Source organism: Danio rerio, chromosome 9 (genome assembly GCF_049306965.1).
Source record: "Danio rerio strain Tuebingen ecotype United States chromosome 9, GRCz12tu, whole genome shotgun sequence".
In the NCBI taxonomy this organism is placed as follows: Eukaryota; Metazoa; Chordata; class Actinopteri; order Cypriniformes; family Danionidae; genus Danio; species Danio rerio.
Window position 1 is genome coordinate 31,289,754 of NC_133184.1, and position 144,179 is coordinate 31,433,932.

The 144,179-nt window shown below is 35.2% G+C and overlaps 8 protein-coding genes, 3 long non-coding RNA genes and 2 other non-coding genes across 58 annotated transcripts in view; 6 read left to right on the forward strand and 7 right to left on the reverse strand.

The window, feature by feature from the left end:
• Positions 1–416: 416 nt before the first annotated feature.
• On the forward strand, positions 417–17,968 carry phf11 (PHD finger protein 11). 25 transcript variants are annotated; one of them, XM_073912832.1, is made up of 19 exons: positions 417–597; positions 1,980–2,084; positions 2,896–3,025; positions 3,122–3,255; positions 3,346–3,386; positions 6,028–6,101; positions 7,648–7,676; positions 9,022–9,053; positions 9,190–9,350; positions 9,738–9,760; positions 9,849–9,907; positions 10,042–10,127; positions 11,929–11,957; positions 12,157–12,188; positions 12,283–12,368; positions 14,056–14,140; positions 14,231–14,674; positions 17,420–17,491; positions 17,636–17,968. In XM_073912832.1, exons 12-19 carry the CDS (start codon positions 10,074–10,076, stop codon positions 17,710–17,712), a joined length of 879 nt encoding a protein of 292 aa, XP_073768933.1. In that variant the 5' UTR covers positions 417–597; positions 1,980–2,084; positions 2,896–3,025; positions 3,122–3,255; positions 3,346–3,386; positions 6,028–6,101; positions 7,648–7,676; positions 9,022–9,053; positions 9,190–9,350; positions 9,738–9,760; positions 9,849–9,907; positions 10,042–10,073; the 3' UTR covers positions 17,713–17,968. The 25 variants fall into 25 exon arrangements, with proteins under 25 accessions (XP_073768933.1, XP_073768940.1, XP_073768931.1 ...); XM_073912839.1 differs by having other exon boundaries at positions 12,283–12,326; XM_073912830.1 differs by having other exon boundaries at positions 9,190–9,251.
• Positions 17,969–20,233: 2,265 nt separating this feature from the next.
• On the reverse strand, positions 20,234–27,241 carry spryd7b (SPRY domain containing 7b). The gene is given in 5 exon segments (NM_200526.1): positions 20,234–21,503; positions 23,660–23,762; positions 23,904–24,070; positions 26,602–26,718; positions 27,117–27,241. Coding segments are annotated over 5 exon segments (591 nt in total). The 5' UTR covers positions 27,223–27,241; the 3' UTR covers positions 20,234–21,405.
• Positions 26,649–38,607, forward strand: trim13 (tripartite motif containing 13). Of its 5 annotated transcripts, none has more exons than XR_012384951.1 (4): positions 26,649–26,769; positions 30,790–32,031; positions 36,130–36,391; positions 38,302–38,607. XR_012384951.1 is itself a non-coding variant. In NM_001020603.2 (2 exons), exon 2 carries the CDS (start codon positions 30,796–30,798, stop codon positions 32,008–32,010), a length of 1,215 nt encoding a protein of 404 aa, NP_001018439.1. In that variant the 5' UTR covers positions 26,652–26,769; positions 30,790–30,795; the 3' UTR covers positions 32,011–33,444. The 5 variants fall into 5 exon arrangements, 2 of the variants coding, with proteins under 2 accessions (NP_001018439.1, XP_009303017.1); XR_012384950.1 differs by having other exon boundaries at positions 36,130–36,356; XR_012384952.1 differs by lacking the exon at positions 26,649–26,769 and adding an exon at positions 30,193–30,430 and having other exon boundaries at positions 36,130–36,356.
• LOC141376149 (uncharacterized) lies at positions 28,734–45,100 on the reverse strand. The gene is made up of 4 exons (XR_012385490.1): positions 44,347–45,100; positions 39,644–39,686; positions 35,840–36,329; positions 28,734–31,977 (listed from the first exon to the last, which is right to left on the reverse strand). It is a non-coding gene; the product is annotated as an uncharacterized lncRNA (long non-coding RNA).
• Positions 35,965–36,100, reverse strand: mir16c (microRNA 16c). Its single transcript, NR_030008.2, has one exon. It is a non-coding gene; the product is annotated as a microRNA 16c (primary transcript).
• mir15a-2 (microRNA 15a-2) lies at positions 36,124–36,225 on the reverse strand. Its single transcript, NR_030004.2, has one exon. It is a non-coding gene; the product is annotated as a microRNA 15a-2 (primary transcript).
• LOC141376150 (uncharacterized) lies at positions 44,630–54,890 on the forward strand. Its single transcript, XR_012385492.1, has 3 exons — positions 44,630–47,180; positions 48,294–48,335; positions 52,858–54,890. It is a non-coding gene; the product is annotated as an uncharacterized lncRNA (long non-coding RNA).
• Positions 54,891–55,218: 328 nt separating this feature from the next.
• On the forward strand, positions 55,219–62,850 carry rnaseh2b (ribonuclease H2, subunit B). Of its 2 annotated transcripts, none has more exons than XR_012384913.1 (11): positions 55,219–55,354; positions 56,146–56,217; positions 56,329–56,436; positions 60,579–60,655; positions 60,765–60,879; positions 61,109–61,563; positions 61,666–61,768; positions 61,848–61,929; positions 62,088–62,133; positions 62,371–62,448; positions 62,679–62,850. XR_012384913.1 is itself a non-coding variant. In NM_200271.1 (11 exon segments), coding segments are annotated over 8 exon segments (651 nt in total). In that variant the 5' UTR covers positions 55,230–55,354; positions 56,146–56,217; positions 56,329–56,436; positions 60,579–60,604; the 3' UTR covers positions 62,790–62,849.
• Positions 62,851–64,465: 1,615 nt separating this feature from the next.
• On the reverse strand, positions 64,466–70,248 carry c9h13orf42 (chromosome 9 C13orf42 homolog). The gene is made up of 3 exons (XM_073912845.1): positions 69,116–70,248; positions 68,090–68,234; positions 64,466–67,892 (listed from the first exon to the last, which is right to left on the reverse strand). Exons 1-3 carry the CDS (start codon positions 69,527–69,529, stop codon positions 67,642–67,644), a joined length of 810 nt encoding a protein of 269 aa, XP_073768946.1. The 5' UTR covers positions 69,530–70,248; the 3' UTR covers positions 64,466–67,641.
• Positions 70,249–70,615: 367 nt separating this feature from the next.
• On the forward strand, positions 70,616–78,360 carry LOC796876 (TLR adapter interacting with SLC15A4 on the lysosome). Of its 2 annotated transcripts, none has more exons than XM_073912847.1 (3): positions 70,616–70,670; positions 75,006–75,118; positions 77,040–78,360. In XM_073912847.1, the coding sequence occupies exon 3, from the start codon at positions 77,040–77,042 to the stop codon at positions 77,844–77,846; it is 807 nt and encodes a 268-aa protein (XP_073768948.1). In that variant the 5' UTR covers positions 70,616–70,670; positions 75,006–75,118; the 3' UTR covers positions 77,847–78,360. The 2 variants fall into 2 exon arrangements, with proteins under 2 accessions (XP_073768948.1, XP_073768947.1); XM_073912846.1 differs by lacking the exon at positions 70,616–70,670 and adding an exon at positions 72,612–72,832 and having other exon boundaries at positions 75,011–75,118.
• Positions 78,361–83,348: 4,988 nt separating this feature from the next.
• On the reverse strand, positions 83,349–90,767 carry LOC101885868 (uncharacterized). Of its 2 annotated transcripts, XR_002459518.3 has the most exons (3): positions 90,707–90,767; positions 83,575–90,605; positions 83,349–83,473 (listed from the first exon to the last, which is right to left on the reverse strand). XR_002459518.3 is itself a non-coding variant. In XM_021478982.3 (2 exons), the coding sequence occupies exon 2, from the start codon at positions 89,859–89,861 to the stop codon at positions 83,898–83,900; it is 5,964 nt and encodes a 1,987-aa protein (XP_021334657.1). In that variant the 5' UTR covers positions 89,862–90,605; positions 90,707–90,767; the 3' UTR covers positions 83,349–83,897. The 2 variants fall into 2 exon arrangements, 1 of the variants encoding a protein (XP_021334657.1); XM_021478982.3 differs by having other exon boundaries at positions 83,349–90,605.
• Positions 90,768–95,135: 4,368 nt separating this feature from the next.
• Positions 95,136–100,308, forward strand: LOC141376152 (uncharacterized). Its single transcript, XR_012385496.1, has 2 exons — positions 95,136–98,249; positions 99,418–100,308. It is a non-coding gene; the product is annotated as an uncharacterized lncRNA (long non-coding RNA).
• The window catches only part of il1rapl1a (interleukin 1 receptor accessory protein-like 1a), a 269,927-nt gene continuing 225,792 nt past the window's right edge, over positions 100,045–144,179 (reverse strand). For 7 of the 15 annotated variants that reach the window (XM_073912163.1, XM_005174698.6, XM_073912164.1 and 4 more), the window contains 6 exons: positions 117,463–117,595; positions 114,566–114,711; positions 105,734–105,880; positions 104,649–104,819; positions 102,635–102,679; positions 100,073–102,409 (listed from right to left, as the gene is read on the reverse strand). In XM_073912163.1, coding sequence (XP_073768264.1) covers positions 101,688–102,409; positions 102,635–102,679; positions 104,649–104,819; positions 105,734–105,880; positions 114,566–114,711; positions 117,463–117,595 — 1,364 coding nt within the window. In that variant the 3' untranslated portion in view covers positions 100,073–101,687. Of the gene's footprint in view, positions 102,410–102,634; positions 102,680–104,648; positions 104,820–105,733; positions 105,881–114,565; positions 114,712–117,462; positions 117,596–144,179 lie in introns of all 15 variants that reach the window. The other 8 variants (XM_073912166.1, XM_068223462.2, XM_073912167.1 and 5 more) reach the window with 2 other exon arrangements.

Consider the following 144,179-nt stretch of genomic DNA (forward strand, 5'->3'; position numbering starts at 1 on the left):
TTTTCCCAGAACACTTTCTTCTGGAGATATTTTGAACGGTTGATGGTCCTTCTGTGGGGAAAATAGCTTAGGATACTATAAAAGGTCCAGTGTTTACTTTCTTCAAAATATATTATTTTGTGTTTACCAGAAGAAATTAATGAAGGTTTGATTTTTTTTGAGAGAACACTTAGAGTACAATGCTTTACAAATATCTATTTGAAAATATGTTAGGTAATAACCAGAACTCTATTACAGGATGATTTACATGCGTCTTATGGCTACAATTCAAATCAGAGGGGGTTTGGTTAGGAAGTGGTTTGACAAATCGTCTAGAACTGTCTGGAGTTTAAATGGTTAACGAGAGCGGCTCCATGCCTGCTGAATCCGCCTACGGAAATCGAAACTTACTGATATCGAAAGTAAGAAGCAGTTTCAGTGAAAACAGGATGAGACGCTGCTACTTTTGAATCTCAACGAGCATCGCTCAACATGGGTTCTGGTCAAAGTCCATCAACGTACAGAATAATTTGCGCCCTGTGCAAAACATCAGATGAAACCGAAACCACTGGACCACTGTCATCCAAAGAGGACATCTCTGCACACCAAAACTGTTTGGTCAGTGTGGGTTTTACTCATAACTTTTACAGACATATGCAGTTGTAGCTTTAGTTACGTTCGTCAGTGCCGAATTTTTTTGGCTTCATTTAACCTCTTGTTTGTGTTTGGATTATGGTGAATATGTGTGCCGAGTTTTTTTCTGGTGTATAAATCGTTTCATAACTGGCGAGCCAAAATTGATCTCTACAAAAATTGTCTTTGAAAATGTATGTATAGGCCTATATACAGGGGTTGGACAGTTTAATTGAAAAAGCTTGGTTTAGAGCACAATACCATTGACCAGAGGGATTTGAGCCATTCTTCTTACAGAATAGTGGCCAGGTCACTGCATGATGCTGGTGTAAGAAAGCGTTTCCTAAACTGCTGCTCCAAAACACGTCAAAGTGTCTCAACAATATTTGAATCTTGTGACTATGCAGGCCATGAGAGATATTCAACTGCACTTTTATGTTCATCAAATCACTGTCTCCAATTTTGCTTGTGTATTGGTGCATTATCACCCTGATACACTGAACCACCTTCAGGATACCTTCAGTTTGAATCATTGGGCACACATGGTCCTCCAGAATAGTTCAGTGGTGCTTGGCAGTGACGCACATGTAGCACAAGTATTGGGCCTAAGGAAGGCTACTAACCATCACTGATCCACTCTGGGCATGCAACAGTCTGGGTGGTACGCTTCTTTGGGGCTTCTCAACATCGTAACTTTACTGGATGTGGGAAACACAGTGAAGGTGGACTCATCAGAGAACAATACATTGTCTACATCCCAAGATTTTCACTGCTGGCACCATTGAAATTGATGTTTTGCATTGACACAGCAAGTGACTAAAGGTTTGGCTATAGCTGGCCGGCCATGTATATTGACCCTGTGTAGCTCCTGACAAACAGTTTTGGTCAAAACAGGAAGCTGTGATTTTATGTTTTTTGGATACTATTAGGTTTTGCACCTAGACATTCCTCTTGGGTCCACAGTTACTCCTGTTGGATGTGGTTCATCTTTTTTGGTGGGATTATGACATCACTTTGGATGTGGTTGCTCTTGATACATCACAAAGACTTGCTGTTTTGGTCACAGATCTGCCAGTAAGACACAAACCAACAGGTCGTCCTCTTTTGAACTCTGATACGTCCCACATTATGTTGTGTGCATTGCAATATGTTAACCAAAACCGTGCTAGTACTCTGCTAATTAAACCGTCACACTCTATTCTTACTAGTAAAATGTGCGATCAATGAAGATTGGCCCCAGGCTGGTCAAATTTAGCCGCAAAACCTCCAACACTAAATTTGCCAGTGTTTCAGTTTCATTGTCCAGCCCCTGTTACTGTTACGTCTACAATACAGGTGTTTCACTAATGTTCATTTCATGTTTTCAGTTGTTTTCATCAAATATCTACTGCAAGAACTCACCCACATATGATGACCTGTTTGGTTTTGATTTGGAAGATGTAAAGAAAGAGCAGCGGAGAGGACAAAAACTTGTGCGTATCACAAACACATTGCCCAAACACAAAGCATCAGTAGTTAGCTACAATAAGAATAACACACATCCATCAGGCCTTCTGGTTGGTCAGGTGAAGCAGAAGTTTATTTTACAATAACAACTGCCTGAATATTTTCTTTTTTTTTTTTTTTTTTGGAAATACAAGTAAGTAATTGTACACATTGTAATTAGTTAAGTTTGAGTTAAATATTTATTTGCGTTTTAAGTGAGAGTTTGTGATGTTATTATGTTAATTTACAAATATAAAAAAAGTTTTGTATTTTTGTGGGGTGGTTCGGACGACCCACCCCTCATTGACAAAGGTCCAGAATTTTTTCTAATGATGTGATGTAATGAATATGTATTTTAAAAATAAGTATTTATTCATTTTTTTATTCTAAATCTTTAGGAAATATTTTTGGTACATCAAAAAGTGTGGTAGTAATAACCACCCGACTAGCTATTCCAGCAAAATATGTGGATCTGCAAAAAGATCCACATTTTCAGAAAAACAAACCACCCCATTCACCTGGCTGGCTGGCTGGCTTTTGAATTGTTCAACATTAACTAAGCAATATACTAAGATTATTAAATGTCTTTTAATTAATTTTCTTTTTTAAGTGTACAATGTCTTTAATAAATGGAGCCTTATTTATTATTGTAAAGTGTAAATGAACAGTTGGTAGAATTCAATCAATATTTTAAGGCAGATTAACATGAGAAAACGTGGAGAAAAAACATTTGAAAGATTTTACTGACTACTAAGAATCATGAAACAGCCTGAAAGCCAATTCACATGTCACCAACAGGCATGGACAGTCAACAAATCACATCCCTTCTGAGTCAATCTAAGATCTGGCGAGCACTGATTCAACATTCAACAGAAACAGGCGCAGTAGTATCACACTAGCCCAACAAAGCCTGACAAAGTTGTTGTCTGTGAGTGCAGTGTGAATTGGCCTGTTTGTACTCTCTGATTTGCACTGTTTAGCATAATTAGTCAATTAAAAATACTAATGCTGTCTTTATTTATAGCGTTGTTACTTCTGTAACAAAACTGGTGCTACAGTAGGATGTGAAATAAAGCGATGTCCACGATCATTTCATTATCCTTGCGCCATAAAGGCCGATGCCAGAGCAATTGAAGACTTCTCTACAGGCACATACAGGTAAGACAAAAGAATCTCTCATGTTGTAGATTTCACCAAAATGAATTAATGATCTAATAAATAATAACCTAATAAATGTTTGTTTTTTAGAGTGTATTGTAAATCCCATGATCCAAACCCCATAGAAATAAGTAAGTGTTTACATATTCATTATGGTGATGGTGAAACAAATATTGCTTTTGTTTTTATACTGTATGTGGGTCAAATTCAAAGATCAGACATCATATTTTGATGTAAATATTATTCACAAAAGTGATATTATATTCTAAGAAGGAATATTAAGTATAAGTGAATGTATACTTCTATGGGTGGCACGGTGACTCAGTAGTTAGCACTGTCGCCTCACAATTAGGTCACTGATTCAAATCCCGGCTGGGCCAGTTGGCATTTCTGTGTGGAGTTTGCATGTTCTCCCCGTGTTGTCGTGGGTTTCCTCTGGGTGCTCCGGTTTGCCCCACAGTTCAAAGACATGTGCTATAAGTGAATTGGGTAAACAAAATTGGCCGTAGTGTGTGTGTGTGTGTGTGTGTGTGTGTGTGTGTGTGTGTGTGTGTGTGTGTGTGTGTGTGTGTGTGTGTGTGTGAGTGAGTGAGTGAGTGAGTGAGTGAGTGAATGCGAGAGTGTATGGGTGTTTCCCAATACTAGGTTACAGTTGGAAGGGTATCTGCTGTGTAAAACATATACCGGAATAATTGGTTCATTCCACTGTGTAACCCCCGATAAATAAGGGACCAAGCTGAAGGAAAATAAATTAATGTATACTTTTACGCTTCAAATAGCTTTTGTGAAAAAGGTCAGCATATGGGTTAAATAATGTTGCCGTTTAGCATAAAGACTTATTTGTTTAAAAATAAAATCACATACTTATTCTGTGCTGTGATTATTGTATAATAATATTAATAATAATGTAGTGCCTTAAAAGCTTGGTAACACTTTATTTTGATGGTCTACAGTATTTGAGTATTAGTAGGCTGTCTGCTTAATATCTGCTGATACTGCTCCTACAACAGACATTTAACTGACTAGAAGAAACTTTTAAAGTACATGTCAACTTACACTAACCCTAACCCCAACCTAACAGTCTACTCATAATCTAAAGAGAATTAGTTGTCATGTAGATGCAATGTAACTAAATTTAACAAACGGGCCATCAAAATAAAGTGTGACCAAAAACTTAATTCTCGAGTGCTTTACAGTTGAAAACATACAGGGAAAAAACAGATAAAATCAGACAAAACATCAGGGATGATTTAAACACCTTAAATGTCGAATATTGTACAGGAGAGAGTCCTTTTAGAGCAGGGGTCACCAACCTTTTGGAAACTGAGAGCTACTTCTTAGGTACCGATTAGTGTGAAGGGCTACCAGTAATTAAATAACACATTTTTCTTAATTTACTTTTAATTATATGTTATTATTAATAATATTCATTTATGTGAAGACATTGATCATGTAAATTATTTCTCACAGTAGTTGTCAACAATGATTTAACAAGTTAGATAAATATCAATATGCAACACTTCATTTGTCTCAAATTGTTTTTAAAGTTTTTTTTTTTTAAATATATAACTTAAAGTAACTTTCAAATTTACAAAAATGCAAGTGTGATTTAAAAAGAATACCTATAAAAATATTAGATGCAGCTTACTCATATGTGGTACTATGGTGAGCTATTTTTAGAACAGGCCCGCGGGCAACTCATGTGAACCCGGCGGGCTTCCTGGTGCCCACGGGCACCATGTTGGTGACCCCTGTTTTAGAGCAAGGGTAGGAAAAGCCCAGTCACTAATAGAGCATAGACGAGTTAAAGGAACTGCCAAAATGCCAGAATAAGAGGAATGGAGAGAAGATACAGGGGTGTCAGATTATGCAAGGCCAAAGCGTAAGGATTTTAAAGATACTACGATATCTAATTGGGAGCCAATAATTTGCCAAAACTCAAACTCTACTTGTCCTGTCAGGATTATAGAAGTGGAATTTTCGATATATAAAACTGCAATTTATTTAGGCAATAAAAGTTCTTAAGTTGAAAGAATTGTGTTTTTATTACAGAATTACAGTGTTCTGAACAGAGGGGCCACATTTTAAATGAGGATCAATTATTTCCCAAAAGTTCTTTATTTTTGATTGAAATCTCAAGACCATCTACAGTAAATGATAAAGGTCTGGTGGGTTGAAACAGTAAGCATAAGTTCTTTATTGTTCTATTTAGGCAAAGAATAAAAAATATATATCAGAAATGCAATGTTGCAAATCTGCAAAGAGGTCATAGTAATTCCACAAGAAAGAAGAGGTGAAATGTACACGCAGAAGAGTAATGGGCTTCAAATTAATTCCTGGGATCAATTGTAAATATGTAAGAACTAATTTTGTTGTCTGTTTTAATATTTTACATTTTAAAAACTTCTTTCTTACAAAACCTACAGTTTTGAAGGATAGCAACAAGTAATAATTATGACCCACTTACCAAAGTTGCAAATCTGTAAGCCACTTCATTTAGTCCTCAATGTCATTTTTAGTTGATATTTATCAGATTCAGCAAGTTCAGTAGAGTGAAAAGTGGAGTATTGATGTTTTGACTATGTTAAAATGTAGACATGACATTAATTTATTCATTTATGGGGTTTTACTCACAGTTACATTATATCTGATTATTTATCAACATGAAAACCATTACCTTTTTTGTCATTGTGATGACAGATATTATATAAATGCTAAACAAAACTAATAAATGTGATAAGATTGAACTATTATCATATGCCTATATCATAGATGACGAAATTGATAACGATGTTGACCTTGTGTTGGCTTCAGTGGAGAAACATGTACCTGCAGAACAGCACAATGTAAGTTTGCATTTTATAATCTGAATGTTTAATCTGTCTGTGTGCATCATGTTAGTAAATGTCATTACATGTGAAGAGCGCATTTGTAAAAGAAAACGATTTGTAAAAATTGTTACAATTGATACCATTGTCTTTTGCAAAATGTCTTCATTTTGAAATGGTTTGTTTTAAGCAAAGATATGTTTTTAAAGGAATTCTGGGTGACGCTGTACTTAAAATTTTAAGGCAACAAGCTTATTTTTGAGTTTACTCAACATAAATCGAGTCAAGTGAATTAATTTGGCTGAAAGTTGAGACAACTCAAAAATGTCCTGAAGTTTGTTGCCTTAATTTTATGTTAAGTCAACTTTTTTTTATTTACACTGTACTAGGGCTGCACAAAATATCATTTTAGTATCAAAATCACAACGTGTGCATCCGCAATTGTCATATCGCATAGATATGCAATGTTGGGTTGAGATTATATTTGAGCAAGAGTTGCAGTTCAGAACATGAGATTTGTGGAATTATTGCAGAGTTTAACCATAATGGAGTGAAAATTGTATCATTTGCTTGTTTGTAAAGCCTGAGAGAGGTTTAAGTATACAAGCACAAGACATTTTAGCAACTGTAAGCTTAATAAAGAATAATTGTGTTGAATTATTTGTACATCAATATCTACCTGAATATCTATTAATGAGCAACAAATTATAAGTTTATTGAAGCAAAAGTCATAGTTTACACATGGCCAATAGAGGAAGTGAGCTTCAAAATAAAGTGTGACTTTAAATTCTTTCCAAGTAGTGCTTTTAAAACATTTGGTGGAATTGTATAGATGTGCTATATCGCAATATATATTGCAGAAAAAATAAAATATAGCAATGTACAACTTATCCAATATTGTGCAGCCCTACATTTTACCAATATATTTTGGTAATATATTATTTAGCCAGGGGCGAGGCAGTGGCGCAGTAGGTAGTGCTGTCGCCTCACAGCAAGAAGGTCGCCGGTTCGAACCTCGGCTGAGTTGGCGTTTCTGTGTAGAGTTTGCATGTTCTCCCTGCCTTCGCGTGGGTTTCCTCCAGGTGCTCCGGTTTTCCCCCACAGTCCAAAAACATGCAGTACAGGTGAATTGGGTAAGCTAAATTGTCAGTAGTGTGTGTGTGGATGTTTCCCAGAGATGTGTTGCGGCTGGAAGGGCATCTGCTGCGTAAAAAAACTTGCTGTATAAGTTTTCTGTTCATTCTGCTGTGGCGACCCCGAATTAATAATGGGACTAAGCCGACAAGAAAATGAATGAATGAATTATTTAGCCAACATATATTTGGCTCACCACATGCAAGCATTTATTGTAAATCACTGCACACCACAAATAATATGGACCCCATAATCCAAAATGAATGTCAATTCTTTTGAATAATGTTGGATTTTGTACTACATATTTATGTAAGAGACATTATCCAAGTCAAATTTAGCCATACAAGTCTCAGGATTTTTTTAAGAAACACTGGTTTGATACTTCTCTTTTAGTAATTTGTTGTAATTTCTCTGTGATCACTTTTAATAGCAGTCAACTCCTGACCCTGAACGTACAAGGTGTGTATGTCTTTGTTCACTCGTTTATGTACATAAAAACAGCAGCATGAAATATGTTATAAAATATGGTGTGATTAAGATTGTGATGGGGTGTGTGATAGTTAAAATCTTATAAAGACTATTATCTTTAAAGACTTGAGCTTGCCAAAACAAAAACAAAAAATGATGAAACCTGTTACAATATTCCTTAAATTATGAAATATATATATATATATGTAGTTAGGTAATATTGCAACCAAGAGTTTTATATTTTTAAAAGATCACTACTCTTAAAAAGCCTTATGTTACAACTCCCCTAGAGTTAAACAGCCAAGTTTTACCATTTTTTATCCATTCAGCAAATCTCCAGTCTGGCAGGAGCACTTTTAGCTTGGCTTAGCGAAGAGTATTGAATCAGATTGGAAGTTTTTCACCTTACTCAAACATTTAAAAAAGTATCTTAATTTTTTTCCTATTTAAAGGTTGACACTTCTGTAGTTACATCATGTAATAAGATTGACGAAAAATGAAAAGTTGCTATTTTCTAGGCTGAAAAGGCAAGAACTATACTTTCATTCCAGCATAATAAAAATAATCATGGTGCTGCTGTACCATGGCTGCAGCAGGTGCTATGACATCATGCATGCGGCACCTGAAATTGTTATGAATTGTCTCTACCAAATGTCTCCATGGTTGCAAGGCATGCTCCTTGTGCAATTAGGTCGTAAAAAAATCCCCCCCAAAATGTATATGTATATATATATATATATATATATATATATATATATATATATATATATATATATATATATATATATATATATATATATTATATATATATTTTTTTTTGTCAGTATCAAGTCACCCCTAGGCTTCAATCAGTCATTAGGAACTTTTGCATTCGGGCAGTTAGAAGTAGTTCAGTCATAGAAACCAGCCACCATCAGTTCATGAGAACTAATTTCCCCAAAGACCATTTTCATGGCTGCATTTGCACAATCACTAGTAACTTCGAAGTAATGCAAGCCAGCTAATAATACATCACACACTGCATTCAACAAAAACAGGACAATGTGAATAAAACAGTTTGTTTTTATTGTGTTTCACAATACTGCATATGGAGTTTGCATTTGAATCTGAAGAAAAGAGTACTTAACTACCTATGACAATTGGTAGCGCTGCATGTCTTCAAGGCTGAGAAAAGAACACAATGCCACAGTGCAGTTTGAATTCACCAAAAGTGGATACTTCCACCAATAGCTCCAGGAACTATTAAAAGTCCTCCAGTATGAAAGCCCTGATTTTATTAATATTTTTTGATGCTTGTCTGAAAGCTTCTTGAACAAGGTTTTCTGTCTGTTTGTAGGCCCAGTGAAGAAGTCAAGACACCAGCAAAAGGTACAGGAAAACACTCTGTGAACACTTCATTTCTTACCGTAATTAAGCATAACCTCAGTATATCCTCAGGAGCTTATAATAGCTATAGTTGTCGTAAGACTGTCTAAAAAGAAATAAATTTGCTTGTTTTTTTTAGCTTCATCAAATGGAGGTTTAACATCTGATCAGAGGTCTTGTGGGACAGCAGACAAGCGCAGGGTCAGAGCATACATAATCTAGCACACAATCTCCTTCTCATAAACTAATGGCATTTTCCTTAGTGCAGTCGTCATCATCACCATCTAAAAAACAGCCTGTGTAAGAACTTCACAAAATATTACTCTATAACCTTAAACTTCATTTGAAATGAATAAAAATGGACAATGATGGACAATTTACTTGCATTGTGCTAACTGAAAAATAATACTGATTAATATCAATTAATATATATATTTATAACCCAGTAATACACAGTAACATTATTATGAATGATTGTCATGCACAGGCTATTTAAGCTGAATGCATGCTGATTGGCTGTTACTGTTTTAGTGTAAAAGTTGTTCATTTAAGTAATTCCAATCATGTTGTTTTTCAGTGCTATTGCTGTTCTCTATTTTTTTAGTAATATCCTTTGTGTGGGCCTTAAAAGTACAGCTTATAAAAATGTTCTGCTTTTTTTCTTGTCTTTTTGTTTTATTAATTTAGATTGAATGTGATTCTCAAGAACAGTGAGTAGTCAACACTTGTAATTAAAGAACACTGTCCAGTTATTAGCCATAACGTGACCTTGATAAGCTTAAATTTGGTTTCTTTTAGCTCCCCAGAACACAAAACACCCACCAAAAAGAAAAAAAAGAGACGTCTTGAATACCCAGGTGCTTATTTATTTTATTTCTAGTTGTGGGTCAAAATGAGAATATATAAATTATTCATAAATATTTATTTTGTTACATAAAAAATATGGTTATTAAATTAAAGAAATTTGAATAATATATAATCTCCATTTTAGATAATGAAAACCCAACCAGTGCTGATGCTGTAATGGCTCCAGAAGTTTCAGCTCCAGAGGAGTCCATGACTGTTAACCAACCCAACGTGAGTCTTAAATAATAAAAAGCATAATAATAAAGAGTGTTTCATGTGAAAACAACATTATGATGAATCCCAGTTCGTATTTTTTCATAGATTTAATGTTAAACTTTACTGTCACTGGTCATTCCCAGTTTAAAAGGGCATATGTAGAATTTAGATATCATTGTTATAAGTGATTACAGTAAGTAAACTGCAGCCAGCAACTTATTTGCACTATTGTACACATAATATACAAGAGACTGACCACAAACATGACATTAAGAGCATAACAATGTAAAATTGTGTTTTTAGTGAGTGATTTATTGTGTTCTGCATAAAGAGTATATAAATGTGTCTAACTGCTCAAAGTTGCCTGAGGTCTTGCAGAAAGGCTCATTTGGTAAATGGGTTTAGGAGATTTGGGCTCCGTTTACACTAGTGCGTTTGAGTTTTAAAACAGCGTTTTAGAATGAAAACGATTCGTGTCCACACTAGCGTTTCACCCAGCGTTTCTGAACAACTCTCCGTCTACACTAAAACGGAGAAAACGCACATCACGTGACCACACACACACAGACACACACACTCTGGCATGCGCTGCAGCATGCTTTGAGCACGTACCCATATGAGAGCTGTGCACGTCGGACCGTTCATCAAGGATCTCCCGTTGGAGATCTCACTATATTTGTTAAACGTGATATATAATTAATCTTGTTGTCTATATCTAACGAGATATTCCCCGACTTTGATTCTATTACTTGTTCTCAGGTAATGTGTTTTGGCTGAGTGCAAGTATAAGTTAGGTTAATATCTTAATTAATGTAACCGCGGACACCGATTCTGCACAATTGACTGATTGCTTGCCTTTATGTCCTATATTGTATCAACTTATTGTAAGTTATACTTTTAAAATGGCCATAATTGATTATTAAAACTAATATTCAGTGAAAGAGAGGGTATGTTTCGTATTTTCAATGAAAATGAAAGGAGGCAGTAATGTTATAGGCTCTGTTTTGTTATAAATATGCATGAAGATGACGGTCATATTATGCAGCTGCACGACGCCTCAACATTTTTGATGTCTGTTAAGTTGCTAATATTAAAATGAAAATAGGCAGTTCCTCACATCATGTTTTCATTTTATTGTTAAGACAGTGAAACAGCGTAGCTAGATTGATGTGAATGACTTTATAAAGTACACTTCATATCAAACTTGCGAAGTCTAAACTTACAAGGAGAGGATGCAGGACTGAACTGTGTGTGTATGCTACTTAAAACTGAGGAAAAAGCCCTAATCAGAGAAGCAAATGTCTGCCGCCCCGTCTTCGTTTTCCCCCATGTCTCTGTTTTCCCCCATCCACACTGAGACGGAGCAGCAGTGTTTTAGAATGAAAAGGACCTCTCCAGCGTTTTCAAAATGCTCCATTTTTGGGGCTCGAAAAATTCGGCATAGTGTGGATGAATGGCGTAACCATAGCAAAACCTATAAACTTGTAAACGGGGCGTGAGATTTGGGTTTAGTGTCTTAGCAATTGTAAAAAAACTGAAATAGGCCTACATGACAATACTTACAAATAGCCCATTTATTAGGAACAAGTATAGAAGAAATACAGGTTTAGAAAAACATATAGATGATGAATATACACCAACATTTTTATTGCAAAACTCTTTGTTTGTATTAATTATTCATTGAAAGATAGTATTTGAAAAAAAAGTTTGTATTAAACCACACAGTATACATAGGATCTTTATCTTTAGAACATTCAGCAGCTCCAGTATCAGTAACACTGCATCATTAACATGTTTTTCTCTTCACTTTTAATAGCATTCCACTCCTCTGCCTGAAAATACGAGGTATGTTTAAGATTATCTGTATTACAATAAATCAATAACCTAAAACCAGAGTAGTCTTGCCCTGCAATGACACATTTTGAAAGCAGTAGAAACACTTTTACTACAGTTTATCATGATATTTTGGCAAAACAATTAAATTAGTAAGTTATATATGGAATTAAATTGACAAACTTTACTGAGAGCATCATGTTCTTTGCAGGTCCTGTGAAAAGCTCAACCTATCAACCACAGGTAAAATGTGTTGACAAATTTGAAAACAAAGACACAAAGTATTAACTATGAGTTTTGATTCTTTACTGTAAAGGAATGATGCCATTATTTTCAGGTGCTGCTGCTGATGATGAGGATGATGAAACTGACATTGAATCAGTGAGTCTATCTGTGCTGAACAAAACACACTTACGTCACATTGTAAGTATAAAGTTTGAAATATACCCGGGCCTTAATGTTTTTTGCAGATAAATTTATTAGTGTTTTATGTCAGTTACATAAACTTACTTTGGGACAAAGTCATTGGTTGCTGCTTGCACAGTTTAAAATGAAGTGTGGTCACACTTTATTTTGATGGTTTATTTGTTGAAATTTAGTTACATTGTGTCTACATGCCAACTGATTCTCATTAGATTATAAGTAGACTGTTAGGTTGGGGTTAGGGTTGGTGTAAGTTGACATGTACTTGCAAAGTTTCTTCTAGTCAGTTAAATGTCTGTTGAAGGAGCAGTATCAGCAGATATTAAACAGACAGTCTACTAATACTCAAATGGACCATCAAAATAAAGCGTTACCTAAAGTGTCAAGCCAGCAATTAACATTGATCCCAAAGTAACTAGCTGACCAGTCCTCTCATGCAAAATGATCACCCAAGTTGATGTAAAAATTTTGTGCCATTGTGCTTTAGGCATCCCAAGTTCAAGTCTTGACTCGTAGACCTTTCATGATACCATTTTCCCTCTTTATCCAGCTCCTCTTGCCGTCTAAAAAACCTTCTTTTCCTAATAAAGGAAAAAACTGAAATAACCACAAAAGTAGATTAAGATGATATTTTTCTTTCAGTTAAATTTATTTCTCAAAGTAATTTAAAGTTTTTTAAGGTTTTTTTTCATCCTCACCATTGCTGCATTTATTTTATCAAAATAAACAATATAGTGAAAATAATACTATTGTGTTGGGAAATTCAGGTTTATTTATTTTAATTAAATCATTATTTTATTTAATCATTAAGTAATTGTATTAACTTTTTTAGTGTTCCTGTAACTGAGCACTTAGTGTACCATGGGCAGGACACTGGAGCACTAACATTACTGTAACTAAATAATCAGGCTTTTTTGATTATTGTTTTGACTGTTGTGTACAAGTTTATATGCCGTTAAAACAGAACTTCCAGAAACTTGTTTTATATTTTGTCATATTTTGTTGCGCTGTGGTTGTAAAGAAAGAGAAACATAATTGGCAGAACTGTGGTAGATACAATAATCTGTCTTATTCCATTAAAAAAGTGTAACATCATCTTTTATTATTTAAATTTTGTGGAAAAAGCAGAATGTTTGTTTCAAAATAGCAAAACATAAAACTTATTTATATTATTGGATTGCAGACATCAGCATTCAGAAATCATTCTGCTTAGCTTATTTGGTGTCCAAGAAATGATTTTATTCATCATAAATGTTCAAAACATTTTATGCTGCTTAATATCTGTAATAATAATTTTTTATTCCAGAATATTAATTTATTTGATTAGTTTATGCATTATTGCCAAACAAATATATGACAATAATTTAGAGCCTTAAAAACATTTTTAAAAATTAAAAACTGCTTTCATTCTCGCCAAAATAAAACAAATAAGACTTTCTCCAGAAGAAAAAAATATTATACTGTGAAAAATTTGCTTTGTTAAACATCATTTGTGAAATATTTGAAAAAGTCATAGGAGGGCTAATCAATCTGACTTTAACTTTAAATGACATTTTTCATCTATATATTGGATGGCCTCGATTGTGATTTTCATTTTGGGTGAATTATCTCTTTAAGTAGCCTGAATTAGTTTGTGCATTAGCAGTGTGATTGATTACAGCGATCTTTCTCTCTCTCTTTCTCTCAGGAAGAGTCTCAGAGTGTGTTAACATATGAAACGGACCCTGTGCCATGTATTGTTATTTTAGATTCGGGACCCTCATTGGAATCAGGTGCATTCACATCTCTTCAGTGTCATTTCAGTGAGTTGTGAATCTATGTGCAATTAACTATTTCATACATACTTTTCCTCTCATTTTCAGAGATCAGTCTAGAATCTTGTTCTTCGAGAAATCCTAGTCCAGCACATGAGTTCGTCACTGTCCCTAAACAGGAGAAAATAACACCCACAGATAGAACCTCTCCAGCTCAAACTGTCACACCACAAGTACCTGCGCCAAACCAGAAGCGTGTGAGCGATGGTCCATCAGTGTCACCACAGCATCCAAGCCCCACAGCAGGCTTAAGAATATCTGCAGTATGCACACTAGCACAATCTGCCATCAAAAAAGAGCAGCTGTCAGATCCTCCAGCAGAAGTAAGCACTAGTGATTCACAAAGCACTGTGCCGAACTGCCAGACCCGAGCTGCCAAATTCTGGACGAGATGCAATCAGGCCGGGTGGAGTGAAGGAATCTTCTCAGAGCTCATGTCTCTGCTGCATAGCCTGGGACAAAGAGTGCAGTCGGGGCAAGCCAGTTACCAGGGTAAGAACAGCCTTCATTAAAGCACGTTTAGTGGAATATTACTATATGCTTACTATAGCACACATTCATTGTCCCTCATTTTAAATATTCAAAAGGCACCTCAAATCTAATATCTTCTGAGCACTTGTCTGCATTCCAACAAAAAAAGAAGGTTCTTGTTTATATTTCTGTAACAGTGTAAGAAAGCTTGTAGGTTTGTAGCAGAGTTGGTGTTTATGCTTGAAATATGTTTGAAATTTTAAAACAACATGATAAAAATATAATAGCAACTTTTTTATATACAGTTAAAGTCAGAATTATTAGCCCCCCTTTGAATTTTTTTTCTCTCTTTTAAATTTTTCCCAAATTATGTTTAGCAGAGCAAGGAAATTTACACAGTATGTCTGAAAATATTTTGTTTTCTGGAGAAAGTCTTATTTGTTTTATTTCAACTTTAAAATTGTAATTTTTAAACACTATTTTAAGGACAACATTAACCCCTTTAGGCTGTTTTTTTTTCGATGTAGTCTACAGAACAAACCATCGTTATACAATAAATTTGTAAGTCGCTTTGGATAAAAGCGTCAGCTAAATGACTAAATGTAAATGTAAATGTAAATAACTTGTCTTATTACCCTAACCTGCCTAGTTAACCTACTTAGCCTAGTTAAGCCTTTAAATGTCACTTTAAGCTGTTTAGAAGTGTCTTGAAAAATCCGGTGTCCTGCTGAGTTTATCTCTAACTTGCTTCAAAACACCTGCCAGGAAGTTTCTAGTATATCTAGTAAAAGCTTGATTAGCTGGTTTACGTGTGCTTGATTAGGGTTGGAGCTAAACACTCCAGGACACCGACCCTGCAGGACTGAGTTTGAACACCCTTGACTTAAGCACATACAATGAAATAAAAAACATACCAACAAATCGTTACCTTAGAATGATAAGGTCAATCTGCGTTCTGAATGATTTTGAGATACTGAGCTTCAAAGTTTTGACTTTACATACAGTAAACAATATGTGTATAGCACTTCTGTTTTATACATTAACATGACAGAGACCCTAATACTCTAAATGTAAATAATCAAAATTCTCTTAAATGTGCAAACTGGGGTAAAAAACTATTTAAATATAATAGCAACTTGCAAAAATATTCTTAACTTGTTACATACAGTTTAAGTCAGAATTATTAGCCCACTGAATTATTAGCCACCTTGTTTATTTTTTCCCCCAGTTTCTGTTTAACGGAGAGAATATTTTTCAACACATTTCTAAACATAATAGTTTTAATAACTTATTTATAATTACCGATTTATTTTATCTTTGCCATGATGACAGTCAATAATATTTTACTAGATATTTTGCAGGACACTTCTATACAGCTTAACGTGGCATTTAAAGGCTTAACTAGGTTAATTAGGTTAACTAGGCAGGTTAGAGTAATTAGGCAAGTTATTGTATAATGATGGTTTGTTCTGTAGACTATCGAAAAAATAGCTTAAAGGGGCTAAAGATTTTGTCCTTAAAATGTTTTTTTTTAATTTTTTTTTATTAAAAACTGCTTTTATTCTAGCCTAAATAAAGCAAATAAGACTTTTCCAGAAGAAAAAAATATTATCACACTGTGAAAATTTCTTTGCTAAACATAATTTGGAAAATATTTTAAAGAAAAATTCAAAGGGAGCTAATAATTCTGACTTCAACTGTATGCATTAGCTCAGTACTATGGTTTTTAAATGTTGTGTTAGCTGTTTGTCTTTTCTGTTGGTTCTGGTTATGTTTGGTTTCAAAATTATCTGCTGTCAACTGCAAATTTAGAACTATCGAATGTTCATCTGCTGGTTTTGACAAATGTTTTAACAAATATGGCAGAAACAGCTGCTAATTAGGTATCTGTGTAAATCTGTCTTAAATTGCTCAAATGTAAGCAACTATGATAGTTGTGCTAGACATGCTACAAATTCTTTAAAATGCTTCAAACTTTTAAGAACTTTTTCAAGCTATTTCAAACATTCAGATTAAAATGTATTTTAGAAAAGAAGACAATATCTCCAAGGCTTTCTTAAGGCTGTCTTCACAATTTGATCTACTTTTAACTTCTGGTTAAGAGTAGGTACAGTGCTCAGCATGATTGAGGAAATCCCATTTTGAAAATGAACATTTTAATTCATTTCTCAGTGATTATAGGCAATGCATTTTGGAGCATTTATACAAAACAGATTTATTAAACACATAATTATTAAAATAATATTTAGTCATCGAACGTGTTTGGAAATTTAAAAATAATACAATTAAATCAAGCAAAATATTGCAAAATATATAAATATATATATTACAACCTACAAAATTTTAACATGATTTTTTTTTTTTTTTTTTTTGCTTCTCTTGATTTTTCCTCTTTTTAAATTTGTATGTAATATTTTTCTATAACATATAAATGTGGGTGTACTTGTTTTTGGACCGTTATCGTGACTTATTTTGTTAGATAAGCTCCAGATTTGGCTTCAGTACTGACTAATCTAATGTATATGCACAAACATAATATTGTAGAGCTTCTTATTAACAATATGAGTTTAAAAGAGAGATTTGTGAGGGGTGCACTTATATATGCTGAGCCCTGTATGTGCACATCATACCTTGTCAAAAATGCTGCTGATTTAGCTTAGCTTACATTAAACGTGAAATATACCTGTAACGTTTTTTTCCTTTTATATAAGTAACAAAATGCTGCCTTTTGTTTATAAAAGACTGATGGCTGTTAAATATTCACAGACTATGAACTTGCTTTCGAAGCACTGAAGGGATCTGGACAACTGCCTTCTATCATTGCTCAGATAGAAAAAGGTAGAGCATTTTATTGTACATCACCTAGGTATAGTGCATTATTTTATAAAAACTTGGGGTCAATTTCTTTGTTGTTGTAGTCTTGTGTTGAACGACTAATTATTGCAGCGTTGGTGAGAATGAATTTGTTATTTCCTTTTTCAGATTTAGAGAAGCAGGAACAGGATTTACAGATGAAAAAAGCAGCACTGTGTGATGCCAAAGCTGCACTGGCTGATTAATATATTACTGTATAATAGTGTTGTTATCATGCAGTTATTATTGTTAAAAGGAACAAAACTTCCTTTCTGTTTATAATTCAAAAAACATGATCAAGCAGTCTTTTATAAATGAGTGATGCACGAAATGTTTACAAAAATGTTAGGTTTAAGTTTTCGATAGTTTTAGATCAGTGACAACAATATCCTGAAATGTACCACTGTATTTTGATATCCGTTCTATTTTCTAAATAAACTGAAAATTGCGGACAGTAAGAAACTTATTGATTCGGTTGAGTCTTCCCTTACAAGAAAAATCCTTTTGGAATCCTGTAGAAAACAAATCCCACACACCAAATATCTTCTCATTCCTAAAGGATCCATCAGGATTTAGTGATCATTTTTCTGTAGGACTCCTGCCTAAATATCGCCCTATCCCAACATACGATACATAAATGGAAAGATTGTTTGCTCAACTTTGATTTATAAATATAATATGTATAAATCTGAATTGGTTTTTTGGTTCAGGGTCACAAATAAAAGTGTCAGATTGCTATGCAAACACATATACTTAAAACATTTAACATTATACAAAAAGTTCCTCTTTTGTGTCTTGTGATGCTTTGTTGGCATTTCCAATATTTCCAAAAGGGCTAATATACTCCTTTCAAAAACAGCCACGGCTAACTCTTTAATTATGGCAGACTATGTACCACTCTACACCATGCTTGCAATGTATCTGTTTATTTCTTGTGGATTTCCACATGTGAGATACACTTAATACATTGAATTGGCCATATTGTCAGCTTATAAGGTTCTATCTGCGTTCTGAATGATTTTGAAATTTTAAGCTTTAAAATTTTTGTATTGCAGAGCTAAACAGTATGTGAGTAATTTTTTTTTAATAAAAGGTCTTAAAGTGTAAACAACTTATAAAAAAGCATCCCATAATGTAAATAAGTTGTCATTTAATAAGAATATATCAATATCTCAATTTTGTCAAAAATGTCAGACCCTTATAATGCTAAGGTGACGATATGTATTTTTTAACAAATTCCACTTTAAAAGTGGGAAAAAAGTGTCATCTTAAAACAAGTCCTTTGTGACTTAAATAGGAGTGTGAAATTGTTAAGAAATGTTGATAACTGTCCTCAAAACGTGAGGAATCAAGACTCACGTCACGTTCTGCTCGTCTGTGAGCAGGGACATCAGCCAGTCAGAATATATATATATATATGTGTGTGTGTGTGTGTGTGTGTGTGTGTGTGTGTGTGTGTGTGTGTGTGTGTGTGTGTGTGTGTGTGTGTGTGTGTGTGTGTGTGTGTCTCCTAAAGCCACACTAATAGTTTGTTTGACCATTCAAATGATTTTGTGTTTGACATGAGGCCTCAATAGCTTTTGTTTTAAAAGCTATTGAGGCCTCATGTCAAACACAAAATCATTTGAATGGTCAAACGAACTATTAGTGTGGCTTTAGAAGACGAAAAGCATTCCAGTTTCAAATATCTATTCAGACACTAGGTGGCAGAAGATGCCAATTTCAGAAGATCACTAACATTAACAGTAACACGAGCACGTACTATTTATCCCTCACCTTTTCCCACTGTGTTCTCACAAATTAAAGGGAACGGGGATTTTCTGACAGCTGTCATTCTTATTTTATCTACATTTGAGCGGTTTTGTAAAATGGGTTTGAACAATTTTAGATGATTGATAAATGTTTGATAAAAACTGTAAAAAACCAAACTGATGTAACCAGAGTCGAACACCCTAACAGACAACAACAACTGACTAGTAGGTTTATAGTGTTAGGATTAAACTTTAATTTAAATGTGCACTTTCTAGAAAGCTGGGTTTACTAAAAAGAGAAGCTTAAACTATGGTCAAACCCAGCCATTAGATGAAATAAAATAAACAAATTATCCAAGCAATGGGTTAGTCCATATTTTGACTAAATTCGGTTTGTAACACCTCGTTTCTGTAGTGTTATTAACGTCATCTCCGCGTGTATAATGTAAGCTAGTGTGTTAGTAGTTATAGTGCCACTGCCAACCATAATAAAACCGCCTCGACCTCAGTTAATTTAAGAAAAATAAACTATAAAATAAATAAAAAATAAAGGTTGTTAGTGAATTACAAAGGAACTTGATTGTGCTTAGAATTTTATGCTAGAGTAGTTTTTATAGAGAAAGTGCTTGTACGGGTGGTTTTGGTTTTATTTACAGGGTTTCAGGTGTTCTCAAAAGAGATGTGTTTTTTTAGTTGTCTTGAACCTGTAGTCCGATTGGGAAGATTATTCCACCAGCGTGGAGCATTGAATGAAAAGGTTTTGGAAAGTTACATTGCCTCTTCTATTTTTTTTCCCGCAGATGCTGTGGTTAAACGATGATTAGTATACTATAAAACGTTTAACTTCAAACAAATATAATTTAAATAATTATTTAACAATTAAAATCGCTTTTTATTTTATTTGTAATAAACCTTTGTAGGGCAACCCAATTGATAGGCAACTTAAAGAGTTAAAAAGGAAACTACTAGGGACACATTTTGAATTTTAGTGAAATATAGCACTTTATTTTTGTACAGACTGGTGTGTAAATGTTCACAATACTCCTACCATTTGATTTGGCAAGTCGTCATTTCATACTACGATTATTTGAAAGACAGAATACTTCAGATTTTAAATACAGCACTTGTGGAATGTACTATAAGACACAGTATACAGAGAGAATTCAGGCTTTCTCGGCAACACCCCCCCCCCCAAAAAAAAGTCTTACAGGACACATTTTTCAAGCATCTTTGAAAAACACATAGCCATTGGATAACCACATGACCTTTTTACACTAAGACTTCAGAACTAGTTGTGGATTTAATTACTACTAAAATTGAAAAACGATTAAGAATGGTTTAGTGTTCGGAATATATAACATTACAGCAGACGCCAAGCAAATTGGGTTGAGATTTGTCATGAATGTTGCTTTGAAGATATGAATAATCAGTGGAGAAAAACCAACTGAATGCAAATAATGGAATGTTATGTTGAACATTTTTCATTAGTCTAAAATGTGCAACAATGTGATACAAGCTATTTATAGTATAAACAGAGTCGATGTTAAAACATTCATGCATGTCTGAAATATATTCAAGGCTATTTTGCAGTCGCCCATTTTATGTGCAATAGAGATCACAGAGGACATCAAATAGACTGCAGATGACCCACATGCTAAATGACTGAAAAAAATAAATGACATTTTCAAAAGGTTTGGATTGATTCTCAGTCACTCACAGCTAGTGCAAATACAATTGGTTCATTCAAGAGAGCTGATATTGGTGTAGATATAGAAAGTCAACAAAACAAATCATCAATCATTTCAAATAAACAAAAAGAAGAACACAAAGCTCATCACTGTACATCGTCATTAAATAATAGCTCAGTTTGTCAATATAACCCATTACAGAAAGTAGATATCACCATCAAGTGTCTTCAGTGCTTAAGTAAAGTGTTATCTGGGTTGTAGATTCCCTCTCTGGTGTGTGTACGTGTGTGTGTGTATATATACACATGTACACATACAGCAGAAATAAAGCCTGGTTTGTTTTCCAAATGGACTAGAGCAGCAGTAGTAACAGCATAGGCAGAAGCAACATTGAAACAGAAGAGACACACACTTCTTTAGCTCCAACACTGTGTGTGTTTCTGCACATGTAGCAGACGATTTAAAAGATCTGCTGTTCAAACAGGATCTTCTCAAAGCCTTCAGGTGGAGTGTGGTAGAAATCGCTGAACTGGCAGTCTATGATGGCACTGTCATCCACTAAGAGACGCAAACAGGAGATAACAATATATTAGTTCATCATGTGAATGGCACAAACTTTACGTTTCATGACAGTTCGCATCTGCAAAAAGGTCAGATATCAGGAAAAGCTCTCAGTTTTTGAAAAATGTGTACTCAAATCTAAAAAAAACATATCTCAAAAATTCCCATTTACATTTAAAAATCATTATTAATGAATTGTCATTTTAGTGTTTCCATGAGCGAAAGCAAGTCCAGTGTGCAATTTTTATTTATTTATTTTTTTTCCTTAGGAACATGTATATTTTTTTATGTAATAAAATCACTTTTTATGGATGGAACTTGCAAAACACAAGCAGAACAAACACATCTGTCTGTATTTTTATAGATGGAAATCTTTCACAATTCTGTATATTTGTAAATCTTTCATCATGCTGTTCTGAGTTTCATAAAAATGACTTTTGACCACAACATAAATTTATTAAATTAACTTGTTTTCACAAATTTAAGTGCACTGAATATAAAACTATTAAATCGTCCCCCAAAAACTCAGAAATGGTGTAGATTCAGCTCATTTTAAATATTAAAGTAGTTTGAACAAACAGAAAACTTTTTTTTTTTTGAGTGAAGATAATGCTTTTTTTTCCAGTGGTCCAATCAGTGAAGAAGGGTAACACAAATACACCAATCAGCCATTCTACTCAATATGTGCACAACTGAACAAATAAGTTAATATAACTAGTTACTGCTGCATTTTTATTTTCAGTAATATTCTTTTAAATAAGATGCTACTAATAATGTCACTGCTGTGGATTCCAAATCAAGGCAACTACTGTCTCAAACTCTGCAATAGTGTTAAATGAAAAATGCAATTCAAATGAGTAGTATCTACTTGCCGGCAGCTAGCTCTCTGCATTTCTAACAAAAGCTAGGTTGCTGCCGAAGTGGAGTTAGTGAGACTGGCAGGGGGGCGGGTCAATGCTGTGTGGGTCCTAACACCCCAGTATATTGGGGACTCTATAATGCTAAGTGAGCGCCATATTTCGGATAAGATATCAGACCGAGGTCCTGACTGTGGTTGTTAATAATCCCAAGATGTTCTCAAAAAGAGTAGGGGTTTAACACTGGCCTCTGTCTATCATGGCCTCCTTACTATCCCCATATCATAATTGGCTTCATCGTCTCCTCTCCACCAATCAGCTGCCGTCACGTCATCTAGGTGGATGCTGCACACTGGTTGTGGATGAGATCCCCCCTTTCAAAAAATGTGTAAAGCGCTTTGACTGTAAAGAAAAGCGCTATATAAAATGTAAGGTATTAATATTATTAATACTTCATCAGCCTGGATGTGAAAAGCTTTGGCTTAACTATCTGTAAACTCCTGTAAATCTGTAAAGCCTTATAAGTGTAAGTGGGTTTGAGAAACCACCGGTAGAAACAGTTTACTCTTTATAAAAAAAAATAAAAAAACACTCCCCCTTACTCTGGCAGCTAATTCTCTAAACCATATTCTCGAACTGGACTACTGGAGGGCCGCAGCTTATTATTATTTTATTTATTTGGATCAGCTGTGTTTAATTAGGGCTGGAGCAAAACTGTGCAGAGCTGCAGCCCTCCAGGGATAACAGTTCCTTTGTATGATTAGCACTTCCTGCGTGTATTGCCACTTCATTTTGAATTGCTGACTGCCTTTTCAATTGTAAGTCACTTTGGACAAAAGCATCTGCTAAATGACTAAATGTACTTGATTCTTGCTGATCAACAGCGACACTCCAAGGTATGTTATTCCCAGATAACAACTGCTGAATCTGATAACACAAAGTTGACCAGTGAAAATGACTAAATATGATATACATTAACCTATATATTATTCAGACACAAGATGCTGAAAAACAGTCCAAAATATTAACCTATTTACGGTCAATCAAGATGACAGAAAGTATAAGCCTGTGTTGTTAGTTTTAGTGTTTTTTTATCTTGAAATGACATGCCTTGGAATGTTGCGACAGACCAATTAGAATCAAGTATTTCAGACATCCATAGCATAAGTAAACCAAACATGACTTTATTTTACAAAAAAAAGAAAAAAAAAGCAAGATGCATAATATTTAATAATAGTTCTGTAGTTAATATAGTACACTGCATCGCTGAATAAAGATTAACAATAAAGTGCTCACCATAAACTATGGGGTATACAGTTCCCCGAATACCTGAGGCCGGACAGTGCATGTTCTTCCCATTTAAGGACAGATTCAGTTCCACATGATCATAGGTCAGGCCCTAAAAACAGACACACACACACACATGTATGACCATAAGCAAGAAGTCTTGTGCATTTAATACTAGCTGTGTTCCACTGTTTGACAATAGATGGCCCTGCTCTCTCTGTGTATCACCACAAACAGAGAAGTAAAAGCATACCACTATATCCCCCTCCTGAGGCAGGCTGTTGGCCGGTAATCTGTTCTTCTCCTCATTGTTGTGGTAGATGGAGCCATCATGTCTGAGAACCAAACTGTGGCTGTCTTGACCCAGTGGAACCTGGTTCAAATTTACCTTCTGCGTGGCCACACCAAACCCCCAAACACCTGTAGAACAAACATCAGCACACCTTCATGAGGTCTAAGTCTGAACATCAAAGTTTTTCCTGAACATCATATTTCCTCCATTTTTGTTTTAGCTGGAAATAAATGCAATTAAAACTGTACAAATGTAAAAAAAGTAATTGTAAAATGGTTGTATAATAATATTAATAACAATACATTTTATTTGTAATTCGCTTTTCTCTGACTCAAGGCGCTACAAGTAAAAAACAATAAAACAACAATAACAAAAATACACTGAATAAGTTGACAAAGTTGATCATCATAGATTATAAGCAATGCTAAACAAATGAGCCTCAAGAAGTTTCTTAAAACGGTTCAGAGAAGCAGCATTTCTGATGCTTATGGCCAATGCATTCCATAGCTTAGGCGCAGAGTATGAGAAAGCCTGACGCCCCATGGTCTTAAATTAACACCGTGGCTGATACAGGGTGAGTCCTGATGTATAATGAAGATGGCGAGCAGAAATGGAAAGAGTCGCCAGGTCACAAATATAATCAGGTGCTAACCTGTGCAGTGCTTTGTAGGTTAAAATCAAAGTCTGAAAATCAATGTGACTTAACAAAGAGTCCATGAAGTTGCTGAAGCACAGGAGTAATTTGATGGCACGAAGATGTATGCGTGTATGTGTGTGTGTAAACCTGTGCAGCAGAATTTTAAGTATACTGTAATCTTTTGAGAAATTGCAGGTAAACCCCCGAAAAGTGAGAATCTTTTTCTAAGATCTAAGGTCTAATGTGAAAATTAAAAAATTGATTGATTGAAATTAATTGCACAAAGTTTTAGACTAAAATTAAATGTAACCAGTAATACTAGGACTACAAAATGAAACAAAAACTAAATGCAATTCAGAAAAATGTAAATGTTCAGTAAAAATTATTTGATGCAACAATAAACTAATTTTCTTCACACATTGAAGATTAAATACATGATTAAAACACTGATCTAATAAGCAGGTGACATATAAAGTAGGGCTGGCCAATTTGGCCCAAAATTTAAATCTTGATTAACTAAACATTTTGACTCTGTTAATGAATGATTATATATTAATTTTATTTTTTGTTTTGCCCTCATATTTCACTGACAAGTTTTGTACAGTAAATATGCTCACATCACATATTACTAGTAAGAGATAGTTGAATGATGGGTGCATTATTGATTTTAAAATACCCTAAAACATACCCTATCTACTACTTACAATTATTTATTGAACATCAACGTTGAACAACTGAAATTAAAACACACATTACTCACAACCTTTTTTTACATTAACCAAAAAACTTTTTTCTTATTAAAAAGTAAAAATAAATTTGCGCTTTTGGAAACAAAATTAATTGGTTTCATTATTTTTCATATTAAAAGTAAAAAATATGTAGTATCTAAATCAAAATAACTAAATTAATAGTTTCTTCATCAAATAACTTGCAATTCCTGTACATAATATTTTATACTGTGCATTTCTAACATCTTTAAACAAATATTTTAATGTAAATAATAACTTTAATGTAATGGACAATATGCCGTCTCAAGGCATCACTGGCGTTTTCGACACATATATATATATGAGCAATATCACACTCGTAGCAGTGCGATATGGCTGTATATCGGCACTGGTGGGAGCCGTGCGTGCCTTAGTGCCCCCACCAGTGCCGATATACAGCCATATCGCACTGCTACGAGTGTGATATTGTGTTTATAAAACAGTTTGACGGCATAATAGTGTATATAAAAACTAAATTAAACATGGAGAGTCTCAAAAACCCTTTTTTATGAGGAACTACTTTCTTCCGCCTTTGATTCAAATCATAAGCTGACAGTTAAACAGCTGAGCAAGCATCTTTTAAACTTTAGATCTGTAGTGTCTGCTTTTTGCTGGTTGTATGTGGAGGGAGTAATACACAAAGGGTAAAGGGGCTTTACGGGTGCTGATATTACTTAAATATATCACGGCTATCAGCCAATCAGATTCAAGAACCAGACAGAACTGTTGTATAAATATAAACACAGACACACACACAACACTAAAACAGTTAAATGTTGCAATATTAAAATAGTTTAAATTTGTTTACTCGTGCAAAAGCAGTGTTTACATTTTATAGCTAAAATTAATTAACTTACTAACGATCAAAGAGAGAACTGGAGGGGTCAGATATAAGTTATTTTGACTTTGACCGTCAGTAAAATAAAAACCTCCTGTTTTACAATGACAATTCTTTTCTAATGCTTTAATTAAATTAGTTAACTATAAATATGTGTGTAGTTGTATACACTGTATTCTAAACGTTTTGTATCTAAATTTTACTATAAACTTAATGTCAGCTACCAGTAATCTCTCCGAAAAGGTAAACGAATCCTCCTGACAGCTACTCGTCACTACAAAGTTTGCATGGGTAATATCAGACATTAAAAACACAAATCTAAAAGAGATTACTTTACAGCGTTTTCGACACATAATTAAACATCCGATCAATTTTCTACCTGTGCTGTGCAGTAAGAGCTGTGGAGAAAGCGCTCACCCGTGGACTGGATCTTGAATTCAAAATAGCTCTTGTTCTGGTGGAGAGGGGCGTTGGCGAGACAGGCTCCAGTTCCACAGATCCGCCTCCCGCTTTTCACGATGACCACATCCGTCCCTGGGAAAAAAGGCCGAGCAAACTCTCATGCCCACACAGCTACAACACAAGGTACGTATTTCATGTTTTCAGAGATTTCAGCAGAAAACGAGACTGAGATGAAAGTCACATCATGGGTTCACTAGATTAAAATAAAATCAAAGCAAACACTGGGATCTGACAGCTGTATGCTAGCATCTAGCATCTGATCCAGAGTAGTTTGGGCTACTTAGCTGATTTGAGAGTGAAATTACATGTATGAAAACATTTTCTTAAAGACCAATAATGGCAGAGCTGTTTATTATTTCGTGTTCAGGTCGTTGTTTTGAGGATATAACGTTAGCACAGTCTGCTAGCGCCGCTTTTCGCTATTACATGTGTGTTCTGTGACCCTGAACATCAGTGGTAGTGGCTCTTACCCATGTGATGCGTGTCTAGCTGAACGGTGGGCATTTCTTTGAGGGGCGCATGACCCGGTCCACCGTCCCCGCAGCAGCCCAAACAACACGTAAACACTGCGGCCATTCTAGCGCCGAGATCACCGGAAGTGCACTTACACGCGTCAGACTGAAGAGCGCACACGCTTCCAGAATAGAGAGGAGCTCATGGAAAAATCATTGCTAGCTGATGCTGATTTTCTCCTGACGCACGCTAAATTCCTCCTCAAGGGGGCGCTAACAGGCTCAGAAAGGCCAGTCTTGCTGTCAAACTATTATATTGGGAAACTTTTTACACACACAAATGTTTAAAACAAGTTGCTTAAGTAATTCTTAACTATTTAAAAAGCATTTATTTCTACAAAATTATTTTTGTACTCACAAATGACTAAAAATGATCTAACAACGAAAAAAAAATCTTAAATCTGGGGTCCCCAATCTCTAGGGCTGGTGTCTCTGCTGAGTTTACCTCCAACTCTAAATGAACACAACTCCCTGGAATTTTCAACTCCAATAGCTTGATTAACATGTTCAGGTGTAGTGTTGGGGGAAGTTCCTTTTAAAAGTAATGCAATATTGAATTGGTTCCAAATTAGTAACTAGTTGCTTTACTTAGTTACTTTTTAGGGTACACAATGTGTTGTTACTTTTAAGTTTCTGTTTCGTTTACTTTCAGAATTTGCAGGGTTTTTTCTCTAATTTCTTTCTTTTTTAAAATAGAGGAGCCCTGCAATTAACAACACACTGTATTAATTTCATTTTCCTTTAAAAACACACACACATAAAAAAAATGAAGGTAGGATATTATCCTCCGAAAACTTCCTGACCCCAGAGACATGCCATATACACAGAATCATAAAAGTTTAAAGTAACATGTTTGCTACTTTTGCACTTTTTGTCTTATTAAAAAGTAAAATCACTGCCCATTCAGATGATCCTCTTTTCCTGTTCTTACATGTGTTCAAAATAATGAGAATTTTCCATCACAGATATGTAAGGCTCTGCCACTTTCATTTTGGACTGTTCCTGCATTCTCCCATAAAGTGCGTGATTCAACATGACTACGTTCATTTTAATTTAGCATTTAATTTTGTCAAAGCAAAATAAACTAAAAGGTAAGCCGCATTACATTTTTTAAATAAGTAACTCAAATATTATTACTTCATTTTGAAAAGTAATGCGTTACTTTACTCGTTACTAGGAACAGTTATATTATTATGTAACTCGCTTTACTTTTAATGGGTTATCCCCAACACTGTTCTGGTGTGTGAGGTTAGTGTTGAGCTAAACTCTGCAGGACACCGACCCTCCAGGAACAAGATAGGTGACCCTTGTCTCGAACATACTAATAATTTACATCACAATGTTCACACAGAAAAGCTTTAGAGTCTAATCATTTTACCATTGGCATTAATTCATTATTTTCTAGCATTCGACGATTCTCAGTGCAATACTGATTACATGTAATCTGGATTAAATGATCACATTCGAAGAAAAATTAAAAAATTTTTAATACTCAGATTGAAATTCTGTATGCATTAAATAATATTTAATGTAGGATTAAGTTCAAACCTGCTTTTGTTTTCATTATTTCCATTATTTCCATTTCATGCTTATTAATGTATATTTTTATGATTTCATTATTAGCTTTTTATTGAATCACAAAGTCCCTGCAGTTCCTCCACAAATCAGTCTATTCAAACTTGTGTTATAAAAGAGTTCTTAAAAGTAGTGAACTGATCAAATACTTGAATAACTGTATTTGGTGTAATGTCATTTGTAAGTATACAATGACTTTTAATGGCAATGAAACTTATACAGTAGCAATAGAAAAACAGATAAACTCGCATTATAACAAGCATGGTATTTTTCATTTACTTTATTATGATTATTCACAGGGGAGTTTTTTTTTTTTTTAAACAGAACTGAGAATAAACGCTATAGCAGTACTTACAGCAACAAATTGCAAAAAAAGTTTTAAACAGAGGAGAAAAATGTCATCACCTCTCAATAAAAATAACAGCATCATTACTGCAGTCTTAAATGTCACGTGATCCTTCAGAAATCAACCTAATATGCTGCGAGTAAGATTATATGTTATTTGGATGATTGGAAAATGTCACATTCATTGCCGTGTGCTTTAAGTTCAAAACTAAGATTTCTTATTAACTGATCAGAAAAGTTTCAGTTAAAAGCAGTGAGATCATATAACACTTCGTGTTGATGAATTCGAGGGATGAAACCGTATGCATTAAAATGCAGTTATATGAACTGATGTGCCATAAAAACAAACATTCAGAAGCACTTATCCTATTTCTGTGACAGATCACTGGGACTCTCGCCCTCTCGTGGCCAATTACGTCATTGCATACGCTTTCATCCCTGATTCGACCAATGAGCGCGGCGCTTCAGAAGCCGTTCTCTTCCTGATGGCATGGAAACAGGGGAAGAAAAATCGAGGTCAAAATATTTTGACACGTGACTCGGTAGCGATTGGTTATCGATGCGTCAAGACCCTGACACATGGCACGGGCATATGCGACCAAAGTGGCGTGATGGAGGACCATCTTTGTGGCAGAAAATACGGACGCGCTTTTTAGTGTCTGCCTGCAAAGCCATGACTAGATCGAAATGAAAAGCGCGTAGTTACTGCACTTGACTGAATGGATGAATTAGGCGTCTATGTGGGTACATGATGGGTAACGCCAGTATTGACGTAATCTGTGGAGAAACGCTGATCTAGGAGAGAGCGCGAGTGCTCCCCCGCAACAACCCCATCCAAGAATGAAGGGATCCTCTGCATTTATTGCTCACAGCACGAAACGTGTGTTCAGCTACCCGAGTCTCCAAATACACTGCGTTACGCGGATATTGCGCGCAATGTGGCAGTGAAACCTTTACATTCAGATGCACTGATCATTAGCTGTTCGTGCGCATTCATTTTAACTGCCTGACCATTACTGCCTTGACCTGAACTAGTTAAAATTTCCCAATTGGAAAGGGCGAATTCTGCACAGCAACAAGAGCCACGATTGCGTTGCACACTGCCTAAGCAGTTAGTGCGCTTCTGGTCCAATTGCTGATGCTTTCCTCCTGCAAAATCTGCCACAACCGTAGTAATACCTTGACAACCGAACCCAGGCTTACAGAGAAACATTTTTGACAACTCGACGACGGAGATATCAAATCAATAGCTTGAAGTTTGTTGGACAGGTCATCGGATATTCCTGCGCGAAAGTTCTCACGCGGGCAATTAAGAATGAAGTACTGGTGCAGTCAGGAGTCTTCATCTGCAGGCAATCTGAACTAGTTCATATTTGGTTAACCAGTCGTGCCTCACCACACAATCGCTTGAAATGCAGTGGAAAATGCGATGCACATCATATTGATAAAAATTGCTACATTTATACAGCCTATTTGGTTTAATTTCAGTGTAGCGTCGTAACGCGTTATCGCAATATAAAAGCTTTTTTCGAGGCAAAATAAAATAATTGTATGCTTATGATGTGCAAAACGACACAGGGCAGCGCTGAGTGCTCTCGACTTCTCACTCGGTGTGAGATGCACGAGAAGGAAGCTTGCCGAGATGATGAGAGTTGTATTGATGTGCCATGCCCCCGACAAGCTTTCATATCAATATCTTTTTCCACTTTAGGACAGGATGGAGCTTTTGGAGGAGGACCTCACGTGCCCAATCTGCTGCTGTCTGTTCGAGGACCCGCGCGTTCTGCCCTGCTCTCACAGCTTCTGCAAGAAGTGTCTGGAGGGTATCCTGGACGGTAACCGGAGCCCTACATGGAGACCACCGTTCAAATGTCCGACCTGTCGAAAGGAGACCGTCCACAACGGCATCGCGAGCCTGCAAGTCAATTATTCCCTACGCGGCATCGTGGAGAAGTACAACAGGATTCGAGTGATGCCGAGGATGTCTCAGTGCAGAGTTCACAGCGGGCAGCCGCTCAACATCTTCTGCGCTACAGATCTGAAGCTCATCTGTGGCTTTTGCGCCACGACAGGTGATCATAAAGGACACAAGTTTTGCGCACTGGAGGAGGCGTACGAACGGGAGAAGCTCGCGTTTGAGGAGTTGTTTCGCGTCGTGGAGGGCTGGAAGGGCGCGGAAGTTCATTCGTGCCTGGAATCGTTAGAGAGTGCAAAGAAGAAAGCGCTGGAGAGGGTCTCGCGGGACGCGGATCGAGTCTCCGAATACTTTGACAAACTTCTGCGCACGCTGGAGCACAAACGGAGCGAAATCCTTTCGGATTTGGAAACTTTGAAGCTGGCAGTCATGCAGACCTTTGACCCCGAGATCAACCGGCTGCGCTCAGCGCTCGAGGAGCAGCGGCGCGCGCTCAACATCGCCGAATCTTTCCGTTCGCTCTCGGATCCGCTCACTTTCCTCCAGCAGATGCAGGACTTCAGAGAAAAGTTGCGCGTCATTCAAGGAACACCACTGCCGTCACGCACTGACATGGATGTGAGTTTGTCTGCCCTGCAGAGCTTTGATGTGAAGGAATGGGACCGGGTTCGCCTTGGACAGGTAGACAAACTTTGCGCCCCCTACGAGAGCAGCGCGTACCTGTCATCTCTGCCCCCGGCTGCCGCTCCGCGGTTCACCCGTGTGATGTGGAGAGTTGTTCTGGTTGTGTGTGCGTGTCTACCCGCGCTAAACTTTCTTCCGTCGGACTGTCTCGCTCTGAGCTTCCAGGATAAAGTGGTTGCACTCGGCGGGTTTTCTTTGCCCAGTCCCGGAGAGATTGTGCGCTGGCTCGGGTTCTGCTGGAAAGAAGCGGCCTCGATTTGCACACTACTGACCGAGCTGTGTCGGAACTGTATGTTGGACCTGATAAACACAACATCAGATTTCATCAGCTGATTTTGTAACTCCATTCATTAGGTACTTTTTAAAAACAAATGTAGCTACTATAATGTGCCAACCTTGAATATCCTGTCGATTTTTGTAGCATTGGGAATTTTAGTTTCTATTTTTAAATGTGTAACAATACGTGGGCTATTAAATTGCACATTTTCTGTTGCCATTAATTACAAAAAGTAGATGGATGGTCTAATAATGGGGGAACATTCCCATAACTTAATAAAATGTATTGTTACAAAACTAGATGATCTCCGCAATTTTCCCTACATCATTTTTAATTATTATATTTTTGATCATTGCAGTTAAGAAAATACGACTGTTAAGTAAAATTAACTTAAACAATTAAATTAACACGAACACTGGTTCATGTTGTGGATCATAACTTTTATCTACCTTTGAGCGAGTTATCAGCATGCTCAAGGTTAAACGTTACGTAACACAATGTCAGACTCACAACAGGACAGTGAATTCAGTCCTTCAGAGTCACTTAATTCTCAATTAAATTTATACTAAGAACGAACTTTCATTCCGCTATAGGTTTGTTTCGTCGTACAATATTAATGTTCCGTACCTACTTTTGTGTCGGCACAAATAATTTCAAAACTCTAATATAGACTAGTGAAATGCTTCCAGAACATCATCAACTGAATTGATTCGTGAGAGCATTTTATATTTCATATTCTGAGTAATAAACAGAGCTCAAAATGTTTAGCACCTGATATCTACCTAAAGCCATGACTGTTAAAAGAGACTAAAAAAGGTGAAGGGATCCCCTTTTTTCCTCAGTGTTTAAACAGGAATCCTGAGAGATTCTCGGACGACTCTGTTCTACTATGACGTCACCGCCGGAGCCCTGCGCGCGTCATCGAACATATATTTAGCCGACTGTTGCCAGGCGAATTGAGGATGAAAAGTGAAATTACCTACGTTACCATAATTTACAAAAAAAAACCTTACGTAACTTAAAATAAATTTAATAACAGTAAATGTATTAATAGGCTAAATAAATTTATTTCAAAAACCTGCGGAATGCATTGCCGACAAATAGGAAGCTTACTCTGAAATGGCGCCATGTTATGTAATTCCAGTTCTTCGATTTTTATTATTTTAAACAAGTGTAACATTGCATCTTTCTATTAATGACACCACCTTGACCATCACGTATCTGCTTTGCACCTCTAATTTATTACACCACTAACAATGTTGGTCTAAGTGGAGAAAAGGCAGTCTTGCAGAACCCATGTGCATTATTTTTTTCATTTACCCGTCTATTGCCTTTGTATTATGTTTTTAATGTTGACCAACTGTTGTCAATAATTGGCTGTCAATAATGATCTTTTGATGAATCTGTGCACTTACATGTTTTCCTTTAAAAAAAACTGTCATAAGGACTGAACGACTCTAATAAATTGTTACATCATATATGTAAATGCATAAGTTCCAGCATTATGCTTCATTATTTTCTGGTGTAGTGTCAAATGAAATATCTGGCATATGTCTACAAGGACATAGGCTACTTGAAGCCGTAGACATATTTAGTTTTCGAAGTAACAAAATAGTACATTTCATATTTTGCCATAAAGGCCAGACACTAAGACAAAAACAAGTAATAGCCTATAAATCCGGCTCCGTTTAAAAAGTACTGAACACACCATGTACACGAATTAATGTTCGTGTATGTGGTGTGTATGAACAGTTTAGATTTTAACTATCAGCCGGATAACTTAACCGCTTCACACGGTGGAACATGAAAAGCAAGAAGACTTGCTTGTGAAATTACACCAAATTGGAAATGATCGACATTTAGGTTATATATTGCAGATGTTTAAAAAGTCCAACTTTTCCAAACTGTGTGGATATCAACGCAATTTAAATATAATAATAACAATAATAAAAGTAGTTTTTATTTAAATTTACCGTCAAATATAGCTACATTTTATAAGGCACTCGATATTGGTAATCGGGAATGGAGAATTAGGTCTTACAACGTGGTCTAGAGAATAACTAACAAAATAAAAACATAACGTGACGAACAGCATATGCATGCAAGGAAAAATTCGTGGCTGTAAAATATAAATGTTATTTATTTATTTAGACCAATCTAATTAATCCCGACTTAAACACACAGTGGAAAAAATACTTTCCTTTTCTCTTAGTACTATCAAAAATAGACTATGTTGATAATTTACAATTACGGCAGACAAAATTAAAATTGATTTAAAGCTAAAAATAAGTAAATACATTTTTAAAGTTATTTTTCTCGAGCGAAATAATAGAGTCGAATATTGTTTTCTTACGATTATGCCAAGAACATTTTGTAATCGTTTTATAATAGCATAAAATAAGGGGGGAAATGATTCGCAAAAAATATATATATTTGTAATCCCGTCACTTATGATTAGGTTAAAAAAAGCCCCAAAATTAATAAATGAAATACAACCAATGTTCTCAGTTCTAAAAGGCTACCAAATAATGCATCTTAAAATATTTTTTCCATTAAATTATAAAAATGTGCATATTATGTCACATAGCCAAATAGATTAAAATCAGATGCATGAGGATGTGTGCTTTTTCTCCATCACAGCTTCACTGACCACCTCTAAAGTATCAAATAACGAAAATGAAGCGTCAGAAGATTAAACCGACATGTGTCCTGATATGAGTTGAAGGCAACAACGGTTTAAGTGCTGGCCAACTAAACAAAAATATAAAACGTAATTTCTTTATTGCCAAGGACACTTGATGTGATAAAAATCACAAACACCATTAAAGACCTAAAAGAAAATTGAATCGGCCTTCCCAAAGCACGCATTATTGCGACAACGTTTTTTTTTTTTTTTTACAAAACTCCTCAAAGTTATCCTAAATACTTTTGACCCCGGTAAATTAAATTAATCCTAAAATATAACCCATTTTCTCCAAATATCCAAAAATTTCTCCAAATACAATAAAGCAAGAACAAATATTTCATGGTTACATATACGCCATGATTTAGTCTGCTTATAACCAGGGTCTTTCATAAAATGGCGGCGGTTATTTCTTGTTATTTTAGGTTTTGCATTGCGCAACTTATTTTTTAACAATGCGATATTAAATCAAACTGAAAATCATTAGGTCTACTTTATAAGCACAGTCACGCAATGTTACATAAGCAACATTTTGTACAATGACATGAGTTTCACGACTGCTGGGCAATGTGAGAAATAATCTTTCACATCAGAACTCGCTGGGTGATATGCGTTTGGCATAATGGTATAGGACACGCATGCGCCGATTGAGTACCTCTCCAACACGAAATCGGAGACATTTGTCTCCTAAATAAAATGACATTCATTGTAACCCCCTAAAATAATCTACATTCAAAAACTTGACCACTAGTTAATTATTATCGAGAGAAAAAAATTACACTTGGAAGTCAGTTTTATGGGCTCTGTGAAGTTGCAACTCACCATAAAAAGAATATATAAGTAAGCGCAAGTCGATGGGGAATTATCAACCAGAAAAATAAAACATTTCTTTAAAACATAGTAAAGCAGAAAATACCAAGACAAAATTGTATGTGACAAGTTGTGTCCGGCAGAAATTTAAAACAATGTTAAAAAGCAAGCTATAGGTTAAACTGAGCAAAATAAGACAGGTCAGTTAGTTAGCTCATTTCAGTTTTTTTTATTTGCATTAACAAAAACAAGCAACAGCACGTTTAGGAAAACCATTAAGCATTAATAATTCAGGTTAAACATCTCAGAAAACACACACACACACACACGCTTAATAATAATAATTAAAAAAAATCACATCCCAAGCAAAACTATACTCCAACTCTCATTACCTTTGACCACTGAGTTTGTTGTCCTCCTGACTTCCCTATGTTGGATTAAGGAGTCCATTTAAGTAGCAGTGAATCAGTCTCTACCTGCACCGACTAGGCCCTGGTAGCTGTGATAAATATAAAAAAAGGATGACGTGCATGTGCTGCTTGGTGACTTCTTGCTTCAGCAGCACGAGCAATATTGGAGGCATTGGCCAAGGAGTAACTCCAATATTTACATGCTGCTAAAGCAAGACAACACACGCACACACACACAACCTCTCTCACTTGTCGTTCTCTCAACTGCGTAGGTCCCAGGAATTGATGCTGCAGCACATCATGGCCTGCATCTCTGTATCACCACAAACCATTCTGTGCTGCTACACCATCACCTAGAGAGCCTCGGCTACATGACCGAGCACCGGCAGAACCACAGAGCCAGTGACTCCGTCCTCTCCTCCTTTCTCTCTCTCTTTCTCTCAGCAGGGCTTCAGGCATTCCAGGACTCTATCTGAAACACAGAGAGGAGGACGCTAGAGTGAGAACATGCACACAGCAGCTGGACGTGATGCTGTCAGTTCACAGAAAATTACTTTACAGGCTTCTGCTGACATTTACTGCGATAATGTCTATACAAATAAATAAATATATATATATATATATATATATATATATATATATATATATATATATATATATATATTTATTAGGGATGCATGATATAGGAAAAAAATGTACATTGCAATATTTTGATTTACTGCAAATTATACTGTGATATTTCACCAGGTAAATCAACCTATAATTTTAGATCGATTGGGATGATTTGGAAGAGGAGTGCACATGCATTAACTATAATAAACAAATTACTAGCAGAGACACAAATGAATGAGTTTAACAGTATACAGGTACAGAAGCTGTAAGTTCTTCACTTTGTAAATAATTAAATACAAATAAAGATACAAACGTAACAATTCCTTGTGCCCAATTGCTTTAAACATTCTTAAAATGTTTAATCAGGCCTTAAAAACACAAGCAATTGATAAATGTTCACTTTATTATGGTTAAACTCAAATCACTGTAAAAATTCTAATGTGTTCTGAGCTGTTGTACTTGCTCAACTAATCCTGACTCCACATTGCTCGTCCTGTGATGTGATTGTTGCATATTCACACATTGCAATATCGATGCTAAAACAATATATTGTACAGCCCTAATTTATGTATAAAATATATATATATATATATATATTTTTTTTTTTTTCGAATTTATATACAAATACAGCAGTATGTAGGACCATATGTTAGATTTTTTAGCAAAGTATGGCTTTTCATATCTGTGACCCTGGATCACAAAACCAGTTTTATGATGCACAGGTCTATTTTGCCAATAGGTAAAAATACATAGAATGGGTCAAAATTGAAGATTTAAAAAAAAAAAGCCAAACATTATTAAAATAGTAAAAAAAAAATTTATGTAAATATATTCAAACTTAATTTTTGATTAATAATGTTAATAATGTAATAATTGATAAACAATTAATTAAAACCACTTTAAAATGTGATTCTTAATATTTTTGTTTCTTCGAACCCTCAGATTCCAGATATTTAAATAGTTGCATCTGGGACAAATATTGACTTGCCCTAACAAACCATAAATCAATAAAAAGATTATTTATTCATCTTTCATCTGACGTAGAAATCTCAACTTCAATAAACTGACACTTATGGCTTGTTTTGTGGTCCAGAGTCACATTTTTGCATGCTGTTGTTCATTTAGAAATGTACTTAAGCAAGCATGCTTACAAAATGATAGTGTGTAAATCAGATATTTCATTAGAAGATCTGATATTAATTATCTTAGCCAGCAACGTATTTCCTGATACGTCCAAAAAGGTGACATGCTAACAATTTAATAAGACTGAAGAGAGAATATTAAATAATGCATTGATATTACAGTATTATACGCTTAATTCACATAAAAAGTTACATTTTTATTATGCAACCATAATGTATACCATGAACATTTAACTGAGCTCTTTAAAAACTGCACATTCGGTATACAAATGAAGAGCAACAAATAAAAATGAACTTCTTTAATATTATGAATATAGAAAATATATTGTATAAGAGAAGTGTCATTTAACATGTCAGTTGTTGATTGATGCATTATTCCATATCAATGTGTTATTACACCCTATTAGATACATGCTAATTGTAAACTGTTCACACATAAATGCACACTGAATTATGACACTTTACAAGTTCAAATGTCTGTTATGAGATGATTAAGAGTATTTAAAACATTCATGATTCCCAGTGGGTTCTGTGTTGCTGTTGTTCCAGCATATTTACATTTGGCGCACGGCACATGACTGATACAATAAAATAACACTAATAATACAATAAGAAATATTTACACTATTATAATTTTTCTAAACATTGCTTTTGGCTGTACATTATTTTTTCTATTCTGATTTTTTACAGGATCAGAATTTATGGACATCACGGCAAACACAGATTTCAACTTTCCTGCACTGCACGAAAAGCCGGTCCTCAAAAATAATGGTATTAAAAGGAAAGTTACTAGCAATATTGACATCTACACCAGACTGAAATAATCCTCCAATATGGTGATTCAGCACTGACAACATTCTGCCTCTTACTCATCTACATCACCAGGAACCAAATCAACCGTCAGCTTCCCAAAGTACCGTATCCCCGACAGGAGACATCTCTTATCCATGTTATGCTTTCTTAGATCTTCCGTACAGCTATAAAAAAATCTGATAAACTTTTAGTATTTGCTTCAAGTTCGAAAAGCTGAAAGGAGACATCTGAATTGAAAATAAAAAGTACTCATCGTAAATACACATTAACCACAAATTATTTTTTATCTGACACCAGATTTCTAAACACAAATTTTGCTAAAAATAATCACTAAAAACTTCTGTAATGAAATTCTATTTTCGTTATAAATAAGAGAATTGCAGTGCTAACTATTAGGTTAAATACTAAATTAAGTTAACTAGGTTAAAATGAAATTAAAATACGACTTGCATATTAGGTTTCTAGCATCTGTTTATCATGATAATTGAGGTGTAACATTGACACCAAGGTTACGACCTAACTAACATAACTGTGGAATTCAGGTCAATGATGCAACGTTGATTTACAGCCAAAGAAATCCATTCTGATTATGCCACATAAGTTATATACTGTTTAACTCACTCAAAAAAAACCAGTTAATTTTTTTTCAACCAAGAAATTTATGTGACTTCAGAGATTGACAGGAAGACAACTAGACTTGTTCTCACACACTACAAACAATACTAAAGTAAAAACCAATGGCCTGAACCTGATATTGACATCAAACTTTAAACTACTTCTAAACCAGAGTTGCCATCTGTTCCCCCTCCCACATTTACTCACATCTGATGTGTGTGCTAGTTCAAGAATTACAAATAAAACCACTACAGAAATTACTATCAACTTACACTTTCACAGAAGCAAGTGCCAACCTAAACCGCTTGAGAAGAGTGAATTCAATACTATGAAAGTAATCTTTATTTATTTTTCTCTTTTCATTTGTATAGACTTTGTATGTGTAAACAGCTAGTATCTCAATCTAAAGTGGACATCTCATCGCTTGAAGGGGATTTTAAAGCTTTAATACCATGATGGTTTGCCAGATGTCAAATGCTGAAAGTGTCATTTACTGGGTACATATAGCACCTGAACTGCTTATCCACCATCTAAATGCGCTTTAGCTTCTCTTTTAAAATGATTAACAAATTTAAAAAATCAAAATATATAGAGATGTCATTACCTTGGATTGCTTTCTAGTTTCTGACATCCCAACCAAGCCATTCCTAAAAAAAACAAAGCAGCAAGATGTCAAAAAACACATTACACTCATAGCTGCAGGTTCAATAAGTTAATCTGATTTAATAGAACATCTAAACTTAAAAAACAGACAAATATAGAGTATAAAAACTAATTACTAAAAAATAAACCTGATACACTTTTAGTTTATGTGTGTGTTTTTTAGAAAAATAAATGTGACTGTGTGTCTTTTAACATCACTGCAGTGTGTGGTGTAAAATACTGGTTTTACGCGTTTATGTGTGTCAGTTACATCGAAAATACACCCATAAAAATACATTCGCGTTAAAGCTACAATGATCAGAATTATTACTAGCTTATAAAGACAAAATTATAAGAGTCTACATCCAATACCTCATTGTAAGCTTCTCTCAAAAGCTCTGAGACTTTTTATATACATAAAAATGAAATGATCCATGCAGAGATGCACGTGTAGCACAAAAACAGACTGATCGAGAATTTTTTTTGCCCCTCCTTTCACCAACTCCCCACGTCTTTTTTCCCCCCCTGTCTGTCTTGCACACACACACATACACACACACAGCAAACCCTTTGCTAAGATTTTATAAATGAGTAACTTCTAAAAGAGCAGATGAATTTTTATAATGGAGGAAAAAATAATATTCACAAAAAAAGTTATCAGGAAACGATCAGTGCTGAAACAGAGACATGAAAAACAAACCAGAATGACAGTAATGGAGCAGGTTAAAACGAATAGCCTGTTTAGACAACTTTAACTACATACATTTAAATAAAAATATTTATAAAAGAAATGAATTCATTTTTTAAATTGTTGCCATATAAAGGACATTAACATTTTTCAACCCTATGGTGTGTGCAATTGGCCAAGCCTCCATTTTGATGTTTAATCTTGTGCGCTAGCAACATCGTAATCCCACAAGATATGTGCACATTATGCGCACCATATAACACGATAATTTTGAATTGTGCCGTAATTATATAATTTGATTATACATAAAGCAGCACATCAGCTTTTTGATAACCTAGAAAGTGGTCATGTGCATGTGTGTGTGTGTGTGAGTGAGTGAGGGCCGGCAGAGTTCCTGAACGAGTGTGTGTGAGTGAGAGGAGGTGTGAATGAATGTTTAACATTTAACCTCTCTCTGCTTGTATTTTACTGAGCTCACATGACCTCAGGGTCAAAGGGTATCACCTTCCACTCCTCCATCAACATCAGCATGTGACACACTCGCACCCTCCGACAGGCTCGGCCTAATGCAGGAAACCCTCCCATGTAATTATTCAGGCAGTTCAGTGATCAAAAGAAAATTTAGCAAGGTTTGTTTTGCAAGTGAAACTTAAAGAGAATTTAAATAGGATTCAAAAAACTTTGTAAGAATAAAATAAATCAATAAAAGCAAATACTTTTATTTTTTCTAAAAAGTGAAAATTAAAAACTATACTCTTTTTACAATTTTTAAAGGTGTAGTGTAGCTACACTTTTGCCCTTATGATTATGAGAAGTGTGTTTGTCTCTGCCAAACACATTTTATGCCATAAAAAAAAACTTGTGTAAATATTTAGTCAAAGACAGAATGACAGTAGATGATCCTGCACACCTGTAAGGCAATGCTGCACCTGAGTACAGATACACAGTAATACACACCTGTGCCCCGACTGAAACCTCTCACTGTTAAACACACACACTGATCAAAGAATGCTCTGCAAAACAGCTGATGTGCAAAACAACTCACACATCCGAACCAAACTTAAAACATCAGTACTTTAAAGAGAGTCTCTAAACAGCCCATCATTGCTGGTTTGAATAGGAAGAACACACACACACACACGTCTCTATTATAATCATAAAAAAAGCAATGGTGGTGTCACAGATCCTTTTTGTGTGCAAGTGACAGCACAATTGATGCCGATTATTATAATGTCAACCCAGGTAGGACATTTTGGTTTACTTTTTTTATTTAATTAAATAAATAAATAAATAAATAACAATACAAAGAGAATGAGTGTCATATCACTACTGTGAATACATTAAATTTGGCAAACTCTGAAAATCCTGGCATGGTGTATGACAAATTTAACACGTGCATCTCATAAAATTACCCAGACAATTAACTGATAAATAAGGCCCACATTAAAAGAGAGAGAGAGTGTGTGTGTGTGTGTGTGTATTACAGCCTCTGGTCAGAAGTGTAAGGCTTCATTTCCTGCAAGTTCACGTTTACCCTCTCTCACACTCGCATGCACAAAAAGCATGAATTAGTGCTTTTTTTAACTAGCTGCTTATTTCTGTACACTCCATAATTTAACATTTTTAGCGTGGTCACTTTTGCTTTTCAAATCTTACAATAGGGCTGGCAAACTTTACACTCAGCTCCTTCTAAACTTCAGCCATGGACACAGCAGATCTCTCACAATGCCTTTTATGCAGCATCATTTTAAATGTTTTCATTTCGATATGAAAATCATGTCGCCTGTATCATCATATATTGAGCATTAATTAATCAGTGATAACAATAAAAACCTTAATGTCTTTTCTCCAAGCCTGAAATTTTTTTGGATGATTCCAAAGTTCATAAGAAAAACCTATGGGTGAAAACATGGTAGTTTCTTTTAAAGTATATAAAGAAAAATCTAACACAATAATCCAGTATAAATAAAAGATGCATATCAACATCAAGTATGAATGACACTCTGCTTAAAATAACCTGTAAATTAACATATGTTGATGGAAATATATAATAGTGTTATGACAATATTATTGAGTGCATTTATGTTCAATATGTGTGGGATTAAGTGACAAAATGTTGCAAATAGGGACCTGCTTTATAATACAAAGTGGCACTGTAATATTACTTAGTAATTTATGTCAAGTTTCTACAATAGTTATAAGTAAAACTTATGTAGACGGGTCATAACAAAAAAAAAAAAAGTTTCAGCACAGTCTGTGAAACTGTGTGGGGCATTCGAGTGTGTGCATGACGTGTCTGTTGATTAAACTGCAATGTTGCGAACATGATAAAGAGATCGTTGTGGTTTACTTGTGGGGGTTTCCCTACGGTCCCAAGCAGGATCAACTCATGGGAAAAAAACAGCCAGGAAAAAATAAATAAATAATAGAAAATACACAACACATTTACAGAAAAGAAACTCTCACAAATGTGTTGAGCTGATCTATACTGAGTTGACTGAATTAACAAAATAATATATATTTAACTGACTAAAATGGGATTTTTGACATTGGGATTTTTTCTCACACAGACCACTGCATTACAATTCCAGCAATGTGCAATTCTGATAAGCAATAAAATTAATAGTGGATGCGCTTCAAATGTAATTTCTCTATGTTATTTAGACAGACATTTTATATGTAATCATTCTAGAGTTAACTTGGAATTCTGTCATGAGGTTATCATAAGACTCACACTGGTATATGGTGTAACTTGTACTATTTTTTTTGTGAATGACTATTAAACAACACACTCCAAAATAACTCAAACTATGTAATTTAGGCAAAAACCAGACAGCAATTAGGCCTGTGGGACACAGAAGTAAAAGGTTAATCTTATTTTTAACATTCTATATTAGGCTACTTGTACACACAAGCATACAAAGCGCCATTTAAACATGCAAAATAAAATCTTAACATTAAAATATCAATATAAAAATGTTCTTACTATAAAATAAAACCTGCACTAATCTAAGATTATGCAAATAACTTCTATTAAAACTGGATTATTTGAACTCAATTGCCCTATTTGAGCTCAAACTGACCCTGGGTCTCAGTTAGGTTAACCTTCCATGACATCACATGACATGGACAGGCCTTTACATCAATCAGCACAATTAGGAGGTCAAAGCATCATGGTAATGACTTCATGACCTTTCTGCATGTGACCTCTGCATTAGGCAGCACAAAAAAAAAAAAAAAAAAAAAATCAACCGAAGTCATGGAAGTCCTCACGGTGCAGAGAATTTGCTATGGAGTAGAAATCAATGCAAGCAAAAACAACCGTCTTTAATAACTTTGAGCAAAGACAAAAAAATAAAAAAATAAATAAAAAAAACACGTCGATGTTAAAAAAGTGAGGTGCACACGCTGACAAAAAAGGCCGGCAAAAAAAAGCACAGCGACTGTCGACCAAAGATCACTGAAAGATGATTTGCTCTCGCTCTCGACATATAAACTGCATTTTCCACGAACACCTAAAGCAATTAATATGACAAATAAACGCTCTCGACTATTATACAACTAGGCCTTAAATTATCCGACAATGCAACCTGGTTATATAATTTCAATCTTAAAGGCCCGCTCGTATAAAAGTATGAATACGTGTCCGTAACACTAAGTGTGATTACGAGGGTTTCAAATTGCACGGGGGAAATGTAGCTGAGTGAAGTTGCAATAGCGTGGTACAGTAGATCAACACATTATGACGTGTTTGTTCAATCGAGAGATGATAAAACTCCTCCGACTCACTTTCGTCTCGACTTCATTTGCATCTTCAACTCTAATTCACTTTTGTGAGAGAGCTGATGCATTTTACATTCTAATATGTGGTTTGTGTTTTTGTTAATATTTACTATTCATGCACGCAGTAGATTAAAAACTGATTTTGATACTTATTAAACAAAGACACATTTTTTGCAAAATGTTAAGTTACTCACCTAAAAGGCCTGAGCAGTCATATTTGTTAATCCGTCCAAAAAGACAAAACGAAAAAAAGTTGGCAACTGAGCATTCTGAGAGCGCACTGTGTGTGTATTTATAGTTCAAGAAAAAAAACGGAGAAAATAAGAAAAGGCAGTCTGGTCATCGTTGCTTTTTTATTTCACCAAAAGAGTAACAAAAAAACTAGTAAAGAATAGGGCAGTGTTGGTCGGTGTGGCATCCCGGTGTATTGCTCTCTGATAGGCTCTCGGGCTCGCCGGCCGTCTCGCGCACATCACCAATCCCGCTCAAACTTAACGTTTAAAAAATGCACAAAACCACCTCGCTCAATCAAACGACCCACATCAACCCATACGTCGTCGCCTGCGACAATTTTCCGGATTTTTTATAGAATTTTCCCGGCATCCGTGTTTTTGCAGGATTTTTTCAAAAAATAATACAAAAATATCTCGTTTCCACAGCGCGCCTCCATTCGGACGCCCCTCTCGGCTTGAGATGCTAGCCGCATTAGCCTGCTAGCTCACTTCAGTCTCCACTTCACTATTTGTTGTCATTAGACATCGTCTTTTGCGTCTGCAGCATTCATCCACCAGGAAACTACTGCCTCGATTTTGTGCTCGATTTCAGGAAAAAAATCTCTCGTTGTTCCCTGGAAACAAAAAAGAGAAGCATTCCCTCGCTCAAATTACTGGACTACAGTACGGAGCCTCTCCAGGCAGCTGTTGTTGCTGTAGCTGCTCACTCGAAAATGGCGCCGAAAGCTCCAGTCTTCATTCAAATTGGCCGGAGCCTCCCCCTGCCCGCATTGGGCATGCCGGGACCTAGAGCACAGCGCTGGATTGGTCGAGACAAAATGCACCCTCAAACCGGCTAGCAACCAGAACCCACGCACAATATCCTTACACGGCCAACAGAGCACGGTTTAACTGTAGCTCTGCCCGTCTGTGTGTTTCAAACAGCGAGCGTTAGCATTAGAATCGCGTGCACGTCAATAAGAGTTTTAGGCAAATGTACGAGGTTATGTTAGTTGCTTTATAAGCTAAATACATTTCGACACTAAACTACGGCTGATTAAATGTTAAAACGAACATGAAAATGAATCGTGTGCATCTAGATTCTACAGCTATACTGAGCGTGTGTATGGCAAGCCGTATTAACATCTATATTAACCATACTAGTACCTATTGATATGCCATACTACATATCTCTTAGATTTTAGATTATATGGTAGACTTTTCCAATAACTTCTAGTGCTTATTTTAAGTACTACGGCTTATTACATTCTAGTACTTAATTATTAAGATAGCAGTGTGGTACTCATTCATTATACATTGATAATTACAATCCCAGCACACTAAAAAATGATTGGTTATTCAAACTCAAATTTTGGTCAAATGTGGACAATCCCAACCACTTGGTTTTGATCATACCCAACTTGCATGTGCAAGTCTGCAGTCAGACACTATAAAGTATTTTTGTGTATGACAACTAACCAAGCCTATAGCCAGCCTTTAGGCCACTTCTGTAATTTATTTATTTATTTTTTTAACTAACATGAAGTTCTGTGAATGAAGATTTGTTCAAAAGCATGTCACTGTTTTTATAGTTCTGCATTTGTGATATGCAGGAGGATGGGTGCAGCCTCCAAGTTGCGTCATTGGATGTTTTTAATACTTAATTTAACAGTGTTATTAGAGTGGAAAGATAACGAGTGGGGTTAGCAATTCTGCAATATGCAAGAAAAATTCTATTTTAAAAATGCATGATTTTACTCTTTTGCTGTGGGATTGCTTTTGTTTTGAATTTAGTAGCAATATCTGGCAACGTTGTATCCCCTTAAACTAGCAGAGGCAGCAATCATGAGTGTAATAGTTTAGTCAGAGGACACCACATTGCTCATTCATGGTCAGATGGACCAAAATATCAAACTGTACCATACCAGTTATACCATTTTTTCATAATGGTACCTAACAAAATAAGATAGTATCGAAAGGTTTCAGTTAGACTCGCTGCTGAACACTTGGTTTACAGAGAATCTGCCCTTGCTCAGGCCAACAAGCCAAGGGAACGACAACACAGGAAGCGCCAATTTTAAATACACAGCCGTAACATGACACCATAATAACACAATGACAGCTTACAGCATGCTCAAACAAAGCTTGTTGTCTTGTGGCAAACAACCACATGTTAATAAGCAAGAACAGGATCTACTTTGTAGGGCCATTCATGTGGCGCATCTAAACATTACAAAGGTGTGAGGGGCAACCGCTCACACTCATTTACCTTTGTTTTCCACAAAAAAAGGCAAGGGACAGAACTAACCAATGGGTTTATTATTTTTCAATTAAATTGGGTTTTACGTTTTTAATGCATAGGCTGCAAGTACCGTTAAAGTAAAACGGCATAGTTAATAGAGCAAATGTTAAAACGGCTTGCCATATAGTGTCCTAAAAAAAACACGATTTCTCCTCGTTCATGTCTTTACGAGAGAAATAAAAAAGAGATTAAGATAAAGGTTTCTTTCCTCTTGTCCTATTCTGAAGGTTCAGTTACTCTATGTTGCATACATGAACTGAACAGAGCGTCGGTCGACGATCCCTGTGGAGACGAAGGAAACGTCCACTCTCCAAGACTAGCCTGACAACAGAGCCTGCGCGCTTGACTACAGCAGGCAGCGAGAGCACTGCGAGCTGCGTCACTCACACCACCATCAGCGTGAAGCTTGATTGGGAGAAGAAAGAAACAGTGCTCCATCTGTCAAATCCGCCCCTTTCTGATTACTGCCGACTGCATCATTCGGATAATGACTTTCAAAATATGGCACTGCTTTGTGAGTATTTGACCATCAAATCCTGTTCATTGAGGAATATATAGTGGCTAAATAGTTTTCTAAAACTCAGCCATGTTTACAAGCATTAACTGCAACTGTGCAAAGTTAGACAAAGACTGTCTAGTATTTTTAAAAAATAAAATAGGTGGCTGTATTTCTCTTACTTTTTTAGGTGTAATAATTGGGTGGCACCACGGCATCATGCACATTTCCTATTTTTAGACACTGTCCACATAAACAATCGTGAAGTACCTGTATGAGAGCATCAACACAACAAATGTGTGAGTGCATATTGTTTTAAATAGATGCTAAACAGTGAGAAAATGAATTGACTCATATATCCTTAAATAAGCTGTAAAGAACGTGTCTATCAGGCGTGCCCAAACTTTTTGTATAAAGGACCAAAAACCAAATATCATTGAGAGCTGTGGGCCGAAGGTAAATATACCAAACTCTATTTCATTAAAGTTGCCATGGGTAATTTTAATAGTTTATTAGGAAACATTAATTCAAATCATAATAACTAATAACATTTACATTGATAGCTTATTGCAATAGAAGCATGAACAATAACATTTATAACAAAGTGGAGGTCAACGCTGAATACACTAATCAAGCAGAATTTGCCTTTGCCTTGATTTCTCCTCCATCTGTCGGGTGACACAGTACATTTAAAGTAAATCTAAATAATTTACACCATTTAATAGAAACATTTAATTTCAGTTAGCTTTTTAACAATTAAACAAACAAACAAAAGGTTGTATTAGATTTGAAATGACAATCTCCAAACCATCGTCATAATTTTTCCTTTCTACTCAGATGCAATGGGGGGCCAAATCAAAGGTTACCATGGGCCAACTTTGGCCCACGGGCCCTAGTTTGGGCATCTCTGGTCTATATAAAAGTAATGACTATCAACTTTTCTGTCATTATCTTTTGTTCTGCATGTTTCCTATTGCTTTTTTAAATGTCATTATTTTTGTATATTTTGTATATTGCATTTATTGCTAAATAAACATGTGGTTACTTCTCATTTTTATTATGAGCTTTACCATTTGGCCATGTCAACCAACAACTTCCTTATTTTAGTTTAAATGTTTTTTGTCTTTTTAGTTGCTCTCCAACACCACTTGGACTGCTTCAGAACCTCAGCATGTAAGCTGAAGCATGTCATAACTATAAACCACCATCACATAGACTAGCATCCGATCAGTACTACCACCTACAACATTCAAGTTCACAACAACTCACCAAGGCACAGTCCCCTTACTTTTCATTCATCCACTTCTGGACTTAATAAAACCACTAATACTATATTCATAAAATGTATAAACCCTACATTTTCTCTTTCCCAACAATTGCCATGTGACCAACTTGACATTTATGTAGCACTACAGATAATTCACTGTACATAAGTGGTATATTTTCCTCTATAATTGTGAACATATATATATATATATATATATATATATATATATATATATATATATATATATATATATATATATATATATATATATATATATATATATATATATATATATAAAATCAACGGGGAAAGTAAGCAATAACAAAGCGCACTAAAGGCAAGCCCAGACAAGCGCGTAAATCCTCACGGATGTCCCGCCTTTCAGAGGCAGTCCTCCGATGATGTAACTCTTTCCAAATATAGCGTGTTGCCGAAGCAGCCGCGCCCCGCTATTGGTGCAGCGCGCTGTCAGTCATGCAACGTCACGAAGCTAGTGTTATTATTGTAAACAGGGTGCTTACTTTCCACGGGCGCTCGGGTCCCGAGCCTTTGCTGCGCGCTTCTTTGTTCACTGCATGAGAAGAACACGACAAAAGACAGCCCACGAAAACTCGTTGTACACGTTTTGGATGTACTGTAATCGTTTCTGAACAAAACAAACAAAAACCGAGTAGTTAAATGCAGTCCTCAATCAAACCTGTTAGACACTTAACACGACTTATCTTGAAGACAGCCGGTAACTTCTGTAACGTTATAGCACTAGTTATTGAATTTGACAAGCAATGCGCTTTTAGTATGCATTTTAAATTGGGAACAGCGTTCTTTTATTGACGTGACGACAGAATAGAACTTTTAGAACATTAACAACATGACGTGTGGGCACAGTTATAACTCACAAACTTTCGACAATAGTTCGACGCCGATCGCTCGCTGTCGTCTATTGCCACTCCTGCGATTAAGCTAGTCTCATCATTGTTTCAACAAAATACATTTTAGTTCCTCCCCTTTAAACTGTTCCACTGGAAATTGAATGCCACGCAAAATCTATTTAAACAGTTAGGCTAATCACAACACAAAGAGACCGATTACCATAACCACCTCGATATGAATGGCACTTACCCAAAGAGCTGAGAAACAAAAACGAGGATGTGTATGAAGACATCACTTGACTCTGGAGAATCCTCTAACAAACATTTTCAAACACGTTAACAGTTTAATTTCAGTTCCCATAACAGTTTCAGCTTATTTACAACCGTTTCACAGGGTATCGAGGAAGTTCTTCTTTTGTTCCAGTATTTATGCACAGCGTCAAAGTTGCGCGTTGAGGTTGAGGAGGCGGAGCGGTAGCGCTGCGCGAGAGGAAGAAAAAAACACACACACCAAGCGCCAGTGCTCGACCTTAGATACTCAAGACTCAAACCCTGCGACCCACACTGAATCAGATTAGGTCACGTGCTGCGAAGCGGCTACCGACTCGGCTGTCATAACTGCAAACAATCCTGATCTCGACGACAACACCGGTGTGCCACAGCATGCGCGTCAACGAGACTACCTTTAGCAGAGCGCGAGCTGCGAAGTGCCTTACTATGATCCGCTCAAGTGCACGTTCACAGATAATTCATTTTATATATTGTTATATCTCTGCAATGTGAGATATTTGATTGAAATGATGATAGAGGAAAGAAGCATCCATGAACAAATGTGTTCGAACTCATACCCCTGCGTAAAGAAACATAATAATATAGCAGCTAATATTAATATTTATAAAATTAATAATTTTGATTTTAATGAATAGAAAATGTTTTGTTTGGTTTGAAACATGCAGCGAATGTGCACCAGCTTAAGCCTACTTGAGGTATATTTGGGTTTTACCTCAAAAAAAGTATAAAGAAAGAACTCGCAGTGATTTGAAACAGCTGCCTTCTGCTATTGGCTGGTGTTTAGTGTGTTCAACTGCGTAAAATCTGCCAAATATCATCATATGCTGAACGTCACTTTGGTTTGGATGCATGGCACAAACGTTCAGCACTAAGCAGAACTGCTTGAGCACTTTTTCTGTTTTAACAATTTCATATTTAAGTCTAAGGTGTAAAAGTTTAACATATTAAGGATTTCTTGTTAGTCGTTTATTTATTCATTCTATTTTGAAAGTTAAATATGCACTTTTCACCTTTTTATATTGTTTTTTAGGAGAGCAAAAAACATTTTACACAATTTCGCATTGACTTCGAAAATTGGGGTGTAGCCTAATCCAGTTGCTTGTAAACAAAGTAAGTGTTCGTATAATTGATTAATGCTAAATCCTGCCTACAATATGAATATTTATGTGAATAGTTTTATTTTGAAAGGCACGTGGCGTATAGGAAGTTAATTTGAAAGTGGGGCTATTTATAACAGGGGAAAACACACGGCCTGTTGACACAGCTGAGGTGAGGTTTTCAGCGTTTTCCAACCTTCCTCTACTCACTCTCAAACGAGCAAATACAGGAGGACGATTATCACGAGCCTACGTGGCCGTAGGTGTGTTAAGGATTAAGTCGAATACATAAACAGGTGTCCAGCACAATAGCAAATAATCAAAAATGATTCCCTAAATGACAGTGATTTAAACAATTTGTCATAGTGCATTTCAATACATCTGCCGTTTGAGAAATGAGAACATGCAGATGTTTTCATGATTTAATTAAGATTATCGTAATTTTAGTTGTGAAAAAAAAATAATTGTGACAAGTTCCAAACAAAGTTTATCAATTTGAAAGCATTTTAACGACGATACGTTTAATAGGACAAAATGCGATTTTAAGCAATGAACAGGAATCACAGATAAAGAAAACTGAGTAAAGTATGGATTTCTTGTTGCAGAACAAATGAAAGTGCATATACGAATTCATTTATTCAATTATACGAAAAACTAACGTAATCCATCGTATCCTTTAATTTTCTGTAGTTTTCAAAACAAGATAGTTTAAATATAGTACCTGTTTAAATCCACATAAAACATAAATACATCCATACCGATAGGCTCCTTATTTACAGTTTTAAAGCAATGTTTGCCAACACTGATAATGGCAGAACAACACAAAATGAGCTGTATCTTATTATTATGGGCAGAATGCGCGATAATAAAACACTTTATGATTACAATGCAGCTTCTGTCGAAACAAACCCTGTTTTCATTGCGAAAGCTCATTGATTAAAATTTTTCGTTTTCACCACCAATTAGTCAAAACGAATTTCCTGTCGCACAAAGTCATCCGATTGATCTGATAGATTACGCCCGGTTTGACTCATCAGAATGACAGAGATGCAAACTATTTATCAAAACACGATATTCACATTGTGTTCACTGAAATTAAAAGCCGATTATTAGTGGTCATTTCATGCAGTGCATCTCATGCTTATCAATTTCATATGGTTCTCGGGCAATGGCAATTTATATAATCCAAACATTTTAGCAAATGAGCGCGCATCTGATTTCAGTGAGTTCAGGGTTAGTAGACTGTTCTATATCTGAACTTTCGTATATGCAAGACCAAAACAAAAACCAGTCTTGTGTAAAATGTCACTGTCTTTCCAGCAATGTTATGGAATCATGCTAATGTTGCAAGATGCGTTTGCCTAATTTTGCATGTGTGTGGGAGGAGGTAAAGCTCAGATGCAAAATAAGAATCGTTATTCCGATCTCAACCAGTTTATAAAACAAAGCAGCAAGTCAAGCCCGAGCTGAAAATGTCACTGCCTGTATATGAAGTTGAGCCACGCTGTTTGTTTTTTTTCCAACCAGATTTTATTCTGCATGTTTCAACACAGAATTACTCAATGATGGTGTCTGTTACATCGTGGTGGAAGAGAAAAGATCATTGGATTAGTTCAGTGTAGAGTATGTTAGACTAATAAATATATGTCAGTCAGAACAATATTTCATTATTAATATTGGTAAGACTTATTTTGATGGTCCCTATTGCACACTGTGTTGACAAAAAGTTGCATTGCAGCTACATGCCAATTAATCTGCTTAATATTAGCTGACACTGCTCCTTCAACAGACATTTAACTGACTGAGAAACTTTGCAAGTACATGTCAACTTACAATACCCTAACCCCAATCTAACAGTTTACTAATAATCTATTGAGAATTAGTTGTTGATGCAATGTAACATTTAACTAAATGCGTTAAAGGGACCATCAGAATAATGTGATTCCCTATTGCTAATATTTGGATATTAGTCAGAAAAATAATAATTGTGTTGTGTTTATTATGTGGTATTTAATTTTTTTAAGGTAGATTAAAAATTCTACTTGTGAGAATATTTTAAAACATTATTCCATCATGACATAAAGCAAATTAAATTGATATTCAGTGTTTGTGAATTATGTTTAAATGTTACATATCCACCTTTCCCTCCTTGTGATGGTTTATTTCTCCAGCTGGGATGTCCTAGAGCCCCTCCTCCACCTCCAGCATGTCCTTGCTCAGCAGACCTTGGTTGACCTGAATACCTCAGACTTATGGCAGAACAGGGGACCCTGGTTCTTAATCAGCAACACTTGAATGCCCACGCATAGAATGTGTCAGTGCATGTCCTGCTTAGTTATTTTAATGAGTGACAAAAGTGCTAAAAGACGTATTTTCCCACAATGAGAGATGAAGTGAGAGTTGAAGACAAAGGGAGTCATTAAATGTTAAGATGGGTCACATTCTAGCCAACAGCAGACAGATTGACAACAGTTATTAATAAGATCCTGAAAATAAAGAAAACGAAAACTGAATCTGTGTAAGCAACAATAAAGTGTCAACAGTTCACAAGTATGCTGAAATGCTTACACTAATTTATTGACCTTATGTAAACAATGTTTCTATTCCGACTATTTTCAGTAGCATCTGGTCTACATGTAGGCTACTTTATCTTACTCTTACTTTTTCTTGCCTATTTCCTGCAGGTTGTTTGATACTCGTGTACACTCACAGTCGAACAAATTAAGCCTTTTAGTGACCGAGATGAGAAGCGTTATGTATTTGAAGAATATTAAGAAGTGTAATATAGTGATGAGGTAAGACTTAATAAGCAGCGCTATATAAGGTGAAAGTAAAAACTATTCTGTCTGAGGGCGTCTCTTCGTCCATTTCCAAGATACTGGCGCCATCTTGAGGTAATTGACAGGAACATCAATTTTCTATAATATTTAGTTCTATATGAGTTTTGGGGTATTTTCAGATCTAATCTAGGAGTACAATATATCTCTGTCTCAGATTATATGGTCTAAATATATATTATATTGTATTAATTAATAACTGAATTGATTGTTAAAAACACATTTGGTCAAGGAAGAGAACTAAAATGTTGGGATAGTCCCTTGTTTATCTGTGAGAAACTTTAATTTTTTTCACCAGAAATAGAATAGCATTTAGGCTGTTTAAACCTTATCAATTGCAAATTTAAAGTTGATCCTTAACTTAAATCTAAACCTAAGTGATGAAACAATAAGATTGTAGCCTAGTTAATCCAGGTTTATTGTGAAATAAAGTCCAGGATCAAACATTTGGTATAATTGTAAACCACATGCCTCATATTTAGGCAACATAATTCTTAGATAAACTTTGATTTAATCCAGATTTTAGATTAATACTGCTGATGGATCACAACCTGACAATGTGAATAAAATGCTTTGTAAATAAATATTATCATACTGTGCAAGAGACACCTGTACCCTATGCACCACTGGCAAAACCTGACAAGATCCTGGGGCCGCTTGAAGTGCTGGAACTAAGCAGACACCTCAAGACTTGTCTCTGAGTTTTTTTAAACATCCTTCCTAATATTGTGTGTCTTCCCTCTCAGTGCACATGTAGGCTATGTGTGTACCAATAATACACACATTAGTTATTTAAGCTGTATAATAAATGTGTCATGTAAATGTTTACAGTAGGCTATATCACAACAAAAGAGAACAGCTTTGCATCTTGTTTTTTATGTTTGGGTAGAAGTTTATCACAAACGATTCTTTTTTAAATATTTGTAGCTGGTGGTGTTGCACAATTCCCCCAGACAACAAAAATAGGCCACAAAGAAAAATGTACTATAAACTATTTGTCATATAAATAAATACATGAAGAAGTCCACAGACATATTTATGCACGTAGATAACTGCAGCCTAATGAACCTGCTGTGAGTTTGATTTGTATCATAATAGGCCTGTCAATGCAATAAAATTAGGGTACTCACCAATCAGGTCTGAATAGCTTTTATAACTTCACTAATCTATAAATCCATGCTATAAATAGCTATAAATGTAGAAATTTTATTTATACAGTGAAGTCTATACAGTGTTGTTTTACATTAGATTAGGTCGTTCATTTTCAGTACTGATACTGAAATACTGTACACTAAACTCAACACCTTACCTTTTAATGGTTTAAATGGTAACAAGAACAACACTCTTTAACAATAATAATTTAACACAAAAAAGAAGAATCAGTTGATTAAAATGGAAGACCTGAAGGCTGCCTGGTGCTTTTAATGACCCGCTATGTCTTTAAGGAATACTGAGAGACCGTACCATTTGGAGAGAAGGGTGAACACGGTGCACTCGATATTTCTTTAGAGGTGCCATTCTCCACTCCCGTTCTTAAAAAACATAACATCTGATTTATTCGCAATATATTATTAAGGAATGTATAATATTGTGCAGCACTACCTAAACAAACCCTAGAATAAAACTTGAAGTCGAGTACTTACCCCTGCTTATGTGTAACTCAAAGATTTGCCGCCATTTTTCTGAAGGCACAACATTCACTCGTCGCATTTATACACAGCGGACAACTTGTTTTTACAGTTTAACTTTTAAAACTAGTTATTTGAAATGACTTCTAAAAAGAAACGGTCTGCACACACCGAGAGCGACAGTTGGGTTGTCATTGCTCCAGGTATCTAACATTTGCTACGTTTAACGTTAGTTACTCTGTGTTGCTGTTGCATGTTCACACATGTCCCTACATGCATTGTATACTAAACTTATATAACGTTACTGATGTTATAAACAGTCTTCAGTTCACATCCTAATACACTGAGGACTCGTTATGAAAATGTATTTATCTTTATGCTCTATGTTTAACCGTTAGTTACATTCAATATTTTAAATGTTTAAAAAATGAGCTTTTCCTGCTTACCAAGACTGCATTTGTTGAATACAGTAAAAATTGTGTAATGTTAATGCACTATAAAATAACTGTGCAAAAACAGTTTATCATTTAAATTAATAATTTATTCCAGTGATTTTAAAGATTAATTTTCAGCTTCATTACTCCAGTCTTCGGGTCCTTCAGAAATCACTCTAATAGTAATTATTAGTAGTAGTGCATATAGTGTATGTATAACGTTATTACGTTACCATTTACTACCTTTTAATTTTCTGAGAATTTCTCTCCTCTACTTAGCATAAGATATTTTGAAAATGTGCTCAATCGAACAACTTCTGGTCTCCATTGACCCCCATGGTATTTTAATTATACCATGTAACTGCAACCTTTTGTTTTGGCCACATTCTTCAAAATATGTTTTTGTTTTCAGAATTAGTTTTTTCGATAAGTAAATGACAACAAAATTTTCATTTATTTTGAGTAAACTATCCCTTTAACCACCAACATCTACATTAAGTTTAGTTATGAATTTTATTAATCCACTTATATTTTCCTTCTGTGACTTCCCTTTTTTTCAGATTCAGCACTAGACACTGGCAGGTCTGTCGACAGTGATCCTTCCTTCATCAAACTGAAGAATCCTTCTACAGGTGGCCTTTTGACTCAGTGCACTCATTTACTGCAACTGATGGTTTAGAGATGACGTGGATCAGCTATATGAACCTTAACTAACTGACAGTTCTGTCGTTGTCTGAGTTCAGGTAGTTCTTCGCTGTACCTGTTTGGCTGTGGAGATTTGAGTGTTTATGAAGTAAAAGCTTTTTCTGAAGACTTCCGGTCTTGGTTTATTGGACAGACAGTGCAAAGAGGTAAGCTCACACTACAGAGAGTGAATCGTCCATTAATAGGATAGTTCACACAAAAATAAAAATTCTGTCATAATTTATTCACAATCTATTTCAAACCTGTTTCAGTTTCTGATAGTAGGACTGCATGATATTGGAAATATTTTACATTGTAATATTTTTTTGTTCTGTGATATACAGTAAAAGTTAGAATTATTGGCTCACTGTTTATTTTTTCCCCAATTTCTGTTAAATGGAGAGATTTTTTTAACGCATTTCCAAACATAATAGTTTTAATAACTCATCTCTAATAACAGATTTTTAACTGATTTTTTTGCCATGATGACAAAAGATAGATATTTTTCAAGACACTTCTAAACAGTTTAAATTAACATTTTTAGGTTAACAAGGCAGGTTAGGGTAATTAGGCAAGTTAATGTATAACTATGGTTTGTTCTGTAGACCAGGGGTTCCCAAACTTTACAACCCGCGACCCCCAAAATAATGATGTCAGTGATTTGGTACCCCCATTTTTCAAGGTGGTTATACTTTAAAAATACACAACTATAGGCATAAAAAACATGAGCATATTGACAACATACAAATGCAACAGTCTAATAACCGTATAATGTTTTTTGTAGTCATTCATTAATTTAATTCAAACATAAAAAAATTAAAGGCTGATGGCTGATTTTTGTTTGTATGTTGTTGTTGTTGTGTCTTTAACATAACTATTAACTATCTTCTGTGGGTTATGAATAAAATATGGTAATTCTAATAGTTTACTCAAATGTATTTGAGTTTTGGAAATCACTAAGCGACCCCTTTTCATTGTCCCGCGACCCCTCAAGGGGTCCCGACCACCACTTTGAGAACCACTGCTGTAGACTATCGAAAAAAATTGCTTAAAGGGGCTAATAATGTTGACCTTAAAATAGTGTTTAAAAAAAAACTGCTTTTATTTTAGCCTAAATAAAACAAATAAGACTTTCTCCAGAAGAAAAAATATTATCAGACATACTGTGACAACCCCCTTGCTCTGTTAAACATCATTTGAGAAATATTTGAAAAAAAAAAAAAAATTCAGTGGGGGGTAATAATTCTGACTTCAACTGTACATTGCGATATGAATACAATTTCATGAGATGACTTGAATAGCTATTTGGAAATAATTTATAATTTTAGATTCTGTTGGGGAGTACATAATGTATAATAAACAATCTACAAGTTTAAATAAACTCAATAAAAAAGAAACAAATGAAAAAAATAGCCAGTTTTATTGTTTTCTGATGAGTCGAACTGTATTCAGGTATAAAGTAATTGAATAATAAATTGTAAAATAATACTGCATAGTCTTCGTTTTAAACAATTCAATAAAATGTATTGTTGTTAATTTGTCAAAGTTACAAATGGTAATTTGATTTATTTATTTAGAACAGAAAAATCATACATAAAACAATTCTTTAAACAAAAACACATTTCAACATGGTCAAAATGGAGCAGGATGAAGCACAAGCTTATTATTTTCCCACCCCATTACCACACACGTCATTCGTCTATTACTTCATCTTGTTTCTTCTTTTACTTATCTCTTCTTTTTACATGAGACATATGAGCTTTAAATGAAACATATTTTATCCTTTTGGCATCTTTGACATGATAATTGTTTAATTTCATTTGTACATTCACATTTTGTAACATACACTCAAAAATACAAAGTGTTGCAAACAGCCATGAATTGAAATAGCATCATACCTTTCTATTTTTTTCTTTTTCAATCACCTCTATTCATCATAATCTTCCTTTAATAATATATATTTATACAACTTTTCGAATTGATTATTATCCTGACATTGTTTGAGAATCTGTTCCAGACTGTTCCATAATTTCACACCACATACACACATACACCATTCTTTTAAAGGTTGTCCTTGTTTTCAACCTCTTAAAATGTTGTTCTTCTCTCAGATTATATCCCCCTTGTCTTAATTCAGAAAACTTTTGTATGCATTTCGGAAGTAATTTATTCCTAGCTTTAAACAGAAATTGTGCTGTTTTAACTTTAACCAAATCATTGAACTTAAGTATCTTTAATAAAAAAAAAAAAAGGATTTTTATGCTACAAATACCCCACATTTTTGATCAGTCTAATTCCTTTTGTACAATGCAGAAAAAGAATCGTAAATTAGATGTATATTAAATACAATAACTCATATGGCAACATAAGTGTGTTACAATACAATTACATTATATTTACATACAATTATAATACATACATTTATTTATTATCCAGGATAAATCTTGCTTCATACACTATTGCTACAGTTTTTACTGACATTAATATCACATTATTTATTTGAGATTTCCAACAATTACTTATGCCTGAATGCATTTAAAATTCTCATACAGTCAAAGGACTCGAAAACACATGAAATAATCAGTTATAATCCAGACTCAACATTGCACATACTCACTATGTGACTATTGCGAATGATCACATTGCGATATCGATGCTGAAACGATATATTGTGCATCACTTGTTTCTGCTGTTGAACACAAAATAAGATATTTTGAAGAATGTTGGAAGCCTGTAGCCACCGACCTGCATAGTACTATAACTTCACCCCAGGGCTGGGCGATTAATCGAAAAGTAATTGACATTTACAGCCTATAATTGGTAAATTTTTCAATTACTTTTCCTACCATGTGTGTAGTCACGTGACCCAGCTCTGTTTACACTTCTACGTCAAGCGCAGCCTTCACGTGATCGCACACCACTCACATGACTGATGGGGACCTCTCAGAAATATGTAACTACACGTCACGATGACATATAGCGCAGGCTCTGTGATCGGTCTGCTTGGTAGTGTTGTTTAGTGTGGGCTATGCAGAGAGGGCAAAAAAATAAAATAATCTTTTGTTAATCTTAATCGAGTTAAAATGTTCAATTAATCGAGATTTAGATTTTAGGCCAGGCCCTAGGGCTGTACGATTTGGGGAAAATATCCCCAAATAATATTTATATATTATTATAAATATATTATTATTATTATTATTATTATTATTCATTCATTCATTTTCTTGACGGCTTAGTCCCTTTATTAATCCGGGGTCGCCACAGCGGAATGAATCGCCAACTTATCCAGCAAGTGTTTGCGCAGCGGATGCACTTCTAGCCGCAACCCATCTCTGGGAAACATCCATACAAACATTCACACACACTAGGACAATTTAGCCTACCCAATTCACCTGTACCGCATGTCTTTGGACTGTGGGGGAAACTGGAGCACCTGGAGTAAACCCATGCAAAGGCAGGGAGAACATGCAAACTCCACACAGAAACACCAACTGAGCCGAGGTTCAAACCAACGACCCAGCGACCTGCCTCGCCCCTATTATTATTATTTTAATTATTATTATTTTAATTATTTGTACTTTTTTTTTTTTTGACAAAATTTGCGATTTGATTTGATTTGGATTTTAATTTTGTAGAATCTCAATAATCTGTTTTGTAGCTTCTTACTGATGACATGCAGTGGGAGTTAATTTAAAAAAGAACTGAAAGATATTAACCTAAACATTTATTCAAATTTATTTTAAAAACTCAGAAATGAAACACTAATTTTTCTCTAGAGCAAACACTAACACAAATTAAATGACCTTACCTTTCTGTAAACAAGTTGAACTCAAATTATGGAAATAGTGTAGCTTATTATAAAAAAATATATAAAATACAGATCACTCAGCAAAATAACATGGCTGAAACAACTCTGAAACTGTACTTTGCTGTTGCTTGCTACTAGAGTGTCACTGGCAATACTTTCAGTTGACTTTTTAGCAAGACTCATTTAATTTTGCTCATACAAATGGCTAGTAGGACTATCAAACACGGACGGCAGTCATGCATTTGCTCTGGGCAGGGAAAATGAAATAATACAAATATATTTCATATCACAGCCTCTTGCGATTAGTTAATAGCAACATTTCAAATCGAGATTACGATTCGATTTCAATTAATTGCACAGCCCTTCTTTACCATTCTTTACATGTATGCTTTTGTGTTCAGCAGCAGACAGAAACATGTAAATGTTAATTTCAGTGTGAACTATTCTAAAATGTTATTGTGTTTGTTAATTAAGTGAACTAACAGCTCTTTGTGTCCACAGATGGTAGACTGCTGTACGTGACTCCCATGGATCCTTTGTTTCTGCTGTTGCCATATATTAGCAGTGTTGGCAAAGAGGTAAGTTAATACCTAAAATAAGTTATTCCACTACACATATTTAAAAAAAAAAGAAGTAATCCTCACATTTACATGAGCTTCAGGAGTAATGCCAGCACTCTTTTCACAGGGAAAGTTCCAGTCGGTGAAGCAGATGGTGATGGATGAGGATTATCCCGGCTGCTCAAGACTTCTGCAATGCAAACAGGGTCTAGACTCCCTTCATCATGTGGCTGATGAGAAAGGTGTGCTTTTGAACCTGTATGCAATGCATGTACAGATTTACATGATTTGTACTAAGCTAGTAAGTCAGTTGCCCCAGTTTGCAAATTATCCATTTAAATTGTTCTAAATTATACCACAAATACGTATTGTTAAGGTACCCGGATAGAAACAAACCTAAAAACATGGTAGAAAAACATGTTTAGTTATTAATAATCAAAATCTTAACTCATAAATTTTTTCGTTTAACAGGTTATCCTGAGAACATACATCGCTTAACCAATCACGATAAAGATTTCTCAGCATGAAAGGCTTGCGACTGGCAGATTAGTATGCTTTTTCTTCTCGGTAAAGTAGGAAATTGAATTAAATGTGAAGGATGAAAACTGACATGTTGATTAACAGGGCAGTTTTTGCAATGACGAGAAGATTTTTAAGCAAATAAGTGAAGACACAGTTATGACAACTCCCCCCCCCAAAAAAAAAAATAACAAGCAAAAAATAAAATAATATTCAATGATTATTTTGCCCCCCATGGTGTCCACACCAGTCACATGGTGGAAAACTGTGAACAAAGCAGAAAAATATACACAAATGCATTGTGATATCTTAATATATAAAAACATAATTCTTGTTTTCCAGAGGTCAATGATCAAAAGTATCACAAATATAACCTGGAGAAGACCTTGGAATGGCTAAAGAAAAAGGTTTAAAAATAAAGTTTTAATTACATGATTTTGGAAACCATTTTATTAATAAGCATTTGGGAATTTTTGAATGGGATTTTGACTATTTATTTATTTTCTTAGGTTCAGCGGACAGTGAATGCACTCAAAAAAGGTAACATCTCTGTAGGGGGAGGAGTAAAGTCCAGCACATTTGTCAGAGTCAAACATGAAGATGCTTCTGAAGGTAAGATTGATAAATAAATGGGTGGATTGTGCTTTTTTGCATTATTTGCAATTGTAATCATATTTTATTACCCTTTTAGAGGACTACTTGCGTTATGCACATGGCCTCATATCAGAGTACATCAGTGAAGACTTGAGCAAAGATCTCCTTAAGCATCTGGAGTATGTACACATACATGTTTTAGGGTGTGTTCACACTTACAGTTTAGTAACCTGCAAAGTATGAACGCACCCTACATACACAACATTCAGATTTTTATCTTTGTTTCTAATTTATGTAGATGCAATTTTATATATATTTTTATTTATTATGTTACAAGGTTACCAGAGATTTCCAGCCCTAAAGAAGCAGAGCCGCCTTCTAAGGTGAATCTTACTGCTTTAATTGCTAGTTTTGTTTTACTCTATGCTTGTTAGTGCCATGCTTCAGTGTTACTATGTCTGGCTTTGCTTTAATTGATTTTAATCCTTGTTATTCATATCTGCTCGATTTTTATTTGTCCTTAAACTCAACTTGGTTTTAGTCTTTTTTTCAAGCCGCATCATAAATAGTCTTTTTGGTGGATTTTGTGTTTTTTCTGACTGTTGTCTTGCATTCGTTAGAAACGAAAACTGTCAGATAAACCAGTAGAGGCTGGAGAAGACTACACCAAGTTCAACAGTGCCGATTTTGCACGAAAAGTGAGTTACAATCACAAACACAGTGCAAATGGAATGAACGTCACTGTAGAAAGACACTTGGTAAAAAAATTAGACTGTTTCTTTTCCTTTGCATCTGCGCCTAAATCATTCAGCGTTCATTTGTGCTTCACATTTTGTTTGTTGTAAATGCATGTCTTGCTTAATTTTAACTACCGTACTAGAGTTTTAATCATTTCAATATTTAAACTACTGTTTGTGTGTTATTTCAGCCACCAAAGAAGATGACTGCAGCTCAGAAGAGTCTTGCTAAAGCAGACAAAACTGGCATGAAGAGCTTGGCATCGTTCTTCAGTCCAAAAGTCAAACAAGAGAAAAACTGAGTGAGTGAGTGTGAGTTTGTGTGTGTCAAAACATTTTTGCTAATAAAATAATAGAAAGGTTTTCTACTGTTTCTTTCTATTTTTTTGCTGTTCATCGTGTGCTGTGCAATTCTGTCCAATATATATTTTTAAAGAAGTCTGTCTAAGGCTGCAGTTTCTTAATAATTAAACTATATATTGTAAAATCTGTCATTTAAATCAACTAGTTTCTGTTTCAAAGCTAAAATAGATCAAATGTACATTATTCCTGTTATGAAAACTAAAGACTGCAGTGTCGTATGATCTTCAAGAAATAATTCAACTATGCTAAGTTAGAAACTATTATAAGTTTAAAATGAAAATAATTAAATAATTAACATGAAAATAATGTAACAATAAAAAATTGTTATAACTAGGCATGGGACGATAACCGGTTTTAAGGTTTATAACCACAAAGATTTTCTGTTATACTGTTTCTAAGGTATGTTTACATGTATATGTTTTTTCTGTGTAGTAAAGAAATCTGCGTCTTGTAAACTAATGAACCTAGCAGAAGTCATTGATTTATTTGAATTATTTGGCCTGACATGTTTACTGTTCCAAAACATTATAAATTTGAATTGTAAATTAAAAAATTGTCAAATTAAATACTGTATACAGGGTTTCTGTGGGGTCTTAAAACATCTTAAATCTCAAAATTTTAGGCCTTAAAAAGGGTCTTAAATTTACTGAAATATTGTGTTGTAGGTCTTAAATGTTTTTTAAACAAGTCTTAATTTTCCTTTGTTTATGTATTGCTACCCAATCTGGCCCATACAGCCCATGCAATCACCAACAATCCACCTCAATAAAACTTTGAACCTTTTATTAAAAAAGGTCATTTTTAACTATCTTAATGGTTTAATTATTTTTCATACACTTATGCAATTTGTTTTAAAGTGCTCCATGTATTTACTGGGCAGATTGTTGTGCATAGATTTATATCATTGTAGTTTTTAAAGCTTTTAAAACATTTATTATTTTTGTTATTTTAAATAAAGTTTATGTTGGAAAAAGTAGAGCTACATTTGTTTTACGCAATATTTAAAATATTTTGCTAAGAAATGTGTAAAAGATTTAAATGTATTATTATTCATTTATTATCGTATTATGAAATGTATTACATTTTTTTTTTTTTGATACGGCAAATAAAAGTCTTCTCCATCTGGGCCTTTAAAAAAATTCCTTGGCTTTTAGCCCTTTATGATTCTAAAATTTCATTCATAATGGTCTAAATGTCTTAAGTTTTAAATTTAACTTGGTGAAACCTGCAGAAACCCTGTGCATATTGTGTTTAATAGGGAAAAATGTGTTGATTTTTTTACTAAGACATTTAAAGATAACTTATTTCAGTAATCGCAATACCATGAAACTGATATTTTTATCCAAGGTTATCATACCATCAGAATCATATACCAGCCTATGCCTAGTTGTAACAACATAAAAACGTATACTGTAAATTTTTATAATAATTTAATTAATGTTTTTTAATAAGTAATTTCTTATATGTTGGTAAATTATTTAGTTATTATCTATTTATTTGTTTTAAAGGCTCATTGCACCTGTTTTCGTGTTGTTGTACTTTTTAATTATATTCTAAAGGGGGAATACCCAATTCCTGCTTCCTTTTTTTCAGAAGAAGAGAGCAGCCCTTTTTAGCTCTGCATTGAAACACATGCACCTAGTTCCTCTTTATAGATTTTAATGCTAAAAACACAAGTACAAATGCATCACTCTTAAACAATAGTTTTCACAATTATTGATAAAGTTGCAGAAATTTTCACAATCATCATAAACGGTCATAAAAAATGGTTGCACAAACCTACCAATTAAGGCACTAGTATAGGTTTGATGGTTGTCATGGAAAGAAATACTGTTATTTCATCCCCATCCCCAGAGTTTTACTGTAGTACATCATAGAAATAGTTGTGTTTTGCATTTTAAATCATCTCACCAATCAAAACTACTAGCTAAATTCTAAGCTAAATTCGTAGACCCTGTTTACACCTGGTGTTAAAAGGATAAAAAAAAAAAAAAATTCCAAAAATGAAAATCACCTTACATTGACTCTCCTTCATGTGACTTTTAAATCTATTTGAGTTTCCTTCTTCTGTTGAATGCAAAAAAATAAAATAAAGAATTGCTGGTAGTCGACACTAATTTACTTCCATAATAATTTTTTTCCTACTGTTAAAGTTGATGGGTCTCAGAAACTAGCATTCTTCCAAATATATTTGTGTTAAACAAAAGAAAGAAACTCATAAAGGTTTAAAAGTCACATGAGTTTGTTAATGTAAGGTAATCGTCATTTTTGGGTGAACTATCCCTTTAAGAGGCATTTTCGTCAATCCAGTAGCAAAGTGGTCTGTATCATTTTAAGCTTACCCACTCTTCTAGAGGCAGCTGAAAATTTTCAATGGATTTTTGAACAATTTTAAACATTTCAATGGAACATTTCAATGGATTGCTTTCAAAGTAAAACGCTCATGAGGTTGAATGTTCAAACAGCTAATAAACTCCTTTTTGCTTATGGGCCTTAAATAATACAGGAAATATTGAAGTGCACTAGCCTAATGGGATTTAAACAGTCTGAATATGTTTACTTGAAAGTAGGCATGGGTCGGTATAAGATTCTGATAGTATGATAACCTTGGATAAAAATATCACAGTTTAATGGTATTGTGATTACTGCTCTAAAAACATTTAAAATATTAAACAGTAAACATGTCAGGCTAAATAACTCAAATTAACCTTTGAGTTCTGCTGTCTTCATAAATTTCTAAAAGATTTTCACAGATTTCTTTACAATTTAAAATACCATTTTTGGATATTTTTTTCTGCTGGAGATACTGTTGTCCTAAAAACTAAAAAAAAAAAAAAAAAACAGAAAATGTTGCCGATTTTAAAACCTTGACTTTTCCTAATTGCAGAAAACTTCGAAAACGCTGCATGCCTATTTGAAAGGCAAAAAATAGCATAAAGTATGATGTTCTCTTACAATTCTGACTGCAACAAACTCAAAGCTTTTAATGTAGTTTTGCAGCTAACGACACAAACAAATGTGTCGTCCCCTTTCATGCTTTAATGTAAACTGTGCAAGCTTATTTTGCAATATTACTCTAAACGTTCAGAAAAAAAATACACAAAAAAATTGTTGAAGTGAAAAAAAAACATCAAAACTCCAGGTGTAAACAGGAATTTGTCTCCCTTACCTATCACAAATCAACAAAACACATCTTACCTTATGTTTAGCATCATTCATCCAGACTTCCCATGAGTCATAGAATTTTGAAAGGTAAATTACAGACATTAAAAAAGAGGGAATTTTTTGGGAATCATTGAGTATTAGGGATTGTTGTTGTTGTTTTTTTGCTTTAAACCAGGACTGTACCTGTAAACGAAGCAAACATGCCAGAATAATAGAAATTTCAAGAGTTTTAGGTAAAAAAAAAAAGATAAAATATGAATTGCTCTCATATTACTGGCTCAATTATGTTATTAGCAGGGCTTGACATTAACTTTTCTGATCACCAGCCACTGTGGCTTGTAGTTTTCCAACATTACTAGTCACTTGCCTTTTACACTAGCCACAATTTTGTTGTCGGGAAAATATATTTTATTGCATCAATTTGACTTTGGCATGCTAAAAATGACAAATTCCTGTTATGTCAACATGCCTCGTCGTTAATTTAACTTTTTTTTTTTTCACATGACTTTTTAGGACTCTAAACAAATTATTTTCTTGCAACAGATTTTTAATAATGTTCCAAAACAAGCTAAATATAGATGCATACACTTTTTATCCAACAAAAATTTTATAAAAAAAAACAAAAAAAAACAATAATTGACATTTAAAAAAATGATTGTCATTTATCTAAAACTAACACAGTAGTTTGTCCAGGCTAAAGGTCATATATCATCAGGTAACTATAGATAAACGGAGAGTTAATCTCCTATTAAAGCAATGTTATTGTAAAGGATGATATTCAAACCATAAATACAAATAAAACTAAGCAGAAGAAAGCAGGTGAAAACCATTCTGTGTTTGATAATGAAAGGATGACTAATCATGTGCACACAGTTACCGTTAGGCCCAGTTATAATCTGTTCAAAGAAAGGTAAAAGCAAAAGCGGCAACAGCTGCGGCTTACATAAAATCTGGAGGCAGTTCTGTCTACTTAAAAATTATTTTCAACCAGTCAAAGTGGCTAGTGGGGGTGTCTATCTAACCCACCACAGCTGAAATCTACCTGCATTTGACGGGTATTAATGTCAAGCCCTGAATATTAGTATACAAGCACAACAGCAGCCTCTTATACGTTCAATGAATGTAATGTAAATTAAGCTTTTTAGTCAGTGAAGTCAGGGAATTTGATATTTGGCTTAAAGCGGGAACTCTGTTCATCTGTCTGATTATTTAAATAGGCCTTTAATTGTGCTTATGATGACCTGAGTTCAATTCCTGCCTCACACTGATCCTACTTCCCACTCTCTACCCCAGCTTTCCTGTCAAATATCTGTCCTATCTGCAAACGAGATAAAAATATAAACGTTTGTGTGGAATCAGTGCGCAGGATGATCGCTCCACATCCAGCAGAGTGGTTATGCTCTGGTAATGGCTTTAAGCATTTGCTATTGAGAGCTACTGAAAGAGAGATTGTGATCTGCTGTGGATAATTTATGAAGCCGTGAGTAAGCGCTGACAGTATTCACAGAGCTCATATCCACCAGGGATTCATTCAGGCTATTCCTCAATACTACTAGCAACTCTGTCTCCTTGATCACACTGTGATTGTTTATGTCCTCTAGGCACAAACAGTGTTTCTCTGAGCAGCTAGTCTTTCTTCTTGAGCTTGGGTTTAAAGCGTAGCGTCTGAAAGGCACTTTCCACCACTTTGGGCAGGTGGATAGGGTTTCGTTGCAGGCATCTCCTGCTGCCTGTGCTTCCCATGTCCCCTTTCCGCTGGGCTGCCTTCCCATGACTGATATTTATTTTCTTGGGCTGCGACTCCAACATGGAGATTCGACGAGGGTCCCGAAGCACCCAGTTGGAGTGAAGATCATGCTCACTGGTACTGGTTGCCACTAAAGAAATGTTCAAATGTAGATGTAGGATCAGACTGATGGATGAACAATGAATGGAACAAACAAAAGTTGACATTTCTAGTTGACCAACATGTTTCCGGTAAGGTGAAACACTCTGCAAGCTCATGTTCTTTAGTGTTCACGAGTATAGGATTTGAATGCAATCATAGTGAGAATGTAATAAGCTCTACTATCACCTATAAAGTCGACGTCTGCATGGCCGTTGTCCACATGTGGTTTTCTGCTGGGCTCCGGGTCACAGCTTGCGATCACTTCATCAAAGAACTGGAGCGTGTCTTCTTCATTTGGCATTGGTGGAGCAGAAGGTACAGGCCGTGAAGTCTGAAATACAGTTCATTATATTTATTGCCAGTTTACTTGGTTCTGTCAAGATTTTTGTTATTTCTAGAACTAATGAAGCTCCAAAAACTATTGTAAATCCTTAAAATTAATAGTTTCTTCACACAATCCAGTTTTAGAAGAAAGCAGCCACAAAGTTTAGGTAATTTAAAAGCTAATATTTTTTTCAGTCCTTCTGTACAGAATTTTTTTCTCTAAAAAAATAAAAAATAAATTTCCTCAAAATAACTTTTTTTTTTTTTTTACAGGATTGTGAATATATGCAACCAAATAAATAGACACATTACAATAATTCAATAACATATACATTATATTATAATGTGCCTGTTACAATGCATCTATACATACATTAATGTACCTTATAGCAAGTGAAATTGAGTGTAACAAGTTTATATATAAAAAACAAATATTGTCAGGCATATTAAAAAACAAATTTTTTTTTTTTTGCATCCCAGTGTAGCTTTAAAATACTAAACTAAATTTCATATTCTTTAAAGCACGGTGATATTACCCATTATCAGCTTTCATTTATAATTTTAGACAGAGCCAAAAAGACAAACCACAATCATATTGTCCACTATCAACAAGATGCTTTCATTTTTCATTTTAGACATAAGTCCTTAATTATTTTTAGGCTTCAAATAATAATCAGTAAATAGGCTATCTGTCTCAAAACGACGCTGAATGACCACACATTTTACCTGTATTTTGACTTTTCCCACAAAAGTTATTTAAAACAGACTCCTGTATCTAAAATATTGTCCATGTGTGTAAAATAAAACAACTAAACAAATACGATAGAAATTGTAAAAGTCTAATTTGATGAAGACAAAAATGCTTGTTGCCCACAGCGGTAGTCTCACCTGTGGTGCGCTGCTCTGCGGTGGCCGCGGCGCTGCATTCTTCTTGCGGGACGCGGTTTCTTTACGCTCCCCGTCCTTGAGGTCATTAATGCTCTTGGTGTACTGACGCCTGAGCGCCACCAGCTCCTGTAAGTATTCTAGACAGTCCTGGTTCTGGGAGTAGAGCCACACTCGGTCCTCTCGGCTCTGGTAATAGTAGAGGGCGGTGCTGGACTCCACACTCACGGCGCTCACGCTCCGCTTCAGCGTCGAGTCCCGCAGCGCGCGACTGCTCTCCCCGACCACGAGCATCGACGTGCTCCGGACCAACTTCACGGTGCACGCGCTGTGATAGTCCTCAGTGGACCTGAACCTGTCCCGAGAGCGAGGCGCAGGATGGTTCGGCCGAAAAACGGCGTTGATTTTCTTAAACATCACGCTGGGTGCCTGGTTGGCGCAATTTAGTTGTTAAATAGCTGGGATGAAAACCGAAGGGATGTTGGTTCAAAGCCCAAGAGGGTGCTAGCATCGTGCTCATCAAATTGTGACTTGCCAGCTTGTTTTATAATAAATCTAGCCTATATAAATACCTTGTTCTTATAAGACGATCAGATTGTTTTCTTTTTTCCATGTCCCTCTTCACTCTCCTCCCCGTGAAAAACTTACTTCATATCTTCTTTAGGAAACAGAATTCTTGTCCATGGTGCTGAACTCAAACTCGCTATTTTACATTTCACAGACAGTCGGATGCCTGTTTCTTATCCGTATGGAAGCAGTCATTGTAGGTTTGAAACGCGGCCATGGCAACTGTGCGCTTGCAACTCTACACTAACAAATTAATTATTGACCAAACTTAGACATATTAGACTACACACATGTGCTGGTCATCGCTGTTGCATAACATTAGGGTTGCATGCACGAAGATGGTTTTCTTAGAATGTTTATGTATACGCATAATTTCTGGACGCTATGTGGATTATGGTTAAATTTACGGTAGCCTATATCTAAAAGTAGCCGACTTGTTTTCTTTTTCAGCACAACAGAAAGACTTGGGTTATTGAGCTATAGAACATAAAAAGGATTCAAGTTTTATCCTTTACATTAAACTAGCGGTTTTTAAAACCTACACCATTTTGAGGGACCCAAACAAAAACAATGGTCCCAACGTATTTCCTGTTTTACATTTAAAATCTCTATAGCTTCCCAGAATCAAAAAAGAGACACATATTGATAAATAAAATTATGATAGCTGTTTTGACATTGAATTGCCTGATTCAGGAGATGTTCATGGGCCAATGACATGACAGCAGTGATATGGTCTATAGGCTACGTGTTTGTGTCTTTTTTTTTGGATAAATCAACAGCACACAAATAAAACATTTCAGCCACAAAGATTTTTATTTTTAGATGTATTTTTGTATATCATATTTATAATATAATTTATTTTCAAAACGATCATTTGCAGAATCACTGATCAAATGCCACTGTCTCACAGTCAGTCTTCTCCTTTTATCTGTCTAGCTCATTGAGCCTCAGTGGAGATCTGCAGTAGAGGAGTGCTGATCTCGCTGGACTGGTATGTGCTGGTGACTCAGGCAGCTGAGCAGCATGTATTAGAAAATGATAAATTAATAAAAAATAAAATGTTAAACTTGAGTAAGCTACTTGAAATAAAATAAGTGGCCATATAACAGAGCACAGAGGGTTTTGTGGAAAGCAACCTATAAAAGTATGTCTAAATAAAAAACTATTTTTCTAACTAAATATCCTGTATTTGTGCAAAATAAACAGATGCACATAAAATTTGACATAAAGCTTACAAACTAAAGTTTTAAGTAGGTAAAATTTAACAAATTAACAATATTAGGAGAACATTTCTTTTTAATATAAAGCAACCCACAAATTGTTTTTAAACATTATTTTACACCTAATTATAATCTTCAATATTTGTAATGTTCTTACAGTATTTGATGTTAAAAGACTTAAAACATTTATGTTAAAGAAAAATGGGAAAAGTAATTTTATTATTTTGAAGGAAGAATGGTTGGACATATGTAGATTTACATCAAAATGTACCATCTCACATATGTGGAGAGAACTTGGATGGAAATGTCTAATAAGATTTTTCATCTCACAAAATCAAAGCATAAGTCACAGGAAAGGACACTAAGTGCTGGAGACAATGTGGGTCTCAGGAACCTAATCACTGGCACATTTTTTTTTTTTGGGAATGTTCAGTAATAAAACAGTTTTAGGAAGTACATGGAGTAATAGAAATCATACTTAATATTACACTACCCTTTCATTCATGGTTATTTATTTTGGAAGCTCTGATATCCAAATAAGTAAATATGAAAAATACTTTTTAATATTTTAATAATTGCAGCCAAAAAAGCAATTACAAGACACTGATTCACCAAAAATCCAAGACAAGCCAGAAATAGTATATTATATTTATGTAATGAAAAATTACATTCACCCTTTGACTTCAAATTAATGCATTTAGAAATATCTGGTCTAAGTTGACTGAATACATTACATTACCCCATTCAATCTTTGTAGAAATATTACAAAACATTACTATAAAAAAATATTATACAGTAAAATATTACTATCTAATTCCCATCCACAGAACAATTTTTTCTCAATTCCACTCCCCCTCTTAACCCTCTCTTTAAATTAGGAATTAACATTTTATAATAACTAAAGTTGAGGAAATAAATAAAGATTTGACCCTCTCTGACCCATGTATATTTAGTCATTGATATTATTTATGTTATCATTTTGTAGTTACTGTTTTCATATTTATTATTATTATTTTTTTATTGTCTTGTTTGTAAAAAAAAAAAAAAAGTTTAGTAATGGGATATGTACAATATCTTAAGTGAAATCTGTATATATTGCTACTATAAACAAACAAAAAATAAATAAATAAAAGACTCAAAAACCCTTAGATTGCATCATAAAAGAACCACAAATAAAACCAGTTTTTTAATACAACCAAAAAAAAGGACTGTACTATTCATAATAAAAATATACAGAAATTAATCTATAAATAAATACAATATATCGTTTTTCATCTGCATATCTAGATAAATGCATACAGTGAAATGTTTGATGCATACAAAGCTAAACAAAACTAGAAAATGTGTTTAGTTATTCCTTTTTTTCTGCTTGTTTAGTAGTTCAACAAATAATAATTTTACTCGTAAGTCAGATCATCACATTAATAACAGGGGCGCCTCCAAGGGGTGGCCAGGGGTGGCCACGGCCACCCCTCGGTAAACTCTGGCCACCCCTGTGGCCACCCCAATATAATTTTGCGGTTGACATTATTGATTTAAATGAACTTATAAATTCCCAATATTTAGATAAATAAATAAATACATAAATAAAATGCAGTCACTAAATTATTGTTGGTGTTACTGACGTAGCTCTCCCCCTCTGGTTCAATGCTGGTGAAAGCAAACTGACGCATGCGCGCGGAAAACCATTCCCGCGCGCCTCACGCACTCCTGTGTGAATCCCGGTTGGTTGTTTGCATGCACGCCGACAAAATAGGCACCGCTCATGCGCTGTGAAATAGGAGTAACAGCCTTTTGTGCAGAATTGTCGGCACACAGCGAGTTTTGAAAGTCGTTTAAAGTTTATATAATATGATGATGATGATGATGATGATGATGTTACTTTCACTAAGCATGCCTTTAAAGCAGAAAGGAGGGATAATGAGTCAGGGAGGTAAGTCTTCATAACATGATTTCTCAGCCATGATCTGGTCTAAGACCACAGATATTTTATAATACATTTTTTGTATTCTTTAGAATTGTCATAATTAATTTTCATGCAAAAGGTTTCTTAAGTGATGTTGGCATATCACTCCAGTTGTTGTTTTCCAGTAATATTTAGGACTGATTTCTGTTATTTATTTAGAATAATAATTGTACATTAATATTAATTGTATTTATTTAGAATAAATATAAATAAATTGTTATATTTATTGAATAACAAATCTAACAATTCAAGAGAGGTGGGGTGTATAGGGTGGCTCGCCCAGGGTGTCATTTAAACTAGAACCGCCACTACCCTTCACGATCGTCCTTGACAGCACACACACACCTTCAATAGACAGCAATGGCTATTTAATATTTACCTTAAGCTACAGTATATCAATAGAAGAAGCTGCATTAATAAAATGGTTCAAAAAGCAATATGGATAAATAATATTATTAGGTATAGTGAGTGTGTATAGTAATGCCTTTTGTTCAGTTTGTTCATTTGTTTGGGTAATTAATAAACTCATTATTCTTTCATTCATTTTCTTTTCAGCTTAGTCCCTTTATTAATCCAGGGTCACCACAGCAGAATGAACCGCCAACTTATCTAGCACATTTTTACACAGCGGATGCCCTTCCAGCTGCAACCCATCACTGGGAATAATAAACTCATTAATCTTCATTAATTTTAGACATGGCATATCTCGTATGATGTACAATAAAGGCACGTAAAAAAGAAGTCATTTATACATGTATATGAAAAGTGTTTTTAAACTAAACATAGATTTTTATTTGGTTTGCACATGTACTTGCTGAATTATTTCAAAGAATAAATTGCAATATTTCAAGTAGAATTAATTAAATGAATAAAACTACATTATTTAATTTACCAGAAACAAAAATATAACATTACACTGAATTCATTTTTTTTTTGTGTGCCACCCCAAGATTTGGTGCGGCCTCTTCTGGCCACCCCTAAGAAAATTTTCTGGGGGCGCCACTGATTAATAATGCACGTAGGTGATTCAGCATTTAGTCACCGACCTACTAGCGATTAACCAGCACTAACAACTATGAAGTGTGTTCAACCTACATGTCTACCAGTGGATTCAATTACATTCGAATTTGATGCTTTATTTTCAAAGGGGAAATGAAGACTCACTGTTACGTAATGATTTGAACAGCTGCAGCTGCAAATGTCGATGTTTGAGGAAATATGCTACCTTTTTCAGTCTAATGAAACTGCAAAATATAACAGCTGCACAATGTAGCATGAGAGAGCTTAAGAAAAAAGATAATAATAACAATAATAATAAATACAGTCCTTTTAGCATAGCATTAGTACTCTAGAACAGGGGTTCCCAAACTTTTTAGCCCACAACCCCCAAAACAACAATGCCTGTGACTTGTGACTGCCAATATCCTCTGAGGTGATTATTAATATATAATTCTTGCACACAACGGCACACACATACCATAAGCCCAAGTCTATTCATTATTTAATTTTGGAGAACGCCATTTGGAGACCATCCTTCATGTTCAGTTGTGGCCTGTATTTATTTTTAATCTATGTGAGTGTCGTAGAGGTGTCAGAAAGTTTAACCTGGTGCCATCAAATCAATGTGCTGCATCTGACGCTATTACTGTGTATAACTGAAACACCCAAGCAGTCACATGGCTTTTTATTTGCATGTTATTTTTTTATGTTTATTGTTAACAATGTTACTATTATCTACAATTTTTCCTGTAGGTTGTGGATAAAACATGGTAATTTGAATAGTTTAGATTTTTGGAAATCATTGTCCCCTGACCCCCACTTTAGGAACCACTGCTTTACAATATAGTATATCTGTTTCAGACTCTTGATTTCAAGTGAATATTCTCTCCATCAGTGACATTACAGAAAGAGGAAACCCAGGGGGAAATCACCATAATTAGTGTCATATGCTTGTGTTTAGGAATACAGTACCAATAGAAAACTATGACTATAATAGCAAACTAAAATTTAAGGTGAACTCAATGACTCATTTATGCCTATTGTAATGAATATGGGGCACATATTAATGCAGCTGAATATAATTGTGTTTCTGAATTTACATGGAAGACAGAATCTAACTCGGTTTCACTTCCTCCTTGAGTAAAGCATAAAAGTGAGGATCGATAGCACAAGTTTCACTGCAAGCACTGAGAGAGAGAAAACCAGACCCCGAAACACCTCTGATCAACATCCAGAGACTCCTGTAGGAAAACGGTAAATTTCAGGGTACTTTTATATGTCTCTCTGTCAGTCAAGCGTAATCTAGGGGGTTATAGTTAATGTGGCAGACCTGGAATATCTGAAAATCTTATTTGTTTGTTTCATAGTAAACTGTGGAAAATGATGATGATGCAAAAGTCTCATATACTCACTTTATTTTGTGCCAGGTGGACAGTAATGTAATGTAATGCAATGCAATGTATTTTTTATTTAATGCCATGTCAGCAACCAAGGCTATTTTCATGGCAAGAAAACAAATGAATGATTTTTAGTACTAATACATGATTCTACAAATTTTCCTTGTGCCACTTTGCAATAATCGTTCTTAAGACAATTAATTTCATAAAAAAGTCTTCTGGAATCAATAAAAGCAGGACAGTCCAGTAAAATGTTTTACTGTGAGAGGAATTAAGTAGTTTAAACATTGAATAGGGTCTTAACCTTTGAGCAAAAAACCATGGGTTTGCCAGGTGAACTAAGTAATAAAACAAATGGTTAATAAATGTACTCTCACAGAAATGTTATGAAATAGTGCCTCAATTTATAATTACTTTTCTATTTAATCTACATTTTGAAACTAAACACTGTTGCATCTCAACCAGCGGGGTCAGGCTCACTAAGTGGGACTGCTTTAAATACTTAGTGAATATATAGCAATAATTACAATCACAAACTTGAATTGTGGTAATTAAATAATTATTTAAATTTAATTAAAGGTTTAAAATATTTAATTAACTACAACTCATTTCTTTGAATGTTAATAAATGCTATATCAATGAAAACTTTCGAACTTGATTAAGTTAAACTACTGCTTTAGTGAATAGGTTAGAATCAATCATGTTGAGAAACACTGTTTTAGTGTACATAGTGGAGTCAAATAAATCCAGAACCACTGATTTAGCTGACATGCAGAGACTGTGTGCTTCAAAACAGTGGCTCTTGCCTTTTCTGACCCCAGTGTCAATTAATTTAGGGTTCTTGATCTGTTTGGCTCCACTATGTCCATCAAAATAGTGGTTCTAAATCAGGTGTGCAGAAACTCGGTCCTGGAGAACTGCTGTCCTGCATAGTTTAACTCCAACTTTCTTCAAGACACCTGCCTGGAAGTTTCTAGTTTGCCTAGAAAGAGCTTGATTAGCAGGTTCAGGCATGTTTAATTGAGGTTGGAACTAAAAAAAGCAGGACACCAGCCGTCCAGGGCCGGGTTTGGGCTCCTCTGTTCTAGATGTGGTTCTAAACAGTGATTCTTAACATTTCTGGCTCCAGTATACATTAAAAACATTGTTCTTGACCATTCTGACTCCACTTTATCCGCTAAAAGTGCTTTTTGACTTATTCTCCTCCACTATTGACATTTTTTCCTGACAAGAACTGGCACGGTCATTGTAACCTAATTGTGTTGAGATTTCTTTTCTCAATCGCTTCCTTTTAGCTGTAAAAACAGCTCATTGCACACTGCTAGTTTCTTAATATATTATTTTTATTTTAAAATGCATTGTTATACACACTGGTTTGTAGAAGTGGTTTAATTCACCAGTCTCTTCAGGATTTTGTAAATCCAATGATTATTTTTGTGTATTTTCAAAGAAAAACAAAAGAATTGAAGAAAATAATCCCATAAAATGCCATTTTAAGAAAAGCCATCATAAAAAGAGCCCTTCAGGCCACAAATATAATTAAAAAAGTGTCCCTGCCAAATCCAGGAGTCACTTACTTACTGATTTATTTATTCCTAATCATTCAGCCGTATGCAAATTAATCAGAAGTCCTTAAACAGTCACAGAAAAGCTTACTTCCCCTTTGAAAAATAAGGTGATTGCCCACTAAGTCAGTAAGTGCATATAGTGGAGTCAAAAAGACTGAGAACCAATATTTTATTGCGACCTGATATAACTTCAGTGTCTGTGCACTCTAGATGCTGTGTGAAGGAAAGCTCTGGAGTCTGGCTTTTGAAGCTGAAGCCGAGTGTGTAAATCCTCCTTCATGCACCACAGTCACAGAGCCTTCCTCAACTTCACCAAATAATCCCCTCTCAGCTCAAATCCCCGTCCACTCAGCTCCAGAGGTCCATGCTAATATAACCCAGATGAAAACCCAGAGCTACCCTCACCCTTCCTCTATGGCAGGACATGGTGTGGATATCCCCAGGCATGTGGACACCCCTGAAACAGAAGCATTTTTGGTGCCTTCGAGCTGCCACAGCATTTGCCAGCATTACAGCGATTTACACATAGCAGGCGGTCAGGTGTTGCCGCTCAGCCCCCATGCAGGAGACATACAGGGCCATCACAGCCAGGATCCCCAGCCTGGACCCTTTCTTGTGTCTGAAGATGTTCCCTCACCCTCCCTCTTACCTCCTCTGGTCCACGAGTTCAGGAGCTCGAGGCGATGGAAGGAAGAAAGCGGGCGTGAGCGTCCCTCTCTCCTGCAGTTCAGCCGGCCGCTCTCCAACTCTCAACTTAACGGCTATCTTGAGCAGAAGCTTCTGGAGCTGTACAGACAGTACCTGACTGAGGGACCGGCTGTTAGCAGGCCCGTCATGGCCTCTGAGCTTCTGCAGACCAGCCTGGACCAGATGACCCTCCAGCTGAGCCGAGAGCAGAACATGGAGACGGCAAGGGCAAAAGACATGCTGCTCAGCTGCCTGCTCAGAGTCACCAGCACATACCAGTCCAGCGAGATCAGCACTCCTCTACTGCAGATCTCCACTGAGACGCAATGAGCTAGACAGATAAAAGGAGAAGACTGACTGTGAGACAGTGGCATTTGATCAGTGATTCTGCAAATGATCGTTTTGAAAATAAATGATATTATAAATATGATATACAAAAATACATCTAAAAATAAAAACCTTTGTGGCTTAAATGTTTTATTTGTGGGCTGTTGATTAATCTGAGTTCCCACAGTCGGTACCCTAGGCAGGGCTGCACAATATTGCAGTTTTTCTCAGATATATATTGCGATATCATTGATCCAGATGGTTTAAAAAGCTGTGTTTGCATGGATTTCATTAATTTAGATGGTTTGGGGTGATTTTGTAGGGGTGAGAATCATGGATCAAATGTAATACACAAATTAGCACATATGTATATAGTATAGCAAAGATAAAAGTGTAATAGTCAGTGCTTTATTGTTTACTGCAAGTCAAACATTACAGAAATTGAATGATGAAATGAAAAACAACACTGCATAGTATAAATTATTCAATAAAATTAATCGCTATTAAAAGTAAAAAATTGTACAATTTATTGTGCCTGCATGTTTTAAATTCTCTTGAAATGTTCATTCATGTGTTGGGCCTGGCAGAATCTGCATACATTTATTGATATTTCTGCACAAACATTTGTAAAAAATCTGTAGATTTATGTGGAATGATTTTAGGAATATCGTAACTAAAACCCTAATATATATATATATATATATATATATATATATATATATATATATATATATATATATATATATATATATATATATAAATAAAGCTTTTAAACTTTTATTTACTGTTTACATTGCAAATCCAATTAGATCCACTTATTTGATAAAGCAAGTCTCTCATACTAAAAGACAGAGAATGTGACTTTACAAACTGTATTGTAGGTAAATCATATGAGTGTTTTTGTAGTTAGTATTATTACTGAAATTAATTTAAAAACTGTATAAATCTAAAATTTACACACATTTAAACACGTAAATAAATAGACTCATAGATGAGCTAAAAATCTGAGGAAATCTACAAATTTCTGTGTATGCTGATTCCGTAAGGGCCTCGTCATAAGCCTTACACATCAAAATTATTCTCTTTCATTCTGTTATGGTTAAACCCTGCAGTGACCACAAAGCTAATGAATTCTGATTTCTGAATATTGCCATACGCACAATGTTGAAACAATATATAGTCCATCTCTATTGTACTATCCATAGTACAAGTAGACTAAAGTATTACTTGTGCAACCTATAAAAATACTCCACAAATAGATGACTTGACAGAAATTGAAATATTTCTAGTGAACATCAAATAATTATAAGCTTTATAATTCTTTATCACCAAGACTTTACGAATGTGCTATTAATTTTAGCTAAACTTTTGGCCTCTTCAAAAAAAATAGTGCATACAACTTCAGCTGATGCACCGAAACAAAACTCACTCTAGAAGTGACTTGGAAGGTCTTGTCCAAGCTTTGCTTCACAACAAACCATCGTTTTCTTTTGAGGTTTCCCTTTTCCTTTTAGACGTTTATATGAGATTTGAAATAGTTAATAATACTGAAAAACCTATTGTCACAGATTACACAAATGTGATTTTAAAATAAACATTTGCATTTCCTGACTGTATCAGAGCTATAAACATGTCATAATTTACACTTAAAATGCATGTATTCCTTTTAATAGTCACAGCATCGTCACAACATTTGTCTATCAATTAACAAACAGAAGAGTCAGTGTTAAATGAAAACATTTATTAAGTTGGAGTTAAAAACAACACTCCACTTTTTTGAAAATAGAGTTGTAAAATGCTTAATCCTAACAGAATCCATTCAGCTGATCTCTGGGTGTGGTGGGAGCACTTTTAGCTTAGCGTAGATCATTAAATAAAATTGGAAAATTAGCATCTCGCTCAAATAAAAAAAAAAAAACAATTCAGGCCACAAATATATTTTTAAAAAAGTGTCACTGCAAAATCCTGCAGGACTGACTTACTGATTTATTCATAATCATTCAGCCATATGCAAATTAATCAAAAATTCTAAAACATTCACAGAAATTGTGAATAAATTTATTATATGTAATTTTTTTCCATTTAAAGCCTGACACTTCTATAGTTACATCATGTACTACGACTGACCAGCAGAAAATGAAAATTTGCTATTTTCTAGGCCACTATGGCTAGGTACTATAATAGTACCCGTATAGTATAGCACCATGGCTGCAGCAGGTGCAATGATATTGCGCAGTGCGACTGGCACACGTTCCCTGTGCAAGCACGTGGTCACGTTGGAAGTTACCCAGCTGGGGACTATTTTCAGGCACTGCATAATATAATTGTGCCTGCTACAGTCATGGTACAAAAGCAAAGATCCTTGATTATTTAATGAGAATATAGTTGTTCCGATATCAACCTAGAAAATAGCACCTTTTCATTTCTATTTGGTCTTAGAAAACAATGCAACCACAGAACAGTTTTGATTTTTGAGCGAGATGCTAATGGTCTAATCCGATTCAATAGTCTATGCTAAGCAGTGTTGGGGAAGTTCGATTACAAATGACTGATTACTACTGGAAAATTGGAATTTGATTACATTACTAATTACTTCATGTAAAAAGTAATCAGATTACTAATTACTTTACTCTGAAGTTACTTTTAAAACATAGAAAATATACCTATAAAAATACTAAATATACTGCAGCTCTTTCAGTAATTTAATATTACAATGGGTTGATCATAGAAGCTTGACATATTCAAAATAGCTAAAGAGATGGTTCATCATTCACTTGTTCCAAACCAATTTGTCTTTTTTTTCACTGACATCCATAGTATGAAATAGCACTGCAGTGTTCTGTGTTTGTCTAAGGTAATTAGTCTACCAAAGTGTATATTCCTTACAAAGTATGAAGCTGATGGGTCAGTTTGTGTGTCTGGGAAATAAAAGCAGCACAATATACACAGGATATGTGAACGGCCCCATAAGCAGCTACGCTTCTATTCACACAGAGAAGATACCTTCACTCCCGATCCTGCACAAATATCCAATTTAGCCTGTTTCGGCTGAGTTGGGCCGATGTGTTTCTGGGTGCCAGTGTCCTCCTTGGTGACGAGTATTGTTTTAGAATGCTTTCTGTTAAGTTACTAGTCGAGTTAAAAGCAGTCGAAAGTTCTTTAGAAACTGCACATAGGCTGAATTTCACAACAATATTTTTGTTTTTATGCTTAATGATATCAAAGTGATGTATTTCCACTTGAAGTAGCCGCTCTCGACAGCAGCTATTTCAGCTGCCGTTCTCCAGGAATTTAAAAGCACATGCTTATTAACTGATGCTGCAGTTGAAAACATGATTTAAAATAAGCTTTTTTCTTCTAAATATTATATATATGTAATGTAAGTAACACAATTACATTGACTTTAGTAACTGTAATCAAATTACATACATATAAAAGGGAATTCGTTACACTACTGTGTTTTTCAAAAATGTATTTTGATTACAGTAACGTGTTACTGTGGAACGAGTTACACCCAACTCTGATACTAAGCTAAGCTGAAAGTGCTCCACCAGACCTGGAGATTGGCTGAATGGACACATAGGTAATAAAACTGCTAACCGTTTAACTCTAAAAGTCTATTTTCTAACAAAGTGGAGTGTTCCTTTAAGATGAATAAAATAGCCCTACAGTAAAACTTTTTTTTACTGTAGAATTTACTGGTAAGATCTGTAGGGGTGAAATGTTACAGCCTGTACCAAAAAATTTTCAAAAATTTTTCAATTTTTTTTTTTTTACAAATTTCATATTCACAAAAGCAAGGTTTGTAAGTGCAAACCTTTTTTCCCCCTAAATTTAAAATTGAAATGAAAATGTATTTTGAGGCTTTTGAGGGATCAACAAACCCAAAAGCAATACGAACCAGGACTTTGATGAAGGACTTGACACTTGTCTTGGACTAAATGACTGAAAACCCCTGGATTGTTGATGTTTAATTATGACATTTGTTGTTAATGTTTTTTACGCATTCAATAAATAAATAAATAAATAAAATAATAATAATAATAATAATAATAATAATAAAATAAAATAAACAAATGAATAAAATAAATCCAGTGGGCAAATCGGAAGAGGTTCAACTATCTATCTATCTATCTATCTATCTATCTATCTATCTATCTATCTATCTATCTATCTATCTATTTATTTTTAAAGGACAATAGCATATTTACCATTTAACAGACAAAAACGTATAGATGCTAGGGGGAGGTAAGTATAAACAAAATATAAACATTAAACTGTACAAATATAAAAATTAAATACATAAAGATTACAAATTGTTTAAAGTGCGTAGGGCTTTTATGTTTAGAACGTCTCTGATAACGTAATCGGTAATATATAACATTTTAGTCAACAAAACCATACATTTAAGTTTCTTATTAGTGAATTTACATTCATGATGTTATAATAATCAAGTTAATTCAATAAAAACATGTGTCCTCTTGGTTAGGATAGTCAGTAAAACAATAATATAGGTTTTAAACAATGAATAATATCATTAATAAATTTTTGAACCTCACACCGTAATCTAGCGGAGTATGTACAATACTAAAATAAATGCAAAACATTGCAAAAAGTACACATTATATCAATACCAGTTTAAAATGTATGTAAATAGTGTTTTGCTGGATAAAAAATAGAGCTCGACCAGGACCTCTGCTGGTGAAAGTGTGGGAAAGCAGGTAAAGCCTAGATGGCATACAGCTCACATCAATATGGATAAATACACACATCAAGATAGCATAATTTTTGACACTGTACAACAATAATTAATATGTTTACATCACTGTGAGGGTTGGGGTAGACGTTAATAAAATACAATGAATGGATAATTTAATAAATAATATCAATTAATTCTAGTTAACATCCAGCACCAGCTGTATCTCTTCTAGCTACTACTGGGAATGCCGTTTGTTGCAAAAGTTTTCCCAAAAACCGTCCAGCGTACCACATCTGGCGTGAACCCATAGAAGCAAAATTAATACATTTATAGATTAATGACTGAATTACATTAATAGTTGATCAATGAATCAATGTATTACATGGAAGTTTATTTCATTGCTCACTCCTAACTCAAGGCAATAAATAAAATAGTTTTGATTGCATATGTGGACATTTTTCCTGTTTATATATATAAATAAATTGCACTTTCAAAAGAGCATGATTACAATAAACCTACAGTTTGATTAAAATACTATAGTAATTTATGGTAAATATTTTTTGAACCAGTACTTGCTATCTGTTGTAGTAATTGCTGTATTAATACAACAATTATAGTATTACACAACAAATTAATGTTGTCTTTTTTATGACTATAAGATGCTACATAACAATACATCAAAATCTACTGTATTAAAAACTACTAATATTTATTTATGTACTAATGTCAAGTTCAGTTAAAAGTATGCTGTAGCATTTGTAGCAGCCCTTCAGCTTTCAAAGAATAGGCAGAGAGTTTTTGACGGGTGCATTTAAAAAGGTTTACTTGGATGCAATAAAGCTCATCACATAAATCATCGTCTCAGTTCTTTGTTGTATACACAGAAGCATCAAAAGACCAAAGGCACCAAAAGCACCAAAGCACCGTAAAACTAGAGAAAACAAACAAACAAACAACATAGAAAAATAAACAACAAACATTTACAAAACATCTAACATTTTCCAAATAAATCAAACAATAAACAAAACATACCTCGCTCTGCTTGCCGAAGGGACACTAAAAGCTCAAGGCATTCTTCCGAGCTGTACCTGTTAGCTCATGAACAAACGTGAATTGCTCTTACTCTGCTTTGTCTCACTTAAATCCTATTAGTCTAGAGCGCCCTCCTGTGGTGACTCCAATTAGGGCAAGCAAAGCGAGTACATTAAATCATGGGCAGTTACACTCCCACCAAATCATGGTATGAATCAAACAAACAAAACAAATATCATACATGATTTTAACTTCAAATTTAACTCACAAAATAAATCCACATACAAAATTAACATTATTTGTCTGATGCAAGAAAGTTGCAACTAATCACTCTCAACTATAACAACCAATTTTTGGATTGGTCGCTCAATAACTGAATGTGAAGAACGGTGCCCCAACCCCGTTTTCTGTTTTTGTTCTCCTGTTTGAACTTTAACGCGTCTAACAAGGCCATCGTTACCTGGAAAAACCTCAACAACCCTACCTAACTGCCATTTGTTTCTAGGAAGCATGTCATCTTTAATGATTACAATGTCATTTACTTTAAGATTACGTCGAGGTACGTGCCACTTCTGTCTTGTGGATATATTCAGGAGATATTCCCTTTTCCAACGACTCCAAAACTGTTCAATCAAGTACTGAACCCTGCGCCACCTTTTTGTGGCATACACATCTTCCTTTAAAAACTTCCCTGGGGGAGGAAGAGCAGTCTCGGATTTCATTAAAACAAGATGATTAGGAGTTAAAGGTTCTAGTGATTTTGGGTCGTTTATTCCATCCACAGTTAATGGTCGACTATTAACAATAGCCATCGCTTCATAAAACAATGTTCTTAGAGAAGAGTCATCCAGTCTACCAGGGCACAAAGAAAGAGTAGAATTCAGCACATTACGCACAGTCCTAATTTGGCGTTCCCAGACACCTCCTGAGTGACTAGCTGAGGCAGCATTAAAGATAAACTCACACTGATTTTCCGCAAGATATCTCTCCAGTGTTTTGACATCGCATTCCTTAAGAGCCTGTTTGAATTCATTTCTAGCTCCTACAAAGTTTGTACCACAGTCGCAATAAAGTTGACGAACAGCTCCTCGCAGACTTATGAAACATCTCAAAGCATTAATGAACATGTCTGTTGATAGGTCTTCAAGCATTTCAATGTGGACTGCTCGTGATGAAAGGCAAGTGAAAAGAAGGCCGTACCTTTTGTACTCCTTTCGTCCCTTTTTTATAATAAATGGACCAAAACAATCCATACCCGTGTAGCAGAACGGGGAAGAGGCTTCAGTACGTTCTTTTGGAAGTTCTGCCATTTGCTGTTCCTCCACTGGTCGCCTGAGTTTCCGACATTGAACGCAATTGTAGATTAACTTAGCAACCGACTTACTGCCACCAATAATCCAAAATCCATGTGTCCTGAGTTCCATAAGCGTTTGGGACCTTCCTTGATGGCAAATTTTGCTGTGATAGTGTTTTAGAATAAGGTTGGTAATGTGGCTCTCTTTGGGCAAAATCAATGGATGTTTGACCTCTTCGCTAAGAGATGATCCTTTCAACCTTCCTCCAACACGAAGACCATTTTTCAAGATGGGATCCAGGTGGTAAAGTGAACTGGATTTCTGAAGAGCCTTACCTCCTTGGATTGTTTGGATTTCTTGGGAGAAGGCTCGTTCTTGAATAAGCTTAATCACAGCCTGTAATGCACACTTGCGTTCTTCAACGGTGACAATATCCTTAAGACATTTCTTCCTTAATGCTAGCCTTTTTATTCGAGCAACAACATTGATTAGAGTTCTCAGGGAAGAGAAGTGGCCAAATCGATCAAGGAAGTTAGCAGTATCACTACTTTTAGTCAGCCGTACCTGTACAAGTTTGACTTCAGGATCTCCTACTAGTAATTTAGTTGAAGTGTTTGGAGCTGGACACACTTCTTGCTCCCATAAAAATGTAGGTCCAGTCATCCAGTTAGTAGATCTCAACTCTGAAATGAGTAAACCTCTAGAGGCATGGTCAGCAGGATTTTGAGATGTGTTGACATGATACCACTGGCTTGTATTTGTAATTTCCTTGATCAATTGAACACAATTAGCGACAAACACGTGAAACCTTCTTGCTTCATTGTTGAGATATGCAAGGACAACTTGTGAATCAGACCAAAAGAACTCTTGATCGATCATCATTTGCAGTTCAGCTTTTAGCAAAACACTCAGTCTAGCAGAAACCACCGCAGCAGCCAATTCCAGTCTTGGAATACTCTTGATTTTTATAGGTGCCACTCGAGCCTTGGCCATTACTAGGCAACAATGCACTTCATTTTTGTCACTCTTGACTCTTAAGTAGGAACATGCACCATAACCAAGGTTGCTTGCATCTGAGAAATGATGCAACTCTGTCAACACAATCTTACTAAAGGACGAAGGATAGTAACATCTTGGAACAGTAAAATCTTTCAAGTCCTGGAGACTATTTTTCCACTCCTCCCACCGTGGAATTAAGTCATCAGGGAGAGAATCGTCCCATTCCATATTTCTCTGACAGAGCTCCTGCAAAATGCACTTTCCCTTCAAAAGGAAAGGAGCAACAAATCCAATGGGATCATATAAGGAAGATACAATTGACAAAATACCTCGACGTGTTGCAGGCTGATCTTTAAGTTGAGTGTTGAAACTGAATGTGTCATCCTTTGTAGACCACTGTATGCCAAGAACATGCCCAGATGATTCAGAAGTCAAATTTAGTGGCTTAGAAGAAACCGCCCACTCTGACGAATCCACACAGCGCAAGACATCTTTCTCATTTGAGTTAAACTTATGGAGACGTAACCCTCCAAGCTTGCACAGGGTTTTAGCTTCTGCAATCAAATCTTTAGCTTCCTGTATAGATGGAACTGAAATTAAGCCATCATCCACATAAAAGTTATTATTCACAAATGAAGAGGCTTCAGAATACTCAGATTTGTACTTCTCTGCGAGATACTTCAGGCCAAAGTTCGCACACCCAGGAGATGAAGCTGCACCAAAAAGATGCACAGTCATTCTATATTCAATGGGCTCTTCTTTCAAATCCCCATTCTTCCACCATAGGAATCTTAAATAATCTCTCTCTTCAGGGGGGACATGAAATTGATGAAACATCTTTTCGATGTCACATGTCACAGCAACGGCTTCCTTCCTGAATCTACAAAGTACTCCCACCAGAGAATTAATCAAATCTGGACCAGTAAGAAGAGTATCGTTAAGAGATATGCCACAGAATTTTGATGAGCAATCAAATACTACTCTTAACTTGTCTGGCTTGTGAGGGTGGTAAACTCCATGATGTGGTATATACCAAGCTGTTTCTTTATCAGGTATAACTGGAGCAATCTCTGCATCTCCCTTGTTGAGCATTTCTTCCATAAAAATCTTGTAATTCTCATGGTACTGTTGATTTGACCTTAACTTCTTACCTAAATGCTGCAGACGTAATAAAGCCAGCCTCTTGTTGTTAGGGAGTGAAGGTGGATTACTGCTCTTGAAAGGAAGAGGTAACTGAAAATGTCCATCTTCTTTATGCTTGATGTTATCACTGAGATAACGAATAAAGCGGACATCTTCCTGTGACACATATTTGTCTTCATAACTTTTCTCATTAAAGTCACACTCCAAAACTTTCAAGACATCATTAGCTGTTGGAACTCTCATTTCTTTCACAGACACTCGATGAACAAAACTTTGACTTCCTTGTCTGTCTAAGTGGGGATTACAAAGACCGATAATGCTCCAGCCCAGAGCGGTTTTCTGTGCAAAAGGCTCATTTTCCTTACCGATTATGACCTCTAGGGGAGCCAACGCTGAAGGGCAGTCATATCCAATCAATAGTCCTATATCACAACTCTGAAGTGGTGGCATTTCATTGGCTATGTGCTTAAGATGAGACCAGCATAATGCAGTTTTCTTCGTTGGAATGTGAGCTTTATCCACAGGAATGAAATCACACGTATACACTTGAGGTATTTGGATACATTTCCCACCTTGAAGTCCTCGGATTCGCAGACCACTAACCTTGTTACTTGAAGTAATCGTGTCTGTAGTTGTCATAGTACTGAGTTTCAGCTTCACCGCTTGACTGCTCACTTGCAGCTCATCAATAAAATCCTTCAAAATAAAGCTTGTGTCACTTTGTGTATCGAGTAAGGCATAGGTAAGGATCTCATTTTGTGGCTCTTCTACTGTGGAGATAAACACTGGAACAATACTAGAAGTAGCAGAGACATGTTGTGTTACTGCATAAGACATTGCCCTTTGCCCCTCTTGACTTGTATATGCTTCTGATGTAATATCTGCTTGGGATACCTCTGAATGTTTGCGTTTATCTTCGTGCAGACAAGTTGGATGACGCAGTCCACATGTTCCACAAATATGCCGTCTCCTACAGTCCCTAAAAATATGCCCTCTTCTCAAGCATCCGAAACACATGTGATTTTCACGAATGAAAGATCTTTTATCATCCATGGGCTTCTCTGCAAAGATAGGACATTTGACGATACTATGCATTTCACTCTTACACACAGAACATGGTGATGTTACCTTGAATTCTGGTCTTGAATCTTTTACTTGAGCCTTAATATTGAAAGCTTTTGCTCTTTTCAGATACTTGTCATCTAGAACCTTTGAACTGACTAGCAGTGGAGAAGTGAAAGGGTTGCAAGCTATCTTTGATTCCTTCTTCAAGAATTCAGCAAATTGCTTAAAACTTGGATAGTCTCCTGTCATATCCAACTCTTCAACAACAATTCTGTTCCATTTACGGACAATCCATTCTGGTAACTTCTTAAGCAACTTGTAATTTTCCTCACAATCATTCAAGATGGACAAACCTTTGACTTGTGGAATAGCTTCAACACAACCTTGCAAGAAATCACTGAACTCTCTCAAGGAAAATGGATCGTTTACTCCCACCTTGGGCCATTTCATGAGTCTCTCTCGAAAAGCACGCTGAATAATGAATGGGTTTCCATACCTCTCCTCCAAGACTCTCCAAGCACCCTGATATGTATCATCCGAGTTCTTATAAAAGAACCCTTCTACGGCCTTACGAGCTTCTCCTGCAAGATAGGTCTTTAAATAGAACATTTTCTCACTTGCTGGGATGGATTTACAATCAATGAGTGCTGTGAAGGACATTTTCCATTCAATAAACTTCAGAGGATCGCCATTAAAAGTGGTTGGTTCTGGAACAGGTAAACGACTTATACTTAAGGAGTTCACTAATGCTTGAGCTAAATTCTCAGTCTCTTTAGTTTTCCTTTCTTCTTGAAATGTTTGTGAAGGTAATGGATTTATCACAGGATTACGTTGAGGTTTGTTAGAAGCCTTTCTTCGTTCAGGATAAATGACATTTCCGGTCTCGTCGTCTTCCAAACAGCTCTCTTCAAGACAACTTTCTGCATTGTTATAAGCTTTCACTCGAGCTGCAGCTACGTTGACATCTTTTTCCGCTTGTAACAATTGCAATTTTGCTTTTTCTTCTTCTAACTTAGAGCGAATTTCAATTTCTTTCTGTTTAATATCCGCTAACATTCTTGCTTCTTCCAGCTTCCAGTCATTCTCCAGTTTAACTAGTCGAGCTTGCTGATTGGAAATTTCTTGAATGGCCCTTTTCTGCTCTACTTTAGCCGCAAGTTCTGCCTCTGCATCAGCTCGTTTACTTGAAGCTTCGGAGGAAGTTTCTGAGACAGCTGACAAACTTTCTACAGTCTGTGACGATACTGACATAATGGTCTCTGTATTGGTACAACCAAATATAGACTCATACTCCTCTTTGTTCAATATCTGCCTAACTCTCTCTTTAACTACTTCCCTTTTTTGAATGACATCAACAGTTTCTATTCGTTTGCTCACCAAATCACAAATTTCTGTACTCAATATGGAACAAACATCTACTCTTCTTACAATCTCTGGAGTAGCAGTTTGATTACGCAGAAATGGGGCATAATGTTGAGTGACAACATCCTGACTAGTTTGAATGTCTTTCAAAATTTGCTCAAGCTCTTCACATGTGCATAAGGCTTTTAATTTACATCTAATTTCTTTAGCTGTCTGCTTCCAGGAAGTATAAGCTTTATTAAAGGCTTTCTCGTGCTTTTTTGTCTCTTGTTTTTGCATTTCTAAACCCTTTTCTGTGGGATTTCTTTTTCGAGAGCTTGATCTTGATCTAACCTGTTGCATTTCTGTTGTACTATTCAGATCTTTATCAAGAACTGACCTTTGACTTGCTTGTGCCGCCATTTGCTCCGCTGTGTCGTCCATTTTGTCTGTCTACAACTTAAATCAGCAACCTGCTTACATCAGACAAATTTAAACACCTAAAATATTATAGCAAAGGTAATAAGTCAAAATCACATGTGCAACAACAGTATAAACTCTTAAGATTTTAAGCACTTTAAAAATTGCAAACATTTGTCTAATACATGCATCATGAATATAAGCCCAACATTACACAAACACCTTGAAACATGAGCACTTAAATCATTAGTCACTCCTCATTCTCAAACTTCAATTACTGCATACAAATTCAACAAAGCATACAAATATAAATCCTTTTTTTTCTTTAAAAATTGCAATTATCCCAAAAGTAATAAATAGATAAATATTTTTCCTTTTCTTGTACCTCTGAGTCCACAACGTTTGTTTGCAGTCACCTTTCAGTCTTTCATGAAGAGTTTTCCCAGTTAACCGTGTAAAGTCGCCGTCCTAGTGTAGATTCAGTCTGTTGTAGATACCATGCAGTGCCACAGACGAGATGAAGGCTTGTTACATGACACTCATGTGATGAATCACCAACGTGATGCAAACGCCATGTGTAGCAGCGAGTTTTACTGTAGCAGCCCTTCAGCTTTCAAAGAATAGGCAGAGAGTTTTTGACGGGTGCATTTAAAAAGGTTTACTTGGATGCAATAAAGCTCATCACATAAATCATCGTCTCAGTTCTTTGTTGTATACACAGAAGCATCAAAAGACCAAAGGCACCAAAAGCACCAAAGCACCGTAAAACTAGAGAAAACAAACAAACAAACAACATAGAAAAATAAACAACAAACATTTACAAAACATCTAACATTTTCCAAATAAATCAAACAATAAACAAAACATACCTCGCTCTGCTTGCCGAAGGGACACTAAAAGCTCAAGGCATTCTTCCGAGCTGTACCTGTTAGCTCATGAACAAACGTGAATTGCTCTTACTCTGCTTTGTCTCACTTAAATCCTATTAGTCTAGAGCGCCCTCCTGTGGTGACTCCAATTAGGGCAAGCAAAGCGAGTACATTAAATCATGGGCAGTTACAGCATTCATTAACAAAGTGTTGTAAATGCTATAATATATAATACACTTCACAATGTGGTTCAAAACATATCTGTTACCATAGAAACATTAAATATATTGTCCTATTACATGAAATAAGACAAGTTACTCTCATGGCAGAGCTGAATATGTTGATGAACTCACTGTATTCAACAGTTTTCCACATCTTCTTTACACACTGACCAGAAGTGCAAAAATGGCATCCGATCACCTGAGAAACACTAAAGAGTCAGTGATGCTGAGATGAGTTTCAGTTCAAAACAGCACAAACATTTGAAACTATACAATCCTATTCATATGGTCTTATAGTTTAACTGAAAGAAATGCAGATTATACATTGTCATTTAATTATTTTCAATAAATAAAACAAAAGCTTCAAAATTAGTGCACTTTAAACATGCTCCAATACCTGTAAAAATTATGCATCTTTAGCTTTCTTTTCCTTTGAAACAAAGGAAATCTCTTTTGATTTCCTCAGTCTTCTCTTCTGTTTTGTTATTCTTTCTGAGTCTTAGAAACTGGTGACGTTTCTCAAGCTCGTCCCTAATCAGCATCTCCATGTGTTGGGTATTATTGGTTAATGAATATTCAGTGTTCAACACTAAGGATTTTTTCTACCGGTCCGATTGGGCCAATGATTCAGATTTTTACTTGGCCTGGCAAAATTTTCACAGAAATTATGCAAACGAAAAAAGTTATATGGAAAATGTGCTGGAATTTTATTGAAGTTCGAAATTATTTAACAAAAGGTGGCTGACTTGCCAAATTGACGGCGATCGGGCCAGTAATGATCCTCTCTTACTGTCCCAAGCGTCTCCCATGCTGGCCCTGGGCCATTGGGCAGTCCTTATTGTTGAGCCCTGATATTATTTTAGTTGTACAAATCCAGATTGTTATTCTGCTTAATACTGCAAACTACTTATCACATTATTTTATTATCATAATTATCACAAACACACTGATATTTACACTTTGATATCTTGTGGCAAAATGTCATCTGTTTATTCTTCAGATAATAAAAATCCACAGTCTTACAAAGGTTTGTTTCAAACATATGAGTTTCATTTTCTGTTGAACACTAAAGGAGATATTTTGAAAAAAGCTTAAAACCTGTAACCATTGACTTTAGTAGTAGACAAAACAAATACCATGGAAGTCAGTGGTTACAGGTTTCCAGCTTTCCTCAAAACATCTTATTTTATGTTAAACGGAAGTAAAAAAATTCAAACAGGTTTGGGAAAGTGAAGGCATGATGACAGAATTTTAATGTGCTTGAGAGTTCGATGTCAAAATATGCCTAATTTCGCATCCTGTAAAGGTTTTGAGAGAGATTAGAATTAATGTTGTAAGAGATTTACTGCTCATTGTTAAAAATACAACCAAATGTGAGGATACATTCTGATTTTAAAACAGTTGTCATATAAAGTATAAGGGACATTCTACCAGAAACATACATTTTCACTTGTAAAAGAATGTGACAGGGCCTGACTTATGCTTAACCTCCTCAAAACAATCATACAAAAAGCAAGCATAAAATCTATTCAATGATAGAACGCATCCCTGATCACTGTCAACTTCTCTTCCAAGTCAAGGGTTTACAGGGTTTGTACATTTGTAACGTGTTTTTATCAAAGAAAAAAAAATCTGAGATCCAAATGAATGATTCCTTTAAAGAACAACACACAGAAATCAACCATCAATTAATTTTAGACATTTTTAGGATGAAATACTTTGTATTATTCAATGTATTTATTTATGTTTTTATTTCAGAGACAGATAATGTACGTTTCTGGTAGAATGTCCCATAACCTTATCATTACATAAAAAATACAACCCGTTCTAATAAGATTGTGTGCATACATTTAGCCTTGTGCACAATAAAAAACAATAAAACAAAAACAAGAATACGGTTACTGTCATTATGCTGCGTCCAATACTTCACTTGTGAAGGAAATAAACTTCCATACCGTATCTCGCTGGTCTTCTTCCTCATCTCCTGAAAAAGCATTTTAACTCACAGCGCATCTCATTTGTTTTGCTCTGAACACGTGCCAGTAAATTTACCCCAGTAACTGAGTTTACTGGTTGACTAGAGTCGACTATAAAAGTTTGACAACAAATTACCAAATGTCGAAATTTGTTATATTAAACAGCCGATTTTGCGACTATGTATTATATTAAACGATCATTTTTTGGATTAAACGACCGTTTTTGCTCGTGAAACAGTTTTTTTGGTTATTGTCTATACAAATTTCTAATTGTAGGCGACCAATGTTTTCAACGACGTTTAGTTTGTTGTTTCACGGTGGTTAACTGAAGCTCTACAGTATATTATCGTCGCTTGCTGTACATCTAGAGTCACACATGTCCACAAGGGGGCGCCTTACAGATCACAGAAATTGTGTTCTTTTAATTTTAATTTCATTTTTGTTTACATTTTTTCCTTGAATCCATTTGCATCATTTGTAGTTTGAAATAATTTACTTTAAAGAACTGAAACATGCATTCATTCATTTTCCTTAGGCTTAGACTCTACTTCAGGGGTCACCACAGCGGAACAAAATGTAAATTATTCCAGCATATGTTTTACACAGCAGATGCCCTTCCAGCTGCAACCCAGTTCTGGGAAACACACATACACACTCATTCGCGCATGCATACTCTTACACTATGGCCAATTTAGCTTATTCAATTTACCTATAGGGCATGTAGCCTATTTGGACTGTGGGAGAAAGCGAACACAAACACGGGGAGAACATGCAAACTCCACACAGAAATGCCAACTGGTCCAGTCAGCACTCTTGCTGTGAGGCGACAGTGCTAACCACTGAGCAACTGTGCCACCTCAGAACTGAAACAGGAAATGAAAAATTTGCAGTTGCATTTGTTGTATCAGTAACATTTTCAAAAAGTAAAATAAAATATCAATGATTTAGTAAAAACAGAAGGGGTGGATATTGATTTGAGAGAAATGCCAATTCTATTTTTGTTAAAGTAGAGCCATTGTAAAGAAATGTAAAAAATGAATCGTCCATGGATTGGAATAATATTGATATGAATATAATTAAGAAAGTGATTAAAGACATTGTAGAACCATTAACCTATTTGTAACAGTTCTTTTCAATCTGGTAATTTTCCAAATAAAACGAAAACTGCAAAGATAATTCCACTTTATAAATCTGTAGATAAACAATACAAATTATAGGCCAGTTTCTATACTATCTCAGTTTTCAAACATATTAGAAAAACTTTTGTTGAAAGGCTTAATAATTTCATAGAAATGCATAACCTTTCAGCTGACGAGCAATATGTGTTCAGGAAAAATAGATCAACACCTCTGGCATGAACAGAAATTATTGAGGATTACTAATAAGATTAATACGATGGAGAAGGATTTTTTTTTATAGATTTGAAGAAGGCATTTGATACAATAAATCATTATATTTTGGTAAATAAACTGGAAAGGTATGGTTTTAGCCTTGGATTAGATTAGCAGTTATTTAAAAAAACAGGCAACAGTTTGTAGAAATTGGCAACTATAAATTTTCATACCTAAATGTAAATTGTGGCATACCACAAGGATCAGTTTTACGTCCAATATTTTTATAGTTTACATTAATGATATGCGTAAGATATCAGACTTGTTTAAGTTTATTTTGTTTGCAGATAATTCAAGTATTTTATGTTCTGGGAATAATTTACCAAAACGTATTTAGTTGATAAAAACAGAAATTAATAAATTGAAATTGTGGTTTGACGTAAACAACAAGTAAAACAAAGGTTATTTTTTTTGGAAAATTAAAAAGTTGTCATAATATAGATTTACAAATGGATAATGAAGTTATAGAAAGAGTATATGCAATTAAGTTTCTTTGTGGTGTATTTGATCATACGATTAGTTGGAAATTGCAAATAAATAATGTGATATCAAAATTAGGAAAAACTGTAGCAATAGTGTATAAGGCAAGAGTCACCCTGGACAATAAAAAAAAATATATATACACTATATGACACGCTTATGTTGCCGTATATGAGTTATTGTGTTGAAATTTGGGGGAATACATATAAATCTAATTTACAATCATTTTGTACAATGCAAAAAAAGTAATTAGACATAGAAAATGTGGGGTATTTGGAGTATACAAATGCTTTAACTTTTAAATTGAAGCTACAAAAGTTCAAGGATTTGGTGAAAGTTAAAACAGCACAATTTATGTTTAAAGCTAGAAATAAATTACCTCCGAAATGCATTCAAACTTTTTGAAGAAAGACAAGGGTCATATAATTTGAGAAAACAACATTTCGGGAGGTTAAAAACAAGGACAACTTTAAAAAGAGGCAACATATGAAAATGAATTAGTTAAAAAACATAATTAGAATTACATAATAGACAATACAATTTATAGAAACTTATAGGTATTTATTGAGGGACCCCAGATTCTAAGCGGTTGTTTACCATGCATATTTGTTAAATCCACCCCTGGGTATATAGTAAAAATAGGTGTATTTTTATCTTTAATTGACATTTAAACAAAGTTTAAAGAACAACACGAGAAGTTATTTGTTTTATTACAAAAATACCATATGCATACGAACATGTGGGCTCTTTACAAAACAAATGTCTTACATTTTATGACATGTCTTACATTAAGTGACATTGAATTATACATAAACCTCTTGTCCTTGTGGCACTAAATAGAAAATACTAAAACTTAAAATAAGGAAACATTCATGTTCCCTCTTCACTGGCATTTCAATATGTTCAATTTATTAAACTAAAAAATCAACTTGTTTGATAGACCTTTAAAAAAGCTCATTTGAAGGTCACAGGATCAAGACGGACTGAAGGTTTTAAAGGAGTGTGTGCTGCACATCTGCATTTACTCAAATGTTTTAAAAGGTTAAAACCCTGGATTGGAAGGACATCGCTTATATCCTTCCACGCATGTGCAAAATCCTTTAAAGCAGTGCTACCCATTGATTTGATATCAGCAGTCCTCAAATGCACTGGCCATCTACAGTACATGTAAATAACTTTTTATCTGAAAAAGGTGAATTAATGGACACCATGCATTTTGCTTATCGAGCAGCCCTACGCTGGATAAAGTCCACTCGCCTGGCTTTAATACAGTCCGACATTAAAGTACCTACTGCGTGATGTAAATGTCAACAGCAGGTTGGTCCTTTGCATCAAAGCGCTGCTTCAGCAAGTTGGTATGAAGAGCACCTCATCCGACTGGCGTTCCTCAGGATGTGTGCTACTGTAGCTCCCCTGTTATATCATGTTAATATGTAGCAGTGTAACAACAGCGACCTGCTCCTTTCAAGTATGCTGATGATACAGCTTTGGTTCCTTGCCAAGATGATGTAAATAGTCTATTTCCAGCATGTTGACAGCCGTGTCTCTCGGTTTGATAACAGCTCCCTACACGTTAATATCACCAAGATGAAGGAGCCATGATTAGAAAGTTATGCTCCAACTGGCAGAACAGGATGTGAAGCAGGTCACCGGCTTGAAATATCTGTGTACTATAATAGACAGAACCTGTAACTTTCAGAGCAACACTGAGAACATCCACAAGAAACCAGCGGAAGATGAACATGTTGGAAAATCTCTAGAGATTGACATCTAAATCCTGGTCAAACTTTGCAATGAGGATCAATTTATTAACATCAGGAAAATAAGTGTTTAAGATGAATTTCTAATAAACTTGAATTATTTAAGTTACTTAAATTAACATAATTTGATATATCATGGACTAAAATGTATTTTATTTAAACAATGGTATGCCTATAAATGAACTTTAAACAATAGTTAATGCTGTAAAAGTATTGTTCATTGTTAGTTTATTGTATTACTTATCATTTAGCATTTGAAGAGTTCAGATGCAAAAACCTCTAAGTGTCTTCTGAAATTTTCATTGAAAATTTTTCTCAGTATTTCTTGTTTATGTTGAGATTTTTCACTTTAAAGCCCAGTAAAATGACTTATTCTCTGCCATAAAAGTGATATTACAGAACATAGACCGCATTTAGAGGTTTTTGCATCTAAACTCTTCATTTAATAACCCTGGTGTTGTTCTAATGCTGTGTGCACTTCTTTCTTTTTCAGACCACATTTAAAAAAATCCTGCACACTGAAAAGCAGGAATGGGCAATACAATGAGATATACAGTTGAAATCACAATTATTGAACCCCCAATAACTTGCCTTATTACCCTAACCTGCCTAGTTAACCTAATTAACCTAGTTAAGCCTTTAAATGTGACTTTAAGCTGCATAGAAGTGTCTTGAAAAATGTCTAGTAAAATATTATTTACTGTCATCATGACAAAGATAAAATAAGTCAGTTATTAGAAATGAGTTATTGAAACTATTATGTTTAGAAATTGGCCTCTGCTCTCTGTTAAACAGAAATTGGGGAAAAAATAGACAGGGGGGCTAATAATTCAGGGGGGCTAATATTTCTGACTTCAACTGTATATCGTATGGATGAAATAAAAGGTAGATTGTTTCATTTAATTCTCTATTTCTACTTTTGTGGCGTCATAAATATTTTTACGGTATCAAAATCTTACACACCACCATGGGGATGCAGGCAGAAATGTGAATAACAGCATGGTGAGAAAGTTGCAAGCTTGAAAGTTCATTCATTCACTCATTTTCTATTTTGGGTTAGTCCCTTTTTATTAATCCAGGGTCGCTACAAGCGGAATAAACCGCCAACTTATCCAGCACATGTTTTACGCAGCGGACACCCTTCCAGCTGCAACCCATTTCTGGGGAACATCTATACACACACATTCACACTCATACAATTTGGACAATTTAACCTACTTAATTCACCTGTACCGCATGTCTTTGGACTGTAGGGGAAACCGGAGCACCCGGAGGAACACAGGAAGAACATGCAAACTCCACAAAGAAATGCCAACTGACCCAGCTGAGGCTCGAACCAGCAATCGCCAAGCATGACATATGTTTTAATCCCCCCCCCCTGCTGCTAAGACAAAAAAAGAAAATTAAAGAATGCTATGAGGATGTGCAGCTGATTAAAGCTCGTCTATAGTGCCGATTTGGTTTAGTAAATTTACTTGTCGCATGTGTTTTTTTTATTGTAGAAGGAAACTGGAGAGCCTGCGGGAAACCCACGCGAGCACCGGGAGAACTTGGACTCCACACAGAAATGCCAACTGGCCGGGTAAAGACCCAAACCAGGGGCATTCTTGCTGTGAGGCAACAGTGCTAACCACTGGGGTGCCGTGCCCACTGCCCACCTATAGAGGAAAAAGGGGGAGAAGAAGGGAGGATTCTTCAAGATGAAGATGACTAAAGTAAGACACTTTGGTTATTTATAATAAGTTTGGAATCGTCTATTTTATTTGAGAATCACACGTTAGCTAATGCGGGACCAGCCGTGTCAATCATAAGCGCAGGATCCTCTCGAAAAGAAATTTCCATGTGGTCAATATGAAAAGTTAATTTGCAAAAACAGATAACTAAGTTTTTTCTCTCTTCAATACTCAATGTAAAGATTTCTGATTTCTGAAACTAAAAAGCTCAGTTTTTTGGAAACTTACATAAATCATTTTTTTTTTAACTGTACTCTTTAATGCACAACATAAATAAATGATATATGACAATAACAAAAAATGGAGGAATCCATTTTCGCAAATAAATTTGTCATATTCATAACTCTTGATGGTCTGAATTTATAGAGAATGTACAATATCACAATGTATGCACTTATCAAGATATGAGAAGACCTTATATTATCTTATATAATCATATAAGAGTTTTGTCATATTACTACAGTGTTCAGAATATATAAGTACACCCCTCACAAATCTATCTTTTAAATTCATATTTTTAATAGGAAGCTATACAATATTATATTATTATATTATATTTGTGCATTAGTCAGTACTGAAGCCAAATCTGGAGCTTATCTAACAAAATAACTTACGACAATGGTCCAAAAACTAGTACACCCAAATTTATATGTTATAGAAAAATATTAAATACAAATTTGAAAAAAGATGGAAAATTAAGCGAACAATAAAATTGAAAAAATTTAGTTGAAATTTTGTAGGTTGTATTTTGTTTTTTGCTATATTTTGCTTGAATTTAATAGTATTATATTTCTATTTTTAAATCTGTTAGGTGACTAAAATATTATTTTAATAAATATATCAATTTAATAAATCTGTTTTGCTCAAATGCACCAAAATACATTGCCTATAATCACTGAGAAATGGATCAAAATATTCCTTTTCAAAATGGGGAGTACTCAATTATGCTGAGCACTGTATGTTGCCATACAGCATTAATCTTTCCTAAAATACCAAAGAAGCAAACCCAAATGTAATGAATTAATTAAAAATATTGACCACTGCTCCTTTTAAATCATGATCAGGTTGGATAAAAATGTGACAAACTACAATCTAAGTCCAGATTTCTTCTAAAAATCTTGATTTCTCAATACTCGTCTGTTTTTTATAGAGTGAACTGCAATGCTAATGAAGACTCATTAACTCACAGTCATGCATGAAGACAAACGGTCAAGGTCAGGATTTTGGTTAGAATTATAAGATAATTTTTCTTTGTTTTTAATAAAACACTATTGCAGACCATCAGAACATTTGTAATATGCGAGTATCTTTTTGTTAAAGCTTGATGTTGGTTTACAGCCAACATAAACAGCATTAGAACCACACTAGGGTGAGAACATGGATTTTCCTTTAAGCATTGTTTTCCTTATGATCAGTGATTATGAATGTGTATGATTCATGTTAAATATTATTTAATGATGCTTATACATGCTTCAGGTCACTTTTAAAGACAATTTTTCATTTTATAACAACTGGAAAGTTTAAAATAATCATTTTTATACATCAAGAAGTCATATAGTCTGTTTAGAAATATAGAAATAAGTGCATATATTAGATCTCTCACTGTCTTTTATTTAAAAATGATAACTTATATTTAAATGATAGCATTAGCATTAAAATTATTAAATGATAGCATTTTTGATATGCATAATGGGGATAATCATTTTTAACTAATCTAAAACCTTGTGTTCAGTTCTCAAATATAACACTTTTTCAATGATGCACACACACACGCACGCACACACAAAAGTTCACCGACCAGCTTATAGTGGTTTGTGACTTTACTGTACACAGTGAGAAACAATATAAAAAGAAAAATGATTGTGCCTCTAGAGAGATCACACATCTCTCTGTGATAGCTGTTGTTCATAATACAGTAAATATTCAAATCAGGATACACAACTAGTCTCTATGCATACTCAAGAGGTAAACATTCATACATAATTCTAATTATTTTATAAACAACTTTTTTTTGCAACTGAATTTCGAAAAAAAAAAGAGAGAAAGAAAATAGGAGAAAAGAAATTACAGGAATAGTTTCAGATTTTTTTTTTTTACAGTTAGACCTCTTTTTTTTCTTCTTTTCTTTTTTACTGTCAAACCTCTTGATTTCTGATTCTAGCTTTGTGTTTTTCCCCCTTAGAGTCAGTACATGCTGCCATAAGCGAAAACCCCTACATCAGGAAACCTCTAGACAAGATAACAACAAATATATGTTGACTTTGGGCATTTATTAAATCATATGGTATGTATTCAAGCGGAGTTATTTGAGACTCTATACTAGGATGCGAGTATACAGGCCCGTGTTCCTCTGTGAAACATGCCAGCATGTATCTGAGTTACACAGCAGCTAGAGGAGAAAAAGACAAGCATGTAACCAGTGAGTTCAGATGTCACACTGAGAGCTAACAGATTAGAAACGTGAAAGAAGGTGAAAAGGTCTGTCTGCGGATCAAAAGTCCTAGACTACAAACATAAATAAAAAAAGAAAGATACAAAACCAAAAATGCAGTTGATTATTGTTTCAGAAGTGAACATAAAATGCCTCCTTTTCTCCATAGATGAGAACAATGTAGCAAACTGTATAAAATACCCAAATTCACAAATAAGAGAGTCTTCAGTCCCATTGTCCCAATGACCCTGTGGTATTAGAGAGAAACAGCACTCTTCTGATATAAAAATAGATTTCTCGTCATTTAAAATCCCCTTAATATTCGAGAAAGGGTGCTGCTCCTCTTGTGAAAGAAGACAGCACCGTTCTCTGATCATCTCGGTCGACCCCTTTAGGCTTTCGTATATTTTGCATAATTTGTAATATATATTTCCTTCTTGAAAATTTTTCGCGATTTGAAACCATAAATACATACCTTACATCGGACAACGGAAAGAGGGACAGAACAAAACGCAGTAGCTTCCGAGCAAAAACGACAGTAGCTAAAATCAAACGAGGAATATTTCAGTCCATTTCCAAAGAAGGTAGGAAACAAAAATCTCAATCGAATGTCCATGTCAAACCCAACGAAAAAATAAAAGAGGAAAAAGGGACAAAAACCAAAGCGTCAAGCGTTTAACGAGTAAAAATAGATGGCGTGATCAAACCCAACATGGAGACAGGAAGACAGCGGTGCTACAAATATAACGCTAACATCTACACGAGACCCTGTATACCTCCATGTGGTGTGGCTTCATATGCTCAGTTCACACCCACAGATTCGGCACCACGTCGTCCCACGCCGCCCCAAAAGTAGACTCGCACCTTCAAGACCCACTTAGTGTGGACAGAACGATCATTCTGCTGACAGGAACCCACTAACCTCATTGTGTCCTGTGCTGTTTGCCAGCTTATTCAGTCTCCTGTGTGTCTCAAACTGGTTTGGATCTCTACCAGATGACGCTGGAGATGCTGGTCTCTCGGGGCAGCAGCGGGAGCATGGCGTTGTTGCCGTGGTGCTCGTCCAGGCTGTGCTGGCGCAGGGTCTTGTTGTTGACGGGCCGCTGGCCGTTCAGGAGAGTGAGGGGCAGGTTGCAGTAGGTGTGCTGGGGTGGCAGTGTGCCTCCGGCCGTGAAGGGCAGCTCGTAGTCGTAGCTGCGGTAGTGCGAGTGTTTCTGCCTGGCCAGCGAATGCGAGCGGTATGAGCTCCGCAGGGATGGGCGCAGCTCCGGGTGAGCCGGTGCCAAGGCGGCGGATGTAGCCGTGGCCATTGAGATAGCGGAGACGGTCTGCAGGTCAGCAAAGGGGCCGGGTTCACTGGTGTCCAGCGCATGGTTGGTGATGGTTTGCTGTGGACGGCGGTAGGGCATGGTGTAGCGGAGCTGCTTCCAGAAGCGAGAGCCGGGCTTGTTGCTCTGCGGGCCGTTCCAGTGCACCACACTCAAGCATTTAATGGATTGTTTTAACTCTTCCACCTCCTGGTAGTTAATGACTCCTCGCAGATCGGCACACTCAATTAAGATCACTTTAATGTCCCCTGAAACCAGAGAGTTGCGCAGACGGGACTCCAGCTCAAATATACTCCATCCGCGACGCAGCACGTAGCTCGGGGTCAGAACGATGATCAGCCGTTTACTCATGTCTACGCAGCGGGACACGTCCTCTATGTAAGCTGCGCGACAGACAAAGAAAGAAAGGCAGAAGGAATGAAAGTGGAATAACCAAATAACAGATGGGCTCACAACTGAAAAAAGTGATGCAGGGTTAAAGACGAACGCACACTGAAGACACAACAACCACAGTCATTCATGAACAACAATCTGCATGCACAATGTATGCGTGTTGTGTGCACCGCACATGTGTGCACGCGTGTTTTTGCAGTCAATCAAAGCTGTACCTCTAAGAAGATGTGTGTCATCCTGGTAATGTTGACTGCTCATACCTGGACATAAACATTCAGCTTTCAGACACAGCATACGTACAGGGCAAAAACACCTGGCATATGACGCAAACAAACATACAGTGTCACATAAACTGGTCATTATGGAAAGATATTTTATCGCATTACTGAAGCCAACATTTAGAAATATTAAAACGCTTAGTTCACCCAAGAGTGAAAATCGTCATTTAACTGCACTCACATAGTTTTTGTTCAAGCAACATTTTAAACAGTGGAAAAAAACTCGCCTCGAGGCAAAATTGCTCTTAGAGAGACATATTTTATGCTATGTTTTTATGTTTACATTCACGTTTAAGTGCTTTACCACAGTAAAATATCAGAAAATAAGCATCTATAAAATACTACAAAACTATACATACAAATATTAATCAAAACATTATATGCTTATAGTCTTTGGACTTATATAAAATATAAACAGTGGCAAATTAGACATTTTGTTATTATTGTTGTCATTTGGGGGGAACTGTAATGTTTGTTTCATTCATGAGTTGTTTTGTTTTTTGTTTTAAACATTTTAAATGATTTAAAAATAAATTAGAAATTAATTACAAAATAATTCTGTAATGAATAACTTTTTATTATGAAAACATCAATAAAAGCATACTTTTGTTGGCATATGCTGTCAATTATAATACAGAGAAAATGGAATTTGCAAAAATCAGTATCGGCTAGTCACACCAGTATATTCCACATTGGAATTGCCAAGAAAATGACAATAGTTGGATCTCTAGCCATAAGAAATTTGTTCATTTTCTCCAAACAAATTAGAGATTTATTTTTGAAACACAAATAAAATGTTTTTAAACAAATCTGAGAAATGTCTTTACCTCCATTTAAAGTCTATTGACACAAAACGAGAAGAAAAACCAAATCCATATGAATCAAGTGTATTACTTCTGAAGGGTCTAAAATCAAACAAAAAATGCTCAGGGGTAGCTTAAATAATGTGTTGGTGCTTTTTGGGGTAAGGGATTTATCAGAATAAACAGCAAAAATCAGTCCAAGGCACTTTATTTTAAAAGCCTTTTAAAATATTGCCTTGTACTGATTTTTGCTGTTTCTTCTGAAGGGTTGTTTCACAGGATGAACAAATATAATTTGGGCTTCCATTCATATATACACCCCTCTGCCATCCAACGCCCCCTCATTGGTTCTCAAGCATCAAGCAAGCATGTTTAGGCTCCTGTGCCCATATATGGATGCATTAAACATTGTTCACTGATTAATGTTTATTAAGTGAATAAAAGCTTAAATTAAATCTGTTCATGATGTAAAGTGATTGTGTCTCTTCAAAAAACTTACCTGGTCTTTAGATCAATTTGAAGAATTCATATGGATTCATATTTTTCAATCTCTTCATGAATGTTTTGTAGCAAGTTTTGGATGAATTAATTTCTTATGGGTTTGAAATGCAATCAGGATAAACAATAGCATTATTTTCATTTTGGGGTGAACTAACCTCAGTGATCTTTTATGTATTGTTTTACACAAAGTTTTAGACTTTATCAAAAGTTTCAAAAACAACTAAAGCTATTTGTTTTTTTAACCAAGCTGATTTCTAGTCAACATACGGCATTCTGTTCATATTAATTCTGATAAGAGACTTTAATTAGACGTAATTACAAATGATTAAATTAGTTGACAGAATTAGCAAGCACAGTAAATCCAGCGCTGCTATCGTGTTTATGAGCTGAAAATGTCACACTTTATTATGAACGATCTAGAAGTTTTCATTAGTTCAGTACAGTTGGTGTTGGTTGTCAATTCTGCATCTACACAACTTTCCTTTGTGATCGGTGTAGGTTTCTGCTGCTAAAACTTAATTTCTCTGATTATTTCTGAAACTTCTGTGAATATCTGGCTTGTGAAAATGTTTTATACATTTAAGACAACACTTACAAACACACTAACAGAGACATACATGCATTCACGTAAAACATTCTGCACGTACTGCTTGTAGGAATTAGATCTCGGTCAGGAATGAAGAGTTTGTATCCGTAATGTTTTTCCAGGACATCCGGCAGGATCTCCAGAGCAAATCGCTCCTCCTCCTGTAACTCTTGACCCCACTGATCCAGCTCCACTTTACTGTAGGACAGGTACGCGTCATACTCTTTATTATCTGAGGAAAGAAAGAAAGAAAGAAAGAAAGAAAGAGAGAAAGAAAGAAAGAAAGAATGAAAGAAAGAGAAAGAAGAAATTAATGAAGTACAGGCCAAGTGAACAAATTAAGACCAAATAAAAACTAATTAAAACATTTACAATTGAATAAACATTAAAGAACAAAAAAAACAAAACAAAACACAACAACAAAGGATGAAAAAGACAGAATAAGTGAATTGAATAATAAATAAAAAACAAGAATATATAAATAAAAGAAACAAACATAATTAAATAATGAAGAAAAATAAACAAATAAAGGAATCAACAACAGTAAAAGAATAAACAAATGATCAATTTAACAAATTAAGGAATTACAAAGAGAGAACAGGCCAAATTAACAAATAAAGACCAAAAGAAAAACAAACAAACAAAACAAAAAATGACAACAAACAAGACAAAAGACACCAAACAAGACAATACACAATACATATAACAAAGAATTTTTTTAAAAGAGTCAACAACAAACAATGGCAAATGGCAGACCAAATAACAAATTAAAGCATTAACAAATTAATTAACATATAAGAATTAATTAAAAGAAAGATTACGTGAATTGACTAAATAAAAAAACAAGAATTTGAAAAAAAAAGATACAAACAAGACAGACAGAAAGAAATGACACAGGTTAATAGTGTATTTAAAGTATATTTACATGCTTCTGATGAAGAAGAGGGTTACACATTATTTACACTTTTTTTCTTGTTACAATGTAACTATTATTTATACAGTCACTATTTTATAACCAAATTGTACTTAGAATTAATGTTCGCATTAGGCTTTGGTTATATACATATCTAACTTGTAACGATGTTCAGAGACGAACATGTAATTCTTGCAGCGTTATGCTCAGCAAGTCCTGTGTGCAGCGTTTACCTCCGTCTGTATCCTCTCCTCCGAAGTGATGCCTGTAGCACAGCAGCAGCTCAATCCTGTAGCATTTATACACAGACAATAACAACGCCAACAGCAGGAGAATCGCACCCAGCCCGCCGGCCAGCTCCACAGTGTACATCAGCTCCACTGAGAGACAAAATGGACACAGAGAGACTTGTCTGAATTTGATTAACATTAGCTTAGCATCTCTTTAGTGTGTGAAAAATGGTGTGGTTAAGGCAATAATGCTGGGATAGATAGATAGATAGATAGATAGATAGATAGATAGATAGATAGATAGATAGATAGATAGATAGATAGATAGATAGATAGATAGATAGATAGATAGATAGATAGATAGATAGATAGATAGATAGATAGATAGATAGATAGATAGATAAGTAAAGTAAAGTAAAGTAAAGATTACAATGTTATTGACAATACATTTTAATACAGACATCTAATGTAATGCACTTTACTGCTGGAAAACACACAAGGAAGGAATTTTGAAAGCGGGAGCTGTACAGAATGCAAAGTATTTTTCTGAAATGATGAAATTTCAGCCACGAATAAAGTCAAATGTATAGCTGTGTGATGTAAATTCATGTAAATAGTTTTTGACACATTATCACATGCTTCGGTTTATCTTGCATTGTGTTAAATTATTCAAATGTATTTACATGTTAATGCTGACAGCCCTGATACAACTATTTGAGTCATCGAATTTAGAGAGAATTATTTAATTTTGCCTCAATTTGCTTCAATTTGCTTGTTAAAAGGGTTGTGAATTGAAAAAGATTTAAATTAGCTTGATCATCTTATGACATATAAGAGGTCATTGTACTATAAAATCATTCAGTAACACCTTCTCTGTAGTCATACTGAAACCTGTCAAAACGACAGGTTGTGAAATGAGAAATTTTGTCATGTAATAATGTGGTTAAACTAAAAAAGAACAATGCCTGCTTTGACATCCCTTCCTGTTTATTACTAGAAAAACACAGTCTAAGCAGCCTATTCTAAATGATGCTTTTTGATGTACAGTTGATGTAAGTAGTTTTTTCTTTTTTAATATTTCCCAAATGATGTTTAACAAAGCAAGGAAATTTTCACAGTATGTCTGATAATATTGTTTCCTCTGGAGAAAGTCTTATTTGTTTTATTTCAGCTAGAATAAAAGCAGTTTTTAATTTTTAAAACACTATTTGAAGGTCAATATTATTAGCCCATCTAAGCTACAGTTTTTCGATAGTCTACAGAACAAACCATCGTTATACAATAACTTGCTTAATTACCCTAACCTATCTAGTTAACCTGATTAACCTAGTTAAGCATTTTGGCTGTATAGAAGTGTCTTGAAAAATATCTAGTCAAATATTATTTACTGTCATCATAGGAAAGATAAAATAAATCAGTTATTAGAAATGAGTGACTAAAACTATTATGTTTAGAAATTTAATGAAAAAATCTTCTCTCCATTAAACAGAAATTTAGAAAAATAAACAGGGGCTAATAATTCAGGGAGTTTATTAATTCTGACTTCAACTGTAAAAATCTTGATAACATTATAAGCAGTGTTGGAGGTAACGAATTACAAATAATGCGAGTTACGTCATAATGGTATTTCTTAAGTAACGAGTAAAATACCTCATTAAATTAAAAAAACAGGTAAAAACATTTAAGTTACTTTTTTTGAAAATATAACGCGAGGTACTTTTTTTAAAATCAAACTATTAGCTTTTAAAAAATAAACTGCTGGATTAAAATTAAATTAGTTGCGATTATTAATTGCAGTTATTGGAATATTAATTCTATGCGTGTTCAATAAAAAAGGTCAGGAGAGGTTTTTCTTCAATGTCAAACATATTAGTAATTTATTGGATAAAAATTAAGAATTCGGTTTACATAATTCTGGTATCCCCAATGCAATGCAAAATTCTGACTTCAACTTATATAGGCAGCTAATATTAACAGGTGGAGTTTAGTGAAATTTGTCACTTGTTAATTATTCTCCAGTCCTCCACTGGCCGCACCCATACATACATCCTCTTTTCTATGAATTCTCTGCACAACATTAAAAGCCTAAGACTTTCTCAACTGCACATATTCTGTGTTCAGTTTTAACACCTTTCTGCTGACAGGAAGTTTAGCTGCATTTCTATCAACTTCTGCAAAATTGCTTCATTAGTATGCAAATCATATCACACTCAACATAAGCTCAGTTAATATTTCACCTCTAAGCAATACAAATAAAATTGTTTAATGAAAAGAAAAAGAGACAAAAATATGTAAAAAAAAATTCCTTTGTAATTCCTTTTTCCCAACACAGTCAACAAAAGAATGTGTTTATTATTTTAAATGTAACTAAGAAAGGAAATGGGGATTGTCTCAATGCGCAGTGATTTTACTTAAGACAAATAGTACAAAAGTACCAAACACATTGCTTTAAATTTACATTTTCAATAATCTGTATATACGGCATAGCTCTGGGGTCAGGAAGTTCTCACATAATATTATCCAAATTTTAATATTTTTTTGTGTACATTTTTTAAAGGTAAATGATTGTAATGTATGTGTAGGATATACAGTGTGTTGTTAACTGCAAAACTCCTCTATTAAAAAAAAGAAAACGTCCTGAATTCTGAAAGAGATCAAGCCTCCGCCAGGTAATAAAATTTAACGCAAAAGAAATTCAACAGTAGCATAACGCATTAGTTACTATAAAAAGTAATGCAACTAGTTACTTTTTTGGGCAGTAACTCAATATTGTAATGCATTACTTGCTAAAGTAACTTTCCCCATCACTGATTATTGGTGGATCACAGAGAACATTACACAATAAACAAAACCGTGTAAGGCAGTTAACTCCTCTTTAAATTCTGTAATTGGTGCAGATTCTCTGCAGAATCATGGGTAACGCAGTTTTTTAAAAATCAGCCACGGTTGTAAAAAAAGTTGAATACAGCAGAGTTCAACAAAAGCATTTCATTCAACAACCTTGAAGTTCACAGGAGCTCTGTCTTTTAAGGTTTAGACTTTGTTGTTCAAAATCAATTCCCCTATTGAGGAATCAACTCCTCCTTGAGAGTTTTTACCTCTGGAATCTGAATGTTGCACTACATTACAAAACATCTTTAGACTAGAATACTTTTAAGACTAGAATACTTTTTTTGTTTCATAACCATGCCAGTATCAGTTATTGAAGTTTTTCAGAAACTGTAATAATACTATGATCCATGGGCCTCAGCATAGAATGCTAGCTGCGTTAGCTTTAGGCTTTTTCTGTAACACAACCAACAACACTTTGTTTGTCAGTTACTGTAGCTTCATCATTAAATCTACCAGCCAGATCAGCACCAAACCAGCCTGGACCAGCGTGGAAATTCATGCTGCGCTAAGGACACACACGAGGAGTGAGAAATGCAAAATGACTTCAGAATGATTAAGTGCTAATGATGTTCATATTGTTCAAAGCTCCTCAGCGCTACAGCTAATGGAGGAAAACATGCAAGATCCACTCAGATGCTTGAGCTGAAGCTGAAGGATTGCGAAAGCCTGTGTGTTTGTGTGCTCAGCAGTGAGCTGGAGGAGAGAGAGCTGCATTTGAGAGATTTGGTTTGTGTGTGGCTTTGAGATTATCTGCAGAAATATGTGTGTGTACGGCTAAGACGAGTTGAAAGAGAGAGAGAGCGGATGTGCGTGTGTGTTTATTCATTTGTGTGTGTGTGTGTGTGTGTGTGAGAACAGTTGAATGAGTTTGGAGTTGGGCTGAGAGGGAGAGAATGTGTCTGAACTGCTGAAGCCGTCTCCTCCTCTGAACTGCCATTAAAGAGAAGATAGGATGCCTTCAAAGCGCCTCTCTCGAAAAGAGAGTGAATGTTAGATGCTGATGCATTTCCCTGAAGGAGAGAAAGAAAGTAAGAGACAGAGGAGAGGAGGGAGACACAGGAACATGCTGTGCTGTTTATGTAAAGAAACCCCACAGCACATTAAAGGGATGGTTTACCCAAAAATGAAAGTCCTGTCATCATTTGCTCAACCTGTAGGACGTCCGTAGGTTCATGGGATCAGTACTGGAGCAAGCTGAACTGCCACTCTAATAGCCACCCCCATACCATCCCCAGCAGGATGCTGTGGATACATTGCCCATGGATAAATCTGTCACTGTATGGGACAAACTAAAAGGTGCAATCCTGGAGAATTTCAAAGCTGCTCTTTGCCGTTGATCCAAAATAGCTACAGTAAGTGATAAGTGGCTAAAATATGAATATATTATATGCAAGTTTACTATTAATTTTGTTTTACTTGATATTTCTTTAAAGAAATTAAATAAACTTTTATTCAATTAAAACATTAAATTGATAACAATAACAAAAGCTTGTATAATGCAACACAACAGATAAATTCCTTAGTAGTTTTTATTTAGCAATATTTGTGTTAAATTTATACATTTGTTTACATTTTAAACGTGAAGTGCTTTGAAATGTGCATTTTATTCAATGTTTGAAGTAATCTTAACCAAAACATGAAGAGGAGGTGGGACATAGTGTAGCTCCTCCCTCTTTTTAAAAAACAACAACCAATAGTGTTTTGTTTTTATTCACAGCTCTGCCAGTGAGAGGTTGAGCTCAAGCAAAGAGCTTAGAATGACCAAGAGGCGACACTCAATAGAACGTTCCATTTCAACAGCAGCGCCCAGCAACAGCCCCGGATTCCGCCATTTTGGAGTGATGCGATCGGCTGCCTCTTGAATCTTATTGCTGATGCGATGGCAAGCAGCTGCTTTATTTTTTATTTATTTATTTAAAAAGTGCATTAAAGCTGAGATACAACCTGAAAGACGACGATACAACACTTACTATGACAATCACTTTTAATAGTTTATTTTACAGACTTATAATGTGCTGTTGTTCTACTGGACTTTTCATTCCAAAATGGCCGCTGCGCCATCTAGTGGCCGTTTCCCAAATTGCACTAGAGTGTCGCCTCTTGGTGATTTTATGCTCTTTGGCTCAAGTGCATCAACTGAAAAGCAAATAAAAAGCATCTCGAAGGGGGCTGAGCATGTCAGATACTAGAGAGCATTTGATTGGTCATGATTTGATGAGAAACTGAAGTATGAGGTGATATAAAACCATTGATTCATGAAATGACAAACTACAAGCTTTATGTGTTTATGTCAGTTTTATATCATCTAAACGTGAATTTTGTCATGGTTTTAGAGCAGACTAGCTTATAGATATCTCAAACACTATTAATATTAAGACTAACATCTAGAAAACTTTATTTTTTATTTTATGGGACCTTTAGCAGCACCACCTTATTTGTTTGATCTCCTCCATGTCACCACTCATTCCCGCTCCCTAGACCCACCTTTCTGTTTCCCTCTGCCTGTCTCAGTACAATGGAATTCTCTTCCTCCTGAAATCCGCAACATCGACTCTCCCTCTGTTCAAATCCAGACTTAAAACTGATCGTTCCAAATAACTTACTCTTTAACTGCATACTACACTCTATATTATGTGTTTGTATTTTATCATCTGCTCTATTTTTATACTGTCAATTTATTTTTTAATTATTTAGTTGTGTATACAGGATGTTCATTCATTCATTTATTTTCTTTTCGGCTTAGTCCTTTAATTAATTAGGGGTCACCACAGCGGAATGAACCGCCAACTTATCCAGCATATGTTTTACGCAGCAGATGCCCTTCCAGCTGCAACCCATCACTGGGAAACATCCATACCCTCTCATTCACACACATACACTACGGCCAATTTAGCTTACCCAATTCACCTATAGCGCATGTCTTTGGGCTTGTGGGGGAGACCGGAGCACCTGGAGGAAACCCACGTGAACACAAGGAGAACATGCAAACACCACACAGAAATGACCCAGCCGAGGCACGAACCAGCGACCTTCGCGCTGTGAGTCCCACTGTGACGCCCTATAATGTATTATTATTATTATCATTAATATTATTATTATTATTAACACTCTTAAAATGATCTTGATCTTTTGACATACTGTACTAACTCTAAAACATTCAGCAAGTTTTCATAGCTTAATACTTTGTTTTTAGTCTAAAAACAGCTTATATTGAAGCCAGTTTGTCAAAATGACAGGTTGTGGAATGAGAAATTTTATTATGTAATAGTGCGGCTAAACTAAAGACGAACGCCTGCTTCTAAATCACTTCCTGTTTATGCCGTGGCATCGGCCGCATCTGTAAATAACCACGATCAAGTCTGGAGGTTTTGATGCCAGAAGATAGACTTCAGTGTCAGAGACACTCCAGAGAGGCCCCCGAGAGAATCTGATATGTCTGAGATCTGCACACTCTTTATACAGTGTTTCAGACTTGTCGTTTGTTTAGTGAGTTTACATGCACTTGTCTCTCTATAGAGCTCATTCTTGCAGTGTTTACATACATAGTCATGATGTTACATCAACTTGATTACATATTACCCATTCTCCTATAGGCCTCTCATACATACAGCTTCTCCTCATAGGTGTATTTACATATATGGTCGTTCTCCAGCAGGCTCCTCATGGGGCTTACATCTTACAAATTCCTCTGCAGGCTCGTCTCACATACAAGAAACATTCAATCTAATAGAAGATACACACATGAATGACTATATTATGACTAATGACGACTAATATGACTATGTTCACATTGATTACACATGTTTACTTCACACTTTAATGAATAAAACATTTACATTTATCACTGAAAAACACAGTCTAGGTTTGCTTACTCCATATCATACATTTAATGCTCTTTTTAAAAAGTTTAAACTCTATATTGATAAAAATATTATTGTTTATTAAAAAAAATCAGTTTCAAAGAAGATTCCTGAAAAACAATGTATTTTAATTCCCATCAAACAATTAAGCTGCTGTTATTTATATTGATAAGATAATACTAATATTATATATAGTATGCTACTTTAGATAGTCATAAGGAATGTCCGGAAATCGGCCCCGATTTTTAGATTCAGGTTTTAGACTCAGTCGGAATCAGAGGTTATCTCCCGATCAGGGCTTGAATGTATTTGTATATGCCGGCAAAGTAGAACACAGAAGCGGGTCAATATAGCATCGTTTTTGTGACACTGTATAACAATAATTTATATTTTACAGGGGGACCTTTAGCAGCACCACCTTATTTGTCTGACTGTGATGGTTGGGTTTAGGGTTGGGGTACGGGTAAACATAAAAAAAAAATATTGGGTAATTTAATAAATACAGGTAAAACTACACTGTAAAACCCATTAGTTAACTTTATCAAATGAAATGAATGTAGTTAACTAAAAAATCGACTGAAAGTTAATTCTACTCATTTGTAAAGAGTTTTAAAATCAGTGTTGAAGGTAATGAGTTAGTTAAATCCCTCATTACTTCAACTAAAATGGAGTAAGTTCACAACACTCATATAGATTAGTTTTTTTTTACTTAAGTGGTTTGTAGCAATTGGTTTCATCAAACTGGTTGAGTTACCTTAACTTATTGAGTTTTACAGTACTTAGCTGGTTTGCGTTCTCTTCATTTATTGGGATTTATCGTGCTCAAATTGCTTCATTTACTTAAATGAAGTAAGTTCCCAGTACTCATTAGGATTCATTTTTTAACTTAAATTGCTTGTTGCAATCAGTTTCCTCAAAAGGTTTGAGTTACCTTAACTTTTTGGGTTTTACAGTGTACTGTTTATATATTGCTGTGAAGATTGGGTTTAGGGTTGATATATAATTAATAGGAAATTTTATGAATAATAAAAATAATTCTCGTTTTTTTCATGTCATGATCTAGCAACAACCTGAGTATGTCTGCGGTCTGGAGGTATAAAAAAGTTGATGACGACTACATTGCAATAGCAAACTGTTTGATAAGTAAACTAGGTATTGCAAGAGGTAAAGAATTGATGTTATTTAATTTTTGATTGTTTAAGCTACCTCACAGATGTGCTCTGTTTGTTAACAGAGTTGTTGAATGTTAAAATAAGGTAAATTAAATAAAAAACAAGGAAGATCCTGGGTCTGTTTCTTAGTTTTTTTTTTTTATAGAAGTATCGAATCAGGTTTTGGTATCGGTAGACACTCAACATCAAATGACTCAGACTCAGGGGCAAAAAACCTGATCGGGACATCCCTAATCATCAAGCAGTATGGTGTTATGAAAACTGATGTTGTGAAAATTCAGCTTTGCCATCACAAGACTAGATTACATATTAAAAGATTATTTTACCAATAATAATAATAATAATAATAATAATAATAATAATAAAAATAATAATAATCTCCCCGTGTAATTTGGATTTCCTCTGGGTGCTCCAGTTTCCACCACAGTTCAAAGACATGTGGTATAGGTGAATTCATTATTCTGGAATAGTTGGCGGTTCATTATGCTGTGGTGACCCCTGATGAATAAGGGACTAAGTCAGAGGAAAATAAATAAATGAACGAACGAACAAACGAAAAAATAAGAGCAATCTCATATATTAATGCAATCGCTTCATCTGTGCTATTTGTGACCACTTTGACCAGATATAAAACCTAATTTAATTGACATAATAATAAGGAACGCATGACTTTTTTGTGTTAGGGGGGTCTAAATATATTTAGTTATAAAATATGGGATATTTGCCTGAAATAGAGCAGCCTTAACATTCTTCAAAACATCTTGTGCTTTATGAAAGAGAGAAAGTCAAAGAAGCGTCGCAAGAGCGAGGGAATGACAAAGCTTCATTACGAGTGTAGCGTTCCTTTAAATGAGAAGCAGCTGGTGTGACTCAGTCGGTTGAGTTCATGTGTGTTATGGTTGAATGTGTACCTCGTTTCCCAATCTGCACGTTGGCTTGTCGTCTCCCATTGCCGTTTTCCGCATAGCAGGAATAATTACCCAGATCGACCTCCTCCAGTGAATCTATGGTCAGAGTAATGGACACTTCCTGCTCACCCAGGTGTTCTCTGACGGTCCTGGTGGAGAGAGCAAAAACAATGAGCCATTGTTCAGCGACGGCTGTGGAATAAAAGTTTTTTAATTAGCCCCTTCTGACAGAGGATTTTGGGGATGAATTTTAGACTGAGCAGCTTGTGGAGATTACAGTTTTTGGGAGGAAGGGTTGGCGCTCAACAAACGAGGATCTCATTTAATTATAACAAAACATTGGCTCACTTGTTTGTCCTGGCTGAATCATTTGAAACTGAAATTTCATTTAAAAGATGCTGACATCGCTGCTCCTTAACTGCATGTAAATGCAAATGCATTCTGCGCATGGTGTGCGATACATTTGGCTGTGTTATTAGGATGTATTCAGCACTGCTCTGATCCAGCTCTCTTTCAGACAGGGGAATTAATAATAGTGTGTCATCACAGCGACCACCCCTGCTAGATATAAATAGGCTCATATACAAGCCTGTGATATCAGTAATTGAAAATGTACTGTCGACATCTCGGTGAACACTTAAAGTGCGCTTTGCGGTGCACTATCTATCGTATTGAATGAGGGATTTCACAGGAGCAGCTACTTTTAAAAGCAACTGTTTCTTCTGTTTCCATTAAAAAACACTGCCATGGTATAGAAACAGTAATACCTTTGAACTCTGATGTATGCCATAATGCGGAATGATAAACTATTTTAATAAAGTATTTATTTACAAGAAATCCCAGAGCATGGCTAAAATGCAGTTTTCTTTCAGCTTAGTCCCTTTATTTATCAGGGGTTGCCACAGCGGAATGAACCGTCAACTTATCCAGCATATGCTTTACACAGCGAATACCCTTTCAGCTGCAACCCAGTGCTGGGAAAACACCCATACACTCACATTCACACACATACACTACGGTCAATTTAGTTTCTCCAGTTCACCTACAGTGCATATCTTTGGACTGTGGGAGAAACCGGAGCACCTGGAGGAAACTCGGGAGAACATGCAAACTCAACTCAGAAATGCCAACTGAACCAGCTGCAACTTTAACCAACATCCTTCTTGCTGTGAGGTGACAGTGCTAACCATTGTGCCACCGTGCCGCCCTATTATTAATATATATTTTATGTAATTGTTATGCAATTGTCCTATGTAATATAAAAATGTTAATTGCTGCAGAACTGGTGGTTCATTCCACTGTGGTCTCCCCTGATAAATCAGGCACTAAGCCAAAGAAAAGGTAGTGAGTGAGTTATTGCTGCAGTCTGTTTAATATTTAATTGATTTAACTGATTAAAAAATAGCTTTGAAGTTACGATTCAGTGATTATAAACTTGTTTTATAACTGAATGACTCACCATTTTTGAATGAATGTCTTGATTAAATCATTCAACCTAATTTTTAACCTGTTGCCACCTACTGGTGTAACCATGTAGTTTATATAATCTTATAAAAAAATGTTAAAACCATTTTATATTTAATTTTTAATGCCTCCCAGGTACAGTAAAGGCTGATTTATACTTCTGCGTTGAGTGATCGCCGTGACCCACGGCGCCTGCGCTTCGCGTAGCCGTGCATTTGTACTTCTGCATACTGTTTGTGTTGCTCTGCAATAACACTTCCAAAATGCTAGCTAGCAGTAGGTTTTATGTTCCTCTGTGTCAAGTTTCTTCACAGGTATTTTGTTTTTTTTCTGAACGATACAAGTAGTTAAAACTCGCTCGTTCAGAGGCAGGAACCGGCGGATGTGCAACAACTTTAATCATAAAGATAAACACAAAACAACAGTTTTCATCTGGAGCTCCTTCACGGGACTCGACACTTGTAAGCAATCGCTCCATCTGGCTTGCGGCTCACAGCTCACGCTAATCACCTGTACCAAGCTGACCAATCACAGAGCTTGCGCAACACATTGTTGCGACGTGTGGTTATATTATTTGAGAGGTGTAGGTGTCGTCTTAAGCCACAGTGTGGGCTATGCAGCCATGTGAAGGCTGTGCCAGACCACACGTGCGCAGAAGTATAAATCAGCCTTAAGTACCTGCCATAAGACTGCAATTGTTGTTTTGTCCTGCATATGCTTACAGATAAAAATATGCATTATTAGAACCGTTTTCAAAGGTTTCATTTTTAGATTGTTGCATATGCACTAATATATATAATTATTTTGTATTAATTGCAAATATTTTAAAAAATCAGCATTAGTGAACAAATCTCTTTACCAATTGCTTTTTAAACTGGTGTACACATAATTTATATAATCTTCATTTAAAGTTATGATATTTTGAAGCTTTGATATGAGCTTTGAGCGGCATGGTGGCTTAGTGGTTAGCACTGTTGCCTCACAACAAGAAAGGTCACTGGTTCGAGTTCCGGCTGGGCCAGTTGGTATTTCTGTGTGGAGTTTGCATGTTCTCCCTGTGTTCCTGTGGGTTATCTGCACGAATGAGTGAGTATGGGTGTTTCCCAGTACTGGGTTGCAGCTGGTTGGGCATCCGCTGTGTAAAACATGCTGGAATAGTTGGTGGTTCATTCCGCTGTGGCGATAAATCAGGGACTAAGCCAAAGGAAATTGGATGAAATGAATGAATGATATGATCTTCACTTAAAGCAAGTTATTTTCAAAATGTAAAAAATAAAACATTTTATCCCAATACTTCTGAGAGAATTTGACTTTTTGTAACAGATAAAATAATATAACATAGTTTCAGAAAAGCAGAAAGACAGTTTTATAACAACACATCAGCTATTTTCTTTCTGTAGCAACTTTTGTTTTGCCTCCATTGTGTTCTGTCTTACTTGATTTCACTCTCTCGAATGCGGCTCTGGTCCATATCCTCAATGAACTTCTCTCCTTTCATCCAGTAAACAAGTGGACTGATGTCCCCACTGTACCCGAAGAAGGCTCTGCACGTCAGATTCAGCATGCTTCCTGTAGAGGGAAGGGAGGTTTGTGATTACACATTGATACTTTCTTCTGTTTGGCTCCTGTAGTTTTCCCTGCCCAGGGCTTGTTTCTCTCTGTAAGAAAGCAGTGGGCATGTACTGTGATTGTGAAACCAGAGACAATTGCTATGCACTGGCCACTAGGGGGTCTCCATGTAATCAATGGCAGCTGACAAGCTCACAATGGTGTATTGTAGGTTAATGAGACTCACCAGTGAGCTTGAAAAGAGGAATCATAATCATGGAGGTTTTTCTTGACAATACAATACAGTAGCATGCTATTTCCTCCAGAGAACAAATAAAACACACTTTATTCTCAGTTCTTAGAATTGAATTTATGTATTATTTCTCTGTAATGCACTTAAAGGCATAATGAAAATTCAGTTTTACAGCCCTGTGCGCATTTTTTCTTCTAAGGAACACAAAAGAAGCATTAAATTAAGACTGTTGCAATCAAACATTTTTAGTCCCCATTTTTGAGCCCAGATTAAAAAAGTAGCACATTAGCAAATACCACATTTAGTTAGTTAATTAATGCATAACACTGAATTGTAATATATTATTAAATTATATAAATATTATAATTTAAAAAGGCAGCAAAACAGAAGTGAGTGCTTAAATAACCAGAATTATACTGTGTGAGGATGCTAATATAGTCATCTTTATAGGTATTATACTTGGTGTAAAAGTTAAACATCTTGGGTGAAATATCCCTTTAAAGAGCCCCTATTATGTGCTTTTGAAAATGACACAGCACTAAGTGAATGAAAACATGCAGCTTAAATCTGGATGGGTTAAATCTCAAAATGCACCATGTTTAAAACTATTAATTATTTTACGAAATAGTTGTGAATGATTCATTATTTGGCCAGATCTTTTGCCTGTTCATATCAACGTGGACATGAAACAATACCAACTTTGAACTACTGGATTCAGTAAAACGTGAACGTGCCTTTCCCTTTAGCGAGGTGCGAGGGATCATGAGATTGACCATCACACAAAGATTACCGTCACTGAGAAATGGCCAGACATGCACAGGGTTTCTACAGGTTCCATAAAATGTAAGACTTTTTAAGACCTTTAAAAACCTTTTTAAGACCATTTTAAGACCATAATGAATGAAATTTCAGACTTACACCTAAATCCTAAAGATGTTTTTTATTGGCCAATTTAAAACTTAAAAAAGATGAAAAACAAATGTTATTGTAAGGAAGATAATTAAACCATATTATTAAGTAAACAAAATTAATAAAAAAAAAATTCTTAATTTTTATTGAAATATTTTGTTAGTGATTGGATGGGTGTTAGCCCACTTGGGTATAGCTTTACATAGACATAGGGAAATTAAGACCCATTTAAAATTATTTAAGACCTACAACACAACATTTCAGAGGATTTAAAATTTTTTAAGGCGTAAAATTTGGTTTTGGAAGTGTAAGATATTTTAAGACTTTTTAAGACCCTGCAGATACCCTGCATGCAGGGAATAAAGGGTTTAAGTTAATTTTCACAACAACACCACAGGATAGCCAACCGTGTGCTGTTTGTTCCTGTCATTTTTCTGATGATTGATACAATAACCTACCCTGCAGCGCGGGATTTGCCGGCTATTTATTATTTATTATTAAAGGAAGGATCATTAGGGACTATTACGTATGGGACTTCGTCAGCATTTGTTACAGTTTGTATGGACCAGTTTGTTCTTCCTCCACAATGTGAAGTGTGATTAAAATGGTTGCCTCTTTTTCTGTAGTTTGCAAAACATGTATTTAATTGTGTGTTGTAACTTGTAATCGCTCCGTGCAGCATGTAATCACAGATCTGTTGTAGATCACTGCTTGTAATGTATCTCTCAGGTGAAATGTGTGGGCTATTTCACATATCAGGTCCAAAAATCACGTTAAAAACGCAACACATGCTTGTTCCTTTAGCGATTTAAATGCATTTCTGAACTCGCAATCCTCTGCCATTTGTCTTTGCTATGGCCACCATCAGCTGCTCCTACACATGCGCAGCGTGGTTAATTTTCTAAATAGTTCAACTTTTGCCACTGTGTAGATTATTACTGAATATGTGTCCTTGTTATTACTTGGGGTTGTGGTTAAGAATAAAGGAATATGCTGGTGTTTTACTGCATTGCTTCAATGAATTCCTGCATTAGGCTCACACATATACTCCGTGCTACGACTACTTCTTGGGTGTTTCTCTTTGTCTTGCGCTGAACGCTGTCGACCAATCACAACAGACTGGGTCATCGAACCAATTAGCGCAGACTAGCATCGTGCTAAGGAGGGGTTTGGGAACAAATGAATCAATGAACAAATCATATGAGAGTTGTTGGGATAATTAGGCAAAAATAAAGGCATATTATAAGACAATGAACGTGTTTTTTGACCTTGTGTGCATATCAGCCTGTTGTTGGAGACCCCCAAAACCAAAATATGACCTTTTATAATGCATAAGAGCTCTTTAAAGCATTAATAGAAATTATTAATAATTAATTATTAACAAATAGTATTAATATTATATTAATGAATAGTTTTATATTATTTTAAGCCAGTTTAAACACTACACTCAGTTAAATACAGTAGGTAACAGTTTATTTCTCTATCTATTTATCCATCCTTGGTTTGAAAACGACCAAAGAGCTCAATTTTAAAGTATTTATATGGTGTACAAATGACTGATGTACACTATTTCCTCCAGATAGCATATCAAATGTAGTTATTCCCCTTTTACTTTGAATTGAGTTTCTTTAAGATTACTTTGAGATGCTCTCAAAGCATCAAGATCAGTGAAATCTATACTTTTAAAGCAAGGACTTTCGACAGGGGGTTTGTGCACCCTAAGGGAGCGGGCAATTATTGTTTGATCTTAACCTAATTTTCGTGAGAGGAAAAAAAGCATTTAAAATTATAATGCAAGTACAATCTCTAAAAACTGTTTTTTATGTCAGTGTATAAACATGTTTATGGTAGGTGGTTTGAAGTGCTGCATGCTGCTGCTTTCGTCGGTTACGGTTGAGGTGGTATTTCAGCCTTAATGTTGTGATGTTTGTCAGTTGTTTGACGTTAATTAGGCATGTCTTTAGACTACCAACGAATAAGGCCCAGCACCAGGAAAGATCTTGCTTCGGGCCCCCAAACAAACCAGAAATAGCGTCTGTCTCTCACCAGGATGTGAAATACATGTGGAGCATCTGATCAAAGAGATACTGAGACCACGAATGTGTAAAAAACAGAGCCATACACGCAACAATGACATCAGCACACGGAAATGTATCTGATATGGGAGTTTGATGCATTGTTGACATATAATAATAAACACAAATTACATTTATTCAACGTTATTGTTTAGACATTCACAGTTTGAGACCTTTATACCAATTACATTTACATTTAGCGATCATTTAGCAGACGCTTTTATCCGAAGCGACTTTCAAACAAGGCAAAGCGCAGGCTATTTATCATACAGGAGCCAGCGACATTAGCAGCGCCGCAATACTGAATTTCGAGAGTAAACAAAAGCTGGAGCTGAAGTGTAACTGCGGAAGAGGAGAGGAGAGGGAAAGATTTGAATGTGAATTTGATTAGGATGTCAGTAGAGCAAGACCGAGAGGGGTGAAACGTAGGCCTTCTGTGGTCAGTTAAAGAGAAAATACATTAATATCTTCTTTAATTGTGCCTGGGCTTACTTGAGCAAGTTTGAAGGCTGGCCAATACAGCATTGCAGTAGTGCAGCCTGAGATGACAAGATCCCTTAATATAGGAGCAGCTATTTTGACTATGAGACTGTGTAAAATGTACAACACTGTACTTTACTGTATATACTGTATGTATATACTGTATATATATATATATATATATATATATATTAAAAAAAAATATATATATATATATATATACACACACACACACATATATATATATATATATATATATATAAATATATATATATATATATATATATATATATATATATATATATATATATATATATATATATATATACATATATATATATATATATATATATATATATATATATATATATATATATATACATTACAAGTCACACGCACACGCGCACACACACACACACACACACACACACACACACACACACACACACACACACACACACACACACACACACACACACACACACAGGGCTTTGCCCTGTTTTTTTTCGAAGTTAATTATTGTGAAATCTCGATTGCAACAGAGAAATACTGGGAAATCTCTGTAGATTGATGGTATTTCATGCTGTTCCACCTTATAATCCTAAAATGTAAGCAAAAATGACCTATTTTGTCATCCATTTAGATAATACACTAGAGAATCATTTAAATACTAGCTCTAAAGTGATGTTTGTGAACTGGCAGCAGTTTCTGCTGTTCAGATGAAGATGTGATTGAAGGGTGGAAGAAAGTAGTGCCTCATACAAAAGGGTTTTTGAGAGCCTCCATGTTTGGTTTTCTTAATTTTTTGAACACGATTATGTCGTAGAACTGTTGTATAAGCACAATATCAAACTCGTAGCAGTGCCATATGGCTTTATATCGTCAGTGGTGGGATAAGGTACTCGGCCTGCAGCCTCGAGCCTATGCACGCCTCCCACCTGTGCCAATATACAGTACAAACAAATCGTGCTGCTACTTGTGTATTAGTGTGATATTGCTCATATATATATATATATATATATATATATATATATATATATATATATATATATATATATATATTTATATATATATATATATATATATATATATATATATATATATATATATATATATATATATATATWTWTATATATATATATATATATATATATATATATATATATATATATATATATATATATATATATATATATATATACTACCAGTCCAAAATTTGGAATTGTAATGTTTTATAACATTTCTGCTCACAAAGGCTGCATTTATTTAATAGAAAATGCAGTCCAAATTGTGAAATGTTTTTGCAATATTAAATATCTGTTTGATTTAATTTGATTGAATGTACTTTGAAATTGTGTTAATTCTTGTGGTTTAAAGCATTCAGACACTCACATTTCCTTTTGCATATATTTACATACTGAATTGTGATGGGTCTCTTCTGACTTGCCTTCGTAATGTGTTGCAAAATCAGGTGTGTGCTGATCCCCATGACGACAGTGAATGCGGCGTTTCGTAAATCACAACAAACCCAAAGCTCAACTAAAACTATCCATGAATATTGTTCGTTTGCAAGCGCTGGTGTTTCCTTCAAAAAATGCTAATCTAGTTGTTGTCGCCCCTGTTATCGTCACAATCTCCTCTGCCTCCTAATCAGCGGATAACACACCACAGATATGAAATCTTTTAGCAATTTCAATACATCACAGGGAGCAGGCAGAAAAAAAAGCAGATGTTAAATAGGGTCTGCCACCAGAGAGAGCTCTAAGCTCTATTCAAAGTCTTCTGAATGTGTTTTTGAATGAAAGCAAGTACACTGAGCGGTTTCCTTGCAGTGTTTCGCTCCATTTACCAACACTGCCAAAGACTGACCAAGCATTCCTGTTAAACACACACACTCATACACTCATCACACAGCCATGAATGAACCTGCGTCAACATTATGACCTTCACTCAGACTTCACTCCACTTAAAGAGTGAATCACACGGTGTCGCGGCTTTAGCAGACCGAATGCACATATTTCTTTGTATCCATCTTTTCTCCCCTCCTCCAATTCTTCAGCCGATTTGTTCCTCGGCAGTGCAACCCAACGGGGACGTGTAAGACTTTAATTATCTGTATAGAAAAGGGCTTTGTGAACAGGTACTCCTCCGCAGATCCTTTCATACTCCCTGTCCTCCCCTCATCCTTTCTTTCTGATGTCATAATAGAGACCCTGCCTCAGCACCTCTCGCGCCGATGTGTGCGACTCACACTGAAAGACTGTGCAAATGAGAGAGAAAAGACAATTAGTACAGTTTAATCCGTTTTTTAGAGCTGCGAGCACATTTGAATTGTAAAGGGAGATTCGTGAACAAAGAGAAAGTTTTCTATTATAAAACGCAGACTCACACACACATTTGATTTCAGCGTGCCAACTATTCTGGAGCTTGTTTTAAAATCGACCACAAAAGCAAATGTACTGTCGCATACAGTCAGGCCAAAATAATATTCAGATGCTTGATATCATTTTGAGCAGTGCAGGACGCTATAGTTCAATTATGCAAGAGAGGATAGCAAAATAAAAAAAATTGTGACCTATTATACTCCAAAAATACTTAAATGCACCAAAATCTATCAAAAACAGAAGAAGCTGCTCTCTGAATTGAGGCTGAGGATGAAAACAGTATTGATAGTTGTGTTTAGTGGTCTAAAAAAAAAAACATATCACAAATACTCAAATTACAGTATTTGACTAGTTTCTCCAGGAATTGTTCTTTGCTAATTAGTTAAAACATGCGCACTTTTACTTCCCATATAGCAAAATTTCTTTGGCCCAGCTCTGGCCCACATAATCAACTTTTGCCTGGCCCAAATGCCATAGTGAATTATGGTACATGACTGGACCAAGTCTTGCTTAAAGTCAACAGCCAAACATAGACCATATCTGAGCCAAGCCTTAGCCAAGTTAATAACCCATAATTAGACCTGAACTAGGCCAGATATGTTGGTGTGTCATGACTGCAATAAAACTGATAAATCCATAAAGCATTAGGGTATGGTGTGTCATAGGCGTGCTTTTTCTCAAAGTGACCTGATTGGTAGAATTTTTTTCTTTACACAGAAATTATTAAAACGTGTTTTAAATGTGGGCCAAGACAGACCAAACATATCTGGCCCACAATCAGTTTTTTACATCTGGGCCAAATACTGCATTTGACTTCTGGTCCCAGTCTTGTGTGCCGCCTTAAAGACACTGCCACCTCTGCCAAAACCGGGGAATTTTTGGCTCACATGCTGTATGCCAGTACCGGATGAATGCCAGCTGTGCCAGCTTTATGCCAAACCTAGGCCAGAATTCTTTGCTACCTGGCTTATTTTTAGTGCTATAAAAGTACTTTTACTGTGCTATTTTGCTTTAACCTGCAGTCATAACTTGTGTCTACTTTTTCTTGTCTACTGTGATTGACTAAGTAAAATAAGTAGTTCCATATTTCCCTTCCAACCAATTGCAGATATAAAAATGTGCTTCTCATCACATTACAAACCACAGAGGGCTAATTCTTTAGCAGGATAGCGCTCCTCATACTTTATACTTCAGCCTCCACATCAAAGTTCCTGAAAGCAAAGAAGGTCAAGGTGCTTCAGGATTGGCCAGCCCAGTCACCAGACATGAACATTATTGAGCATGTCTAGGGTAAGATGAAGGAGGAGGCATTGAAGATGAATCCAAAAAATCCATTAAAATTAAGTTATTATTTGTTGTTCCTAAAACTTGGATAGACGACAAGACTTTTATCAGGTAGTGTACTGAATGATGACTGAAATCACTAATGGTCCTAAAGAATAGCCAAATGCACAATAGAATATTGCGTTTTCAAACTTCAAACACAAGAACAAATTTGTATTGTGTCAGTGTTGCACAAGCTCCAACTGCTGGACGCTCTTTTTAATCAAGGTTCAAAGTGCATAACCTAAGCATTACATATTGCCATGGCTAGATTTTTTTCTCCTCAAGTTTACACAAATTTATCTCTGTATGTAAACACATCGAAGCGCTTTATGCGGTTTATTATGTACTGTGTTCTCACAATAAATTAAACTCACATTTCAAATTTATAATCCATGAATGACAAATAATTTAGTTTGCACTTAGAAACACACTTACATTGTGACACTTGATGTAAGCTACATTTTTAATTGGCAGGGTATGAGGAATAATTCTCACAGAGTAATCCTCACTGCTCTTGAGTCCTTTTAGAAGGGCTATGTTGTACTCATATTTTGAACAGTATTGAAGACAGATGTTTTTGTTCTCAACCCAGGCTCATTCTGAAAATGTACCTCTATATGTATTTCTGGAGATTGCGAAATACATCCCAGGAGGTATGTTTTTTGCAACTTTTGTTTTCGCGAATCCAGCAGAGGCTGCTGTCGACTGGCTTAATGAACGACCGATCGACTGACCCCCCTCCTCTGTCCCTAAACCCAACCAACAGTGTTTTCAAAAGCACAGATTGACCCACCCACTTTCCTAAACCCAACTTACAATTTTAGAAAGCAATCCATAAAAAGAAAAGCTCTCGCCTGATTTTTACCTCGTTTTCAGATTTCTCACCCTGTTATGTACTTGTTTATTTTATTTTTTTGGCTTCTGTTTTGTTTGACCCACTTTCTGGAACCGTTCTTCATTGGACTTGAACCCCGTTGTCATGGTCAACTCCTCTCTGCGTCTCAAGTTCACCAAAGAACATGGCAAGCTAACTGGACAAACTGGTAACATCTGCAAAGCCATCCATACGGAGGTAAGCGGTCAGCTGGTGCACGCAAAAAGGAATGGCATCATACCGTCCTGTAGCATTCGTTTTCAAGATGAAATGCAGCCATGCTCTGGCTACATTATTCGCGATCTCCAGAAATGTATATAATTATATCCGTTTTCAAAATGAGCCTATCTTGTTTACTCTACTTGCACTATATCTTTTGGCAAGTAATAGGACTTTTACTTTAGCAAGACTTTTCAGTATTCTCTCCACCACTGGTTGTGTTAATTTTGCCATACTAGTAGTCAGAATTCTATTTGATTGATGGTAATCCATTAGTGTATCTTTCTATTAAAGCTATATCTGACATAATCAAGATGAATTTGTTCTGACACCGTTTAACTCTGAGTTCTTGTCATTTTATCACCATTCAGTGAACAAACTGTGATAAAGTGAGTAATGTTGAAGGAGTCTGAATATTTTTTTTTTGGTTTGACTGTATGTGTGTCCCTTCCCCCACACACAGGCGGCATTTCTCCCGAGGATCTGTTTCAATCTCCAAAATAAATCCAAATCCAGATATATGAGCGCGTCAGCAGGCCTTTACGCATTCAGCCCACTGCTTCTATTCTTCTCTCTCAGCATCTCTTTCTCTCCATAGAGCTTTCTTCCACTGACAGCGGGATCAAACTCCGGCAGACCCCTGGGAGATCATGTGTGGAAATCGCACACGTCACATGACTTCCTGTTGGGACGTGACTGTAGTACAAGGCTGATTAACTGTGGTGAGCAGTTTTGGAGATTATTTGACATTAGGACGAGCTGAGGAGTCAATAGGGTAGACAGGTCAATATATTCAAATGTGGGAACTGATGCAGTCGGTCATCAAAGAGGTTCAAAGATCATGGTGGTTAACAGAATTAGCTGTGTATCGTGACAAAAATGAAATGCGTGTAATGTTTTATTCATTATATAAGATGGGACAAAAATGTTTTCAAGAAACAAAATAATAAAAGTGTAATACAGCTTTAAATGTAGTTTTAAATAAGAATGGGTAATTATTCGAAAAGTAATCGAAATTGACATTCAGAACCTATAATCGATCAAATTTTTCCAGGTCAATTTTTTAAATAACTTTCCCTACTGTGTTTGGAGTCATGTGACCATTCTCTATTAAGGCTGATTTGTACTAATTATATATGTTTATTATATTATTCTGATATTATACTTCTACCAAGCGCACACGTTCAGTCCGGTGCAGCCTTCGCATACCCGCCGCACACCTCTCAAAAATGTAACTACACGTCACAAAAATGCATAGCACAAGCTTTGTGATTGGTCAGTTTGGTAGCGGTGATGTGGATGGGTGGATGTGGCAATTAGTGTTTTAATTTAGTTTTTCAGTGTTGATGATTAATAAAATATCATAGATAATAGATAGTGTGTGTTTACTTTATTTTAAAATCAAGTAATGCACCCTACATTCAAAAATCTCTCACTTGTAATATGTGAGCATATTTACTGCACAAAACTTGTCAGTGAACTTTAATGGCAAAAACATCAAATAAATAAATAAAATATTTGTTCATTAATTGTGATCGAGTTAAAATGTTCAAGTAATTGAGATTTTGATTTTAGGCCAAATCGCCTAGCCTTAGTTTTAAATTTATTTTGTTTATTTTCATGCAAAAAATACCAGCATTAATAATATATAATAATTATAATAAAACTACAGTGGGGGAAATAAGTATTAAACACGTTGCCCTTAGAAAACATTTCTCTAAAAGTGCTGTTCTTTTGACCTGAAATTTTCACCGGATGTTAGTAACAGAAATCTTTTAAGCGAAGAAACCATTTAAGCAAAGAAAAGTAATTCCTTAAAAGTATTCCCTAAAATTCCACTAAAAAGTTTTGAAAAGATGAAGAAAGTGAAGAGTGAAAGCCCAGACTGCAGATGAAATCTCTCAGTAGTTATTTAGCAACCCTCTGCCCTTCCTCGATGTAAATTAAGATTAGCTGCTTCAGTCCAACATTCCCATTACCAGGATGATAAAAATGAAGCCAGAGTGGACATTTCAGAAAGAAAATGATCCAAAATCACAGCCAAGGAAACTCTCAAATGCTTTCAGAGAAAGAAAATCAAGCTGTAAAAATGGCACCGGACTTAAAGTCAGTATTGAAAATACTAAATAAAGATTATATAAGATAGACGAGACCAACAGAACCAACAAGATTTTGACACACTTTTAAAGTCTGTGAAAAAAAATCACATCTGAGTAATTCATGTGACTTCATTCTCCACATGAGAGTTGCCTTTAAACTAAACTGCCATCACCAATAAAGCCTTTTATATAAAGTATTAAATACATTCAAGTAGTTCAGAATTTTCTCCTAGTGTAATTCCATTGTTATTACATATTTTTTTCAGTTTTTTTTTGTTTTGCTCTAAAATCTGGTTAAATTCCATGTCAACAGCTTCTTAAAAATATTATTCAGATTAATATTAATATTATACAAACATGAAGTGTTGAATACTCACCCCCACCCCCCCTTGCCAGGCGTACTTACAACAAGAATCATTTAATGACAATAAAAGACCCAGGCTTTGACATTTTATTTATACAAAATGTATTTAAAACATTAAAGCAGACATTTTATTTGCTATAAGTCTTCTAAATTAAATTGGGCAGCATGGTGGCACAGTAGGTAGCGCTGTCGCCTTACAGCAAGAAGTTCACTGGTTTGAGCCCTGGATGGGTCAGTTGGCATTTCTGTGTGGAGTTTGAATGTTTTCCCGCTTGTTCGTATGCATATCCTCCGGGTGCTCCAGTTTTCCCCACATATCCAAAGACATGCGCTATATGTGAATAGGGTAAGCTAAAATTGTCTGCAGTGTATGTGTGTATGTACTGGTCCTCCAGGTTGAGGGTTGAGCGTTGAGCTAATGACCCACCTCGTAAAAAATTAGATGTTACAAAACACCAACAAGATGCGGCTAAATATCAACTTCAGTATAAACGGCCCTGGGAGTAAGAAGGTATATTAAACTGGTTTTGTCAATTGAATTTGATACAGACACAAAAATGAGACGTCTTGATTTTACCTGTTTATCATTCACATTTTGAATGTTTGAAAAGGCCTTTTTATTTACTGTAAAACAATACAATATAAAATAATGTTGTTCATTCATTCACTCATTCATTTTCTTTTTGGCTTAGTTCCTTTATTAATCTTGGGTCGCCACAGCAGAATGAACCGCCAACTTATTCAGCATATGTTTTAGGCAGCGGATAAAATAGCAGTGTAAAATTAGTAATTATTTCAATACTGAATGACTATCAACATACTTTAAAAATTTAATTTATTAAAGCTTATGCAATTATATAGAGCTTAATTGTTAGTATCATAAGTCCTAATTCACCAAAAATACCTGGTATATAATAGACACCATCAAAAATACTTTTAATAAGGTGATATTTCTTATAATTTTATAATATTACCAGTATTTAAAAAACAAAACATTTAGTGTTTTGGAGGGTTAACTATTTATAAGTATCTTTTTATTTTTGTATTCAGTAGAACTCACATTTTCCTCCATTTTCCTTCAGCAAAGAAGAGAGTGTGCTCAAATCCCCAAAGGAAAGATAATAAACTCTGGATATCTGACAAACCGCCAGGATGGACACAAATGAGGTGTTTTTGGGCTGTAAATCTGATTTGATCTGCTTATATTTCCGCACTCAGGCTTGGAAAGGAAATAAAAATGGCAGTATGTTCAAGCATGTGTAACTCCCAGCAGTTTGTAGATGATTGACTATGAAACGCTCTGTGTTTGACACTAGTGAATATGTGTGCGTGTGTGTGTGTGTTTAATACTCGTCTTTTCTGAATGCAGGTGAGTATGAGTCTGTTAAGCGACCGACAGGTGCTTTATGCGTGGTTTAAGCTCCGCCTGAAACTCAACCTCGGCAGAAGGAAGGCCGGATGTTGAGGAATGTCAGATGAAAGGATTCCTTCTTATTAAAGTGAAGGACAGAAAGGACAGAGATCAAACAATTTAGAGAGACGCAGAGGATACAGTGTCAAGGGTTAAGAATCAAAGAGCCGTGCAGAGGCAGATTCAAGAAGAGTATGATATGACACTTTATTTGTTGTGTCTGCGTGCAGGAACAGGCGATTGGTTACATTATATGCCACAAATAACTCTGGCATTTTCCCCAAAGCTACATAAGAGACTTTTGACAATATACACGAAGATCAGTGTCCATTTGATGTTCCTCCTAACAAAAACAGCCCACTTATATGGGAAGATATTCTCTTGACGGCATATACAGTAGAGCTGAAGTCAAAAGTATTAGCCCTCCTGTGATTCTTTTTCTTTTTTAAATATTTGCCAAATGATGTTTAACAGAGCAACGAAATTTTCACAGTAATTCTTAAAATATTGTTTTATTTCGGCTAGAATAAAAGCAGTTTAAAATTTTTTAAAGAGCATTTTATGATCAAAATTATTAGCCCCTTTAAGCCATATATTTTCAATTGTCTACAGAACAATTCATTGTTTTACAATGACTTGCCTAATTACCGTAACCTGCCTAGTTATTTTTTGCTATTTCTGTGGAGAATTTTGTAAAAAATCTGCTGTTGTGGGAGTATCACAACTAAAAACTTAATATATTAAATAAAAAAGAATAGATTTTTAACTTTTATTTATGTTTACAATGCAAATCCATCTAGATCCACTTATTTGGTAAACAAAGCAAGTCTATAATGTATATCTAAAAGACAGCAAATACTATTTTACAAACTGTATTTTAAATAAATCAAATCATCACTTTCATATTAGTCAATGATATTACAGAAATGTATTTAAAAACTGAATAAATATAAATTTACACACATTTACACAAGTAAATAAACAGACTCAACAATGAGCAAACAAATCTATGGATTTCTTCATGCGCAGATTGCGTGTGGACCTATCGATAGTTATTTTGTAAATTTTAAGTGAAATAAATCTGAAACAGGATATTTTTTAATTCATTAAAAAGGATTAAATATTTGGTAAAAAACTGAATTAGAGTGGTGCAATGGAGAATGTGTGCTCAAATCTCCAAAGATAGATTTTTTGCTCTTGAAGCTTGTGGGTATAATACTCTTTCAATGTTTTTCTTTGTGTTTATTTGTGAATGTTTTACATTTTGTTAATAACGACTAAATTTTCTAAAGTTTGTGAGGCACAAATGAGATGTTTAGGGGCTGTATCTGACTATTCTTCAAGCTTGTGGTTACACAGTAGTTCAATTACAATCTGATTTTTATCAGTAATCAGATATTTGCTGCTTTTTTGGTTTAGTTACTAAATTAGAACAGCCAAAGCTTGTTTTTGGCCTGCAAAACTAATTTGATCTCATTATTTTTGGAGCCTGTGGTCACAATTTGCTTTCAATAATTTTTTTTCATAAGTATAATTTACATTTAGTCATTAGCAGATGCTTTTGTTTAAAGCAATGTACTGTTTATTGGTGTTTCAATGAACATTAGATTTGACAAAGACAAATGTTTTTTTTGGGAAATATTTTTATTTTAATGTGGTAATTTCTTTTAAAAGATTTATTTCTGCCTTTATTTAACAGGAGAGTAGAATGACAAAAGTGAAGTGGGAGAGAGAGGGACATAGGCTGCATTTACACTGCATGGTTCAAGTGACTCAATTCTAATTTTTTTTTCTCCCATGTGGCACAGATATGGCTCAGGTACATGTAAGCAGGAAGAATTCACATGGAGTCCGATTTATTCAAATCAGATTCAGGCCTTGTTCATATGTAGAAATGTAGCCGATGTTAATCAAATCTGTGCCCTCGTGTCTGCAGTGTAAGCAGGTAGATCGGATTTTCATCTTTCAATGCGAAATCAATGTCGCAAATCATTAAAAAACAAAGCAAATGACGTCGACTCTGACGCTTTCATTTTAGAACAGACTTCAACAGAGTTGCAAACCTTAAATCTCATACACAAGGACTAAAAAAGCTTTTATATTGTCATGTAGCACAAGTATCCACCACAAAACCAATATAAACTAATATAAAACTGTTGCACACATCACGTGCACAAACCTCGCCATAGAAATGACATTTAGATGCCCGCTGGTTTAAAAAAGCCTAGATTAAAAAATGTTGGCCAAATGAGAACTTTTCTAAAACAACTTGTCAAAAAGATTAAAAAAAGAAACCCTCTGAACAGATTAAATACAGGAATGGAGAAAAGAGCGCTCTTTTATTATCAGCTGTCAGTCAGCGTCCGCTCTTCCATTGTGCCTTTTGCCTAGTGCAGTGTAAATGCAGACAATCAGATTCAAGTCTCTTTTTTAAAAGTTGATGTAAGCAGGTCATCAAAAAAATCAGATACAGTCACAAAATTGGAATTGTCCATCAAGATATACAGTGTAAATGCAGCCATATAGTTTCGGGAAACGAACACGATGAAAGTGAAGACCTGGGTTGAGGGGCTGGTGTCGTGGATGATATTGAATGGCGTTGGGGCGATGGGTTGTTGCATATGATAATGAAGAGCGGAGGGTGGGGGGTTGGGGGGGGAGGGGTTGTCTTCATGCCCCTACATTCCATGCCTAGTGGTAGACTAACCACTAGGCTATCACATCAACATTAAAAAAATGTTAATAAAAATTTATTTGATTTTATAACATTTGTGAGATTAAAAAAAGAGTCAAAGAGAGCAGGTCTGGCTGGTAACATTTCTTTTTAAATGTGTTTTTAGATGTTCTAGTGCTTTAGTTCGATTCCTGAAGGGCCGCAGCTCTGCACAGTTTTGCTCCAACCCTAATCAAATCCAGCTGATTGAACTAATCAAGTGCTGCATCCAAATTCACATATATACTATGCCCTAAAAGTATGTACTTTTTTGTTGTTGTAAAGGAACATTATATACTTTTGAGTGTGTAACAGAGGAGTGTGCAAGCTTTGGGACATACTACTTCCTTGTTAACAGATCGTTAAGTTGCTTAGTTACATCCCCTGTCAATCATCTCGACACATCAACCGCATTTCTTTCATATTTAAATTCCCATCTTATTGGAGAAGCAGCAGCAGGATAATCTCCCATTCGCGAGTCTTTCATGCAGAGAAATCTCCTCATGTCTTTGGGTAATTATGCATACAGAAGTTAATGTCCAAACATATCTTGATATAAATTCACATTGTTGTTGCAGATGAAATATAACATGAAAAATGCAATTTAAAGGTGTTTCAGTTGGCTAGATATTGATTAACAGCCATTCAAACAACACCCAAGCCTCTCTACTTGATGGTTGGTCACATGTGTCTGCCATGTTTGTAGTTCGTTTACACGTTTTACTCGAGTTTGTAGTTCTAATCAATTTCACGTCCAACGTGCAACGTATGTGGGCAATATTATGGGTTAGAATATAGACGCTTCAACATGTACCGGAAATGGTAAACCATCCAGGAACCTTTGGCATACTCTTTTCACACTCAAAAAAATCAACTAGGCATGTATTGGATTTACAAAATAAAAATTTGTCAGGTTGAAAAGAACAAATCAAGTTTACGTATGTTAAATGATTAATTCATGTTATTTGAAACTGAATCAAGAAATAATCAAATGCTTTTGATCAGAACATGTTGATTCAATGAGACTGAGACGCTTCAAATCGACAACTCTCACTCTGGAGAGTCACTTCGCGCATATCAGTAGGTGGCGGTAGTGCGTTTGGATGTCACCATACGAAAACAACAAGAAGAAGTATCACCGCGTGTTTTCGGCACAAATGTGAATGTTTTCATGTAATACAACAGCAAGCTTTTTGCTAATTCATATTTGTTAAATATTTAATACTAAAATATTGTCACGCAATGTTACTGTATTTGTTGGTTTGTTTTTATTAGGCCAAGGTTTGCCTTACATATTCCCAATAAGATTAGTGTCCTAAAGCATAGCTTGGGAATTGGTTTTCCTAAGAGCTTGAATGTTATGCATGTTATGTTGTTGGCTATATGTTTCCTATACATTTTATACTTTTACATTTTGAATAGGAGTACCAAAGTGAAGAAAGCTGTTTAAACTCAATTGGTAAAAAAAATGATGTTAACGTCCTACAGGTATTGCTTGGAGATCAGTTTTCTTAAGAGCCAAGGTTATTTTGTTGGCTAAATGTTTCTTATACATTTTATATTACATATTACAATTTTGGATATTATATAACATTTTGTATCAGAATATTAAAGAAGAAATTTGTTTAAATGTGATTGGTGCCTGCTAAAGGCTATAATAAAAGAAATATATATATATATATATGTATATAAATATATATATATATATATATATATATATATATATATATATATATATATATATATATATATATATATATATATAAATATATATATATATATATATATATATATATATATATATATATATATATATATATAWAWATATATATATATATATATATATATATATATATATATATATATATATATATATATATATATATATATAACATGTTTTCTGTCCTTTTTGTGTTGAATTACTTCATTTTAAATCTTGCTTCATAGTATTGTCATTTAAAAAATGTAATTTAAACAACAATATCTAGCAAGAAATTTACTAGCTGATTTAACAAGACATAATTTTGTTAAAGTAAAGCTTTTGTGTTACATTGAGTAAATTAGAATCATTTTAATTAGAATAACACAATACAAACATTTTGAGTCAATTAGTTGCAAAGAAGTTAGATTGACATATTGAAACCATGTTTTATAAATGTGCTTTGTGTTCATACAACAACATGTTCAAAGCAGTTCAGGTTTACTTGATTGGATTAGATGCATAAAGGGTGCCACGATTAAATCATGTTCATTCAACAAATTTTTTTTTTGAGTGCAGCATACTATAATTTAGCACATACAAATTCTATTTTCAAATACTATTTAGTATGGATAGTATGCGAACTGGGATGCATCAAAGGTGTTCAAAACTACTAGAGACTATTTAGCAGGTGTAAGTTGGAGTTGCATAATCTGCAGAGCTGTGGCCCTCCAGGAATTGAGTTTGAGACCACTGTTCTAGTGCTTTTCCAGACAGTTAATACAATTGCATTCTCAAAAGCTTGAAAGACACAAATGAGGTATTTTTAGTCTGCAATCCTCCATTTTTCCCTCTCTTTTGTGGTTTAAAAACAAATAATTAGATGTTCCAGTGTTTGTGAGACACATATTTCAGGGCTGCAAATCAGACTTGATCTTATTATTCTTCATGCTTGCGATTACTTTCAATGTTTTTTAGTCAGATATTTTGGTGATTTTCTAAAATTAGTCAGACACAATTAAGTTTTTTTTTTGAGCGCTTAAAGCAGTGAAAGCTCATGGTTAAAAATTCCCTTTCAGTGTTTATTGGTACTCAGGAAAAACAAATTGGGTGTTTTTTGTCTGTAAATATGACCTTGATCTGATTATTGAACTTGAGATTAATTCACTTTAAATGTGATTATCTTCACCACATGACATACTTTGCCTATGTTAATAATTACTAAGATTATGCAGTTCATAGCATTGGATCCTGTGCATTTCAGTTTATTTGTGATTCAAATCTACTCCTCCACTTTAATAAATGCAGCTCAGACATCCTCTCTAAATGAAAGTCACACAGATTTGGATCAGCATGAGTGCGAGTAAATGATCACAGAGTTTTGGTTGAACTTTCCATTCAGAGGACATGCCAAAAACTCCCAGCGCATGAAAGGTCATGGCGGCTCTAACAGGGTCATAGGCATGATTAGAAACCGTGGCCTTGTGGACCCAGAATGTGGGACAAAGGATTGGAATGAACACTTTAGAATAGAGATAAAGCGACCTCTGCCTGGTCCTTCCTCTTTATGCGCGCTCTCTCTCCCTCTTTCTCTTGGTTTCTCAAATTAAGCTGAAAATGTATGTGGTCAAAAATGTGAAGCTGATAACGGAAGTTGCTGCTCATTGGCCGCTGCGATTTCTCATTTGCCTGTACCGCGCATTACATACAAATGTTTATTAAACAAAGATTAAATTTGAATTAACAAGAAATGGCATTAAAAATAATCACTTAATTCATCACTTAATCCACAGCTGTGGCCAGATAGCTGAAAATCGGCTTGTAAAGCCTACATATCTGGTTCCAGGCTATTTAGCTCCACAGCAGCTTTTGCACACATTGGCTGCTTTCGCACTGTTCCTTTAAAGATATCTGTCCAATCTCACCCAATAATAAATTGAGATGTTTATTTAGAGAAATGCCCTCATCTTCCGATCGTTGCTTAGCAACAACTGTATTATTTTGGGCAAGGGTGATTAATATTAAGAAGTGTTCTCTGAATACCTCTGCACAAATCCTCCCCACTTCTGCGTGAACATACGTGTCTGTTTCTGTGTGTGCGTTTGTGCCATCTGTGAGGAAGCAGAGCACAGACACACAAGGAATACATTTCAATTAAATTAGATTAGGTTTAGTTAACCTTCATGTTCATTTGAGAATGACTTTAGTTTTTGTAGTTGTTTTTTTATGATACGGAAAGCCCAATGGTTGATTCAGTTTTACACAAAAATAAATATCAGCATTTTAATAGTTTTAATCTAACGCAGTGGACAGCGCCAGCTCTGACTAATTTGTTGCCCCAGGCAAGTCTTTTACCTGGTGCCCCTAGCCTCACATCCCATTCCACAATAATCATTGAGTTCAAACATTTACACAGAAACTACACAGCTTTTTTATTACACACCGAAAAAATGAAACATAATTGCCTACAACCAGAAGAAGATGAGAAAAGAGAGAAAACTACTCGATTCAATGGTTAACGTCCACAACAATTAATTATGAGCTAATATGAACAATGTATTTTTTGTTTATGATAGTTATTAAAAACTAATTTTAAATTGTTTACAGTCAAACTCAAAAAATTCAAAGGCTGTCTATAACTAACATTATAATTTAAAGAAAACAGCAAGAATAATTCACCAAGCTGCTGTATAATTTCCAATGTAATTCTGAAGTGCTTTTTAGTAGATGACAGCAAAGTTCTACAGTTATAGCCCTTTCTAAAGGTAAACTCCAGTTACATACAACTTACTTAACAGTTTATATCAAAGTTATTTAGATATTTAGCCACATCATGTTGGTGTTTCAGAACATCTTTTATAAGGTGGGTCGTTAACCCAACGCTTAACCCCCAGGACATACACACATACACTGTAGTATAGACAATTTGGTGTACATAATTCACTTATAGTGGATGTCTTTGCACTTGTGGAGGAAACCGACACGAACACTGGGGAGAACATGTAAACACAGAAATGCCAACTGACCCAGCTGGGGCTTGAACCAATGTCCTTCTTGCTGTGAGGCGACATCGCTACCAACTGTGCCACCCCCCAGTTTCATACAAACATTACTAAATTAGATAATTCCATTAAAAAAAAACATCATCAATTGCCAAATACACATGTAAGTGTAAGTCTATCACCAGAAATGTGCTATCATGTGCCAAGGAAATTGACATGATTATATAACAAAATCTCAAATCTCCAGAGCTTCAGACAGTGCTACACTGCTTTACATTTTTAGACGTGACATTGACCTCTTTTTATTACAGCTTTGATTTATATCATTCATTCATTAATTATCCATTAAATAATAATCCATAAAATTGTCTCTGCCTTTGTCCCATTTTTTTTACCCCTCTTTATTTCTTCCCTGCGCACCAGAGTACTTCTGTCTTCTTATGCATCTAACAAAATCAGTTTACTGTATGTTTACAGTAAGTGCAGCTGTGCGGGGAGGGATTGATCATGAATGGGAGAACAAAAACCTAGTTATGTTTTTTGGATGTAATATTTTGATTGGTGCTGATTTACACTACCTGACAAAAGTCTAAATATGAAAGGTAACGGCCTCTAGATTACACTTATTTTATCAAAATAAAATATGATTGTGCCCTGATTTCTAATTATTTAATTAGGACAGTAAGGTCTGACTTTGCTTAGACAAAATCCTGTCACTGAACAGAAACAATGTACAGTATAGAATATAAAGTCATAGTGCAGTGAAAAAAGAATGAATATTGCAGTATTTGTGATGATTGGGATGCAGTTCAACAGATGATCGGAAAAGTCTACCTTCTGCCCCTTTTCCAAATGATCAACTAAGTGTCAAGTTATTATTTGTTGCTCTTACAACTGGGATGAACGCTAGACTTTGGTCAGGTAGTGTATTTTAATAAAAAATAGACATAAAATGCATAAAAAAGACATTTTGTTGGCCTAAGGGATTGACAGCGTCCATGGCATTTGCCTTTTCACTCTAAGCCATGGGACAACCCTGAAAGATGACAGATAATTTAAAGTTTTCTTTTTTCCACATTTTTCCACAATTTATGCTTAAAGTGGAAGTCAGAATAGTTAACCCCCCTGAATTATTAGCGTAACTAGGCTTAACTAGGTTAATTAGGTTAACTAGGCAGGTTAAGATAATTAGGCAAGTTATTGTATGATGATGGTTTGTTCGGTAGGCAATTGAAATAATATAGCTTAAAGGGGATAATAATTTTTACCTTAAAATGGTTTTAAAAAAATTAAAAACTGCTTTTCTTTTAGCCGAAATAAAGCAAATTATACTTTCTCCAGGAGAAAAAATATTATTAGACATTCTGTGAAAATTTCCTTGCTCTGTTCAACATAATTTGGGAAATATTAAAAAAGAAAAAAAAAATCAAAAGGGGGCTAATAATTCTTCAACTTTATATGCTTTTGTGTACTGATTGGATCCCTTCCAAAAAATAAACTTTTTAAATTCTAAAAAAGGAGAAATAAACATCTAACAAAAACATACAGTCCTCCAAACAAAAAATAGGGAAAAGAATGTTAGTTCGCATGTGAAAATGCATTGCATTTACTAATGTGTTGTCTCCGGCTTCTCTGAGACTCCAAACAAAAGTAATGAAGCAATTTTTCACAAAGGGCGCTTGATGCATGTTATCAAGTTGAAAATTTGTTTATAATCAGATCTCGTAAGATTAAAACAAGCAATGGAGTTTCAACCAGATATTTCAATGTTCACTGCTGCATTAAAGCCCTTGGGGACTCAAAACATGAGGGCTGAGATAAACTCCCAATGTATAAAACACAGACAGATAGTCAAGTCTTTCTTGCATTTGTTCTTTTCTATCTGCTCATCTTGGCTGGTGACTGCATGAAGACACAGGAAGAAAGGTCACCTTTTCTCCTTTCCACGTTGAATGTGAGTCACCCCAGTCTCTTACTGTCTCTTTTTTTCGTTTCTTTGTTTGTCTGCAATATTTGAGTTGCTTATGTGTGTGTGCACCTAGGTGTGTGTGAGTGTTTGTGCCCTGGTTGTCATTAATAATGTTTGGATGTGATGGGTTCACACACAGCACACTCTATCCGTCTCTCTCTATCCTTCACTCATCATCCCATCATCCCATCCTCTCACATCATCATCTGTTCCGCGTCTATGGCAGGAAGCATGAAAAATGATTTTGATAGCTCATCTCTCATAATAAGCATGTTTATAGCAAAGTAATGGCCATATACATCATACATATCACATAGTATTACACAGCGGCATCAACAAATGCTGGAAATAACTAGTATTAGGCCAGCAATATCCTCTTACCTGCTATATACTTAAAAAAACTGTTTAAGTTTGCATGTGTGTGTGTGTGTGTGTGTCTGTGCGTGTCCAATAAGATTTCTGCAGGAAGTGCTCAGCGAGGAGTGATTCCCTCCTGGAATGGTATAAAAGCATTAAATATTCTTGCAGCAGCTCAGAATTCAGTCTCCATCTCTCAGAACCTCCTTGCTTGTCCTTTAATGCTCTTCTTTCCTTCTAAGTCACTCTCTTATTTCCATCTGTCACTAAATGTCTTTCATTAGATGTCATCTGCAACCTACACCTGAAATGTTACACACACGCACGTGCACATATATACTTTTTATTTACTTAATTTAACAATCAGTTAATGTTGTCTTAGTTTAGTTTCAGTATTTATTTTTTATTTTTTTGCAAAATTAACTAACTATATACAATTTTATATTAGTGATTGAAGCCTCGCTTACTAGTACAGGAGCCGATCATCGATTGTTGTAGACTGACATTTTTCCAGACAAAAAGCTCGGACTAGACGTGTGCTTTTACAAGTTTGGTGGTCAGTAAACACTCTGAAACATCGGTAAATACTTGCTTCAAAGACATAAGAAATATATCCAGATAAAGCTTGAAATCTGTACTTTCAAATCAACCAATTGAACTTGAAAACTAAATATTTTTGGTTTTGTAATCTGTATGAAACGAACGCGAGGTACAGTCTGTCCTGTCAAATGCATATCACATGACAGTAATAAATCTAAGTTGCTGTCATTTCTAAAGGAGATTTGCCATCAAGACCAAGTTGTGGATTACTTCAGAAGATCAGCGTGATCTGACAAAGCATTATGCAGAGGATGATAATGTGTAGAATGGCCATAAATGAGGTTGGTGTCGTGATCTCGTTCTTTTCCGAGTGCACATGCGCAGTAGCTTGGGCAAACTGAAAATATGAAGATTTTGTGTGATTCGGACGTTTCGAAATTACACTTATGAGACAGTTGTTGTTTAATTTTATTGGTGGTTCCAAATATGAAATGTAATGGTGAACTTGCCAAACAGTTTTGGAGAATTTGATGTTCCCCATGCAGACAGAATGTTCGAGAGGCCGCCGAGTGAAATGACTTACCTTTTAAAGGGACTTTGTCTAGGGTATATACAATCTATTATTACAGCCATGAGAAAAAGTAATAAACCACCTAACATATCTAAACAATAATATATTTATATGTGTAAATTACAGTACAAATATCTCTGGGGAGACTCCACTAATGATTGTAAAGCACTTCAGGCGTATGGCCATACACGATAAATGCAATATATAAATACACATTACTTATCTACTTAATAAATTAGGGATGTAACGATTCATTTGACTCTTAATTTTTGTTATGATTCATGATATTATTTTAACGATTCGGTTTGGTCATGATTTTTTTTTGCAAAATTATTTGAAAAAAATTAAGGTGAAGAGCCCTTTCATTTTTTCTTAAATGCTGCACATTTTTTTTTGTAAAATAATACTGGTCTAAAAAGGAAGGCGTTCTGAGGCGCATTGCTGGCGCGTTACTATTTTAAGAATTTATAATAGATTTTTCAATAGACCAAAACAAACTCGGTCTAAAGTCGAACACAGAGTTGCGCCTCGCTTACACACAGCTTAATACACACAAGATGTAGAGCAATACGCAAATATCTTTACATATGAACAAATTTAAATATTAAGGATATATATAGGATGAAATAAGAATAGATATAGGATATAAATATAAAGGATTAAAATATTACAAAACATATTATTTTCTAGCCTACAAAAATACGAAAAACCTCTGCTTTTATGCCTTCTTCATCTCAGGAGGCTTTTTCAGTTTATTCATAACAATTTGCTTTTGTATAATGTTATTATTATTAGCAGTATTATTTATTATATCCATACTTATATTTGTTTTTATTAAAAACAAGCTTAGATTTGCCCACCTGCAGGTTTTAGACCATATGGGGCACAGAATGTGTTTTAGGATATAACTCAGGTTTTTGAACACACTTCGTTATTATTGTTCATTTATTCGTTTGCTGGAAAATAGAACTGAATTTAGAAATAGTTTTGAAACAAATATTTGCGCTTAACAAACAAAATTAATTATTCATAGTCTAATTGATGTCTGTGCATAAAGGTTTCCTTATCCACGAGAGCGAAAGTGAAAGTAGATCATTTATCTCTCATTCTCGCGCGGTAGATGCTATGTTTAACTGTTCTTGCAAGTGAAATGCTCAGTTTTTCCACTCACACTTACTTTACGTCATGTAAATAGCAAATGTGCTTATGGCGCGACGTAACTGGCTCTTAAAGGGAATGGGAGATGAGACTCTGATTGGTTTATTCTCAAAACACACCTATAACTCATTAAGAAAATAAACTCAACCCTTTTAGACCATGCGCCATGGCGCAAAGCGGATGTTTCCGTCCTTATATTAGTAAAAATGCATTCTGACACGCCCTGAAAGTGTTTGCGCCCTGCATTTTGCGCTTTGCGCATGGACCATCAAGATAGAGCCCTTAGTGTAATACACCTAAGAAGAGATAATCTTGAACATTTTTAAACATTCATTAATAATTATTTTTAAACTATACGTAAACTAATATGAACAGGAGAGGGTAACAATAATCTAATACCTGCTTCTGTAACAGAACAACTTTCTCTTTCAGTCTGAAAAATATCTTCAGCCTTTCGCTATGAAAACACTGATGCACCGTGTGATCTCTGTAGAACTAGTCAGAGCAAGCATAGCGGCAAATCATTTGGTTCGCCTGGTTCGACTAATTAATAGTTTTCTTTTGTGTACAGACGTCTGTGAGAGTAGTTTTTCACTGTGCTGACGATTTATGTTGCTCTGTTAGTGTAAGTAAACGTCTTTGTGCAGTATTTGCACACAGTTTGTGTTTTGTCTGGCGCACTTCAACACTGTCATTTTAATCTGCCACTCCACCTCTTGCTCACTGCTGATGTGCAGGTAAAGCGAGTTTGCGCCTGTAAACACAGCGCCCCCTCTGTTCAAATAATGTATCATGGTTTGCTCAACATTTCAACTGGTTTGAATCGTCACATATTTGAATAGATTTTTAACCAGCTCACGGTTAATCGTTTCATCCCTATATGAAATATTCTTTCAAACTACTAAAATGTCAATAAATGTCCTTGTTAAACAGAAAGGTTGAATTTTCAACATTAAAAGTCGACAAAGCAGAGATCAAGATCCCATAATGCAATTCATATAGTTAATTAAATTTTTTAAAAATAAATTACAAAATACAGAACTTGATGATTAACATATATATACATATTGTGCAAAAAATGTTTGTGTGAAACTACATGCTTACCACTAGGTGTCATTGCCAATCTAAATCAACGTCTTTTTTTCTGGCCAAAGATTTAATATGACTTTTTCTCCACTGTAATTCCATTTAAATTCTCATGATGCTGCAAATTAACCCTGACAACATGACAAAGTTCGACTCCACTGGCTTCTATTATACTCACTCAGCTAAGCTGTCCAAAACGCACACACCGTCTAAGTCTGTAAATTGCTCATCATGTGGTCAGTGTGTGCGTGCGTGTGCTTGAGTATGTATGTGTGTGCGTCTCCAGTCGACAAGTGGTGTCTTGCTCTCTCTCTGCTCATTCTGAAGGCAAAACATGGTCAGAGCCGCCACAATATGCTCCAATCTGCTCCTGTTTCCAACATGCTTGGATCCAGAGCCTCCGCCAAACAAACAGACGCAGCTCCATCCACCACACACACACACACACACACACACACACGGTTCACTTCAATGCACACCCTAACAGATGAATGCACATGCGCGAGCAAGCACATCTCTCTGCGTTACATATATTAAATCGGACGGTATGCATGTATTAACATGTGCAAGAAACTCGGATGAACACGCACGCACACATACACACACACAGTGGAATCCAAACGAAGGCCCACTGATGTTTCGGCACCATATGGAGCAGCTATTGTTGGGAGACAACAGCAGATAATTAGCATAGAGGATTTGCATTTATGAGAAAGACTTCCATTCAGCTCGTAAACAACATAACATCATAATGCTGACTATAGCAGCTATCTGTCTAACAGGGGAACTCCTTTCTCAGGCGTTAACACACACACATACTGAAATGCTGCTGCTGAGTTAGCGCATAACTGCGCGTGGCATGAGTTTAAACATTCTCGATGAGTCTCTTTTGGTAACAGTTGGACGTCTTCTCAATAACAGAAACAGATCTTACATTTGCTGAAGCATTTTTGCTTGTGTTTTTTGTTAGTAAATCCATTACAATGTCTCTCCTTTTACTTACACAATTGCTTGGATGCAGCACAAAGACATAAACAACACTGGCTGAGTTCAGAATTGATTAAACACACTGCGCAACATACTAACTATACAGTAGGCATATACAGTAGGTTTCAA

Coding starts and splice junctions, on each gene's coding strand:
- phf11 (XM_021478975.3), top strand. CDS start 472: ATGGGTTCTGGTCAAAGTCCATCAACGTACAGAATAATTTGCGCCCTG. Junction 12,189..12,282: donor GCTCAACCTATCAACCACAG/GTAAAATGTGTT, acceptor CATTATTTTCAG/GTGCTGCTGCTGATGATGAG. Junction 12,369..14,055: donor AAACACACTTACGTCACATT/GTAAGTATAAAG, acceptor TCTTTCTCTCAG/GAAGAGTCTCAGAGTGTGTT.
- trim13 (NM_001020603.2), top strand. CDS start 30,796: ATGGAGCTTTTGGAGGAGGACCTCACGTGCCCAATCTGCTGCTGTCTG.
- c9h13orf42 (XM_073912845.1), bottom strand. CDS start 69,529: ATGTTTAAGAAAATCAACGCCGTTTTTCGGCCGAACCATCCTGCGCCT. Junction 68,235..69,115: donor CGCAGAGCAGCGCACCACAG/GTGAGACTACCG, acceptor ACTGTATTTCAG/ACTTCACGGCCTGTACCTTC. Junction 67,893..68,089: donor TGCAGACGTCGACTTTATAG/GTGATAGTAGAG, acceptor ACATTTCTTTAG/TGGCAACCAGTACCAGTGAG.
- LOC796876 (XM_073912847.1), top strand. CDS start 77,040: ATGCTGTGTGAAGGAAAGCTCTGGAGTCTGGCTTTTGAAGCTGAAGCC.
- LOC101885868 (XM_021478982.3), bottom strand. CDS start 89,861: ATGGACGACACAGCGGAGCAAATGGCGGCACAAGCAAGTCAAAGGTCA.